This window comes from Lethenteron reissneri, chromosome 30 (genome assembly GCF_015708825.2).
Source record: "Lethenteron reissneri isolate LAM-NWPU_2019-01 chromosome 30, ASM1570882v1, whole genome shotgun sequence".
Lineage (NCBI taxonomy): Eukaryota > Metazoa > Chordata > Hyperoartia > Petromyzontiformes > Petromyzontidae > Lethenteron > Lethenteron reissneri.
The window spans coordinates 6,805,539-6,907,748 of NC_083808.1; the positions used below are offsets into that span (position 1 = coordinate 6,805,539).

General features: G+C 41.8%; 1 protein-coding gene across 1 annotated transcript; it reads left to right on the top strand.

The window, feature by feature from the left end:
• The first annotated feature begins 11,338 nt into the window (after positions 1 to 11,338).
• On the top strand, positions 11,339 to 55,911 carry LOC133349465 (semaphorin-3D-like). The gene is given in 20 exon segments (XM_061562948.1): positions 11,339 to 11,673; positions 20,099 to 20,293; positions 25,246 to 25,361; positions 25,363 to 25,407; positions 26,265 to 26,327; positions 26,892 to 27,011; positions 27,518 to 27,611; positions 28,152 to 28,280; positions 29,923 to 30,065; positions 31,581 to 31,695; positions 32,642 to 32,711; positions 33,230 to 33,374; positions 36,433 to 36,655; positions 39,635 to 39,723; positions 40,322 to 40,363; positions 43,151 to 43,308; positions 44,213 to 44,283; positions 47,803 to 47,942; positions 51,049 to 51,292; positions 53,526 to 55,911. Coding segments are annotated over 19 exon segments (2,394 nt in total). The 5' UTR covers positions 11,339 to 11,673; positions 20,099 to 20,130; the 3' UTR covers positions 53,750 to 55,911.
• The last annotated feature ends 46,299 nt before the right edge of the window (positions 55,912 to 102,210 follow it).

Consider the following 102,210-nt stretch of genomic DNA (forward strand, 5'->3'; position numbering starts at 1 on the left):
GCTAAGCATGTTGAAATCAAAGACACATGAAGCACTAATTTTAGTTTACAGTCATTAGCTTTTATTACTTTGAAACAATTAAAGGGAAATGCCGTTTCTTGCATTGTAGGGGAGAAAATTAACTACTTTGTCTTTGTCACAAAGATAATTGTTGTAATTAGTGAAGCCGCTGGATGTTTAAACTTTGGATTTAGAAGCTTTTTTTTACAACATGTTGACATATCTCTTGTGCGTACTGTATGTGTATAAATAAGCACACATGGATACATATACATGCTCCATTCTTATACATATTGAATCACATGACCTTTGTTTCAATGAAGCAAAAAGCACAACCAAATAATAAAACGTTTCCACTGAAAACTAAAATTATTTCATGTTCATTATCAGTATGTATGTGTTTTACACATACATACCGTGTGTGCAGTGAGTGCCATCTAGCGTGCACTTTATATATCACCCGTTGAGGTGTCAGCGTCTTACGTTAAACTATATACACCAATGCTATGTTTAGAAACGTAAATGAAATCCTTACTACAAGGCAAACAGCGACAATGTACTGTGCCTTGCATGCAGATTCCGAGATGACGCATTGTGCCCTAAGGGGTTTCGTGTGATGCGAACGCGTGCGGACAAAAATGTCAGGAAAAAAAGTAGCATTGTGTTCATGGAAGCCATATACAGCAAATAAGTGACGTTATTTTTCCCTCCACCTTGGGACGCACCACTTCACGAGGTTACCCGTTCCTCCATACAACACAGTGGGGTGAGCATTATCAGTCCTCAGCCATGATCAATCCGCTGCTGGATGAAGGATAGCTGGGAGATTATCTCACCAGATTAAGACGGTGGGCCAATCCGACTTCGAGTCGTGGACTGTGAGGTTACCTGTGATTTTTTTTGAGAGCCTGGAGGGGAGGGGGTGAGGGTAGGGCCATGCCCTGCCAGCAGACCCTATGCAGAAAAATACGAAGAAAAAATTACCTATAAAGGTTTTTTTGGAGGGGTTAGTTAGCACAAATATAAATGTGTCGTTAAACCCGCGACCACCCCACACAGCCAATTAATAAGGTTGGTCACGAAAACAAAACGTTCGAATCAGCAACTACTTCAGCGCACCGGTGTGTTGGAGAGTAAACCCACAACATTTATAATTCGAGTACCATAACGGTTCGCGTGTGATTACAACCAGCATCATCAGGCGATAGCAAAAAAAAAAAGCCGAAGTGTTAAACAAAATAGAAAATACCATCAAAAGTGATCCTAAAATCAGCCTAACTAAAACCTAACACTAACGGTGTGTTCGGCGCAAGTGGGTAACGAGCTTTACCAGCCCCTTGAAGATCACCCATGGAGAAGCCAACTGAATCAACCCACGCGTGTGTGTATAGAACAAGACTCGCAGTGTCGCACACAGCATCAGAAAATTCATTTATACTGGAGGAATCCGATCAGCTATAAAGCTCTTTTTCGCAGATGTCCAAATGGGCGGTTAAGAACATTACAACAACAAACGGTACAAAAACACGATAGTCGTGCAAAGTGCAAAAAAAGATCAAACAAATCATTCAAACGCATACAAATGAAACTTAACCATCCCCATCCTTTTGTCAAGGCGCTCTTCCCCCCTCCATCCCAGCTTAAATAGACGCTCCAAGCCTGGGGTGTGTCATTCAGACTCTGTCTTCTCGACAGACCTGCTCTCCACCTGAGGACGGCTGCTTGCGTTGTGGCCGAAACGTCGTGAGAATTATTTTATTATGTTTTATTGTTATTATTTTATTATTTCAATTCTACGTGACTTTACCGAAAGAACCAAGAAGATGCATCCCCATCCTAGCAGGAGAAGCCCACTGAGGTATTAGAAGCGACCTGGCCACACAGACGCTCGGAGGACCGCGCCTTCTAAAGACCGTCCTTGCGACACGATCCCAGCCTGGGACCACCGTGCGGGTTTCCATGAGCTGGCAGAATCGTTTGGGACCCGCGGGTCAATGAAGGTTATCAACGGTGTAGATAGGGAGGGCTCACACGGTTTCACACGGTTCACCACGGGTGCGAGCAAGAGAAGAGATCGCCCATGACGACTGCGTTGCAACAAATTCCACCCAGCACATATGCAAGAAATAAAGACGGTTTGCAAATTTGGGGTTTTCAAGATAAATACCGCGAGCAAAACAATTGTCCACAAACGACTGAAGATAAACGCTGGAGTCACACAACTGAAAAGTACATCGGTGTGAACGTACAGTGGGCAGTTATTGAAAGTGGACTGGGATCGCACCGAAGAAATATTAATGCGGACGAGAGCAGGCTTCAGTGATTTTGAAAAAAAACAATGAAAAGCAACATTGCAAATATGCCAAATTGTCTTGCAGACATGTATGTATTTAGAACTTCTTTCGCACCATACATAGCTGACTGTGCTCGTCCAAAGTGCGGGGGAAGGACAAAACTAAATAAAAAAGCGGTTCTAAATTAATTAGTTTTCAATCTAGAGTTAGCAGTGCATAGCACCAGTGGCTTCCTAATATCGGAAGAGCGTTCCAGACGGCCGCAGAGGCGCATCTGAACGCGCGATGCAGTACGCATCTTTGTTAGATGGCTAGCAAAAAGCTCCTGCGAGGATGACCAGAGTTCACGTGATGGTTTATGTTCCTTAACGAGATCAGCAAGGTATTGAGATTCATTTTTGGCAAACATCGTGGTTCATTTGTAGCATGTACACGAGCGTGCATTGAGCCTTTCGTTTCATTTACTTTTTTCATTGATGTACAATTTCATTGCACAACACACACATGGGAATACCCACTGGTCCTGAATAGTTTTTCTTTCCCACCAGCTGCAATGCACACAACATGCATTTATTTAATTTGTGGTCTCAAAAGGCCCTTTTGTTTGTGAAACTCCACACCAGAACATTTATGAGGCCACAGGAGAGCTACCCATGTGAGCCAATTGTGAGATTAAACAAAAACGCTTGATAAAAAGCTAACACACTTGGCACATTTTCATTGCGCAGTGAAATGTAAGACCATAACGTTTGAAAAAAATGTGCCGACTATTTATCAGTGAAAAAAACATGCGACTTGGGCGTAATCTGTATGAAAAGCATTTCACAGTACAGCAAGGGACAGACAATATTTTCTAAGAGCGCTCGCTCTTTGGCAACTTTGTAATAATGTACAGGATGCTATTGGGCTGCAAGGTGGCCAGGTGATGGCAGCATGGCAACGGATTGCATCTATTACTGCGCAGCCGTAAAATTGTTAACGCGCGTACGCGCATGGGTTCCCTTCAGATACTCTGTTTTAATGCCACCTAACAAACACTCATTGACGGAATGGGCCAATCATAATAATGCAGGATCCTCCTGGAAATGTCTTGAGACTTGGTGAGGCTTTCCTCGGTTGTTAATTTACATCTCTGTTTTTTAGAAATGCGGTCCTATATATTTAAGATATTATGATTATGCCCTTTGTTTCCCCAAGTGAGCCTGAGTCTTAAGATTGTTTCAGGACGATCCTTCTTTTGTTTGTTTGGATACTTCCGTGAACAAGTGTTTGGTATGTGGGAGGAAACTCGAGTTCTCAGAGAATTAATGTTATAAAAAAAAACTTTGTTTCCTTCTTACAGAAAATAAAAAAAAAGGTTTAATGTACGTCCAGAAAAATTGCATTTGCAAATATTTTTTACTTCAATTGCATAACATCTGCCGCATGTGAACGAGATGCTTAACTTTCTATTAGAAAAATAATAAGGAAATGTAAACACGATTTCCACAACACAGTATGTACTTTTTATTAAATTTAAACTATTGTGATGTGTGTGTAAGCTATATAATTTTAATTCACCTTTGATAGGGATACATGTATTGAAAGGGATATGAAATACAGTACCGTATTCATATCAAACAGTTGCATAATTTCAGCAATCGGTATTTAACTCAAATAATTAATGTTAAGAATTAACAAATGCCGATGAAGCCAATTTAAGTAATAATTGCCATTGGTTTTATTTTGTACATCTTGGAGGCCCTCTGGGTTAGACCACGCAACTCTCCGTCGATGCTTGAGAGCGGAGAGGAAGTGAAGCACTGTCTAAGCGTGCCTTTTACCCCCAGGTATTGTCTTCTTCGAGTTTGGCGACAGGGAAAAAAAAACGCGGTTCGCTTGACATTTCCCATTGCCGGCAGCCATGCAAAAGTTCAAGCGTCAGATGCGATGATTGAGGACACCTCACCCTAAGCATATACGCCGCTGCACTCACTTATGATTCGCACATTGGGCATTTCGCGATGTCCTAGTGAAATAAAACAGCACGCGTGCTGCTGCTGCTGCAGTGCAGCGTTGTCGGCTGTCTTGCACAAACACAGCTCTGGTCACGTATTCCTGCTGAAGGTAATTAAAGCTCCAGCCACCACACTGACCAGTAGGGGGCAAATGATTGCAAATTAAATTGCAGTGCAGTTTCGCCACGCTTTGTTTATTTTCGCGGCCCTAACCGGAATGTATTTAGTTGCTGCGTGTTTCACATTTCGGCGAGCAGTAGCACAGGGGTTAGTACAATGCGCTGTGAACCTGGTGAACTGAGTTTGATTCCAGGCCATAGCTTACATCAGGGACCAATGTTATCTCAACTGATCTTGCGCCAGTCTTCAAAACCCCACACTGATTCGCGTGATGGAATTGTGGTTTAAAAAAAGCAACCCATAGCTCACAGTGTGGAGAGGTTTTCACTCAGCAATAACTCAACCAATGGCTGCAGAATAGCATTATTTAACAACATTTGAAGATGTAATTGCAAAAAATTATTTCCATGTAAATCGTTTGCCAATATCTTTAACTAAGTTTCCCTCTCTGTATACTCTTTGGGTTCCTTTGATCACACTCGACTGACAGATCAATGGTCAGCCCAAGAACAACGTACTGCGCTTCCAAATTTGTGGTGGTGCATCAAAGTCCAACGGGAAAACCTCACGGCTGAATTCATCATGAGTTTCTTGGCAGAATGCAATCAATAGCGGTTCGCTCATCGTATATATAAACATATGTACTGTCTAACATCCGGACCGTTGCAGGTTTCCCACGATGTACAGCTTCCGAGCTCATTGGACACTTCCTTCCGAAATACATAAAATGTAAATGTACAGTAAAACTAAATAAATAATAAGCCTTTTCACCCGTGCCGGATTATCCTAGTAGCAAAAGTAGCTACATATGCTACGGGTTCCCGCACTTTCAAGGGCCCACGCTAAATGCTTTCAAGATGTAAATTCAGGTTCAGTTATTCTGCACTCGCTCGATTACTATAGTACTATACCGCCTTCAACTTTTATGAACGACTGGGTGTTAAAGGTTAGCGATTTGTCGTTTTATCTGGCTATATAGCAAATGAAAAAATACGATTACTTTACTATGCAAGTTAAAAATGTGTTTTAATATTTGTGTGTTTTTATTTTATTTAGGGCCCTTTTATAACATATCCCACAGGCCCCACACTAGCTTAATCCGGCACTGCTTTTCACAATCCACAATTGGTTGGCGACCTCATCACACTGTTTTGGCCATGGTGGTTGTTGCCCATACTTAAACCACGTTGGCCATTGTGGGTTGGTGAAAAACAACCAGGTTGACGTCAGATATATCACGCAGAGGTTAGCCATGACCAGGAATTGAAGCTGAACTTATAAGCACCAAAAAATGCACTACCACTCACACCCTTGTTATATAACATTTTTTAAATATATATATAGTTCAATAATTTTGAATCACAAATATGACCCAGGGTTGGTTGCCATCCCTGCTTCCACCTCATCAACATCACTCCATTGCCTTGTCTGCCAGTACTTGTATGGTAAGTAGTATTCTGAAATCTCTACCATTCACCTGCCTGTCAACACACTCACATTACTCGCCCCTCTCATCCTGCCATTTAAAAAGAATGTTTCCTTGCTGATCTGCGTCACGAAGTGCATTGCCTCTTCCTTCAGATCCTGCAATTCTACATCCTGGAACCCATTACCCACCTCTGTCTCACCACCTGATAATAATTTCAGGGTTTTTTTGTAAATAGTGATGTCAACCACTTAGGACTCTCCAAACCACATTGCTGGTGTAATTAGTTTCACGGTGACTTTGAAATAAAATTAAATACTGTTTAAGGCGATGCGCGCAACATATTGCATATAATGCTGCAAAGCCAAAAAAATAATGTGGTTGTTCAGTAAACAATTAGGCTCTGAATCCTAAGTTGTCGAGTTCAAATCCAGGTTGTCTTAGCCAAGTCCAACTCAGTCGAGCGTCTCTCTGTGTGCTCGGGAAAAAATGAGCACCACCTGGTGAGGCTCCAGAGTTTGGTGAGAAGTCAAAAGTGGTTGCGTCCTGGTGAGGCTGGATATTAAATAAAACATTGAATCGCAAGGACTGGCGCAGGCCCACTAACGGAAATGAGCAACACCCACATTTTGCAGGACACAGGGGAACGTCGTCTCATTGATGTCACTGATGTCATTCATTATTTTAACCATTAGGAGAAGAATAAATAGTCCTCCGATGTACATTGTCAGTGTCATAGCCTTGTACAAAACAGACACATTTTGCTAATGTTTTGGCTTGCGGTGCAGCGGCTATCTGTCCCTTGGTGTGTTTGTCCCTGCGATGCACGTCCCGCCCATTGTTTTGATACGGCCACGCCAAAGATCACCCACAAGACCGACAATTTAACCCACCCCTTAATGCCACCTGATCAGTCAAGTGCACCACTGCACCTCTAGGTTAATCGCAGTGCGTTAGTGTCAACCTGCCAAACCCTGTTGCAGGAATGCAACGCTAGTTTGGTGCACGCAACAACCTGCTATTGTTTCTCATTCTGTCCTTCGGTTTTTCTGTGTGCGCGCTCATCTGGTGCAACAAAAAAAACGCAGTTTGGCACGTAGTTCCGCCTGAGCCGTTTCGGGTCATCGGAGCTATCTGGTTGGATAATTTGGGCGTCAGACTATTTTGCCAGAGAATGAGTTCACAATTAAGACATTAACTGTCGTTCAGGCAATTGTGTGCAATTAGCTTCCCAGCGTATGGAGTGGTTGCACACATGGGCAGACATGTGGCTGCAACAGCCTTCACATTTAATCCAGACTCCAACATTAGCGATCTTGTAAGTGGACGATTTACGAATCATTCCACTGCTCAGCTTCGGGGAAAGTTAACACTTTCGGGAAGTGCATTATCCATTTTCTTTCGGGATAAAACCCATGTTTTATTTGTTTTGTATAGTTGTTTTTTTCGATACCAAACTCTATCTTTTTTGTTGGTAGATTAGCTTCGGCTCTGAGCGCACACTTTTCAAGATCCATCCTGCCATCTGCTCACCCGGAATTTAACTTGACACATCAGGAATCATCCCTCGACGGGGAGGCTGAGTATAAGCAGAGGAGTGTACTTTCATCTCAACCTGCAGGGTTTTACCTCCAGCCTTCCTGGCTCAAGCGCTATCCCTTCCTGCAGTGCGGTCTGGGAGGTTGAAAAAGGCAAGAGGCTCATCTCTTCATTCAACAAGTGGGGTGGGGGGGGGGGGAGGTTTAAAGGAGGTAGGGCAAATACTGCACACGACAATTGGCTACTTAAAAGATATTTACTTTTAGATGTTTTCTTTTTTTTAATCCTTTATATTAAGTTCGCTTGCTTGCTTGCTTGCGTGCTTGCTTGCTTACGACCGTGCAAATCTTCCGGTCGTTTTTTAACCCACTTCCCGTGATCCAATCGAGCTGACATTTTCCACACAGACTCGTTGTGCGAGACAATTAATGTTCGTGAAAAAAAAATTCCTAAATTTTACACTGTTTAGGGAAAACAAATTAAATATTTAATTACCAATTGCTTAATACTGGCAGACAATCATCTGACCCATAGGTGGCAGCCATCTCAAGCCAGAGGACGAGAGGACTCTAGCCGCCACGCATATAAAGGATTTATAGTGAAAAACTTTGTTTTTACTGGTTATACTTATTATATATTGACAGACAGGAAAATGTTTTTAACAAGTTAAAGTGAAATAATAATAAATAATTAGACACGTAGTATACAGTAGAGCCACATACTTGCTGTAGCAGGGAGTCGCTGGCCTTGCTCTGACTAAGAAGACGTTCATTTCGGCTGTGGAGATTCACAAACATAACGTCAACAGCCTTATTGCCAAATTTCGAAAAAAAACAAAAGAATGCATGTAAAAGATCAGGAATTGTTAGTTGCTTGAAACAGTTCGTGAAGGTGTAATGTTTGCATCCCCATACATTGTCCAGATGTTATCTTTTTATTATCACTAACCTCCGATCAACACGGTTGGCCACGTGTGGTACAAAAGAAGTTCAACATACATACATAAATACAAATTATTAGAATGGATATATAATAGGAATACTTTTCCAATTAATCAGGCATCAATGTTGCATTGATTTCATTCTGAAAGAGAAAACTGCAATTTAGAATACATGCTCTTTTGGCTGGCAAAATCTTTCACCTGCGTTCGTTAATGGCCTATTAGCACTTCACACTCAGGTTTCAAACACGTACTCTGCTATCACATACATATGCAAGCCTAGATTGCAATTTCCATTTCACTCCCGTGGTTTCATCGCAAGTGTTTGCTACCATATACAACACTGTGGGCCAGAGGAGTCAGAAATCCCACCTAACCCAAATATAATTGTACATACCGTGTGTATGTAAAGGCACAGCTCTTCTTGACAGTCAATCACATTTGCAAGTCAATGCGATTGGAGCAGGTTGAGAGAAGCTTAAAAGATTATCAAGAACACTCTCTCTCTCATGCCGTTTCAAATGCATGAATAGAATTCACACTTTCAATATAGGTCCATGTTCTTTTTTTTACAATACATATCAGACGTGTGAACAGGTAAAGGTGCAGCTCTCCAATTGCTTGCTCACGCCACTGCTGGCAGAAGGGCCTCCACTAGACGGACCTCCAGAGAGCCTCTTCTGATGTTAATTTGGCCTACTCTTGCATGCTGGCCTGAAATCGTGAAAGAGAGAATATATGAATTCATAAGAAAAAATATTAAATATTTTTCCAAGGAACACCTCAGGGAGTGATGACTTATTTCTGAAGAGCCCCCGCATGTATTTAGTCAATAGCATTAATAGATTCCGAATGTCAGGGCAAACTGGAGTAACCGGGCAAAAAACTAAACACGAGGGAGATGGCGGAGCCATGTTGAGTTGGTGCGACTCTGAAACACCCCGCACGGAAATCTGCTCTCTTATCAAGAACGCTCGTTCATCGGGCTAAGAAAGTGGCAGATGGTGACAGTCTGAGAAGTGCTGCAAATGAACGGTTACAATGATGCACAAATCAACAGGGCATTGAATGCTAAAACCAAATCAAGTAACACGAGCATTGAAACTGCCCAAATAATGAAAACGATCAAAATACCATACATTGCGGAAGTTGCTGGTAAACTAGCCAGATGTTTGGAAAACAAAACATCCGAGTCAGATTTGGCATGGTACATAAAATACAGAAATTAATATCTGGTACAAAAGATGTATTACCGATGCTATCAACAGAAGGTGTTTACAGGATTAACTTCACGTTTGGGAAATGTTATGTTGGGCAAACAGGACGAATTATAAGCAGGAGACTAAAAGAACATCAGATAAATATAACATTATCCCAAATACAACTGTCAGCAGTAGCAGAACATGCGTGCCAACAATCAATTTATTTTGATAATGTTGAAGTTCTGTGCAAAACTTGCTTCTACTGGCCAAGACTAAATGAACCTCATGGCGGTACCTCGGGGTACCATAGTACCCCAGCACTCGCATAACGTCCGTGACGCAGTCATTTCTAGTCTGTTGATGGTCGGCGATGCCGCAATCGACTCATCTCGACGAGCTGTACACGATGCACCACTATAGTGCATATGTACGTTCAGGGTTTCAGTGCAAAAATCCTCGCTGTGTTTCAACATCGCGGAGTAGCACTGATTGCGGATTGATTGGTACCCCAGTCGCGGAGTGAAGTACACCCCTGGAAAAAAAGTGTCCCAGAAATAAAATATGTAATTGCCTAGGCCATTTAGTATTATTTGGTACCCCGGGGTACTGCCATGAGGATCAATTAGAGAATCTATCGAAATTGAAATAAATAAAATAATTTTAACCGTTCGGATAGCTACCGCCTTAGTGCTGGTGGAAGTAAATAATCAAATAATACTTAATTTTATGAATGTCTATAGGGGGCAGCATAATTCTATAGGGATTACCGTTGGTACGGCTATTTTATTACACACAATAGACAGGAAGGATGATGCACATGCATAATGTACGTTGACTCAGTAATTCCCCCCCACACGCTTTGCGTAAGAGCGCAGAAGTGTGGTCACCACATCTACGCCTCTATATAAGGAACGAAATAGTTCGACTTCTCCACAAATCTGTCTGTCGCCTGATGAAGCTAGTTGTAATTACTGGCGAAACGTCGTACTCAGATTGTAAATGTTGTGGCTTGGCTCTCCAACACAACCGGTGTGCCGTACTAGTGACGAATTGGCCACGTTCTGTTTACGTGACAACCCTTACTAGTTGGCTGTGTCGGGTGGTGGCGGGTTTTAACGACACATTTATATATTTAAACCTGCATTATGGAAACCATATCACCCTGGTCAGCCCCGGTGGTGACCGATCCAAGTGTGGTACTAACGAGGCCCAAGTCTGCTCAGCCTCCATGCCAGGTCTAATAAGATCAGGGTACATTTAGGGTGATTTGATTGCAGGAAAAAAAATTTATTTGAACAACCGTAACCAGTACCTTACAGTGAACACGTTTAATTAGTGAAGAAGATGCAGCTTGTTGTGTTGTCCAGTAAAAATAACAACATTACAAATAAAACATCCATGGGATTTGTATTTTAATACCTGTATCCATTTACATCATTATGATATTATTTCTGAATAGACGTTCCCCCTTGTTGCTTCTCTGAATGTTTGCGAGCGCCGAGGCTGTATTTTTTTTATATATTATCACATATATATATTTACATTGGCCACTCCCAGCTATTGCAACCACACTTTGCGGACAAGTCTGGGTTCTCAGCCAACGAGCACGCCTTTGTGCCAACTTGTCCGCGTGCATTACAACGCCACACGAGTTTTGTTTGAGCATCCCAAGCCCTCTGGCTGCGGCAGGCATTGCTATTACAGAATGTAAACCAAACCGCAAGAAGAGCCACACCACCAAAATCCCAGGAAGGCCAACCTCTCTGTGTGTCGCCACACCCCACCCGGGACCGCAACCCCATGGCTTCACCTTCCTTGCCTCTTCCTTTCGTCGTCCTACATCCCCCCCCACGCCTCTCTCTCTCTCTCACTCACGTCCAAAACCAACTGCTGGGGTCTGGTAATCAGACCCACCCCACACGCCCTCTCAATTCCCAAGTACAAGCTTGCTGTGTACGGGCAGCTGGAGCACCAGCAACGCTTTACTCTAAACGAACGTGTGAACCACGGACGGGGGAAAAAAGACTAAATCAAGCATGTGTGCGTGAACATTTTTGGAAGGTAATTCCTGTAAGAAGTTGAAATCGAACGGATTAAATAAACCAGAAGAGACCGAAGACTCATCTGCCACTTACGGTGACAATTCTCAAGTCAAGTAAGTGCTCCGGTATTGCTTTTTGATGTACTGCAAATCATATTTTTTGGTGACTGAAAGCAGATCGATATATAATACAATCTCACCCAATGTATGAACGTTTAATAGGTTGTATTGCTTTTAATTCGTTTTTTAGGGCTACTATAGAGTATTAGGATTTGCACTAAACTTATTGAAGTATAACTTTGGATAATACGTATACAAATAAAACATTTAAAAGTTGATCATAATAACATTCCGCAATTGCCATATATATGTCTAAACTCAACATCGTTGTTATTTGCCACATTGCGAAAGTCTATCCACAACGTTGTAACTGAACCGTATTTGGTTTGGTTGATCAGATGCCTACCGGCACATACAAGCTAAAAGTTAGTTTCTTCCACAGGGAAAGTTTGTGACATACAACACACCGTGACAATTATGCTCAGCTTAAGTTCTAAATTAAATTCACATTCAGTGAATCAGCCGTGTAGGAAATATAAAACGTATACATAATTTTAATGTGTTCACATGGATATATCAATATACTGCTGGATGAAGGCCTCCCCACACCATCAGGGCCATAAAAGTTATTTGACCATGCTTCACCATGCTGGTCAGTGCACATTGTTGAATGTTGAAAGCACAGATATGGGAACACATAAATCCAGTACATCAATGTTTTAATGTTTTAACCGGGCAGCGGCAGCTATACACATGGCCTGTAATCCAGCACTGTGGAGGCAGCGAGGGTTTGTGGATAGCACAGATGTTGTGAAACTCCCTTACAATGGGCGTCAAGGTGCCATACCCTGGCTCCCAGGAGAAGGCAGACCGGCAAATGGACTAATCGCCATCCGTTTACATCTGCACGGGGATAAAGTGTTGCCCCCTCTCGCATGCGTGGGTTTTCTCCGAGTGCTCCTTTTGTCCTCTCACTTGTATAGTAAACGCATTAATTAGCTGAAAACATCTTAAAATTAAAACCCAATGCAGAACTTTCCTGAAAAAAGAGTCATTGGATTAGATGTGGCTTTCCTCGATAAATAGATCAATAAAAGTAAATAAATTCTGCACTCCCCTCTTCCAAAATTGGACGAGACACTGTGCGTTTCAGGTGATTGGTCCATCAGCATGTGCATGGACTACAATGTGTCAGCCACAAACTCAGTTGTGCTAAAGTAGCCTTCAAATTTAAGTAGGCACTGTATGTCAATCTATTCTGCATGACGCAGTAGGGGTTGACAAGCCAGTCAACCTGTTCATTAAGAGAAATTAAAGAAAACACCTATGTATAAGAAGACAAGTGTTCCAGTATCAGAATAAACGTTTCCACAGCTTAAACATACAATACATGCACATATATTTTGAAAGGGCAAACCTCTAATGAACTGCTGAATTCTCTATATTACAATGTATCATCACACATTACAGCAATGTGTCTTGGAGGCTTTGAGTGTATATTTAGTCTCAGTGAATGCATAAAGGATGACCTGAGCGTGCTCATAGTGGACCACTTTAGTTGCAAAACTTGGCTTTACGCCCCATATAATAACACCCTTAAGAATTCACACTTCCACAACTCAGTCTGTTTCCTCAGTTGAAGGGTTTTATTACAGCCATTCAAGACATCAAAATCATGCAGCAAAGTGCAAGAATAAATATTGAGGTAACTGGTGACCTCCACGTGCTTGATATAATTGGCACGCTGTTCAGTGTCAATGAGATAATTGTATAGGTTTTAATTAGACCAATAACCACAGCTCTACTGCCTAAAGCTTGAACAAATATACAGCCTTACATTTTCAGCAGACCCCTTACATTTTTAAGTGTTGATTTGTTTCAATTATTCAGCTTGCTGGTTAATATTTAAATTTTTGGTCTCTGGAATTGTAATATTTAGAAAACGCTTCAGCGGAAGTAATATAATTATAACTTTTAATGATTCCAATTATCTATATTAATGTACCATCATTATTTATTTGCGGTATTATCATCTTCAGGCAATTATGGAGTTTGAAAGTCCATTGATTTGTTTTACAAATGTTTTGAAAAGACTAAATGTTGACTGGGGAGCTAAATTACTAAATTTATTTATTCATTTAACAACTTATATTTCCCCTTTTACACGCTTTTGTTTTATTCGGGCTTCAATTATATGGACCATTATGCAAATAAACCCTCATTCAGATCAGACAGTGTATGTCCATTGTAACTTAACATATAATTTTACAACAATTCAAACCATGTGTTATTGTGACAGCATTCTCTCTTGATTGAGGCACATGCTGGCACCGTTTGAATTACGAACAAATGGCAGCGGTTGTCAGATGAGCCGGGAATGTGAGGCATTCGGTGCACTCGCATCAACCGTGGCGATGGCAAATCATGCCAATCCCACAAATTCCACATCTGGAATTCTTCAACCACCCCTGCGTCATGCATCAGTGCCGTGTGCCAACACTGCGTGAAAAAATTAAATCACTTGTTGAAAAGCTTGAATCTCAGGCTAAGAATGACGGACACCATAGTGCTAAATCGTTAAAGAGAGAAATTGTGGTCAGCGCTGCTGAGGGTACACACTTGGTTTTGTGGCTCGGAACGAGAAGCCGAATTATTACTGGGCGGTCAGAATCGTACGCATGTAATGTTTTTTGTCACCTCAAGCACATGGTTACTTGGGCCGTGCGTTAACTGCTCGTTGCAGAGGATCACTGTTCAAATCCAGCGGCCGCCCTGATCATTGCTGCGGTGTTAAAGATCACGTGCCGTCATTCGTAAGAGGAGGCCATTGTGTGTCAGCGTCATGGTCCAGAAGTTTATCACATTTTTTTGGTATTACTCGCGGATTAATTGATTGCGATCATACATAGGAATCATCCGCTCCACCCGCCCTTGCTGCGAAAACTTTCCAGGACCCGAATACAAAAATAATTAGACTCAGTTTTGCGAATAACTAGCAAAATAATAATATTGTGCAACGATTGAATTCGGAATAGAGTGTTTTTGGTGCCACCCTATCGCGCCAGTAACAGCATCATTTGTTCCCACTTTTAAAGTTATATTTATATAATTCCATCTGTCAGGGTTAGGCAATTGTACGGAGGATTGATTCTAAGTTATGAAGCCAGGATATGAAAGTGTGCCTTTTGGATTGGGGAAAAAAGAAGATAATTCAAACAAGTCCATGACATTTATGAAAAAAAAATTAAGAAGAAAATGGAATGTGTTTATATCGTTAAATCAATATCATTTAATATATACATTAAAAAGTTAATTGTCAGTATATTTTAAAAATCCACTTTATAATACTCACTGTATTATAAAGTGGATGTTACACACAAACAAACACGAATGCCAGAAAAACACTTCACCATGTATAAGTTGGAACTGGTCCTATACTAAATACACAAATACCTTAGTATCAGATTTCAGTAAATAAATACTTGCAAAATAAAATACAGAAATATATATACATATATTCATTCCAAGAAGGGGAGAGCACAGTATAATTCTTGAGAAATTTATTTTGAAAAGATGACTAACAAAGCTGACATTATGTGCAGGCAAATCAACATGGCTGTATGCCATGGTACCCAATGTTTGCTTTGCATCGAGGAGGATTTAAACCAGGATGACTCCAGGCAAGTTTTTCACTGTGCATTTAGATCACATAAAGGGAAATCACGATATAATTTAGCTACAAACATACGATACGGAGTGCCATGCACACGAACCATTTGAATGTCACTTTTCTCAACCCTAATCCACTTTTTAGTTTTTTTTTGTATCACAGGGGGGTTATCGGAAATGGTTATAATATAGGACCCATTTTCACGAAATTTGCGCAACATCTATGGGACGTTTATGCTAACCTCAGCAGTAAGGTTCACCGCATTTTCAGTCGGGCTCAGCTGTATTTATATGTCAACTTGCTTGCACTTACATACCGATATTCCCCATATGGGGGCATTTTTTTATCGGTTTGGCTCAGGAATAGGGTTGAGATTCGCTAGTCTGGGTCTGAAGGTCACGTCTTCCCTTCACCGCTTTAAATGTAAAAAAGGCAGTTTGCAACAATGACAATGACCTCTATCAGAAAGCACATGGGTGGTCTGGAGAGTGAGAATGCCCACTGAGCAAGATGTGCCATGAGCATTACTTTGTAAGCTGGGAACACCACAAGAGGGGAGACTGACTGGGGCGTATTTAAAAATCCACAAAACCACAAAAGGGTGTTTTCATGAAATAAAATGAAATGTAGCATTTTTGGATTAGAGTGGTGAACTAAGAGGTATTTTAATCATGTTCTCGTTTAAAACTCAACTTGGTAATGACTAGAAAAAAGCTCATTACGGTTAATGGTTTAAGTCCCCCAAAAGGCCATTTGTCAGCTACAGATTTGCTCACACACACATGCATACACCAACAAAGAATCTCCATATATTCCACATAGCCATTCAAAGTATTTCGACGAGTACAGATGTCCTCCAATCCATGCCCAGTTGTCTTCTTTCTGCGTGTGATTCCAAGCACGCATCTTCCCATGGTTATTTGCATCGTTTTCAGCTTCATTTTTTCCAAATTCTTCATCTTTATCCATGTTTCTAATCCACATATCATAGCAGACAATATACAATGTTATAGACAAAAAAACATCTGCCAGAGGCATAATGAGATGTTAATATTTTTTTTATCAAGTTCAGTTTTACAAAAGCTTCAAATCTAGAATTTACAAAAGCACTTCAACCTGCTTTTGCTTTGCCTTTTTTCTCCACCTGGATTCCGGTCCCTCTTAAAACATTTCTCTAAGTATTCCAGGATACATTTTCCAGTTTTGTTCCTCCAACAATTGTCTGCATTTTTTAGACAACTTGTTGGTCGTGAGTTTTGTTTTAATCATATTTACCTCGTGTTTATGGAACAATTGATGTTCAGAAGCCCATATAAATAATACATTTGAGTATATTTTTAATGTTTTCATTATTTATGGTGTGCATAACATTAAGTGGCAGAGGGATGTTGAGGAGAGGAAAGTATAGTCAGAAGTTAATACACTGCCAGACTGAGAGTTTGTGTTTACCACTGAGTTGAAGTTTGCCATTGGGAAACTGTGGATTCATATTTCCATGACACCTGGGCAATGGAATCTGCTGTTTAACGTTATCCAAACGGTATATTTTTTCTAAGTTATCAGTCGATATAGAACAATTATAATGATGTTATTTGCTTTTGTTTTGACAATGAATACACGTACTGGGCTTGCGATGTGTATACCATTCAATGTACTGCCTTTTTAAATCCTTTATATTAAGTTCGCGTGCTTGCTTGTTTGCTTAGGACCGTGCAAATCTTTCGGTCGTTTTTTAACCCACTTCCCGTGATCCAATCGAGCTGACATTTTCCACACAGACTCGTTGTGCCAGACAATTATTGTTCGTGAAAAAAAATTCCCAAAATTTTACACTTTTTAGGCAAAAAAAAAATGTATTTTACATATATTCAAATAGAACGCATTCATGGCTTTGGCTGAACATCACAGTGCAAGAGCCCAGAGCGTAACCCCTCCACAGGCCGTGGTGGAGTAGCGCAGTTAGTAGCGCCCTCGCTTCCCATGCCAAAGGTCGCGGGATCGATCCCCGCGTCCTCCACAGGCGAATATATTTTTAAATCCTTTATATTAAGTTCGCTTGCTTGCTTAGGACCGTGCAAATCTTTCGCTCGTTTTTTAACCCACTTCCCGTGATCCAATCGACCTGACATTTTCCACACAGACCTGTTGTGTGTGACAATTAATTTTCGTGAAATTTTTTTTCCAAAATTTTACACTGTTTAGGGAAAACTAATTAAATATTTAATTACCAATTGCTTAATACTGGCAGACAATCATCTGACCCATAGATTGCTGCCATCTCAAGCCAGAGGACGAGAGAACTCTAGCCGCCACGCATATAAAGGATTTAGAGTGAAAAACTTTGTTTTTACGGGTTTACTTGTTCTGATACTTTATCGAAAAGCTTACCTTGCATAAGGTACACTGCTACAGATTTAACGAATCAAACTTTTTGTTGCAAGCTTCACTTTCATGGTCACCCATACTTTTTGCTATTTTGTAATCGATTACATGCAAAATATTGTTATCCTCCCTCACGTTTCATGCGAAATACCCTTTCAGAGTATGGAAATCGTAGCATATCAAGCGTTGACTCATCCTCTCTACTAATTTTACAAAGGTGTAATCAAACACATTTAGTAATGGCAATATACATAGTTTATGTCATGTATATAATAAAAAAAGACACATCATGAAATTATACCTGGGTGGAGCAGTGGCACGGTGGTTTGCACACTGTAATATGAACCTGGCAGCCTCACCTTGATTCCCTGGCCACAGCCAACATCAGTGGCGAGTAATCTCAGCACCTGTCCGAACTCCACTGCCCCCTTTTCAACCTGCACTGACCAGCGTGGTGAAGTATGGTCATAGCACCACTCTGGCCGACACGATGTGGGGGAAGACTTTCTTCCATCAGTGGATTCACAAAGGCCTGAAAACTAAAAATTAATCGCACGATACCGCATATATATGTAAAACAGCAGTTGGCACCACTGTCATACATCCCTACTGATCCTGAGCAGCAGCTCAACGATGCTCAGCCAGGGCGGTCCAGAGAAAGTAGAGAGCGATGGAGAGAGCGATGAAGAGCAGTGGGTTGATGTTTCAGTTGAGAGTGGGGCCCGCCCGCTCAGCCACTAAATGTTTGCCTTTTGGCGTAGCTTGCAAAAAAACCCTCGGCGCGATCACGAAAACGCCCAGGGCCACAGCAACTGCCGCTCTCCGGGCAGCTTGGGAGTCTGGCCAGGATTAATAACGGGGGGATTTGTACAGCCTAGCTACAGTCCAGCTGCTCGCTCTAAACAATGATGTTAGTCCAGCTTTGGTCCGCGAATATAAAACAAAAAAATGTCCCTCTTTTTATTGTAAGGTTTCATGAGCTTTCATCCCAGTGTGCCGGAATCTGTTTCCACTTAGCTCTAAGGTCAATGTAATTGTACTGCAAGGAGAGGCTGTTCCTATAGATATGCATTTGTTGTGATGGGCTGGTATGTTCAACGACAACATGCCACATTTTGTTTATAAATTGGGATGTACACAACTTATGGAAAATCTTTCAATTTCTTCCAGAGATTATTCAATTGTCTTCTGGTGCAAGGGGTGAACATCCATGCCAGAATGAAAATTGTTGTTCGTTTCCTATTTTTTTCCAAGAAGTAGCTTGCAATAACAAGTATAGAGGTATGTGATCTTCAACGTAAATTGTCGTTTAATTGTAAAAAAAAAAATTACAGCATGGAGCTTTTTTATATAACTACTGAAGTGCAATACAAACACAACCACGGATTAAAATTGACCTTATCTCTGCGGTGGATTATACATCTGAGAGCGAAGGGTTTACAAAGAGTTAACGGTGGGCTCAGATGATTTATTGTTCACACACATGCATGTTTAAAAAATAAACAGAAACAAAACCTCAAAGTATTTCTCTGTTGAAACAGCCTTTGGCATGTTTTCTAAAAATGCATTGAAGTGCACTTAATTAACGTAAAAGTAAACAAAACATAGATAAAAAATACCAACTTTTGAACAATTGCTTGGCTTGAAAGGGGGTATTTACTAGATCAACATAATTGGCATTTCAAAGTGACAGTTCTTATTCTTGGCTGAGGACCATATTCAACCTATGTACTGATGTGGACATACACATTTCTATCCATAGCTAACGGCACTTTGTACCCACATACTAATAGGACCACACATTAACTGAAAATTTCCAAAATCATATAGATGTAGTGTGTGAAACAGATATGCTCAAAATGCTCTTACATTCAGTTTCCAAAGCATCCCTTCAACCCCCCAGTGTCAATTAAAGTAAATGTGGATGGACTTGCCACCACCACAAAAGAAGTGGAAATATCCACCCCTGGCTCTAGGACTGTTAAAAAGAAAATTAAAAGAGGCTTGCAGTCTTTTAGATTAAGTCATTATAAACATTCCTTATACGAGTACTACTTTGAGGGGAAGTTAACAGCAGTTATCCTATGGACAGACTCGCCCCCGTCATGGGAATGTGAATTTTCACCACTGACTCAGAGATGTAAACAGAAGATGAGCACTGCCTCAATGCTCATTTGAAAAGAGTTTTTTTTATTCCTATATGCACTATATATTACACACAAAGTCTAACGCACGCGCATCCATGAATTCAATGGATATTCGTGCCGATACAACAATGTATGTCCTTTCGTGACTGCAGGGATTCATCTTCTTGGTTCTTTGGGTAAAGTCACGTGACTTTACCGAAATAAAATGTATGTCCTCTTATACACTACTAAACCATTTATTCTGTTGTTCTTTTGCATATTCACTGACACTCTGGAGCAGCTTGGTGTGCGGGCGGTGGAGCAAGCGGAGCCATGAGACACACAGGCAGAGGGTACCTCCCCATCGGAACACGGTCCTTTGGAAGGGCACCCACCACCACCATCGTCGTCGTCACACTGCTCGTCTGTTTGCAATTCCCTGCTCCCGGTGACACGTGGCGACAGACTCTACCCCGCCTGAAGCTCTCCTACCGAGGTACGCCGATCAGGATGGTGCTCAAAAGCCGATACCGCTTCGTGCCGTTCGAGTACCTTGCATGAGAAATTGTTACATCGGCTCTACGATTAACAATTCTTACTTTCTTTTGTTCCTCAAATTCAGCTACACCGTTGAGCGACTTTAAAAGAAAAATGTGTTTATGCTTGCAACAGCAACAGCAACAAAAACCCACCTGTGCCCTGAAATATTTCTGAAAACTATCCCCGCTTTGATCTCTGTCCATGGCGTTTGCTCAAAATGTGTCCGTTGCTGGACATTTTCCCATTTTGCTGGGGCAGTTACTGCATAGCAAACGTGGTACGTGACTAGCTTGAAGAGATGACAAAGGTGCACAGGAATCTAATGTGCAGGGCACATCGGGCGTGGGCTCGAAGTCCGTACTGTAGAAACAGGGGCGCGCATAAATTGAGGTGAAATTTTGCTTCCTTGGAATTTTAAATGAGTATAATATTACACTGTTTAAGCAGCGAGGTTAAACTCTTGTTTGTTTTATCCCCCTAAGATTTTGTTTTCGTTTGCAACAACTTATATTAATGAGTTTAGAAACCACGTAACAACTCACATTTTTTTTATTACGTGTTGCTACAAGTTCCTCGCAACGTTATTGTTGGAGGGAAATTATGAAAATTAGTTTGGCAGAATGACAGGTACAATCCTTCATTCACCATTTGGAAATTACCACAACACCACATATGATTGTTCTTGTGAAAAAATGTGGTTAAGTAATCAGTGCTTTAAAATAAAACAAGATTGAATACTTCTACATAGCAAACATTACATTTGCTTTTACAAAATACAATTTACAGCGGAAATTATTTAAAGTTAAAAGATGTATTGGATTACGTTTTTAAAGTATATAGTTTAGTATAGATTTGCATGCTTATTTATATGAGCTCGCTTGATGAAAATTATTTTAAAGCTAAACAGAACCAAATACTTTACCCCAAGTACTGGAGAATGATTTATGTAATGCATTTACCTTCTCATTTCACATGGGCAGTCTAATCCGCTGACAGGATGACGTTTATGCAAGAACGAATTCCTTGCAAGATGGACACATCAATTTTCAAACACTTCCACTCCCCGAACACACACTAGCATTTTGAATGCACAGATATATTACTCTGATTATGAGAAGTTATATACTACACACAGTATATTACAGTGAATATAAGTTAGAGAATACATTTCTGCTTTATCTTAGCATGACATAAGAGAGCTACTGCCACATGCAGCTCCAGATAAAAGTGCACTGCAGACACACACCACTCAGTGAGAGATTTGAGTGTTGAGCGATCCTCTTCATTACACAGGAGTTGTTTTTTTTCTGTGCACTTTGATTTTCTTGCCCATATTCACTCTTATTCATGATATTTGCTAAGCACCCCAATGCAGGACTCTCTTGACACATTATTGCCACTCGTTGAAGCATTTCTAGATGATTAATTGGCATTGTTATTATACTTAATAGGGTTACAATATTAAACAAAGGGTCTATTCAATATGGGGACAATTCATAATGTAGCGTTGCTTGTACTCTTGACACTGCAGTTCATTTGAATAATGTCTCCATATTTTAGCATGCACGGTGTAAATATTTAGTTTGATTAAAAGTAGTTTTATCTGATTAATCAGACCACCCTAAGCCCACAAAAAAGTGAAATGTCAAAACAACTTCAAAGTTGTAGATGGATGGAAATAATAAACCGTTTGCTAATGTGGCCACACACCCATACCTCATTTGGCAGGTTTAACACTTGGCAAACCCAACCGCAATTGGATTATTCACGTTGACGCCAGTCTGATAAGTTTATTAAATAAATAAAAATAAATAGAACAGCAAGTTTGTACTGCTAATGATGTCGGGATGTAGCTGTTTTACATTATAAGCTCGGCGAGAAGAAGTCATGATGCATGTGTCATTTTGCAGCCAAAACACAGTGGCAGCGGTGTTCAAGAGCATGCCACAGGTGCAAATATTTTTCCATGAACCGATGGAAGACTAACATTATTTTACACAACACAACTAAGCACAGCCCCATGGGGAAATAGGAATGCTGTAGAATTTTTATTTATACTTAATTTAAATAAAAAGTTCATTGAAAAAAATCAGGGTGGACCAGCCAATAGTCCCAAAATCGTTATTGGTTGTTACAGGCTTACATTTGATCTCCATTTAATGCTGTTTCTGACACTGACAGCGATTATCAAGAGGTGCACTAAACTCGAGACTTCGTTTTCCAATACCTGCGATATCCAATAATCGAGATAGCCAAGGCAGATCACATTAACATATACACGCAATTAAATTCAGCCAACAAAGTTAAGAACCTTCAAATGGAGACAAGAATTAAGAAAAAAAACCGAATAAGTTCAGGGCAAACCAAGCAATGATTGTACAAACGGTGCTTGAATTGCAGTCGGTTCAGACGATCGTTGCGAGTGATGGGCACTGAAGGACGCCACTTCGCCGAGACGAACAGCTGACATATCTCAAAGAGACACGATGGACCACGTGAGAGAGTAGGCGGAGGCTGATCATTTCTTATCAATGAAACATGAATACGAGCGGCGTGAACCTTTCCCTGTGACCGTGATCTTACCATCGTAGAGTGTTAATTACTCGCAGATACCTCGACACAGAGGCATTGGGTCTCTGTGTGTCTATGTTGTGTGTCTCTCTGTGTGTGTGTCTCTGTGTTGTCTCTCTGTGTGTCTCTGTGTTGTCTCTCTCTGCTTGTGTGTCTGTCTGTGTGTGTGTCTGTGTCTGTGTCTCTCTCTGTGTGTGTCTCTGTGTTGTCTCTCTCTGCCTGTGTGTCGGTGTGTCTATGTTGTGTGTCTCTCTCTGTGTGTCTCTGTGTTGTCTCTCTTTGTGTGTCTCTGTGTGTCTCTCTCTCTGTGTGTCTCTGTGTTGTCTCTCTCTGCTTGTGTGTCTGTCTGTGTCTATGTTGTGTCTCCCTCTATGTCTCTGTTTTGTCTCTCTCTGTGTGTGTATGTGTGTCTCTCTCTGTGTGTGTTTCTGTGTTGTCTCTCTCTGCTTGTGTGTCTGTCGGTGTGTGTCTCCGTGTCTGTGTTTTGTCTCTCTCTCAAATTTAGTTCAATCTGATGACGGTTGCTTGTGTTGCAATCGAAACGTCGTACTATATTATTTAATTTATTTTCTTTCTACGTGACTTTACCGAAAGAACCAAAGAGTAATTCCTGCAGTAACGAAAGCTTCTAATCAAGTTTTACTCGCAGATTTCCTTTCCTTGAACGTGAACTTAATAGCGTGCCAAAGGTCAGCGCGTTCAAGGAGTCTGCGGGCGATCGTCAGCGGACGAAGCGATACGACTTGTCCGCGTGAAATACCACAATCGTAGCCCACAATTTGTCTTCATTATTTTTGCATGTAATCCTCAAAGAAGAGGCCAAGTGTATGGCATTTGGGTTTAATTGCACATTGTATAATTAAAACACTTGCGGGCAACGCAAGAAAGCGACGCAGTAATTGTGTTCGACATTGAGGTACAAACTGTTTAACTCATGACGCACGTGCAAGGGACACGTTTGAAGTGCCCTCGACATTCAGCGGCCGAGTATCTTGACCGTCGGGTAAACAATCAGCAAACTAAAACGTAACGGAGCGAGAACCAAAAGCTTGCTGCGCATTTAGATGCTGTAGAAGCGAGCGGCACGTGGAGAGAAGCTTCCATGCGGACACCGCGCGGAACGACACGAATACACATCTCGCATTGGGGGATAACTCTGCGTTTATACTCAACGCCATTGGTCCGTTCTTTAATCCATGGGCAGGGAACATTTTTTATGCCAGGGCCATTTAGATATATATTACGTAATTCGGGGGCCATACAAAATGATCAACTTCAAAATTATCCTGTTATATTTGGTCAAACATTTAATTAACTCAACCCATAATGCGATGGCTGGAACTGCTTCTCTTTGGCGAGGCGTGTGATGTTAGCTGGTATTGATGATGTTGCTGCTAGTCGCAACTACTTTTCCAGATTTGCTCCTAGATTAATTGAATTTCGAGTCCAGCCTGCGGTTGCCTTGGTAGGGCCAGACCCAAATGATTGTGCGGGCCTCATACGGCCCGTGGGCCGGACGTTCCCCACCCCTGAATTATACCGACGCACCTTGCAGCAATCTACATTCGTCTTGCTTGTAATGGGGCCTTGTTGATTGCCAGCTGAGTACATTGCTCAACATGGCAAAGAATAACAGCATTCGAGCAGCTGAAAACACCAAACTCAGAGGCCCAGCGGAATGACGGCATCGACAAGGGAGGCTTTGGGAAGTGGGCACTGTCTTTGCGAGTCATCGCGAACGTATAAGTGCAGTGTGCTAATTACTTCGTGTATTTCTTTGAGATGTTTCGCCAAATTGTATCCAAATTGTGCCGTTAGCGTCATCCTGTCCAGATTGCTCTCAAATCAGTGCAACTCTTCAAGTTAATGAACAGCGTACATCACATAGAGCTACCTCTGAAATACCTTGAAATGACCTCTGGTACAAATATCAGAAGGGGCTGCACTCCCCCCCCACCTCGCCCACCTCTGCATATGCGAGTAATGTTCATTACATGACAAACTGATGTCTAATGCTCAGGAGCTAGCATTTAGCCAAATCAAGTGAAGACGCATTTCGGTTTTGCATGTGCAGTCATTGGCGACCGGGCCGAATCGATCCCGCACCTCCGATTAGCACGGTTGGCTGCGCCCGGTGCGAAAGAAGTTCATCATACGTGCATGCGTAACATCGACTCTGAACACTTGAGAAGGCGGTTTAAATCACGAGGCGATTGCCTGGGATTCAAAGCCAGGATGACAGCGGTGTGCCATCCCAGCACCTCCGACCTCCTACCTGCCCGACCACCTCGGCACAATGTGGTTCCCTAACGATCGCTGTACATTTTGTCGCTGCAGAGCTGCTCCTGTCCAACAGCTCCGCGCTGTTCCTGGGCTCCCACGAGAGCTCCGACTTCCAGACGCTCCTCCTCGATGAAGAGCGCGGGCGCTTGCTCGTCGGCGCCAAGAACGCCAGTCTTCTTGCTCAATCTTGACGACCTCAACCACCAGCCGAGGAAGGTGCGAGGGGACCGCAAGAACCTAACGCCTCGTTAAAAAAAATATATATATAAAGCACAGCAAATGTGTCCATTGATGCAATTGTGTTTGTGAGGGTGACCCGGGTAGAGAACGTTACGAGTCAGTTCTAGATTTGAAGCTTTCGTGACTGCAAGGATTCATACTCTTAGTTCTTTCGGTAAAGTCACGTAGGTAAAAAAAATGAAATTAAAATTAATAAAAAAAAAATCACGACGTTTCGGAGGCAACACAAGCTTCCGTCTTCAGGTGAAACTGGCACAGCAAAACGTCGTGATTTAAATTTTTTTTATTTTAATTTCATTTTTTTACCTACGTGACTTTACCGAAAGAACTGAGAGTATGTTACTAGTCATCAGCTCGATGACAGCTGAAGGAAGGGGGTTAATTCAAACCCAGATGGGAGACGCACCAACTCGCGTGTGGTCCACTTGACGACTTGACGTCTGGTTTTCCCGTAGGGCACACGCGCAATGCTATCCTTTCACATACAAATGCTTGGTGCCATATGTTAAGTGGGCACTGGGGCATTGATGTATTTAGTTGACGTTAACAAAGGCATTAATCCGCTGACTTGAGTTCGATTCCTGACCACAGCTACCATCAGTGGTTCGTGGTATCCATACCGGAACTGGGCACCAATAACCGTGCCCCATACGTAAAGTGATTCAAATCACAATTTACTTTACAAAATATAAAAACCTCTTTTGTCCCGAGTTGTAATCCTGCGTAGGTTTTCACGGTTGTGCTGTACAGCTCTCCAATGTAGTTTCGGGTTGTGCCGCGTGTAATTCAGCATGGTGTCCCGTGGGTTTGTATTTTTGTGATATTTTCTGTAGTTGGTGTGGAATCCCAACAGGGACCAGATGAAGAGATGCTTGCTGGCAGGAAAGAGTGAACAAGTGAGTAGTACATGTGACGGGTTGATGAACAAGTCGAAACGTGCATGCTATTTTGGTTAAAAGCGCACACAGAAGTAATATTGTTAAACAAGTAAATCCAATGAGACACACCTATTACATTCAAAATAATTATGTTGTTAGAGTAATAAAAACGTCTATTAAGCCACGTAGACAATCAGAAGGAAACAAGGGACCAATCGTCTCTTATTAGAAAACTCTAGGGTTTCTTATTTTAACGACTGGACAATCTTCGTAACATTTGCTTTCGTGCCATGCAGCTGCATATTGTTTTTCTCATTCCAACATTGCGCACAATTTGCCAACCCAACGAATTAAAGCGGCGGGCTGGCGATTTGTAAACCCTTTAAGCGCACACCAATTTGTAAAGTAAAATTGTGTCAAATTATGTTTTTTTTCCACAATTTATTTTGTGTTATGACTAGCCTTCAAAATCGGTATTCATCGGTAAAACGGTTTTAAAATATCGGTTAAATCTGTAAAGTTGGCAAGTCTAGCATGGCCTGAATTCCTAATGCCGATTCCCATTTGACATCTTCATTACAGACGGACTGTGCAAATTTCATCCGCGTGCTGCACTCGTACAACCAGAGCCACGTGTATGTCTGTGGGACCGGGGCTTTCCACCCGACTTGTGCCTTCTTGGAAATGGGCTTCAGGGTAAAGGTAACGTGATTGATTTGTTTATAAATGGGCTGGCAAGGATTAACCCTTGCGATCGTTTACAGTGACTTACAATTAAACCCAAACGTACGATGTACCCAAACTCGTTATGCGGTCCTTTATAGGCGAATTCATATATGCAAGCAGAACGCTGTTCTGTTTCTCCGCATATTAATAAAACAAATATATATGTATTCCAAGACCCTATTGGCTTTCCCGACCAATATTTAGTTACATTTTACTTCATTAAACAACAGCTGGTGGGTAATATCGATCTTCAAAGCGAACAGGCCAATGGACTAGCACATATTTGTATAACTATGTGGAGACAGAAAGAATGTCTGCCTAGAAACACTCAAAACCCAGATAATAAGCGAAGTTGTCAGGCAATTGCCATTCTTCAGAGGAGAGGACCCATTGCACTGATGTATTGGCAATGCTGTGAGTGTGTAATTGGTTGTTCGGATTGTTGACATAGTTCTGTTATTGTTTGTCTTTGCATAAAACAGGAGCCTTTATTTATGCTGAACTGGCACAGTGTTGAGTCTGGCCGAGGAAAATGTCCCTATGATCCTGCACAAGCGACCACGTCCGTCATGGCTGGTAAGTTGTAGAAAAGAAAAAAACAAAATTCAACTTAAACACTGCCTGCATACTTGCCTGCAGTACAACAGAATAGAAATGCTAGGCACAGCCAACACATGAAGATTTAATGGTAAGGGAATATTGCGTTGACATGTCTAGTCTATGAGATGAACATTGTTTTATTTGCCTTCAATTTGTAACCATATTGTTATGAAATGCCCTATGTTGGTATGCCCCTCTCATTGCTAACTAGAAAATACGTTGATAAAAAAACACATTTCACGATAATTGCATTAAAGTGATATCCAAAATACAAATGGTATTACGAACGATTCGGTGGCTTTTAAAATCAGTCGAGAGGCTCATCGACACACATCCATGGAAATAATTCTAAATATTTAACCTCATCAATAATGACGTAATTTCATAGTTTAGTGAAAGTTATCACACAGTTAAAGAAACGCACAAGCCTTGCATATATTAATAAACTACAAATAAGATACACGCAATGTCTTTATAAAGCCGATGGGTAAGATGAATGTGTGTGAACGTTTGCAGGCACAGAGTTGTACGCAGCAACAGTGTCGGACTTCATGGGTAAAGACTGGGGATTATTTGGAAACAAAAATCACCACAATGAGATACCGCTAATCCGAACAGAACAGTCTGATCCACACTGGCTTAATGGTAAGTGACACAATGCATCATGTTCGTGTTTTGTTTTTCTATGTGTATAATTTATTAATTATGTCACCACAAAATAGTTAATATTTTATAGATATGAATGCCCTTTTTTGTCAATGAAAACATCACCGTGCCTCAAGACTAATTTAAAAAATGGGCCTGCATTGGGATATTTGGCGAATTGTATTAATGAGTGTGATGAAGTATTGCAAGGCAGAAACATCATATGGGTCTCAATAATTAAAATACCTTAACTTCCTTTCATTTTTTAAATAAATGGTCATGTGTATTACAGGAAGCAATACGTTTAGTTTCACGAAAAATTGCAATAAAATTTTCAGATGCATGGGACATCTGCTGCTGGTGGAAGAGGAACAGTGGCTTTATTCAAAGCGTTGGGGTATTGGGATTAATAGGAAACAAATGATAGTAATGTGAGCAAGACTTCCATAAAAAATATATGCACAGCGTATTCCTGTTCGTGTGAACTGTATATATATGGATTTTTTTATTCATAGCGAGATGAGCTTTATGGGCTTAAATATCACATCCTGCCCAACTGTTTCGTACACTTTTACGAACCACAGTTATATGGGGTGTTGTGACCTTAAACTTTGACCAGCATAAGTCTCACTGTTTAGTGCCACTTTTCTCTATGGTCAATTCCTACATGCACCACACACACTGGATTGAGTCTCGTTAGGAGGAAGCTTGGATGTCTGGTGGGGGCCATGCTCATCTTTTTTTCTAAAACGCCACTTTCTCAGTTACTGCCACACAATAAGGCCACCATGAACACATTTTTACAAAGCGTCCTGTATTTCAAAGTGGATCAAAGCACAGTACTGTCCATTCTCCTTGCAGTGTTAATAAATGCATTGTACCAGATTTTCCAAGTGAATACTGCTGCGCTCTTGAACAAATACTTCATTGTGCACATGCACCTGGCTGCAATTAAAGTTTGATTGAAAGTATCGATGTTATAATAGACTTTGAACATTTTCAGTAATTTTAATAGTTTCAAATTGGTATTCCACTGTTCCGCCACAAATCCTGCCCTTACATAAACACTCATGCACACACCATTCAAACGTTTTCGTAAAAAAACATGCATTATCTTTCTCAGTTTAACACGTAGGCTTTCGCGACCAATATTAACCATAATACAGGTTTTTTTGGGTTAGATCGCGTAAATATATAAATTTAAGATTTGTCACGTAAACAGAACGTGCCAATTCGTTACTAGTACAGCACACCGGTGTGTTGGAGAGCAAAGCCATAGTCGGCTGTGTCGGATGGTGGCGGGTTTAATGACACATTTATATATTTACGCAATCTAACCCAAAAAAACCTGTATTATGGATCATCTTTCTGATTATATACATTGAAATACAAAGCCATTCGTTTAATGTCTATAACATTGTCTTAAAAAGGAAACGTGTATATACTGTGCATATATATAACAGGCAACATTTTAGGCAATAGCCCCTCTTAATTGCCAGTGACATTTCTGTCAGCTTCTCGAAATGCCACCCATTTTTATTATCAGCGAATGTGTTGTGTTTTTATTATTTGTCGCTGTGCACCACTGCCCGAATTGGTTTATTTTTAAGCTGTTGGGTTTTTTTTCCTCTCCTCCTTGCAGAACCCAATTTTGTGGGTTCCTTTGTAATCCCAGAAAGCCAGAACCCCGATGACGACAAGGTTTATGTATTCTTTTGGGAGTACGGCATTGAGGCAGGAGCCTCAGACAAAGCCATTTACTCTCGGGTCGCTCGCGTCTGCAAAGTAAGTTCCAATTGAAGCTTCAAACCAAGTTATCTTCCAGCATCTAGTTCAGTAGTCATGTACTGCTCCTGTTGCGATGTTCCATATTTTGCTGAGTTTTTTTCTGGAGAATGCAAAAGGACAAAATTGCTTGGTTTAAATTCAAACCATTTTCGGGGGGGGGAGGGGATGCTTTTTCGTTTTTTTGGATGACAAGTTAATTATGGAATCGTATTTATACGTGAATAAAAGGTTGTCACATCTACATGTGGATTCATAATGTATGTTCTCTTTGTCCAATGGCAAGGGATTATTGTAGGGAATACCAACTCGAAAATTCAAGAACCATCAAATAAAAACATTGTGCAACAAACGTTGCAAATAGATTATCAATAAACCCATGTTTCTACTCGTGTATAATGCATCATGCTATAAAAAAGTATGTGTTACTAACTTTTCGTTTATCGATAACATAAATCTCTGAGCATTTTACAATTGCTTAAAAAGACAAACTTTATAGGAGAATATCTAATCTCATATATTTCTTATGGGTGTATTTTTATGAAAAGCATATCGCTTTGCCAACACAAAGACTGAGAGGTATTTTCACCGAATAGGTGATATTGTGATGCTTACTTGTGGCAAAGTCCATATCGCAAGATATTCTTAGATAGTCCCTGCAGGCTTGCATTAATGTGATGGAATACCTTGTAGCGGCTGCAGCTTAAGAGCCTTACACGCAATACAAAATCAAATGAAATAAAGGCCAAAACAACACCAACTTTTGTTTCTCAACACTCAATTACTTTAGTTGTTGCAACGAAAACAATGAGCGTTCCATTTCGATTTAAAGCTTTCATGACTGCAGGGATTCATCTTCTTGGTTCTTTCGGTAGAGTCACGTAGAATGGAAATAATAAAATAATAAAAATAAAACATAATAAAATACAATTCTCACGACGTTTCGGCCACAACGCAAGCAGCTGTCCTCAGGTGGAGAACAGGTCTGTCGAGAAGACAGAGTTTTATTTTTATTACTTTATTATTTCCATTCTACGTGACTTTACCGAAAGAACCAAGAAAATGAGCGTTCCATTCTCTCCATATTTTAGTCCTCTCTTTTCTTCTGGAAAAGTCCTACATTGTGAAATATGATAATTTAAATGTTAAAAGGGTTTTTGCATGTGGGAAGAAATTATGTTTAAAAATATCTAGGAGAAAAACCCGTGCCTACAAAGAGGTGTCACTCAAATGTCGACGCAAACCCCACCTTGACTGGACTCCCACTTGGCGACTTCACTGCCCGGCATGTTTGGAAGTCTGAAATCGACGCGATCCGTCAACCCTTGCCTCCAAAGCACCGCATTGCAGGCGTCACGTTCAATCATTTCCTTTCTTACGTCATTGGAATGCAGCCCCCGAATAATTGAAATCGCTTACTTTGAGAGGCACGTGACAGTCTGTCTCTCTCCCTCTCTGTGTCCGTTAGGTATCGTTGACCCGGTGTAAGTGTTGTGTGACCTTTGTGTTCGCCAGAATGACATGGGTGGCCAAAGAAGCTTGGTTAACAAGTGGACAACGTTCCTGAAGGCGCGCCTCGTGTGCTCCATCCCAGGACCCAATGACATTGACACGCACTTCGACGAGCTCAGTAAGACTTGTGTTCTTTCGATCATGTTGCAGATGTTATGACAATAGAGCCTGCATGCGGTGTGAGGGGACTAGTGACCACGGGAGGTAATGACAGGGGTATCAGCTGCGAGTGTGAAGGGACTGGTGGCTACGGGAGGTAATGACGGGGGAGTCAGTCTGCAGTGTGAAGGGACTGGTGGCCGCGGGAGGTAATGACGGGGGAGTCAGCCTGCAGTGCGAAGGGACTAGTGGCCACGGGAGGTAATGACAGGGGTATCAGTTGTGAGTGTGAAGGGACTGGTGGCTACGGGAATGATCGAGAAGGGAGCGTGGTCAGGTGACGGAAGAGGAGGGTGGAGTCTGCCGGTAGAGCGAGCGTCCAGAGTCAGCGAGAATGATCGAGAAGGGGGGCGTGGCCTCGTGCCGGTATAAAAGGGGGAGATGCACGGGAGACTCCGGGGCTGTTCCAGTGGGGGTCTCTGCCTGGTGTCAAGTGAACGTGTCTTCAATAAAGTGTCGTCTCAAAAGAAGTGTGTTAAAACTCGTCATGACACGTATATATTGTGATCCATTTATAGATACCCCACTAAAAATAACAGACAGGAAAAACTTTAACTTCAAAGCCTCTACTCTGCATACCACTGCGTAGAATTTCACTGTGCTGCTGTACAGCTGTCCGTGCCATGTGTTGTTCTACACGATGGTACAATACATAACCCCCGAAACACACTGGGGAAGTGTATAGCCTCTAGCTCTGCCTCCCACCAACCTCAATACAAGTTTCATATCTCCTCCGTTAAAATATGGAGCTGTCACTTTCACGGTATCAAATGCCCTGTCGAGAAGGGTGTCGTCATAAATCGGCGCGGTGTCTGTAAATGGATCACCATGTCCATTATGGTGATGGGCAGATACAATGCTCGATTGGCCTTTAACTACACTTGTGGATTTTGTTTATTTCACAGGAGATGTGTTTTTGCTTCCCAACAAAGATGACAGAAACCCAATTATCTACGCTGTGTTTACAACATCAAGGTGAGCATGCAAGTCTCAATTTCGGACAGACGATTTATCCTAATCTATTCACGACACAGGCATTAATTCTACATCTTAAATCAAACTCTCCCAGATGGCTAAAATAAATGCTATATCTTCTGAATGGAATTTCTGAGAAAAATTTAGATGAACTTGAAGATTTAAAGTGGCCAGGATATGGCAATACATTAATGGATCATTTAATTTATCTTTGCAGAGGTGCGAGCATAACTCTTACATATGCAGGGGGTTTTCTCCGGACACTCAAGTCTCTTCCCACATGCCACACTGCTTAACGGAATTCGCTATTTATCCGAATTGCAAGACCCCCCCCCCTGCAAAAATGGCTTCTTAACACTTGGCGAGGCTTCCCTGTGCAAACGAAGGGCAGCGTTATCAAACAAAGTGTCTTATCAGCTTTATTCAACATTCAATTTCTGCTCAAGGAGCCCTGTGCCTGTGAAAAATGTGCGTGACCTTGCGAGCGACTTACCGGATTTTTTTTTCTCTCATTTCAGCTCGGTGTTCAGAGGCTCCGCCGTGTGCATGTACAGCATGTCCGACATCCGTGCCGCGTTCCATGGCCCCTTTGCACACAAGGAGGGCCCAGACCACCAGTGGGTGGACTTCAAAAACCGAATTCCATATCCACGACCTGGCACAGTAGGTGGTGGCACAACAGTCAACTTCCGACAGTCCAGAGGCGTAGCTAGGGGGGGCAGGGGGGTACATGTGTCCCCGGGCACCAAGGTAAAGGGGCGCCAAAATGAGGCTTACGTTACATTATAACTTATTGCGGCGGGTGCGGCAGCCTGAAACTACTGCACACATCTACACCTCAACCTAAAAGTTTATATATCCCGCCACACACAGCCTACCTGTCATGTAATTACATGTTGGTATGTGATTAAACGGGGTGGGGAGGGGCGCCAATTTTATAGTTCGTCCCCGGGTGCAAAATATCCTAGCTATGCCACTGCGACAGTCTGGACTTTTGAAGAAAAAAAACATTAAAAATGTACACTAATTGAATGTTTGTTACATTATGGACCTTAGTATACAATGTAGTCTGTTGTTGATGCTGCTGTTTATGACAGACAATGGTCAGGGCATAACATTTGATAAAGAGCCATAATTAATAATGAATGGTTTCTAGCAGATTTCATTGGAAAATTATGATATGAGAAACACAACTAACATTGAGTTGATGACTGCAGACATAAATAACGAACTTGCCATGGATCCATCATGCGAATATTACTTAACACATCACCTTTGAGGCCTTCTAATTAACTTTGTGAATGATAGCAATCGAAGTTAATATTGTACCATTTTAAATAACACACCTGACGAGTTGAGAAATACCACCAACAATTTAATGTGTTTTTTCAGGCCATGCGGAAATGTCGCAAGAGTTCATAAAACTCCATTAACTTTTTCCACCATTGAAAATAATTTTAGTGGGCAATGCGTACAAAAAACTACATATATTTTCAAAGACTTGTGTTTTTATATATATATATACACACACACATATACGTATGTTAATTAATATAAGCAATATGTGAAATAAAATTACGTGTTATGCTGGCAGTAACTTGGACTTCCTAATACGGGTCCATTGCAAAGAGGCTTCGACCACGTAGCTGATACATCCAAAGCCTTCAAGGTCTTAGGTAGTGTACAATTATACATTCTGGTTGTTAATTAAAATGTCATCCTCCTCTATTATGAATTTTGATAACTGGGCTTCAAGGAAGTCCATATTAAATTTAGAAGTATTAAACCCAAACAGATGGGGTTTAGAAACCCTTGTAAAATTTGACAATTATAGGATAAAATAGTTCATACCGACAGTCAAATACTTGAAGGAGTGCTTCATAAAAAGCCACGCAATTTAATGGTAAAACATGTGCTAAGTGTCTGAAAATACCATTATAATACCACTCATGTATACAGCATGACGAATAACTGCAGATGTAATTGGCAAGCACTAATGTTCCACATACCAGAACAAATGAATGCTTAGCCCAGTAACTCTTCAAAGGCCCTCTCTGCCATTGATGCCATTCCAAGGTAGTCATTGTGTTATTTGTTATCCCAGGAACATTATTTCATCATTTTGACAGTTAAATTACTCGCCTTGGAAAAACACATACTTTGCTCAATTATAACTCTAAAGCAGCCAGCCTTTGCAAGGCCATTTTCCTCAAGGTGATAGTTGTTTTCATTTCAGTAAAGCGAGACCAAAGCTTCTTCAAACTGTACGACTCCCTCCCCATCCCGTGATCCACCTTACGTGTTTATCAATTTGTTGAATGTTGCCAACAAAAGTTGGTCTCATCGCCAAAAAAGGTTATGTACTTCGTAATCGATTCTATTATTAAGCTAGCCTTTTCCATCAAGCTCACCCAAAGCATGAAAAAGGTTGGCCAAATTCTCAGCCAAGAACTCCCCTTGTTCCATGACATCTCCATGTGCCGAGGCATCCGATCTCCCTCGCGCAACATCGTCTGCCTCTGCAACTTATTTGCCCCATCTGCCGCCAAAACCCTTCTCGTACACCTCGATAACATCTTGATTCGACTTCTGTAACTCCCCAGCCATGTCCCCATCCAAATCCCTGGCCTACGAAACCCAAAACGATACGAAACGCAGCAGCCAGACTCGTTACCCACACACGTGAGTGACACCAAATTTCCCCCATTTTCAGGTCACTCCCTAAGGCTTCCAATATAATCTCAGATCAACTACAAGATCACTCTCATCACCTTCAAAATCCTCCATCGATTCATCGCCACGTATACCTCTCGTCTCATTTCACTGTATTACCCTCTCCATCCCATCGGCTCGAGCAACCAAGGCTTTCTGGAAAAATCCCCAGTCAATCTCTGTTCAGTGGGTGGTCAACACCTTCACCTCTACTGCCACTATGCCCCAACTGTCTGAAATGCAATCCCTGTTGACACCCACACTGCATGCACTGTTCGAGTCGAGGCACAAGACCCTTCCTTATCTCCTCAGCGTATGACTGCCGGTCACTGTTGCCATTAAGTGTCTTCATTCACACCTTTAACATGTCATCTCCTCTTCTGCTTTGCCCTGTACCCCCTTAGCCCCCTTCCCAATGCCCGAGTAATAAAACATGACCTTCCTTATTCGCTTGCTCTCCAAATACACATTCTCCTATGTGTTCAAGCATTATGAGAGGCAGTTGCATTTATCTGCTCCAGGATTTCCATGGTGTAGTCCGCCATATTGCACACACATACCACAACTTATCTATCATCATACGATTGTTATAAGCGTGTAAAGTTACCGTGCACAGTTGAGACACAGATCCTGATAACGACGCTCCGACACGTTTTCAGGTTGTGCCAAGTTTTAGTTTGGCACGATGTTGGCCGTTTCGCTCCCACTAAATAAGTCTCCCAGCACGTGGATCGAAACGTCGGACATCGTGCCAAACACCACGCAGTGCATATGTACGTTGAACTTCTTTTGCGCCGCACGTAGCCAAGCCGTGCTATTATCAGAGGTGCCGGTACGACCTGAAAAAAAACACTTCGGAGAACTTAGCCGGCACACCGGCGTGCACCTACGCGGCGACTTAATCGCAAACCGTGCAGCATGAGCACGGACCGAGAGGGAGAAGCGCCAGAGCACATGCCAGGCTGCCCACACCAACAACCCGCTCGCTGCTGTGCCCCGCTGCCCGCAGTGCCCAAGCAGGACATACGACGCGGCTTACGCGTCCACACGGGAGCTGCCGGACGACGTGCTGGAGTTCGTGCGGAAGCACCAGCTGGTGTGGGAGGCCGTGGCGCCGCTCGGAGGGCGGCCGCTGCTCGTGCGCGCCGGCACGGGGGACACGCTGACCCGCATCGCCGTGGACCGCGTGGAGGCCACCGACGGCCAGTACGACGTGCTCTTCCTGGGGACGGGTGAGTGCTCGCCGCCGCTAGTGCCGAGCAAGCGTTGTCCTCGTGGCGTTATGACGTTACGGGATTCTTATTGTTCGATTGGTTTTCGAGCAGCGTAAACCGTCTTTCTTGGTTCTTTCGGTAAAGTCACGTAGAAGGGAAATAATAAAATAATAAAAAATAAAACATGATAAAATAATATTTTTTTTATTTTTTTATTTCCCTTCTATGTGACTTTACCGAAAGAACCAAGAAGACGAATCCCTGCAGTCACGAAAGCTTTACATCGAAATTTTATTATGTTTTATTTTTATTATTTTATTATTTTCCTTCTACGTGACTTTACCGAAAGAACCAAGAAGATGAATCCCTGCAGTCACGAAAGCTTTAAATCGAGCGTAAACCGGTTCACGCGAATTCCGGTCATTCTCGCGAGCAGTGGCGGCGGCGGCTTTTGGCTGGCCATGGAACAAAGATAGCACGTAATGCGGTAACCTTTAGATGCGCTTCTGCGGCCGTCTGGAACGCTCTTCCTTCCGATATTAGGAAGCCACTGGAGCTACGCACTTTTACTGGTACGAACCTCCTGGTTACACCAGCCCACAGGGGATTATTGTGTCTGTCGTGCAGGGAGGAGCTGGGTGGGGAGGGTGGGGCTGGGTGGGGAGGGGAGGGTGGGGAGGGGCTGGGTGGGGAGGGAGGGTGGGGCTGGGTGGGGGGTGGAAGGGGTGGGGCTGGGTGGGGAGGAGCTGGTCACCCCGTGGTGCCCTTATAAAACTCAACATTTAACCTACTCACGCCGGCTTGTGCCTGCCCTCACAGTCGGGCATATTTGCGGAATACACCACGCCGCCGTTGACCCTGGCCATTGACCGAGCAACCCAACGTTCCTTCCAGCTCCCTCCGCAGGAATGTGTTATATTTAGATTGAAAACTCATTTCTCTATTACTGCTTTTTTGTGTTTAGTTTGTTGTTGTTCCCCCGTACCTCCAATTAGCACGGTTGGCTACGTACGGCACCAAATAAGTTCAACATACATACTATATATACATTTAAATCAGCTCATGTGCGGGACACTCGATGAATTATTACGCCTCTGGATTGAGAGAGATGGTGGCAGAATGGGTGTGGGCGGGGGGGGAAGGCATTAATCCAGCAGTGAATAGATCATGGGCTGATGACACATTTTTTGAGACCATCCAGCATCGGATTGACTCTGGCCGATTGTGACCAATGACTTTATTTTGACAAGATCACAGCGAAGATTGGTATCCCGTTTACTGTGTGGTCCTTGGGAGTGGCAGAGGGTTGCATTCCATTGCTGATAAGATAGACAGTTCACATCCAAGATGCGTTACACAAACATCAACACAAAACACGGCGGGAGATAACGCGACGGTTATAATGACCTGCTAAAGATGCAGATAAAAAAAATAGCAGTTTTTAAAGAAGATAGCCTTATATATACCAAAACAAAATTCTCCTAAATGTCTGGAGGGCTTAATTTATGTAAACTCTTTACATTTTTATTACTATTATTACAGCGTGGGATAAGCCCAGTGTATAGTGTTTTGCTACTTTCTTTGCAGTCTCTTAAGGGGAGATAGAGTTGATATATGAGGTGGTGGGATAATACGAGCAGAACACCCATGGCAGTCCATTTTGGCCAATTGACAGCGTAAAGTTATTCCAGTGATTTGTGCTTAATTGTCACCATTTAAACCCGTCTCACTATAATTGAAGCCCTGAGCGGCATGCGTTTTTATATACGCCAGCGTCTACCAAATGGGCATCCAGCTGCTTTACGTTAGCTCCTAAGCGTGATTCACTTCAAGCCTTCTGTTTTTAACAACTATGCCAACTTCCCTCATCAATCTTTCTCTGGGTTAGGGTTACCGCTGGAGGTTATGGTCCCTTTCCTAGAATCTTTGAAATGTACCTGGGGCTACATCACCACTCTTATTCCACGCACGCCCTTTACACGAAGCTATTGGGGAACGGAATAGAAATAAATGTTTTAAGCGTATTACACGACATCGATAACATGGCTTTAAGAGTATATAATACACTATATCAATTACATTCAACGGGTTTAATTTTATTTATGAATCAAAACAACCAGTCGGGACATGCAAGCTCAGCAAGCCGTCAAAGTTCACCCAGTAAAATTCACATGGGATAGGGCCCCTTAGGAGTTGTGCCTGGACAGACTGTTCTTGTTTCTTGATAACAGGCGAGCGAATGGGACCGCATCTCTGCACAGCTTGGTGCAGGGGAAGGCTAAGGGGGTGGCAACTACCTGGGTGGGGTGGGGAGGTGATGAGAGGATGGGGCACGGTTCAGGAAAAATAACTTTATAACTTAGTCCCTCAACACCCACATAATTGTATCATTATGTTTTATCGAGCTATTGTGTTATTGTGCGGCCATCCGTGTGTTTTTAACACTCTGGCAAGCTATGGGCGGAATGGAATAAAATGCCAGCAAAGCGCTGAATGGGCAAATGTTAAGTGGAACTTAATGACGTGGTCGTGAGGACAACGTCTTGCCTCATTATTTCAAAATCTGTACGACTTTGAAAGCACAATCCACCAATAAGTTATACATATATATATGAATAATTTAATCAACACTAGAATTTTACATAATTTAGTTGCGTTGTCGAAACAATTCCCATATACACTAACCATGCCTTTGCTTACCTATTACCCACAATGATCCTCGTGTAAAAGCGTTCGTAATTAATTTCTAATAACGTAGCCGATTTTTAGGGGTCCTGCCTAGCAGGTCTCTTTTTTAGAAAATCATTCGAGTGTTTGAACATTGTTTAAACGGCGTAACAAAGTAACCCGAGCCTCCGTGTTCTCATGGTGATCGTAATAATTGTTCGATCCATAAACATCTTTGGTTACAGCTTTGTTCCCTAATGCCCAGAAAATGACTCCATGTGAATAGGTCATGGCGAGACACTTATTGAAAAACTGATTTATTGCCCTCAGATTCCGGCTTGGTGCTCAAAGCAATAACCATCAACAAGGAAAACCGGTTCACAGAGGAGGTGGTTCTGGAGGAAATTCGAGTATTTAAGGTAAAAAGGAATGCCACACGCATGCCGCACACTTGCACCCAACCCCACTATAATGTGATAATGTGAATTATTGCAACGCCAGCAAACGTGCACTGCATTTCGTTGTTTTGAGGGGAGCTATAAGAAATGCCACACGTGTTATTTTTCGGTTCGTGAAGCTAAATTTACAACATTATCTTTAAACTCCATTCCTTGCACCTCACCAGTCGGGCCTTTAAACACTTTTACCAGTCTCCTCTGTTCAAAATATAAAACTCGCTATTTCTTGCTACATCCGCCTGATGTTTGGTAAACGATCCATGCGATAGCGCTGAAGATAATTCTGTATCCCATAATTGTACGCGTGTGATAATCTTTCAACGATTATTGGTTCTGTCCATATCATATTGTATGCGTTTACCAATAATCAGGTGCGTGTGGTGTGTAATTTGTATCCAAATGGAATTGATAAAAATGAAAATGGCCAACAGTGATGGGTCTCGATCATTGGAGTCTGAAGACCCCCCCCCCCCCCCGAGTTAGGTAATGTTATGAATGCCACAAAGTTAACGACCTTGTATAAGTTGTAAAACATTCAACCGTTTTCTTTCACTTCCAGGAACCATCGCCAATCATCAGCATGAAAATATCTATAAAAAGGGTAAGCATTCAAATCACACTTGTCAATTGCTTTCAACTTCAACTCTCGAATATTTTTTAAAATATATATTGTGTTATGTTAATAATACGTTACTTTTTGCATGAATTATATCATAAATTGAGAGACAATTGCAAGGACTCAACATTACAAATCTGCTTCTATTCCTCTTACATACATTCAATTCCATCTATATAAATTAATCAATGTTTGTGTTACACAAAGTCCCATTGAGAGAGTTACCCAGCGACTTTTCGAGGATCCGTGGTGCATCAGCATAGAACAACGTCAAAGTGATCCGTGAGGAGGAAGAGGCCACAATGGAAGGGAACGCGTCAGATGATGCAGGCAGGAATGGTGCTTACAGAACACACATTAACAATATTTACTAAATAACGGGCATATTGTACCAGGAACAAGGACAGGGTAATGAATTGTTGGAGGAGTTGTGCACTCGGCGAAGCGAACGTGTCTGTTACGTTAGCCATACATTTACCATCTCTCACCATCTGTTATCAACTCATGACTGCATTCCAAACAAATTTTTGTTTAATTCACCATCGTTTTACATCACTCTATAAAGAACCCCAAATATATAGGAATTAAATAACCGTCCCATCCAATGGTTCACGAAAAAATCTAAAGTATGTTGGGGGGTATGATTATAATTCCAAATTATTGTAAGTACATACACACACCGACATTCCATTAAATTCATCAGTTCAATTACTATGCATGGGTGCACAGCTGACACGTGTAAGAGCTCATTCTAGCTAAGACCTGGGGGGATTGGGAAGCATCTTGTGAATAATAATCATCTTATAAGCGTTCTGCTCGGCTGAAAGCTACTTTCCTTAACGAGAGCAAACACTACCAACACCAATAGTCTGAATCTCAATTACCACATTTGTTTGTGCACATTCACTGTGCAAAAATTTAAACTCCGCATTGAATGTGTACGCTTCTGTTACCAAGAGATATGGATTTCATTGGGGTGCCGTACATAAAGGACTATGTTCGCATCTAGGATCAAAAATACAGCCCCTAGCCAATTTTCCCAATTGCAGGTGACAAAAGCATCACTACATATGCCATCAAAAATCTAATGAAAAGAGACATTCGTCAATGTGTGAATCGGAACCGAAATCCGCACAGGAAGTAAAAATAAAATACGTTTAAACAGACACCTCTTTAAATACGGTATTCAAATAAAAGTATGGTATTTGTCAGTGGGCACAGAGTGACAGCTTGGAAAAGTACCAAAGGATGGATGTGTTTAGAAATGTTGACATTATAAAAAAAAAACTTTTAAAAATTCGAAACCGTCAATTTGAGACCGCGTTTACCTGTAATCTGACTGCTTAAAGGGCAGGTCTGGCGAATTGCTTGACAATGAAGAATTTTACTGAACAATGGAAGCATTCTTCCTGCAGTGGTAAATGCTAAGCAGCTGTCCAACAATGATGGAAAGTTTATTTTTATTTTACGCTGCATCTGCTGTTGGGGAATAAATAAAACCTATCAGTAATCACAATACCAAATAAAAACACACTTGGCACCTTGATTGCTATGTTAGACTTCTCACATGTATTTTTCTCATATTCTTTGGGTCTTTCGGTAAAGCCACGTAGATAGGTTAAAAGAAAATAACAAAAAATAATAATAAAAAAACTACGGCATTTCGATCGCAACACAAGTGTTCGTCATCATCTTCCTGATGACAAACGCTTGTGTTGCGATCAAAACGTTGTAGTTTTATTATTATTATTTTTTTGTTATTTTCTTTGAACCTATCTTACGTGACTTTACCAAAAGACCCAAAGGATATGAATTCCTGCAGTCACGAAAGCTTTAAGTCAACATTTATTTTTCCCGTTCGTCTCTCTTATACGAGAAGCATGTTGTCCCGGTGGCCTGTAGAAGAACAGTGTTGTACATTTGAAAGTTGATGGCAATGATTCGGATCGTCTTGAGAACACACCAAGTCATAATTAATAAACAGCATTCTCCTCATCATCACCAGCCATGATCAATCCACTGCTGTATGAAGGCCTTCCCAGGCAGCTGCCACCTTTTATGACTGAGGCGCTATATTAAATATATAAAATAAAGATGATCCCGTGATACAATTCATAATCCACTTAGCCTCCTGCAGACGAGCCGAATTCATCGCTCAATCTCCTCGGTGGACCACCTCTTGGACACGTTCCATTCTTTGGCTGTCACTCCATCATTCTTTGGCCATCAGCCATCGTCCCTTTCTGGCGATGTATATTTCCCCAAGCCCCGCTCACACTTCCCTTTCACGGTTTCAGTTCCATCGCGGATCAACGCAACGCAAAAAAAAATGCCAGTCTCATACAAATGAAATCGTTTTTTTTGGTTATAAAAAATATATTCACAAACACCATCGCCGGGTGTTTTTTTAAATCCTTTATATTAAGTTTGCTTGCTTGCTTGCGTGCTTGCTTGCTTGCTTACGACCGTGCAAATCTTTCGGTCGTTTTTTAACCCACTTCCCGTGGTCCAATCGAGCTGACATTTTGCACACAGACTCGTTGTGCGAGACAATTAATGTTCGTTAAATTTTTTTCCAAAATTTTACACTGTTTAGGGAAAACAAATTAAAGATTTAATTACCAATTGCTTAATACTGGCAGACAATCATCTGACCCATAGGTGGCAGCCATCTCAAGCCAGAGGACGAGAGGACTCTAGCCGCCACGCATATAAAGGATTTATAGTGAAAAACTTTGTTTTTAAGTGTTATACTTGTTGTTTGTCGTGCAGCACCAACTGTACGTGGGCTCTCGCACTGGGCTGGCTCAGCTCTCCCTGCATCGCTGCGAGGTGTACGGGAAGGCGTGCGCCGAGTGCTGCCTGGCACGCGACCCCTACTGTGCTTGGGACGGTGCCACCTGCTCCCGCTACCTGCCCCTGCCCAAGAGGTGACACTTCGGCAACAGCTCCGGCAGCGACACTCGGCGAAATCCTTCCCGAGTCTCAAGAGTCATGTTTAATGGGGCCCTCGTGGGTTGGATTGTTTGGCCGGTTCCATTAATGAGCGTATTGGCTTCGTGGTGGGAGGAAACTGGAGGACTCAGGAGAAACCCCTCGATAGTAAAAATGGAATTACGTGCAAAGCTCTGCACGGATTGCTACAGGAAACCATTGCTGCGCAGTCATTGCCTGGCCACCTCACAGTGCCAACTGAAGACATCTGGCATTTCCCAGCTAGTGTGTCCCTTACAAGTACTGACCAGGCTCAAACCGGGTTAGCTTCTAAGATCTGACGAGAACTTGAGATATTATGTCTCCAATTAGCATGTTGCTCAATGCTTTGAACACAATATTTGTAGGCCCTATATTATGAGCACAGGATCACACTTTTAATTTCAGGGGTGGATTTATTGAAACACAGACTACGATTAGGATGATGTGTTCATTAAAAAAAATTGTTGAGCCTCAACCATGAACCTACTATTTATTTTGCGTGCCTTTTTAGAACTGCTCTTAAGAGGCATGCCAACTCTCCCTTACGATAACAGCCATTACAAACCATGAACCCTAACATAAACACAATACAATTGTACTTCAACACAATCTGAATTTACAATGGGCATATTTTGGCATCGGTTCACAGTATCTTTACAATTCGCCTCAGCCCCTCCGTGTGTAAATATTAGCTGCTTTAAACGAGTTTTTTAATACGTACAGATAAATCGTGATGACCTCCAAAAGCTGTGAATCTCGTTGTCTCGACTTGTCATACAACATCCTTTAAAAAAAGGGGGGGGAGAGGATGGAGAGATGCTTATCCATGGTTTGTCCGTACGCTCTCTGTGCACGCAGCAACAGGCGGTCCAGACGACAGGATGTCCGCCACGGGGATCCGAACGAGCAGTGCCGGGACCTCAAAGATAGTAAGTCGGCTTCACATCGTCATCATGTCTCGGTATTTTAAACAGATAGGCGTTGAAGGTCGACGCCGCTGTGGTGAAAAATGGCTAAAACGCACTGGGACGTTGCAATCCAGAGGTCGCCCGTCGTGGCATTTGACACGACGGTGCAAGTTTCTTAAAATTCCCCACCAAGTTGAAGGTAAATGGACACATCACAGAGAGTCGTACGTGAGGAGGTAAAGTGTGGGCACTTCCACTTTGTCGATTCTTTTTTAAATCCTTTATATTAAGTTCACTTTCTTGCTTGCTTGCGCGCTTACGACCGTGCAAATCTTTCGGTCGTTTTTTAACCCACTTCCCGTGATCCAATCGAGCAGACATTTTGCACACAGGACTCGTTGTGCGTGACAATTTATTTTCGTGAAAAAACGTTTCCAAAATTTTACACTTTTTAGGAAAAAATAAATTATATTTAATTACCAATTGCTTAATGGTGGCAGGCATTCATCTGACCCATAGGTGGCAGCCATCTCAAGCCAGAGGACGAGAGGACTCTAGCCGCCACGCATATAAAGTATTTAGAGTGAAAAACTTTGTTTTTACGGGTTACATTTTTTTCTGACCACCCTGAAAGAGTAGGCCAAATGCCCTCTTAGAATCTCTACAGACATAACTCTCGCAGGGGTCCACTTTCGCCAGCGGCGGTGCAAGCAAGCAACTGCAGCGTTGCACATTTGCCTTTCTTTACCTTTTATTTTAGAGGTCACTTGACGGAAGAGTTGGGTTAAGGTGGCACAGCGCGCTACGGTGGGTTTAGCATGCTGCGCTATGAACCCAGCGACCTGGGTTGAATTTCTCCACCACTGGTAACATCAGCGGGGAGTGAAATATGAACCAGTCATGGGCACCCCCTCCATTGCCGGCATGGTGAAATATTGTCAGATAGCCTCCGTGACCAACATGGCAGGCATAGGCGTTCATCCTGGATGTGATTGATTCATGGCAGTAAATAATTATCCATACAAAAAACACATATATACAGTGCATATATTAAAACATTAATTGCGTCTATTAACACATTATAATTACAGCCATTATCCAAGCAACAAGATGTTTGAAAAAGGTTAAATGTGTAGTACACGGATAGTTATGCGAGATGTATATTTTAACTTCTGGATTAAATATTCTACAAAAAGGTTATTGTGCAATGTTAATAAAGTATGATACGTACATCATTGCACGTATGATTGTAAGCAAAACAAGAATGTTCCAAAACGCCAGACATCATGATCTGCTCAGTCTCTGGCATGGCAGTGTCGAGTGAGATACATCAAGCCAGTCGCTTACCTCAAGGAGGGCTTTGAGCATGTTCAGAAATAAACATAGCTCTACACCAGGGGCAGTGGCATTTCTCATAGCATTGTTTATCAAATTGTGTATTGTTTTACATTTTAACTGTATTCAATTCCATTGTGGCGCAGCAGAGAAAAATCTCGGAAATAAAAATAGATTCGGTCTAAAATGTCACTTTGCTGTTCCATTTTGTGCAAATTATTCTAGTGAATAAGCAAAATATTAACTATGCCAGGGTTAAAACAATAAAACAGTGATAATTATTATAGATATAAACGTATGGCCTGGACAAAGCATTCCATGTAATGCAATTATCTGCTTTGCAGTCTTCCACCCACAGGAGTGAGACGCGTAACATCTTGGCGTCATGTCGTATGACAATTGAGATTTAAATGTAGGAAAATGTTTTTTGTTATACATTACCTTAAAAATGAATTATCTAGAGAAATTGTAGTTCCTTTACTAGCTTCAGCATTGGCAGTGTGTATTACAGTTAGCACTGCAATTGTTTTTTTTCTGGAGTAAAATTCCAGTAAAAAAAAACTAAATGCAACCACATTGCAAAACGCTGTTTTGAGATCATAGGGAAGAGGATGGAATGCTTCTGCGTCTGAAACGCTCTTCCTTCCGATATTAGGGAGCGGCTGGAGCTGTGCACTTTTAAATCCAGATTGAAAACTCATCTCTTTAGAACTGCTTTCTGTGTCGAGTTTATTGTCCTTCCACCGCACCTCCAACTAGCATTGGTTGGCTACGTACGATGCAAATTTCGATTTAAAGCTTTCGTGACTGCAGGGATTCATCTTCTTGGTTCTTTCGGTAAAGTCACGTAGAAGGGAAATAATAAAATAATAAAAATAAAACATAATAAAATACAATTTTCGTGAGGACGGCTGCTTGCGTTGTGGCCAAAACGTCGTGAGAATTGTATTTTATTATGTTTTATTTTTATTATTTTATTATTTCCCTTCTACGTGAAAGAACCAAGAAGATACGTACTATGCATTTGCTCAAAATAAGTTCAACATGCGTACATTCACAACAACTGCAGGGATGCACCTTCACCTTTAAGTCATTTACATACACACTTCGTAGCTTCGGGAAATGAAATACTCATTCTCATAACTGGAGCCACATGCATGGTCACAGATCAACAGCAGTGGCACAGTTCCCGGCATTTGGAAATCCTCGTGAAGAATGGAACTTGCCGCTTGTGTATCTGCGCCGTTTCTCAAATCTACAGCTGTTTACAAGACCATCCAGCCACAGTGAAGACAAACGTCCAGCTGCAGGCCACCTTGATTTATGTTTGTTAGTCAAATTATGGTTGTGAAGCTTACCAGACAGCATCCTCCTCCACTGAAAATAGCCAATCGCTCCACTTTCAAGGTCTTTGTATAATAATATTTTTTTTTGTTACTGATTTTAGTACAAAGAAAAAGGGGTGTCTTTATTCTTTTGATGTTTTCTACCAAGTCTGGAACATGATCATTTACATTATGACATTTGTATTGGTGGTTTAAGGAAATTGGATACATGTTCAATGGACTAAATGCAAAAATACCAATACCTGCATTTAGACACTTTTTACCAACTTGTTTCAGAAATCAGGGGAGTTTAGCGGGAAAAGTAATTTCTCATTTAATATTTATTGTTCAGAAATCAATCGGATGATTATAACATCATATCTGTTTCACTGCCAAGGGATATTCGAAAATGTTACGCATTTGCTTGGGCATATGGGGTTGGACACATTTTTGTTTTAACCGTGTAATTGTAAGGCACCCTAGACCTGTACAAGATGTAAACCCTTTTTTTCATTAACTTAAATTGGCCAAATAAAATCATACCGCATTAATTAACAAAAATTTACGAAGGTGAAATATTGTTTTGCATTTGTTAGTCTTTCATTTTTGACGTTTTTGCAACTATTGTGGTGATAAACATAGGCACAGTAAATATAAGTGTGTATCTTAGAATGTCATCATACAGCGTGGGTCCAAAAAATGTTTTCACGAATTAACAATTTATACACAAAGCTACAAAAAACTGACCAACTTCCATTTAAACATCTAAACTGAGTGGTGAACCCACGTACGCCGCCACGATCGACGGATATTTCACAACAAAATAGCTTCCGATTATGTCACGACTAACCGCACAACATCCCCCCCCCCCCTCCTCTAGGGTCAAACGTGGTCCACACCGAAGAGAAGATCATATTTGGAATGGAACACAACTCCACCTTCCTGGAGTGCTCGCCAAAGTCACACCAGGCCTCCGTGGTCTGGTTTATACAACACAGCCAGGGCGAGCAGCAGGAGGAGGTAACCGTTGTGTACACGTCCCTGTTGACTTTTGCTAGTCGAGCGGCTGACCAACGGCCAACCTTTGAACCCGCGGGTGACAATTGGAGGAATGATGGCGACTCGTCTAATCCTTTGTTGATGTTCTCAGGAGGTTTCGTTTTTAGCGTGTATCCTTGAGAGCGCGCGTGTATACGCTTGGGATAAATGCTTTACAGATGAAAGGCGGTTACTTGTGCCTGAGCGTCTGCGCAAATTATGCACCTTTTGCAGTGAGGATTCATGTTCAATAAGTTCACATGTGTATATGCTTAAAGCATTTTTTTGGTTTCTACAAAGAAATGTATGGACAAAACAATGTACTCGATGCGAGTGCTGTCGGCAAGCATTGGTTAATGCTGACATGGCACAGACCTGCCTAGGTGTCCCAACAGCACTTCGTTTGGATTTCTACAAACTCTAAATGCGAGTGAATCTCAAGACGCTGTACAAAAATCAGAATGTGGGTCATCTCTCCGGCGATAACGGTGTACACAATTTAAAACACACAACTCATTTCAGGCACAATGGACCTACAGGCTATCTCGAGATAATATTATTACTTACATTCTCTATGACTTCACTCATGATTATTTAGGCTCATATATTTGCCACTCGTGTTTTCCATAGCTGGGAATCAAACCCAGATTTATGGGATTGCAGTACCATCCAATACTAGTGTCATCACTCCATACACAGGATATATAAATACACACAATTACCCAGCTAACATAGCCTGCTGTAGACATTGCTGTTAGCGAGCACCTATAAAGACCATACATGGTTCAAGGACATGTGGTGGGGCAAGAACTATGCCCAGTCCCCTTTGTCTTCCCAATGCTGATGTTTACAGAACACAACAGGTACTCATTTAAGGCTGAATCGACCTAGGGAATGCCCCAATCCGATTCAGATAATCGTCACTGGTGTTGGCGGCTGTGAGCAGCAACACAATATCGGGTGGCAGGGTTTGTAGTGCGACGTGCTAGCCACTCACTACCGCCACACATTCTATAAACAAAACTGGCAATTCACCAATAACATGGTTAAATTGCAATTCACCGCTTACTGGACCGCAGACCAGAGCAATTTATGCTTCCTGTACTTCGAGGATTTTTCCACGGTCACGTGTATTTAGAAATGCTTCGAGATTTAAAGTTGAACAATTGTAACCTCTGTCTAACTTCAACGACGCGAATTATTATTTGATGTATTGAATGGTAATGCCTAGCTAGTTAATTGCCTATGGTCAATGCAGAATGATGTTGGGGGGAGGGATTATTGAGACCTACATCATTGTCACTGTCTACAATCCTACCTTAACACTCATTTTATCCACGCTCAAGGAAATGCCCAATACAACGGCTTATTTGGTTGCATCCGTTTCATAATCTGTGCACGTGCCACGACCGAGATTTTCTCATCACGTGCTACAAAGGCTCAAAGGCTGCCGGCAGTGAAATTAAACTCTGTTGCATTGATGTTGTTCCAAGCTGCACTGGCAATAATGGAACAACCGTAATTATGGCTCAGGCCATGAATACGCATGAGCACATGTACATTATTGATTCTACCAATACGTACACATATATACAAAGATGTCCTGTATAGCCTTTAACAGACTATTGGGGCAAGTTCTGTTAGCGAGCACCTATGAATGCCGGCACGGTACACGAGGGGGTGGGTGGCCAGCACCACGCCCGACCGCCTTTGTATCCCCAGTGGCGATGTTTACACACCGCACCAGGTACTCATTTAAGGCTGAGTCGACCTAGGGGAGGCCCAGGAACGGTTCAGATAATCGTCACTAGTGTTGGCTGTGAGCGGGAATCGAACCTGGGTCGCTAGGTTCATAGCGCAGCGCGCTAACCGCTACACTACCGCTCCCCACCATATTATTATACATACATATATACACACACACATATATACACTCTTTTGTCAATCCAGCGGTGAATGAGGACCTCCACATTGTGCGGGCCATGAAGTGAGCGATATTAATCAAACGCTGGTTCAGTGAGGGTTGGTAAAGTGGGGGGTGGGGGGGACATTTCCAGGTAGCAAAAGAGTAGCGTACAACCGTGGATTTTGCTGCACTGGCCTCTGCAGGCAACCACTTTCCTCACAGCCTCCAGAAATCTGCTGCACATCATCCTCACCCATACAAGCACTATCCAGACTCAAATCCCTGCTTAGCCTATTCGATCTGACGCGATCAGGCATATTCCGGATGATTTAGTCACACGCTGTAATATGCATAGCTTTTAGAACAGCTTGGTTGTTAGAGCACCTAGGGACTCCCAATCATGAGATCCTGAGCTGATGTCCTCTCTCCAGGGTCAGTAAAATTATTGCCACTTGTTGAATACCACATATGTGTGTAGAACTTATTTCGCACCATAGGTAGACAGCCATGCTGGGCAGTAACATTATTAAGCTTTTGGGAAAACTGGTCCCAGCCGTAAGAATGTATAATGTCCACCACTTGCTTCGGACCACCAACAGAGATGAGAATCATCCAATGCTCGATTGCCCATCAGGTGTACCCATGCATTTGACTACTTATGGTGTGGCTGCCAATACGGAGATGTACACTGGTCGAGTGCATTGAAGGCGTCAACTAAAAAAATCTCCATCAGGGACAGCTGGTAAATCGATTCCACATTGAAACCCCTGCAATTTAAAATGTCCCTCAAGGGTCCTATATTGCCCAAGGAGTAAATACTAAATTTACTGTTGCAATTATTCTTTCCACCACAGTCCTAATATCCGTTTCGCATGACAGCCCCGTCCACAAACCCATGTTCCGGTGTTCTTCATTGCAAAGCGTGCGGGCCACTGATGGCCTTTAGTGCGGCCCCTGACATGCGGCCCCCGACAATACGCACACAAATGTGAATACACCCCCCCCATCATGCCGTCAAACCCCCAATGGTTTCAAATGTGTGGCGGGCCCTCACACCACTGATGTCTTCTCGGCGAAAGTAGCCGCAACCCCCCCGTCCCCCGCCCCTCGCCATCTGAATATTAGCGAAGAACACTGCCGTAGACAGAATGCGTGAACACCGCGCGGCCGCTTGCGTTCCAGATCAAGACGGACAGCCGGATCGTGAAGCTGGAGCGCGGGCTGCTCATCCGCCGCCTGCACCGCAAGGACGCGGGGCTGTACCTGTGCGTGGCGCGCGAGAACACCTTCACACAGACCGTGGCGCGGCTCAGCCTGCGCGTCATCAATGCGGAGCGTGCCGACGGGGCCCTGACACGGAGCGACGACGTCGACGACGCTGGCGACCTGCCGGCTTCCGTCACCGACCTCAGGCAGCACTACAAAGGTGGGAGGCCGAGCTACTCGCAGCCACCCGACCAACATCGCATTGTCGCGGGACCCTTTTTGGCAGTGTCACAGCCATGAAGGTTGTCTCTGGTGTGGGCCAATCAGTTTCAGAGACAACGCATGCGTTAGAGTTATGTTTGTATGTTTAACACAAGTACGTCTCGTTAATAATGTAGACCGGATTCCTTGCAAAAGGTATTGTTTGAACATCCTAACACCTATTTTATTGCCAGAAAGGGTAAAGCCTATTATTATTTGTCAACATCACATTGTAGAACTTCGAACACTAAAAATATATATATACACAAAACCTATCTTTATCTCTGGATGAGCATGGTTGGCTATGTATCGTGTGAAAAATGTCAACATACATACATAAATAGCATGGTAAAATAAAAACGCTAGTTTGGGCCTTTATATTACTGTCTTAATATTAGATCACTCATTTGAGTAACAAATGGCAATTTTGGTGGGAAAAATATCCACACTCACATATTGAAACGTTTAAAAAGGCTATATTTGTATATCAATCACTTGAACCATCTGGGCATAATAACTACGGTGTTCCACAAAGGCTATTTGTCAACAAATAAATAAACAAACACCTTCGTATGGAAACTGCCGGCAATTATTGTGACACAGGTTCCATTGTGTTTGCCTTCTCACCAAATGTGTTTCCGCTCGGAGGAATTCTAAATGTAAAAAAAAAACTCCCGAAATTTCCACACAGCGTGACGACTAACAAATGTTTGTGAACTGTGAAACGCGGTTCACAATGGAACGTTGATGGCAGATCATCGTTTCATTGAGTTAAACAGAAAACCCCACTCATACGGTGGCTGATTGCAACATTTGTCCATGACCACATCACAAAGTTCTAAGTTCATTTATTAGGTATAGCCCTGTGAGCCATTCGGCTCTTGAATCGGGTGCAACCGCAACAAACAAAAAATGAAAACATGAACAAGAAAACATCTTAAAGTGACTTTGTGCAAACAGAAAATCCAAAAAAGACAGCAAAATATTGCAGAAAAATCACCGTACATCAATGTGCCCGAATGTGCCCTTAGTTAATAGGATTTCAGAAGTGAAGCAGGGAAGCAGGGTTGAGTCTGGTTAGTACTTGGATGGGTGACCAACAGGGCTTGTCCGCTGTTGTAGGTCGGGGACTGCAAGGTGGCCAGGCAGTGTGCTGCATGCGATGTTTTTCAGTCACTCTGTTTTCCACCCACATGAAGCCAAACACTCATTCGATGTTATTGGTCCAACATCCCACTGCCTGACCTTCCTTAGAAACGGTATTGAGACTCATTTGGGGCATACGTAGGTAAATAATTAGTATTTTTTCTTCATTAAAATCATTCTGCTTGGTGTAATGGCTAACACATTGTACTTTTAATTCAGAGGTCACCAAGATAATTCTACTCATGTGGCAGTTGAAACAATGGGGCAAGTTTCTTAACCCCCCCCCCGCCGCCCACCTCTATCCACCCAGCAGGAAACTGGTGCACACCACAGTTAGTCTATCGGCAAGTCGCATGAGATGAGCCATAGCGTGGCTACTCCCATCTCTTCAAAGATATCTGACGAGTTGGCCGGATACCCTCTCGAGCAGGGCTCGCCTCTCGAGCCGCACGCGGCTCTTTAAGGACTGTTTCGTGACATTTATTAAAAGGACCACCGTCTCGTATTCACACATTTCGACTCTTGAAACGTTACGTTTTTAATCCTTTATATTAAGTTCACTTGCTTGCTTGCTTGCGCGCTTACGACCGTGCAAATCTTTCGGTCGTTTTTTAACCCACTTCCCGTGATCCAATCGAGCTGACATTTTGCACACTCGTTGTGCGTGACAATTTATTTTCGTGAAATTCTTTTTTCCAAAATTTTACACTTTTTAGGAATTTTTTTTTAGATTTAATTACCAATTGCTTAATGGTGGCAGGCAATCATCTGACCCATAGGTGGCAGCCATCTCAAGCCAGAGGACTAGAGGACTCTAGCCGCCACGCATATAAAGGATTTATAGTGAAAAACTTTGTTTTTACGGGTTAATTTATTTTTATACCTAATTTGAAAATCATCGCTCTTGTTATTTGGTTGCCGACCCCTGCTCAAGGAGGGAGCTCCCTCCTCGAGCTGCCTCGAGGAGCAGGGAGCTCCCTTCCAGCAGCAGCAGCAGCGGCGCGAGTAAACAAAAGCGCTCACCGCGACCCGTGTGTGCCCTGCAGAGTTCGCACAGCTGCGCCACGGCCTGCCGCCACTGGAGGAATACTGCGAGAGGCTCTGGCAGAGGGAGCAGCGACCGCCGGGGAGGCCGCACCGTCCCACCCACAAGTGGAAGCACACCCTGGAGCTGCGCAAAAGCCGCAACCGGCGCCACCCCGACGCCCCGCTCGCCTCCCTCCAGCCAGGCCTCGTGGCGCGGCCGCACACGCAGCGTCCAGCCAGCTAAAGCAGTGGCGCGGCATTCACCACCACCACCACCACGTTGGGAATGGCACAGTAATCCGGCAAGCTCAGCGCAGATGCCCCACGGATCCTACCGTGCTGACCAGGGTTAGCCCCTAATCCAGCTTGCTTATCGTGGCTGGACCTTAAATCATCACAATTGCCAGGTGCAAACCCAGCATGCTGAATAGGGAGTTGCCCTGTCTACTACCGTAGGTAATGGAAGTTTAAGAATTAAGGGGGCACGGGGGTGTGTTTTAAAGGTATGTTTTTTTTTTCTTTACGGTTAGAAAAACATCCTGTAGAGAAGGGGCCAGGGGAATGCCACGGTAGGAACGGTGGGGGCACAAGGTCACGTGTTCACATCTTTTCTGAACAATGGTACAAAGCTCACAAATGCACACGGACCAAGCTTGCATTATATTGATATGATTTGAATGTGTATATATAAACAGTGTAAATAAAAAAATTCCAGATCCCACAGAAAACATGACACTGTTCAAGCACAATGAACTGTTGTTAAATGCCAATTATTATGTTGATAGAATAAATTATCACCACCAGGGCTAGCTATGGATTCGTGAAGCTATTTTATATTTGTTATGTTTAGTTTTATAAATATATTTAATGTGTATAGCAATTTTAAACAAGCAACCGTAATATGTAACCGTAGCTCTGAATGAAGCCTGCTGCCAAAGAGTTTCTATTCCCAAAGAAAATCAACAAGAGTTGCCTGCATGTGTAAAATTCTACGCAACACTGGATATTTCCATGGATTTTAACGTTAGTAACGTACAGCGTGTTGATATTCTGTTTACTCGCAACACCAGTGTTTCACCATGCATTCTGGATTTTGAGCGGACGCAGACAATCATTTCGGAATACATTTTTGTCACCAATTATTGAGAGATGTGGCCAGGTGGTCTATGTGGCCACCTCCTACACCAGTGGAGAATGAAAAGAAGATCCATTAATTTAATTTTTTTACCTACGTGACTTTACCGAAAAAACCTAAGAATATGAATACTTGCAGTCACGAAAGCTTCAAATCTAGAAGAAGATCCAGGTTTGCGATTTGCATAAGCCAAAGCCGAACCTTGGACCACATTGTCCGAGGCACTGCCCACTTCCACCAGTCACATCAGCATCACAGACATCCACAACCCACAACATCACTCTTGCAGCCACTACATGGCTCAACTGCCTAGACATTAACATAAAACCAATTACTGGTCACCACTCTCCACCATGCGCAGGAGGACGACGACCTGTATTAAAAGAAAACAACAAGTAGTATGAAGATTAATTGTTCTACATAAAAGAAAAATACGATTCTACTACTTGGAGAAAATATACATTTCACCAACTCGGACAGACATTTTGAAAACTCGTTTCAATCATTTTTGAGCAGGTGTATTAAAATGGAGGTGCCTCATTATATACATAGTACACTGTATTGTGTCAACCTAACTTTTAGACTTGAAATGTTAAGACTGCATACAAATGTATCGGTTTAATCTGTGTATTTGTAGTTAGCCGATTACTGAAATCAAAGGTGTTCATATTTTTTCCATGTTATATTAAAATGCAAAAAAGCATTTGAATTCAGTACTTCAAAAAGCTGCAGCATAAAATGTAATATTTCAGCAGCTTTCTATGTTATACCCCGAGCAAAACGTTTAGATCAAAAATTGTCACAGCAAGTTCTACCAGATTTCAAACAAATTATAATATGAAAGAGATCAACGCTGTTTAAATTAGGCTATAATATAATCATTTATGTTACAAATTCGCCTTGAAAAACCCTTGTGAACAAGGGTTGCATCTCATTGAATGCAGCATGCCTGCAATGTTTGATCTTTATATCGTTCAGTGTCATTGAAGCTTGTAACGTGTAAATTGCATATCTTTTAAGGGCCTGAATGCTGTTCTCTTCTTTTTTAACTATACAACAAAATATAGAACTTTTATGCATAAAGTAAGTTATACTAAAATGTGGGCATGTCATTCGTAGATTTGAGGCAAACGAAGTACTGATGAGTTTCATTGCATTAATAAATTATTTTTTACAAACAAACAATTGTCTGGTATAATTTGTACTGCCACATATCCATGTGTATAACAAAAATGTATGTGTTCGTGCACTTTCTGTATGGCTGTAGCAATTTTACTATTCATCTCGAACCGCAATAATGTCGTTCAGCAGTTCGCAAAGAATGCAACCGATTTACCGCAAGAGGTTTCCGTTGCTGCTCTGTATAGCGCTCTGACCGCGTGTTTTACGCGGCACGATGTCTGACGTTTGGCCCAATTTCATTCAGTTTCTGAAATAACTCTCACCACGTGCAACGATAAATGTCGAACATCATGCCAAACGCCACGAGGTACAACCCCCAAAATCCCATCGGAGATAAAATCAACCGATCTGTTCAATTTCCCTTGCAGTATTTACGTACAGATTTTTCCAAACGTAACAGTAGTCGCGTACCATATCAATGTACGTTACCGAGTACCTATGCACAACAAATTAAGTGTAAAACTCCCACCAAAAATGTTAGCTAAGGAAAGAGGGCGTCGGCCCTGGGGTGGAACGTGGGAACAGAATTTGCCATAGCGCCAGACGTACAACACCCACACATTAGCTACCGGCCGAGTTAATTCTGGTCCTGCTTGCTTCGGAATGTCTGCAGTGTTTTAAAATGCTCCCGTGCAGTCAACCCTTTGATTTCAGAAGCTGTTTGTTTGCCAACGTTCCTTTTAAATAAACCGATCGTAAGCATTCATTTCCAGGTCAAACCCCACAGTGGAGGGGGCGGGTAGCATTCAAGAAAAACACTAATCCTGGAAACAACAGGTCACAGATGAATAGGCAGAGGGTGGCTTCACAATACCATCCACATAGTTAAAAACCCAACCACAATTGTCTTGCTGAAATATAAATGGTATGTTATTAAAATGAAGAATGCTAATGGTTTTTTTGTTTATTTAAGGTTGGCCTTAACCCCACCCCCCCCCAAACCACCCCCACAAAAAAAACTTCAAGAAATATAAACGTCCAAAACGAAACGACTTTTCAAATAAACTGTGAACATTTCAATAATGAGCCGTGAATTACTTTTTTGTTGCCGTTGCTGGATCCGTGTCAGTCTTACAGCACCGTCATCCAGCCATGCTGACGCACTAATAGCCCAAAGACAGGGAAAGGTCAAGAATGAGATGCCATGGGGAGGAGAGTGGAAATCCGATGCCACACACCGAGGCCGCTCTGGGACATCCGAAAGCACACGCAGTTGGGGCTGCCAAGGAGCTGCCAACAATTCTCTCTTGGGCTTGAACTACGAGAGAATCGGCACAAACGCTCCAGTCGTTACCATTCGAATTTGTGATGGGGCAGAACAGTAACTCGCACAGAAAGCAAAACCGTCCATCAAAATGTTAATTTTCACTCTTGACCTCATCGCTTATTAAATGAAATGTATGCCTGTAAACATTTGATTTGTGGATCTTAATGGAGTTATGCCAGATGATAATGTCATATACGCGTAAAAAAAATTATAACGAAAACAATCTCCCTGACAGCAGTGCAGATGACAGCAATTAAATGACAATTTAACGTAGATAGGTCAGTCACCATACACCAAAAAAATAAGAGAAACACTATGAAGAGCTTGCCTACTCTCAGTAAGTGCATGTGGAATGCGAGTAATTGAATCTGAAAACCTGCTAAAGCCCATTCCAATCGTGTGCATTCTTTAGTCTAACTTATATAGTCGTCTTGCGCTAATCCACTACTCCAGTGTCATTTAATGCTCGCTATTGTGTATCCTTAGGATGTGCTGAATAATGGTAGATTGCTGTTTCAACTGGCGCCAGTTAAGAGACATCCTTTTTTGCTATGGCTCTTATGGATCACACATGTTTCAGTGCAACTTTGCATCGTATAACAATCCATACGGATCCGAGGAGCAAACGTGTTTCCTCTTCCTCCTATCCCATCATTGCTTATTTTCGTATTTAAAATGATTAGCCGACTTGCAATTTATCGCAATTACAACATTTGCAAGGACTTCCTGAACGGCCTGGGAATTGTTTTTTGGTATTGTAAATGGGACAAATGTTAGTCTGATCTCGTTAGCAGATGGAGTGCATTTTAACCATGAGAAAATGAGAGCTCATTCCTCCATCAGGCAGCTGTCACACGGAAAACTACAAACTAGACACTTTTCTCATTCATGTTTAAAACGGGACCCACCCAATAATACAAATACATTTGCCCTATTACGTTACTCACCATGTGCTTTATCTTCTTTTCGGGTAAAAGCCGTACAAAAAAACCCCGTGGCATTTCTCAAGAGATTGCCATTCCCCACGCAACATTGCTGATTGACATTACAACAGAGCAAGCACCATTTTTATTGCCTTTAAAAACACATCCATTTGTAAGGCAATGGAGCGTCAACTTAGCCACAGGATTGCGCCATTGTCAGCCTGCAAAGTTGTGTGCTTTCAAAAAAAATGTTATGTTGTATAACTCACGTTAGATGCATAGCTATTTGCCGTGCAAAGGCAGAGACAGCAGCTGGGTATTCAATATGCCCCTAAAACCACAAACATTTCAAATTCTCCATGCCTTTGAAACGAAAATCCACTTTGTTTTCAGTTGGGTTTTTGCCTATCGGCTCCTGCATCAATCACCACCCTCGCTGCCTCCTCTACGTCGGTTTCATTTCACTCGGAGAGAGTAAAGCGATCGCTAAGCAAGGTTTGTCCCCTCTCAAAGCCCCCCCCGCCCCCCGCCTTCCTACATCAGCACCAAATTGTTGAATGAATAACAAAGTTCACCGAGGTACGGTGAGCTACTACTCCCCAATACATGTTGCCAACATCATGTTGGTGTAAGGCATGGGAACTTTTATTTTTTTACACTCCATCCATGCACAAATTAAAACCGCGCATAACAACTCCCAACAGCTAACACATACACATTGTGTGGGAAATGTTACATAAAAATGTTATTGATGTTACGCATTATGTATGTATTACTTCTGCATATACAGTACTTAATATGACAGTATCACTTATTTCACTAAACGTACCTTTAAGAATCTGAGGAGAAGTGCACTTTTAAATGATATGAATATTTTTTTTTGTTTACAGAAAAAAAGCTCTTTTTGCTAGGGAGTCAAAGTAATGACTTTTAATTGCACGGTGAAATTACAAGATGAAAACTCAAAGCCAGAACCGCAAATGGGGAGCAACTTGAAGACCAAGAGAAAACAAACGCAATGCAGGGTTCACACATAACAGAGCCACCACCTTCCACGTGGTGCTTATCGCAGCTCATCCTGTGCAACAAGCTCATACCACCATGTCCCCCACGCCCTGCTAAGTCATTTCAAAATATTTGAATAACGTGCGCTTCTTCTCAAGTGGATCAAACGCATGCGTATGTGTGTGATTATTGCCATCATGAAGAGAATTTAGATAATTTGATAAATTCCCACGTGTGATGATATAAGCCACTTCAATTGGCTATCACGTGTGGACAGGCCCCATCTGAACAAGAGCTAATAGCTTAGTCGGCAATACCTGGTAAAATAAATTACCAGTAATAGTAGTCGTATTTTACAATGTGTAGGTGGTGATGGAAATGAAAATAGCATTTCATTCAATCAATGACGACCGCTTGTGTTGCGATCGAAACGTCGTAGTTTTTTCTTCTTTTCTTTGAACCTATCTACGTGACTTTACCGAAAGACCCCAAGAATATGAATTCCTACAGTCACGAAAGCTTTAAGTCAAGATTTAAGCAATGTACAGATACAACACTGCGACAGAATCTTGTTATAAAAAAAACACTTCACGGCACATTACGTCATCGGACCTTTACCACGCAGCCATTTGAGTGACACTTGAAGTGCTGTGGATGACATCGATTCATAGAACTGTTCTCAGTGTCACACGTATCTCTCAAGAGTTTAACATCGTGACTATGGTTTCACCGAGACAGATAGGTGAAGACGAAATAACTTTGGTTTCTCTTCGGCTTGAGTGAGACTGCGACAACACACTTGCCCGGGTGTGCCACCGTGCCAGCAATCCATCATCTCGGTCATACGAGCACCCTTGCTGCCCTCAGTGACAAGATGATCAAGTGACGTTAGCAATGGACTGGAAAGGCAGCCTAAATTTGGTGATAACATAAAACGAATGTGTCCCCTACCTCTATCTCGTTCTTTTGTTTGGACAAAAATTGCATATTTATCTGATTCATGATTAGTTTATTTTGGGTTAGATCGTCTAGTAGGCATAATGTCATTTTATTTTAACTATAACTCTCCACCACGGATTTAAATCTAGTTATCTAGTTGTCGTGTGGGTAAATATGGCAATTGATTTGGATTTTCAGAAAAATGCTATTTTTTTATTGTGCCTACTTTTAAACATTCCAGTTTGACATTATGCTTACACGATCTTGCCCAAAAAGAAACTGATTACGAATCACAATTGTGCCGACGTATACAATGTATCTATTTATCTATTCCTCTGGCTGAGCTAGCGGATTGAAATTGACTGCCCGTAAATTTGTTTTTTTTTTATATAATCGGGAACAACAATCACCGGAAAAATAATATTAACCTCACCCTTCACCCAATTTAAGTTCAATTACGGAATTAGCCAATTTCCTACTAATGGAAAAATGGAAGTGCCTTCATTAAAGCCAGGTGGTGTTCGATGACCATTACAGGTCGGCCGTGATTTGAGGCCTTCTCACACACGTTCCACAAGACCCCACATTTATGCTACTGGTGACAAGGGCCGCAAGTTTGTTTTCCACACGAGATAAACTTTCTCTAGAACTGCATAGCGGCAGGCTATATGCGAATTGCCCAATGATGCTGGATGCAATTACCGGCGAAACGTCTTACTCAAAAATTGTAAATGTTGTGGTTTCACGCTTCAATACACCGGTGGGCTAAAGCAGTGAACTATTTGTCTTTTGTCAACGTGACACTTTTTCACTGATTGGCCGTGTCGGGTGGTGGAGGGTTACGACACATTTCTAAATAACGCGATCTAAACCCAAAAACGTTGATTATGAATATATGCATATAGATATATAGAGTGGGAAGCAAATGTAAAGACCTATCAATGAGGCCAACTTACCCGCTGTTGCAGTACTGGATGGACAGAATCTTTACACAGGACCCCAATGTTTCACAAGAGGCAACAACCTTGGCAAGCGTTCGCGTTCGTCCAATTTCAGGCAAAATGTGCCATTATCTCTATCAGCAGCAGCACAGCTGCCAACATTTGTGAGTTTAGCGGAATGTGGCGAAGTTAGAAATCCGAATAGAAATTTTCAAAGCGAAATTTTTACTCGAAAACTTTAAGTTTAAAGAAAGAGACTACGAAGCGGTATGCTTAGCATTGGAAATCGACATTGTATTTATTTATTTTACTACGAGGTAATGCCCACTGAGCTATATATCTTTTTTAAGGGACCTGTCCACAAATGAAAGCTCAACGAAGCAGCTTATCGTGTGAAAATGTATCGCAGCCAAACACTCTAAACACACCTTTCTAAATGTGGAGGGAGAAATCTGAGGATTTTTAGAAAAATCCATGCGACCACGGAGAGAACATGGAAACTCCAAATATACAGGCATCAAGGTCGGGATCGAACCCACGACCTCCTGTATAACCGGTGATGTAGTTAACATCTCGCCACAGTGGGTTTAACAAGGTTTACCAATCGGCAGCCTACCCCTTAAATCAGTGGAATTGGCAAGTTTGCAGTCGTGGGGCAAATTGCCAGAGTGATGTGTTTAGGCTGTCTGTCAAGATGTGAATCTGGAACAAACCATACAATATGCAGCTCAGAGGTGGGCTGAACGTTGTCCCAACACAGAATGTGAACCGAGTATTATTTCAAGAACTTACAACTACCAAATTACAGTTGCAAATTAAAAACAACTTTAAAACACTCAAATGCATCATGAGTTTGTGATTTTAAATAACGTGTTAAAGCTGCTCATGTATATTGGTTCAGTGAGAGAAGACGAATATATTTGAATGCTTTTCACATGGAAAAAAAATAACAAAGTTCAAATAGTCATGCCATAATTATTCGCCTTATTAAAATGCATAATGCCATTGGTTATTCATGACTTATTTCACAAGTACTACAAATCTAAAGTTGAATGTTTATTTATAGCCATAGCTACAGGGGGAATTGAAAAACCAGACATCAAAATGCATAGACATGGATGGGGAGGGGAGTGTATGTTAAGATTTTTTTTTAAACCATTCTCGTCTTTAGTTAGCACTTGCACTCACAGGTCTGTCTTTTGTTAGTGGCCTTCTGCAGGCCGTCGGTTTGTCTCGGGGCCAGTGGAGGAAAGACTGTACCCCAAGAAGGCATCAGAAGCGACGGAGAGCAATGGGGAAATGCATTTAAAAGGACATTTCGTGCTTCTGTAATGGATTTCAAGAACAACTTTCTGTCTTGGAGGTGTTTTGTCAAAGCGTGAACATTAGCAGAAAACCCACTGTCGTGTTCTTGCAAAAACACTCGGAATGTATTTTTGTTACATTTCATTAACGCTGCACCATATTAATCTTACAAACCCGGGTTGTACAGAGATGTGGCGAGGGGGGGGGGTTAAAACATTCTTGGCCTTCATTTGTTCTTAGCGAAAGTCAAAATAAGTTTGTATTTTTTTGTCCCTGAGACTTAAGCCCCACAGCTTAAAGGAGACAGGGGTCTGTGGCACAAAATATATAAATAAATTCTGCCAAAGCAATTAAGTGTTTAAAGAGCAGGGCAGACAGGGGGTGGGGGGGCAGGTGATGAGCGCGTGTTGTCTGCTGGGATTTGGCGCAGCGTGTGTGGTGATGGTGTGGTGGGGAGGAGGAGAGCGAAGGGAAAGATAACACGTGAGTGACACGAGGAGGGACCTCAAGGGCAGGGCCGGCTGAACTTGTGTGAGCGCATCCATCAGAAGAGGATTAGTGGCTCCGTTGCCTCCAGTTGTTGGCCAAGCGCGAGTGTTTGCCGCGTCTGCTTTAAGGGCTCTCACTTTCTGTCTGCTCGCTGGCTCGCTCCCCTCTCTCTCGCTCGCTCGCTTGGCTCGCTCACGCGCGTCCTCCCCTTGTCCATCTCCGGGCTAAGTGTGTGCGTGTGGTGTCTCTCTGTTTGTCTGTTGGGCCTGTTGAGTGTTTACTGCGTACACTCGTGAAAAGCTTTTGAGTAGCCCGTGAGCTTATGGCAAAATGTTATTCTTGCTCAATGAATAATCAGTGTGTCCCGCCTCCCCCCCATCTTCCTTTGACAAACATTTGGACAAAAGTATTTTCTTTCACATTTTATGTTTCGCAACATGTGGACTCTTGCGCACAATTATAGTTCAATCCAGTTTCCTCCTCGGAGAGTGGCCAAGTGGGATTATCGTGATTCATTCAGTGCTATTTTGGCTTTTTCAAAATGACTTTTGGATTTTTTCGTACATTTGATTTGGCACAGCACATTCAAATCAGCTGATTTCTTTCTGCTTAACTATGTTTTTTGCATCACAAACTAATAAAACGAATGACAAACGCATGCAATGGTTCACAATTTACATTCAACGTACGAATGCAAGTGAAATTACTTAATGCGCTATTGAACGATTTGATAAGTGACGGATACGAACAAATACACATCATGAGATTAGACATAACTCATCGTACATTTAAACTATTCCATCACATTTTAGTTTAGTGCAATGTCATTGATAGCACAGCCAAAATATAATTTCCTCGTGGTATTGCACACATTTACCCTTTTTATCAGTTTTTTTTTTATTGGTTGCTGTTGCAAAAAAGAAAAATGCGTAATTAAAGACAACAATAATACGCGTTGTCGTGATGGTTTTCACCTGGGTTTAAAGCACACAAAGCCTTCCTTTCACGGGCGCAGGATACAGGTGTGCAATTCTACCTTCCCGTCCTTCAAATTTAACCCCTGAGTCAGAGATCTAAAAGTCAAAGGTTACTGCACGCTCCGGTGTACGTTTTACATTTCGCTCTAAATACTAACAGTCCAGCCCTTGAGTGCATTACTTGTGTAGCTACTGGTAGTTGGGTCGACTGGCATTTGACATGCTACTTAGGGTAGCTCGGGTGAATTCGATTCTCAAAGTTATGAAGCAATGCTCTGGTATATTACCAATTTGTGTCATCTGTTGTAAAGTGGATGCGATGCTATTGCCAGCAGAAACTCTGTCTGGAATGATAGGATTTTTCAACTTAACATTATTAACATGTGAAAAACATGCACGTAAAGAATGTCTACAATATGTATCTCGCATTTGCATCTATAACACGAGTTTTTTTTTTATTAAAACCTCTTTTAGATTATACTCCAAATGTAAAGATTCAAACACACATGTGACAGCTATGAAAATATCCCTATTCGTACAATACTGTAAACAAAGCTTTAGTAAGAAAATGTTATATACACATGACTGTTTTTTTTATCAAACGAACAATATCAACACGTACACTTTAGTATACGTTACATTGGCTAATGTGGTGCCTTATAAAAGCGATACATTAAATTTATGGAATATTTTGGTGGTGTATAATTTTTCCATATCCTCTCATATGCATTAAATGTCTCTCCACTTCCTGAGCCAATGTCTACTCTTTTTTTAAATGGAATTTTTCTGAAATACAAATCGACACCAGAGGACATGATAATAGAGCTATGCTAAATGGTCTATGAAAGCTGACAAAACAGTCATCATCATATGCCAAATGAAGGGCTCCCCATGCCATCACCAATGACTTGCCCTGACAGAATCCAGCTCACTCCTGCACGTCGGCTGATATCATTGCTCCATCTCCATGGCAGAAGTCCTTTCGTGCACATTCTTTCCCGTGGTTGCAATTCCCTAGCAAGTCTCATCGGAAACAGACGTAATTTCTTCTAGTAAAGTGTCCTGCTCAAGGCGACTAAAAACTTTCACTAACAGACGATATGATGACTAAAATTTATATTTGTCCCATGCTCAACGCACGTGCCTCCTCTGTCTGTCTCTCAATGTAATTTACAAGCATGCATCGCTCAATTATTCTTACAACATCTCTCAACTTGTCTGTGTCATGTTGCGATCTACACATTATTGCAAATAATACATTTGTTGCTTGGCATGCATTTTATCAAGCCCAATGCCGCACTTCTGATTAGCACGGTTGGCTACATACGGTGCAAAAGAAGTTCAACATGTATACGTAGCTGACAAGACGCAATCATTGAAAACTGTCCCCTGCAAGCACAATGATGACATGCTACTTTTATTATGAAATTCATTTTTCCCAAAAGCAAATCCATCCTGCTCCCATGCATCACTGTTTCTGTATTTATATATCTGGCTGCTATTAAATGTATCTGTGGATCAAGATGATGAAACGGAGACTAAACATTAATATGTCTACAATTATCAAAAGCCAGGTTCCTCAGCCACTGACTTATTATTCACCCAGTTTATTAAGTGTCATCAATCATCTTAGATACTGCAATGAAAAAGTGTATTTTCGGTGGCTACACCGTAGATTTTCTTTCATGTGTTTTCTTCAACCGTTTTTCATCACCCCCCCCCCCCTCCTCCCACCCCCTCAACTGCACAATAGCCCAGGAACATATGCCGCATCATTTATGATCATCCATCAGCGAGCGACAGTGCGAGAATTCCCCTTCCCTTTCCGTGGCAAGGTGAGGGATGGTTTCTCACTGGCCTGGGAAGAGAGGTCTCTGATTGGTGTCAATTGCATCTGTGTACACACAATACTGCCATCCCGATGCTATCTAGGGTACAGCAAGATCGTTAAGTGCTTTTAAACGCACGGGGGCTGTCTGTGGGATGCGGGAGGGGGAGACATCACGGTCACTGCCACATTTGAGATAATTCTGTGATTGCATTGCATCCTAGAACTTACATTGCATGCCCGGCACAGCAGATGCAGCTGCAAACACTATAGAAGCTAATATGGTAATTGTATTGCAACTAAAGTGCACATCGTGAATGAATTCCTCGTACTCGAACAATGCATTTTACCTGTATGTAACAAGAGCATCACATTTTAGTTGTTTTTCTCGAACACTATATAAAATGAGTAATATATTTCATTATTGCTCTTTAATTCATAATTTTTTAACTGCACTGATCACGTCTGTTTGTAGGTATTGCCTTTGAGAACTCTTATCCAGACGTATACAGACTTAATTTAATGGGTGATTTATTTGTATAATAAACTTCTGATTTTGATTCTTATTTCGCTGCATTTATTTTAGGTTTTCAATATTGGTGTAATTTACCTGTAATTGCACTAAGGATTTTTTAAATAAACAAATTTGTGCAATGATATTATTTATACTGGGGCAATGTTGGTAGGGTGGTTAGCACACCATTCCTTTGCCAGCTAAGGTTAACAAACGTCTGTGGCTAAGTGATATCAGAACCAGGATTGAGCCCAATGTTTCCAAGCTGCACTCACCAGGATGGTGAAGTATGGTCAAACAAACCCCATGCTATGGGACAATATACACACATTCTCCTATACACATTGTAACGCAATCCCATTTCCACAGCGAGCAGTTTTTTTTTATCATGGAAACATAACTGCTGAAACATAACTGCACGGAATAGTTGATATGTATGTGAATTATAAGCGAGATTATATCTATGTGGAAGCTGGACGCAACATGTCATGCAACTGTGTACTCTATTGAAGATCAGTCAGCAAAACCTGTCATGTTATGTGACAAAGTATTCGCTGTTGAGGAGTGAAAATAAACTTCTGTCGGCCTCTATCTTGTTACCAAAGTGCAATGTTGACCAAGAGGTTCTGTGCTCAACCACGAGGAAAAAAGTTGGACAGTGTCTCGTGAAAAATACGATTAAAAAAAATTCTAAATGATCATTTACAGTCCTAACTCAACCCACTGCTCTATGAAGACCTCCTTTTGCTGTGTCGGTCATGGGCGGTTGTTTGGCCATTCTTCCTGGTCAATGCAGGCGAGTAAACAGGAGACTCCAGGACATTACAAAAACCAGGAATCAAACTCAGGTTGCCAGGTTAATAGGTCCGCATGCCAGAGGTGGGACAAAGTCATTGTTATGCAAGTCCAAGTCGAGTCTGAAGTCATCAAATTCATGACTCGAGTCTGACTCGAGTCCAAGTCACATGACTCGAGTCCACACCTCAGAGGTGGGACAAAGTCATTGTTATGCAAGTCCAAGTCGAGTCTGAAGTCATCAAATTCATGACTCGAGTCTGACTCGAGTCCAAGTCACATGACTCGAGTCCACACCTCTGCCGCATGCTGACCGCTGCGCTACTGTTATTCCTGCCCCCTCCCCCCAACCGCACTATAAAAATACATTCACTATTTAAAATTAATCATTCATGAGATATGCAATTTCTTTGAGTAGCAAATTTAAGTGGAAAATAAGTTAATTCCATCATAATGAGAGTGAGTAAATATTTAAACAAAGCATTAATTTTGTATTTGATTAACTTGTTTATGATCCATGAAGCAGTCACATATTAATTTCCATTGTCAGCCACATGACACTCCCTGCAAATCCTCGAGTAGAGACCTTTTTCTTTTACAAAGATAAAAATTCAAAACACGTGGAGGTCACTTCTATTCTGACATAGTTCAAGAAGCAGCAGAAAAACTGATTTTGATTGACAGTTCTTATTTCGGGTTCCTAACCCTTGTTCATTCGGGTCACGGACACGCGTGTATAACTGATATTCTGCAAACAGCAAGGGCTTGCCAGGTTATGGATGGATGAATGAATGTGCCTGTGTGTCTTGTCTATTCAGATTGACGCAAAAGTTCGAGAAGAGCATTTTAAATTATAGTTGCAAATTAAAGCATCTGTCCGTATCAGTACCGGGTGAAGCGGTGGCGCAGTTGTGAGCGCACCGTGGCTCTGAGCACAGTGACCTGAGTTTGATTCTTAGCCATGGCTAACATCGGTGGTGAGTGATATCTGTAATGGGTGTGTCCCTCGCATCCACCCCTGTCGCTACCCCTCCCTGCTTCATGAGCATATAGTATGGTCAAACAATCCCCACAACCAACACGGCGTGGAGAGGCCTTTATCCAGCAGTGGATTGACAAAGGGCTATAAATTAGTGATTATAATTATCATCCCTATTCCGCCACTATTCGGACAACATGTCACGGGACAATATTTGTGTATATTATTTAATGACAATAACAACAGTTGAATCATTAACATGTGTGCAACGTCCACCTGAATTTCAAGGTGCTGCTGCGAAGAAAGGAGTCTAAAGCGAGGCATTATAAGAACCACACGTAAGCGCTTGGCCATTGAGGGAGAGGAAAATGTAACACATATAAGTGAAAGTGCCAGCGGAAACATCAACGCTTGCCGAACAAATACATTAAAAGGTCGCGTTCATTACACGCGAAGTGCTTGCCACAAATGAACCACAAAACCCTCGCTGCTGATCTGGTCAAGGACAACAAAACTCTCACGCGCACTCCGGGCATCTCGCAGTGGCTATACGGCTGGCCATCGAACAAAGGCAATCACTGCATCGCGTGGCCGTCTGGAACGCTCTTCCTTCCAATATTAGGAAGTGACTGGAGCTATGCACTTTTAAATCTAGATTGAAAACTCATTTCCTTAGAATTTCTTTTTGTATTTAGTTAGGGGCCGTCCATAAATGACGTCACGCGATTTTGGACGATTTTTGACTCCCCCCCCCCCTGGTCACACGGCGTCACAAAAAGTCTGACGTCACAAAGCTCTGCCCCCCCCCCCCAAAAAAAAATATATAAAACATGCTTCAAATCGCTTTAAACTATTGTCATTGTAGTGCGTATTTAATGTGCCGCTGCACTCTGATGTTGTAGGAGAAAACATTTATTAAAAAGTGTATTTAATTAAGTAGAACGTGTTGTCTATATATAAGTTGCGCATTTTGATGTGACGTCACATTTCTCAACCTCCCCCCCTCGTCACACATCGTCACAAATGTCTGACCCCCCCCCCCTCCCCTAGGTGCGTGACGTCATTTATGGACGGCCCCTTACGAACGGTGTGAAAGAAGTTCAACATACACACGCACCGGCGGTACGCATTGTAAGCGACTGAGGCCGTGGAAGGTGGAAGTTCGCCAACCTGTAGCAGGCCTCGACAACAACCAGAAAGAGGCCCAGCAACAACGAGAGGCAGGGCACCTCTGCTCAAGCTGGTTTTCGGCTTGCGTCTATCACAATAACAAAATACAAGATCACCAGTTCGTCTTAGGTTTTTTCGGTAAAGTTACGTAGGTAAAAAAATAATAAAAGTAAAATAATAATAAATGAAAATAAAATGTACTTTTATTATTTTAAAAAAAATAACTTTTATTATTTTTTACCTACGTGACTTTACCGAAGAAACCTAAGAGCGTGAATCCTTGCAGTCACGAAAGCTTCAAATCTAGAATCACCAGTTAGATTTGATCTCACGGTGCAGAAGTTGAAACAGTGGACACGTTTTTATTACATCCTTTTACTGTCCACCAGGCAGTATAAATGGATACACCACAATCTAGATTTGAAGTTTTCGTGACTGCAGGGATACATGGAGAGGCCCCGGTGACAGAGATAATAAGGGTCCAATAAGTTTCTCCATAACCACTGGGCCTCATGACAATTACATTTAAAACATGTTTTCTGATAACCTTTTTTTAAGTCAAATGACTAGTTACCTAATCGTAGCTATTGGGTCCAAGACAAATTCTTTAATAATACAAAACATTATTAAATCAACCAATTTATATTAAAGTCAAATTATTTGCGTTATTTGTATTTGCTGTTGCACACTTACAGCGTGAACACGAATCCACATTCACACGCGGTGTCTCAGATACAGGGACTATTGGTATCTTGATTTGAAGTTTTCGTGACTGCAGGAATCCATACTCTTTGGTTCTTTCGGCAAAGTCACGTAGGTATACAATTATAAGAACCACACGTAAACTAAATACATTTATTTTATTTTATACCTACCTGACTTTACCGAAATAACCAAAGCGTATGGATACAGCACAGTTAGTTGTGGTGGAGTAAAGTGTGGCTAGTTCCACCTCTTCCAAGACATCTCGCCACCATGGAAGCGTTAGTGAAATAGCCTCCTGAGAGGCTCTCTGCAGCTCCCTCTAGTGGCAGTAAAATTAGCAATTCATTTCAGGACGGCACCCTCTCTACTGTTAAGAGGCAAGCGTCCAATGTTTGTCCATCGGTGAAGTTTCAAGTTTTTGTCTTTCTTGAAAGTGTCTTGAGTTTTTCTCTTTAGCTTTCTTGATTGTCTTACAATACAAGCTTGCTGCTGTCATTGTTTCCAATGTTTTGTGTTTGTGCATATTAACAAATAATAACGCCAACGTCAGAAAAAAACTGATCATTTTCATTTTGTGGCCGCAGATAAGTAATCATCTTACATTTGCCTATATTAAGCCATTGTAGTTTGGGGGAATAAATTATTTTAACAGAATGCATTACCCTACCGAGGTAAGCGCTTCGCCACAGGTTTAATGGTTTTTAGGTCCATTCAATCAGAATACATCACATTCGACTTTTGCTTCAATTGCAGTAATATTGCGAGGGGGTATTACACAGCGGTGAAACGGCATTACGCAGGACATTTCGTGAAATGCTAATTTCAGGAATGGGCCACACGACTGATCCACTGTAATTTCCTGTCAAGGCCACAAACTCAAGCGAGAATCAATCTCGGCTGCAATGTTTGCGAGCGCTGTTGCGTCCAGCCAAATTAGAGCTTCCTGCATGCACTCATTACAATTCCACTGTGGATATTGTAATGATGGCCAGCAATGCTGGCACAAATGGCATGCCCTGTACACAGTGTGTACCTTCGTTTATATTTCCATTAGCTTGGGAAGCTAAACAGAGCACACGTGGGATTTGGAACTCTCCCTCTCTCTCTCTCTGGGGTATGTGTTCATTAGCACGTTCAATTTTAAACGTAATATTATCTTAACGTAATACGCCAGTTTATAACGTGCATTCTTTTGTGACAGTCACACGTTGTGTGTGTTTTCTCATTTTAAAGTGGTAGAATATATTTGATGAACGCAGGTGAAGGTGCAGCTCTGGGAACATCTAAATTCAAAGGGCAACGCTAAGACGCCTAAGAGCCACATCAGAGGTTACCGTTAATAATGGTGGCCATGAAATGAGCAGCTGCTGAACAATAAAAAATACATTCTGAGAGCTTGTTAATCCGTATCATTAGGTGAGGGTAATAAGTGGAGAGAAAAGAATGAAACCGAGAAAAAGACTCCAGGTCCTCGTAGTTTCAAATGCATTCTATGACAGATTTACCAACCGATGATCTCTGTTCTAACACAAATGCAAAGTCAGTATAGCACGTGGGCTTTCACGACCAATATCATCCATAATAATGGTGTTTTGGGGTTAGATCGTGTAAATATATAATGTGTCGTTAAACCCTCCACCACCCGAAACAGCCAACTAGTAAGGGTTGTCACGTAAACAGAACGTGGCCAATTCGTCACTAGTACAGCACACCGGTGTGTTGGAGAGCCAATCCACAACATTCACAATCTGAGTACGACGTTTCGCCAGTAATTACAACTAGCTTCATCAGGACGACAGCCAGATGTGTGTAGAAGTCTATCTGTTTCGTTCCCTATATACGCCTCTATAACTATATAAGGCAAGGGGCTTCAAACGGACAGTGAGCGAGATATCCTTCAACAGCCACTCGAGCGGAATGAAATGCACGGATTCCACACTTGGCACACATCCAACACAGGCCACCGGAGGTGCCGAGCGATGCCATATTCCAGGACCGGGCTTGTCCTTTCCAAGGCATGCAGCCACAATTAAATAGATCACTCGTAGACGCCAACGAAATTAAACAGAGCCACCGAAACAGTTTACTCTAGCCCATGTTTGACTGCATTTAATTTCAAAACATTTATAACTGTTGTTATCATATGAACGTAGTGGTCCTGCTTTTTAATGATTTTTTTTCTTCTCTCGCTTACATTTACATAAAACAGACACAAGGTTCACGATGAGAAGTGGGCTCAGTAGCTAAGCACACATCTCTACAAACTCAGTGACCTAAGCGTTATTCCTGGACACGGCTAACATCAGTGGCGAATGATATCTGAACAAGGCTTAGCCCTTATCCGCTCCCCCCATTCACCAACCCGCACTGACCAGCATAGTGAAGTATGGTCAAACATCGTTTTATTTTTATTTTATAGAGTACTCTAAATTATGATTCTTGTCTTTTACTAAGAGTAGGCACTCGATTGTTTTATTTAAAGTTAAACTTGTTCAAAATGAAAAGGAGCACTCTTGTGGGCACATTTGTAAAAAAAAAACACGCCAAGTCCTTGATGCTTGATCTTCAACGTAACTGAAAAGCAGGAATGTCAAGTACAAACCTCTCCTGCCAAGACTACATTGCAGACATACGGCCACGTAACTGCCTGCACTTCTAACATTGTCTGGCATTGTGTTTTCAGCCTGAACGCCACAATGACAAATAATGGTCTGCCCAGACCAAGCACGCTCATAGCCCCATCTCTGAGTATTAAATTGCATCTCGTAAAGAATGGTCAGGCGTGTTGAAGTGTCGCGTCTCTTCTCAGGTGGCTTATCCCCCTCCCAACCCCTGCCGCTATTCGAGTGATTTGTCAAATATGTCTGAATTCGCCGAATGCTGCTCCCTCCGAAGCACTGCACACTTGTGACGATCCAGCTTCGTGCACACAGGGTCGTGTGGCCACCACGCCGTGGGATTCAATACTGACAATTCACCGTGCAAGTTTGAGTAACCACATGCATATACGATGGGAAAGCAATAAGCAATGTACTTCATCTTCTTGGTTCTTTCGGTAAAATCACGTAGAAGGGAAATAATAAAATAATAAAAATAAAACATAATAAAATTATTCTCACGACGTTTCGGCCACAACGCAAGCAGCCGTCCTCAGGTGAATAACAGGTCTGTCAACCAGACGCTGTCTTTCCGACAGACCTGTTCTTCACCTGAGGACGGCTGCTTGCGTTGTGGCCGAAACGTCGTGAGAATTAATTTATTATGTTTTATTTTTATTATTTTATTATTTTCCTTCTACGTGACTTTACCGAAAGAACCAAGAAGATGAAATCGAAATAAAACGAACGGGAGCCTTTTTGAAGTGGGTTTCGACACTCCCGTCGCAGCATGCAGAAGGTGAATTCTTGTGACATTGCGAGTGCAGCAACGTATATTCATTTTCAAGAAACATTCCGTAAATCAGAGCACATCGAACGTGCGGCATTTGTTTATCGCATTCCACTTTGCTCACCATCTGCGCGCCCGTCGTATAAAGTCATTGTTTATGTAACTGTATAGCATATGCTTGGTGTTACCAGGTGTTTTTATGCTCATGTTAAAGCACCATTGTAACAGCTGCAACCGTTAAATGTTCTCTTTCTCTCTGCTTTCTGGTGATAAGGATAAGCTGGCACACGTGCGTTTAATGTGGACACCGTGAACAAAATGCGGACTAAAAGTTGTAAACATGTTCTCACTGCCATGGTAACAAGCATACGTTTCAATGCAAACATATTCTTCTGTAAAACACGCTCCACAGATTATAAAATGAGCACACACCCCATTGCTATTCTGTTGACATTTTGAGTTTCTTACGATGGAGGTTTTCCCAGTTGTGCTGCACAACTCTCTTGTGTTTTGCGCGCTGTCCGTCATTTCCCTCCGCGTGCTGGGAGCTTCTTCGTGAACTGAAGAAGCCCCTGGCTGACACGTGGACGAACATCGGACAAATCATACTAAACTGCATCATAACCAAAAGCTACTCGACACAACGCGAAAACACACCAGAGCGCTGCAAAAATTTCTTGTTTACAATCTCAGCAAAGAGCGTCCTTGCAATTATAAAACAAATTAAAATATTACGTGGCTGAACATGTGGGGGACCGCAGTGTTGTTTGCAATCAAGTTTGGGTTTTCCGCAAAACACACGCAGACCCTGGAAATGTGGCCTTCCCCGATGCTCATCAGCCATCGCACTGGCGCCTGTACCGGGGCTGCTGCCCCACCCGGCCTGCGGAGACCGGCCTCTGGCTACTTGCAGACTGCCCTCCAGCCTTTGATGTGGCGAAAACAAGGATGGCTGACGTGTAATTGATATTCCACAAACAGAAATTTCCCATGCGCGTCACATTAGACCATTCCCCAACCCGCCCCACCGACCTCCACCATTGGGCACACCGCTTTGCCACGCTGCGTTGTAATGTTCGCGCAGTCGACCTCGGCGTATATAACCACAACGTAAGATTGTGGTAGCGTACGCTTACAAGGTGTGTCTACGATGAACCGGGGAGATGTTGAGAGATTTTTTTTCTTTTTAAAGAATGTAAAGCTTCCAAATGTTTTATTCAGATCTTACGCTTCCGCCGTGTAGCTAGAAGGTCGGGGGACTGCGTTGGAAATAAAAGTTGAGAACGGGGAAAAAATTGAGGGAATGAGAAGGAGCGGGAACAAACTAAAGAGGCCATGGTTAGAAGTTGACAACTAGGACATGAGGACATGTGGTGTAACCATGGAGGTGGCTATGGATCAAAGATCGTGCAAACGCTCACAAATCGGACCCCACCTTAAGGGATCAAAGTTTGGACAAAGAACAGGATATGTCCCCTAATTAATATCAGTCTCATGATAGTTATCTATCGCTGTGTTACATAGAGGACACGCAAAAGTACTGGGTAGAATCTGTTTTTTTTTTTCTGAATAAAAACTGTGTGTCCGTAGAATGTGTAGTAGCATTGCCCAAACGAAGAAAATTGCACGCATTGCTGCAGGTAAATGAGCTGCTTGCCCAGCGTTTACATTTAAAAGGGTTGCATACATTTTTACCGGGTGCCTGGAAAACAGAGTTTGCACATTACTTTCATTTATGAGCCCACAATAAAATTCTGGCACCAATGTTGCGTCTGGCGTAACTAAAATTTGGGCAATAACGGTGGAAAAATCAACACAGGATTGCAAGAAAAGAAATAACAAATGTCTAGAACCCAACTGAGTCAAAAATTATTCTTGCAAAATGAACACAAAATTGTTCATGATTATTTCCAAAGTTGCAAGACAGTTACAAATTTGCAGGTTGCTTTTTATTATGTGGGAAATACCAATTTCTATTTATAAATTACTTTCTTCATGAAATACTATACTTAGTTTATCATCATGATATATTTTTGCGAGTATAAAATATCAACGTAACTTAAGGCAATTTAGTAGCTTGTAAAGAGCAGTGAAAGGTTGTATAAAACGTTTAAAAGGCAGAATAAAAATCGAGGTACAGTGCAGTGAATAGCCAAACACTTTCCAGAGAACTATGTTATCAAAATAGTCAGCACGCTTGAAACAATAATTAACGAATCAATGCTTTGGAGAGGGAGATAGAGACAAAAAAACTGCAGCCGCAACAAAAAAAACTAATTCCTCTGAGATTTGTCCAAAGCTACGCGTCATGTCATTATCTCATGGAATGGTGTCGGCAGAGGGACAGTCGTAAATTCGTGACAGTGACACTGACCAGATTCCTGGGCACCTTTGCCAGGAAACTGGCCGATGGCGACGTTAAAACCTATCCCTGTGCGCGCAAGCTTCCGTCATATCGTACAAGACAAATATGGGGAAATTAGCTGGGCTGGGAACAGCAGTCATAGCCGGTTATTTCAACTTGCTTCTCTTCCTGTAATTAAACCGACAAATTACCACCCAACCCCCAGAGCACTTAAGATCAATTGATAAGAAGATAGCACCTTATAAGGGGTAATTTGTGTCCACTAGACAACTCTGGTGGTCTGGAAGAATGTACAGTAATTTTGTCTGTCTCTACTTTATGCCAACTATAACTAAAACGTTTTCGTATTTTGGTTAGTTCTATTTTCATATCAATTATGAAAATATAAAATACATTTTGCGTTTCGCACACGACTGTCAAAAGGTGTCCCTTTCATGAATGGAGTTGCTGAATGTGTAAGTGGTTTAGACTTTGTGGCGTAGGCAAATATTTTTTTTAAACAATTTGCAATAATAAATAAATTAGTTAATAAAACCTCTCCCTGGCTCCTTGGGGAAGATAAGATTTTGTAGTTTTACTTGGTTGAATTCACACGTGGAAATAAACATAAGATGCTTAATTTCAAATGCAATCGAATACTCAAGTTGAATTGTTATTCCTCTTGTATTTTTTATTTGTACAATGTGTTGCACGTTAAGTGACGCATGGAAGTCGTTATGTAGGCAATGTCTCGCGTCTCGCACCGTCTGCCAGAAAATGAGTTCATACGGTTTATTGGACCACACCATCGAGATATCGAATAGAAAAATGCTTCTATAACAAAACCTAGACACTTAAAACAATGAAAATTAAAAAAAAACAGGCTGTACACATTTCAGAAATGCGGCAAATGCTATAATAATCATGATTGTTTTGACAGCCCTTTGTTAATCCACTGCTGGACTTAAGGACTCTTCTATGGCATGCCGGCTGCGGTAGTTGTCACAACAAGTATGTAGACACATGCATAGGTATAAAGTTAAAGGCGTAACCCTGCATTTGCTTGCTCGAGGTAAAACCCCTCTAGGAAGATATTTGGTCTACTCTTCCACACTAGCCAGCATTCATTGTCAACAAAAACGAGCCGAAATATGACGACATTAATAATCATAACAATGTCAATAGCGGCATAAAGTCGCAAGCCAATACAGCACGAGGGCGTTACGGACCAGTGTGCATCTTCGCAGCCACCGTGGCTCAACAAAGCAGGTCAACAAAGCAGGTCAATGTCTCTACAGGGCGCTCCTGGCCGCACTCCAGGCTCGGGGAAAGGGGAAGCCACTCCCCTTGATAGAGCCTCCCTCCATCGGTGCGATATGCGTTTCTGCGCCTCGCTGGCTCTGATGTACTTACTGAAGCGTTGCAGGTCCCCGGGCAGTTAGCCAAGCGGGGAGGATGGCTGTAGCCAAGAAAACAAGTAACAACGACAATGATAAAAAAAATATCCAACCTTCAAAACACAGCGAGATTTTGGCTCTTTGCATGGCCCCTAATATGGATTTGTCATTTCATATTGAAAGTATATTGTTTTATTTTAAACAGATGTTATACACACGCGCATTTGATGTATTATGTTGAAATCGCTTGTTTATGTATGCTAAGTGTATTGCTGAGAAAGTCTGTGTTTAGATTGCTGAATTGGCAAGGTGTATGCAAGATAAGTCTAGCGACTGCATCTCAGTTTGACAGCACAGCTTTGCAACATAGTATTGTAAAAATAACATTTGATGTCTAACGATCGCTATCATCATCATCACCATTATAAATACCATCAATCACACTAATCAAGATTTGCACACCAATTCCAAGCCCATAAAAGTTCAACCGTAAAAAGGCCAAAGTGACTGAACATTGCCGTTCTCTTATTATGTCTTCATTGCTCATAAGTGCATGTGTACGCTTTTGTCAACGCACTGTTGGACGAAGGTCGCAGGGGTTATTCCATCGTGTGGCTTCACCACGCTGGTCAGTGCGGCTTGGTGAAGGTGGGAACACATACACAGGAGGATATGAATACAGTACAACAATGCATTTTGCTGCACTGGCCTCTGCTGCCCTTATTATACACCGACAGCCAATTAACAATCTACTATGCATCCAAGCACTATCTAAGATCCAACGAGATCGGGCACATTCTAGGGGGTCTTTGGTCATAATGCATAACCTGTATCATCATAATCATCAGCAATGATTAATCCATTGCCGGATGAATGCCTCCCCAAACCGACATCATCTCGCATGATTAATCTAGCAATTGTACGTGAATTGATTTTATCGCTCCATCCCCTCGGTTGATGTCCTCTCGGTCTCCATTCCTTGACTGCCACTCCATCACTGTTCTTGACCATCTTTCATAACCCCTTCTAGCAGACGTGTATGACTCAAGTCCACATACATGATACATCTTTCTTCTTTGGATCTTTAGGTATTCCTCCTGATGACGATCGAAACGTCGTAGTTTTTTTTTTAACCTATCTACACGACTTTACCGTAATACCCAAAGAATATGAATTCCTGCAGTCACGAAAGCTTAAAATCAACATTTTTCTTATCGTTTAGGATGATGTTTCTATCCTGCGTGTGATCCCTAATGTGCAATATTTTGATGATGCGAGATTTGTGGAAATGTCTCGTGATCTGGAGAATACAGTATTATTTTGCTACTTCTGAAAGATAAACGAAGGGAAAGCTTAGCTCGATGTTATCCAGCGCAGCATATCACCTGCTTACAATTACGGCGGCGCTAACACAAGGTTAGCACACACATCAGTGTGTCCCATTTGGGTTATTTACTGGGAGCTCCACTGGAATGTCCTCTGCTCATAAACAGCACGAGGTGGTGATCATGAGCAGATCGGCAGCCCCGTTTCCGCTGTGCAAGACACGTTTCCTGCAATGTCGCAATGCAGGGCGGTACGAAGGTGCGGCTTCCAGCATTCAATGAAGACGCCGGGGGAGATTTTTTTGTTCTTTACAAAAAAAGTCGCAGATGATAAATTACAAGTTTAATTTAAAAAAGAGAAAGTAATTTACTACTTTATCAACTTTAATAATAGGTTTTACCCTTTCTGGTAATAAAACAGGTAGTAAGATATTCTTGGTTCTTTCGGTAAAGACACCAAGAATATGAATCCCTGCAGTCACGAAAGCTTTAAATCACCTGAAGACGGAAGCTTGTGTTGCCCCCGAAACGTCGTGATTTTATTGTTTTTATTTTTTATTAATTTTTATTTCATTTTTTACCTACGTGACTTTACCGAAAGAACTAAGAGTATAGGTATTAAGATGCTCAAACACCAAATGGATAGCTTTTGCAGGGAATCAAGTTGCTGCGTTAACCACACAGGGTGCATGTGGTGAACATGCAAACAAACACGCTCTGATAATATGATGATGCATTGTCTGTGAAACCGATTGGCCTACACCAGAGACACCCTTCTTTGTTATAATGATAAGGCATATACTGTAGTAATACCTCGCACAAATAGAATAGTAAGCACATTTATATTAATCCACAGGAGGGTATTTTTGCCGACATTTAGATTGTCGTTAAATGTGGATGGTGGTTTTTTGTTGTTAATTTAAATCGGTAGGCTCTATTTTTTTTTTAACAGGAGCATAATAATTTCACCTGGGGTGAAGTACTGTCAAAATGCTATAAATGCTAGGAACTACCACAGGAACTGCTTATAACATTTCTGCAGTGTGGGGAAACATGATATTTTGGCAAACATTCATTAGTTTATTTTATTTATTTTTCTCCTGCTTGTTACTTTTCAGGTTGGCCCTATTAAAATATGCTCGTGAACGATGGGAAGAGCCTCGAGCCAAATATAATGGTCAAATGAGCCACCCGTGACTTGTAAGCTGCATAAGCAGGGACAGATCTGACTTCGGTGATCTGAGATAATTGAACTCAAACTTGTGAGCTGATGTACTGACCAAAAGTTGTTTCTCCACAGCGTGCGTGCATCTTCTTGGTTCTTTCGGTAAAGTCACGTAAAAGGGAAATAATAAAATAATAAAAATAAAACATAATAAAATAATTCTCACGACGTTTCGGCCACAACGCAAGCGGCCGTCCTCAGACCTGGTTTTCACCTGAGGACGGCTGCTTGCGTTGTGGCCGAAACGTCGTGAAAATTATTTTATTATGTTTTATTTTTATTATTTTATTACTTCCCTTCTACGTGACTTTACCGAAAGAACCAAGAAGATGAATCCCTGCAGTCACGAAAGCTTTAAATCGAAAAGCGTGCGTGCATTATGTTTTTCAGGCGTTTCTGTGCATGCGAGAACCCGAGCATAGCAGTCAGTAAAGTCGCGTAGGTAAAAAATGAACAAATTAAAAAACAAATGAATTAAATCACAGTGAGTTTGGCTGTAACGGTTCCACCTGCAGACAGAAGCTTGTGTTGCCTCCGAAACGTCGTGATTTAATTTAGGTTGTTTTTCATTTATTTTTTACCTACGTGACTTTACCGAAAAAACCCAAAGAGTTTGAATCCTTGCAGTCACGAAAACTTAAAATCTAGAATTCATCGCAGTCAGATTGTCACTTTGGTATAACGTCGCGTATCCACCCTGACCTATTAATCGCCCACACCTAGTACAGTATTCTGTACATGTTCACAATCCCAGCCTTTTCGCATTAAGCAACGTGGGAATTGATCTGGCGTAAATTCGCTCACTTCTAAAGCACAGTGAATAACTTTCAAAGGTTTGCACTGTATTTGTTTCCAGTAACCTATTTGTGCACGGTATGCGCAAAAGTCATGCTCGCTAGATGTTCACATATCTGACCTTTTCACATATAGGCCAACACTTCAGTCCCCAGCAAGTCAGATATGCGGCATTGTACTGCACTTTGATGCCTGTGCATTAAACGAACTTGCTTTGGATGATTTTCACGAGGTAATTCATTAACTTTTATTAGGTTTTTTTAGGACTACTTCCTAAAGCAACCCAACGGTCTGGGAAGGAGCAACTTAAACTGTAAAAAATGTGACACTTAAAGAAATTACACACGGTTGCAACTCTTCACAGAAGACAAAAAACGAAACATAAATGTTAAAATCTAGTCTTTACACTAGCTAACAGCGTAAAATATGCACGCACGCATGAAAAGAAGATTATAATCTCGGATAAGAGGTGAAACTAAGTAAGGTTTCTCTGCAGTAAATGTGCGTAAATTCAGTAGGGACAAGTGAATAAATGCATGGTGGGTTTTTTTTACTTTATCAGAGTCAAATCGCCACGACAATGAATGCGCTCATTCATTCGTGGCGCGGCGCTGTGGTGACGCAATCGACTTAACGGCAACGTAAATATGGCGATCGTGTGACTTCTCATCTCCATCTTCGCCCTCGTAATCTACCCCACGAGGACCGAGATGTTATAGCTAACAGGAGCCCGCGAGCCCCCGTCGTGCCATCGAGAAGGACTTTTATCTCTCGGCGTTCGACTGGAATTACATGCCGAGGAATAGGCAGCGCCGTTTAAAAGCCACGGCCAAAGGGATTGCACGGTCCGGAATTTATGAGTGGAATTCTACAGTTGTCAGGGGCCACACAAAAAATGTCCGTAATTTAGTTCGTCGCTTAGCACTTCCAGCAAACTTTAGAAATGGTGGACGCACGTTAAGGAGGGTGTTGAAACGCGAGCGTTGGTGCATTTCAGCCGCCAGGTGCTTCTCTTCCTCTTGCGAATGGCAATCTGGTCGAGGGCTAAATGCCAGTGTCGAGGTCTGCTAGCCACGAGAGAGCTTCAGACGACATTTATATTTACGGCGTTGTCACAGGGTGTCTTGACTCTTAAAATATGTCTTGACTTAAAGCTTTCGTCACTGCATGATTTCATATTCTTTGGGTCTTTCGGTAATAAAGCCACGTGGGCGATAACACTGGTCAACACACTTTTTCTGGCATAAGGTATTCCAACGGTTTAAATGTAATTTGGGGTGCTGATTCCTAATCTGGCATCAGTTTTTGTCTATCACATCAGGTTTTTGAGATATAAAATATTGCATTTTCAATAAAAACTGTATATTAAATAGATGTGGATATCTACATAAAATGATATTATAAACACACTATCCTAAAAATACAGCACCATATTTTAACACTAAAGCAGTCACTGACTCGCAACAACTTGCAATCATAAGTGACAGAGTTAATTTGGGGTAAAATCAATGAAAATGGGGTATGCCGATAGCATAAAATGAGATGTGATAGAGCAAATCTGGGAACAGATTTGGAATCAGCACCCTGAAATTAGTCTTGAACAGCTGCAAAAGTCCAGGCCAGAATTTTTTTTTTTTGTTGACCAGTGTAATTCTGCTCACCTGCAATCTGTCCGCACACACGGATAAGGATGTGCATTTGTAGTGGCGCTTTGTTTAAACGCCTCAGCAACTCAAGGCGCCTTACATCATCACACCTCGTCTCAAACATTCCAGACGCCCTGTTGTAGTGTAGTCAAGCGGTAGCTCAGTGGCAGCAGTCCCTGTGCGGCACAAGGTGTCCACAGCGCCGGCCTGAAAATGGCGATATTTCTACATGGTTTTCCACAGTAAAATAATTTGTCAGTAATCTTTAAAATTTGACAAATGTGGATCATAAAGCCAGCGCACATCGCCTACTTTTTCGACTAAAGTTATGGGATCTTTAACGTCCATCGTGTAGCAGAGAGCATGCACATTTGGTTAATACACCTGGAGGATATTAATCATATTAACCAAGGCAGCTATAGCCGCTAGGCTGGAACTGCAAACCTCTGCAACAAGCACAAACGGAGGAACACAGTTCAATAATCTCACGAACAAACTAGGTACTACCGAGTCACCGGTCTCACGTGCAAGACTCATCAGTTCCATGTCCATTGAGTGGAGCAACAGCTACGACTGGTGCTGTTAAGATTCCATCACTGTGGATGTTTTTTTATTTTACCAGGTAAGGCCCACTGAGCTGTATAGCTGTTTTTTCAGAAGTGACCTGGCCACAAATGATAGCTCAACGAAGTGGCTTATCACGTGGAAATTGATTGGAGCCAAATACTCTAAACGCATGAATCTAAATGTGGAGGGGGATAATGTGGATGGAAAACTCGGAGGATCCCGATAACACATAATGCACACGACCACTGGGAGAACATGCAAACTCCAAATAGACAGGCATCAGGGTCGGGATCGAACCAACAAACTTCCTGTATACCAGGAGTGGTATTTAACATCTCGCCACTTGATGATCAAAAATCATCTCGCCAGTTTATGATCAAAAATAATATTTAAAAAATCATTTCTATTAATGCAGAGAAGTTTTGGTTTTAAATATGCCATTGAGATTTACAGATTTAAGTTGGTTATGTCTTTTAAACTGTGAAACAGTATTTCTAACCTGCTTAACTACTCTGACCAATGCAGAATAGTTATAGGAGTAATATATTTGCATAGCACGTGCATGGTTGTACCAGCAAGAAGTACTGGCAAAAGTAAGACATGCATTCACAAACTTTTAAATAAGCGTACCGAGTGGAGTATCTAAAAAGGCCACGTTTTAACAGGTGGGTGAAAACCGTTATCTTCCATCGGCGAAAACTAAATATTAAAAGTAGGAGGCAGTATAACGAAAATAAACTGCACTTGAGTACGATGACTAACATATGTCCCAGGAAAGAGCCGTGACCTTTTGAACCTTTTATAGCTTCTCCAAAACTACTGTATACAAGTTGAACAAAATATATAAGTAACCCGTTGCGACCCACAATGCCACTCTTAACACGTATAATTGGCCATGAAATTTGAATTTCATGCCATAACGCTAACGGGGACGTAAGGAATTCAAAGAAAAGCGTGCCTTCATTTGGCCGCTATAACTTGACTAAACACACATAATGTTCAACATATGGACATTGAGTCTGACAAGCCTTTCAGCTGGGGCAACAGACTCTCCAAGTTGATTGGTGACCCACTGACCGGCACGGACACATGCAGATGTCATGACCCCCCCCCCCCCCCCGAAAACGTGGGCACGGCAAGTTTCCACAATAATGGTCATAATTGAGCTCCAAAATGTGAAATAACAAGCACGTGTGGATCATTTAAATATATACAATAGCGTAGAAGAACAAGCTCTCGCTGTTCTGATTCAGTTGCTGAAGGGGCTTGTTAATTCAAAACATTCATGAAGGGTTTTCACAGTTTAGCATGTTGTCTTGACATTGTTTTGTGGATATCGTCACATTATTTGAATGGAATTTATGTGGACTGGTCTGTGATTAAAAAGTGCGCAAACTATTGGGCAAGTCACGACAATGCTTAAACAATAACGATATTTCTCACAATGAAAATATGTTTGAATACTTAAAAGCTATACAATGATTTTAAATAGTCTTTGGGTGTTTCGGTAAAGCCACGTAGATAGAACAAATAATACAAAATAATAAAAATAGCAGCGCTCCCACCTTAGCAGCTCCCACCATATATTTGTTCCTGCCCCAGCAGTTATCCCGCTATATTTTTCACCTGATGACGATTGCTTGTGTTGCGATCGAAACGTCGTGATATTGTTATTATTTTCATTATTTGTTCCATCTACGTGGCTTTACCGAAAGACCCAAAGAATATTAATTCCTGCAGTCACCAAAGCTTTAAGTCAAGATTTAATTATTTGTAAATCCCATCCAAGAAGAGCACCAGATGTGACGAATATATACGCAATAGAAGCACGTGAATCAATATTAAATTATGAATGCAGTTTAATAGAGCTTCAAGCGGGGCATTGCACTCTAATTAATGAAACATTTTCTGAAGTAAAACCTGGGGAAAGTAACGGCGGGAGACCACCAACCACCCTTCCACAAACAGGAACAAACAGATTTGGATTTTAAGCTACGCTGACATACTCTGGACACCTGCTTCCTAATATAAGTTACATGCGCTAACAGTGGGGTTAGTCCACAGGGTGTTCCTGTGCCTAAATGTTTGATGTAAGCTAATTTTTCACTTCTTTTCACAACCTTGGAAAATACTCATTGGGCTTCCAAGCTGCCTCCAAGTGGGGCGAACCCTTTCAAGCGGTCTAAAGCCAAGGTCATTGTTGCTTTTGCCTTTAACTCTTACTGCTACGTTTAGTGTTTTAAAATGTCTTGCAATGACATTAAAATATCACGCTTCTGTATCAACGCTAGTTTATATTTCCTTACGAATTTATAAAAAACTAATATTTTTTGTAGATGTCCCACTCAAAGTTAACATTCTATGGCGTTCCCTTTGTACTCACCTACAAACGAGCAGTAGATACGTGGGTAGTTTAAACTTAAACTAATTTTCCTAGACCTGCCCGAGTTTGTTTATCACTTATCTCATACTCAGGATGCAATAAATACGTCTTTCACAGACAAGGCAGTAAAAATTGTTTCCCGTGAATGTATTCACTGTCAGGGAACTTCAAAGAACTAAGCCAATACATTTATAAAATGACAAGAGCTTCAAAATATTTAGACTTTTTTCACTTTTTGTTGTCATCATTTAAGACAAAAATCAATTCCGCCTTAACGTTGTAACTCCAGCTACCAGACTATAGCATGTGCAACAGATGTACGAATGTCTAAGCCTTTACTGTTTATTTATGCAGTTATCGGTTACTGGGTCACCTTTGGGTGGCTGGGTGGTCCAGAACTCAAGCTCCCTTGCTCCCAAGAATGTTGGGTTTACCGGTTCAATCTCAATATCAGTGTCACCAAGAAGCCCGCCCCCCCCCCCTCCATGTACAAAATAATATCTTACAAAGTGACTTTAACACGTAGGCGTTTTCAACCGATATTATCCATAAGAGGTTTTTGGATTAGATCGCGTAAATATAAATGTGTCGTTAAACCCGCCACCATCCGACACAGCCAATTGGTAAGGTTTGTCACTTAAGCAAAATATGCCAATTCGTTACTAGTTCAGCACACCGGTGTGTTGGAGAATAAACCCACAACATTTACAATTCGAGTACAACGTTTCGCCGGTGATTACAACCAGCCTCATCAGGCGACAGCCAGAGTTGATGAGAAATCCTCCTGTTTCGTTCTTAAATAGAGGGATAAATGTGATGTCGTCACTTGTGAGCCAATGTTTGTTGTAGTACAGAGTTAGACTGATGGCCTTAATCTAAGTTGTCTTGTGGTTGTTGTTGGTTGTTTGACTTGCATCCCACTGGGATTTTTGCACACAGCGTTGGTGTACGGTGATTTTTTTCTGCAATGTTTTGCTGTCTCTTTCTTGGATTTCTGTTTGCACTTAGTCACATATTCACTTTAAGATGTTTTTTGTTCATTTTGTTTGTTTTTTGTTTGTTGCGGTTGCACCCGATTCAAGAGCCGAATGGCTCACAGGGCTATACCTAATAAATGAACTTGAACTTGAATCGGGTGCGAAGACCAAAGGTGACTTGTGTAGGTTGTCGCGGTTGTGCTGTATAGCTCGCTGGCGTAATTTTGGGCTGTAACGGGTGTTGTTTGGCATGATGTCCGACATTTCGCTCCACATATCTGGGAGCTTTATCAGGAATATAATTCAAATACATAGTTCTTCAATGTGGTTTTTTTCTTGTATTCCTCGTTGTTCAGAAAGATTTCCAACGTTATTGGACAAGCTTCACATGCTGGAAGCTTACTCAGAAACGGAATTGTGTTCTTGCAGTGGACCGAAACATCAAACAAGATATGGTACAATCCCGAAAACAAATTGGGAGAGCTGCATTAAAGTGGTGGTTTACAGGACAATGCACTCAGATGAATGCAAATGAAAACACTTGCTCAAACTCGTTTACACACTATATAAATAAAACCTCACAAATTAGTTATTTTATATAATATGTGTGTATGTAAGTTGAACTTCTTTCACACCATACGTAGCCAACCGCGCCTATCAGAGATGATGGGAAGGATAACAAACACAAAAAACTGTTCTTAAGAAATGAGTTTTCCATCTAGATTTAAAAGTGCATCGCTCCAGTGGCTTCCTAATGTCGGAAGGAAGAGCGTTCCAGACAGCCGCAGAAGCGCATCTGGAAGCAGGCGACGGCAGTGAAAATGCTTCTATAGACACAAAGAATACCATTCGGATTTAAAATAATCTCAATACGACTGCATTTCAAGATCCTGCAGGAAGTTGGGGGTGTGGGGGGGGAGACGTGTGTATTGAGATTGAGATATCTTTTATTTTCAGAGAGGAGGCATTAAGTGGTGCTGTAGTACGGGGCAGAGCGGAAAATGAGAATACAGTCTGCTAAAGTGGAACAATTAAGGCACTTAATAGCGAGGGAGAAAGACGGAAGAAAAAATAAAGTCCTTGAGCCTGTACTTGAACAATGCAAGGGAATTAGTAGTATGAATGGCCGGAGGGAGGGAATTCCAAGTCACGAGGGCATCAGCAGAGAAGTAGTGACCTCCTCTTGAGTGGCAGTTGACTGGAGGCTTTTACAGAAAACCTTGGGTTGCTAGAGCAGAGAGCACGTGGAGTGGAGTCGACTGAGACGAGAGGGGAAGATGGAGGAAGAGAAGGTGAGTTTAATTAAAAGTAACTGCAGCATTCTTAACTGATTTCATACGAGTGTGATATACGAATTGAAATTATCATGCGGCTTGCAATTGTTGTCCCATATCATTGAGTCTGAACTTTTAATTCAGTCACTTTAATTAGAGTTTTAATTGAAAACGGAAAAATGCAATCTGTAAGTGCCACAAATTTACACGAAGAAAGTAAAGTAATTTAACCTCGAAAACAATAAAGCTTCCTCTTTATTTTCCCAACAAAGTCTTACTCACTCTCAGAATTCATTTGCAGGAGGGTCCTGCTTTGGGACCCAGTGGGACAAAGTTGAGTGCCGTGATTCCCGCCGACGCGTTGTGCCGTGGATTAAGAGACGAATTCGCCGCTCACAGAAGCGATCCCGAAATCCGCAACTTTTTTCGTAGACTTCAAGATCAACGGTCCCGTGAATTTTCGGAGGAGCCGCAAATCCGAGGGGCAATCTGCAGATTACGTGGTCGTGGAGGTTATTGGATCGCGGACTTTTGGAGTCCTGCTCTCTTAGGATGTTTAATGAGTGCGTGTTAAATGAGTGTAAATTTGAGTACCAGAAACAAAGTACCATCCATACGAAAGGATACATCAAAGCTCCGCACATATAGCATCCATTGTTGTATTACTATATCCCAAAGGTCGCAATCGGGTACCCGATACCCGTACCCTACCCGATACCCGGCTACCCTGGTGCGGCCGGGTACGGGTACGGGTAGGCCGTGAGTCACTGGTGAGTCACCGTTTGTCACTCATTTCACAACATCTTGTCTCTTCTCACAATTCAAGTTCCTAGAATCAACCCACCCGCGCCTGAAACATGGCTTCATCCCAGAGGTCGCAATCGGGTACCCATACCCGTACCCTACCCGATACCCGGCCGGGTACGGGTAGCTGGGTATCGGGTAGGGTACGGGTACCCGATTGCGAACCTGGTGCGGCCGGGTACGGGTACGGGTAAGGAATCAAAACCCGATTGCGACCTCTGCTATATCTTGACCAACTTCGCAGCCCAGGCAGTCTCCCATTCGAGTACTGGCATTAAAGTACGGTACCTGTTTAGACCTCTCAAGTGTGATCACATTCCATAACTGCACATCTCCTCATATTGACACGTATATGAATGGACATGCACACAACATTTAGTGTTCTATGTAAAGGAATAACAAGAAGAGAGATATAAATTCAACCCCAATACTGAAACAGCAAGTGGTACACTCTAACGAAGTAAAACAAATCCTCGTGACGACATTACCACCACGTTTGGTGATATTTAAATGTCTCAATTTCACTTTCAATAACAAGCATACCTCCGATTTAAAGCTTTCGTGACTGCAGGGATTCATATTCTTGGATCTTTCGGTAAAGTCACGTAGAAAGTAGTATGGTAGTAGGGTAGAAGCAGTTGTTTAGCGTCAATATGCTAAATTCCTCTGTTGATATGTAAACTCCTTTGTCAAGGCGCTCTGCTCCTCCCACCCAGCTTAAAATACGCTGCCAAGCTTAGCAGTGTTCATTGGGACGCTGTCTTTCCGACAGCTCTGTTCTTCACCTGAGGACGGCTGCTTGTGTTGTGGCCGAAACGTCGTGAGAATTATTTTATTATGTTTTATTTTTATTATTTTATTACTTCCCTTCTACGTGACTTTACCGAAAGATCCAAGAATAAGTCTACCTCCATTGCAAAAATGAGCAGAGTATAATTTCCTAACTGTACACCACAATAAATTATTACGTGCGTATATTAACAATAATGCTATTTACACAAAAATAACAAAGTTTAGTTGTATTCTCATGGCACGAACAAAAATAATGAGGCGCGTGTTTGTGTGGCTACCCTATGGGCACAATACAGAGTCAAAGGGCTCATTTGTCATATCTGAAGCTGGCAGAGTTTCGTGAAAGAAATTGGCACAATTAAAATGGCTATAAATTGGAAGCATTACTTTCATCAAAAGGCCACTGTTTCGTCCACACTGTGTTTCAATCCCAAAACAATGCTGGTCTGTACTGTGCAAAATCAAGTTCACACAACCCATATCAACATAGACAGGCACATATGCTGTATTTACTCACCTCCGTGAACCTACAGTATTACACAACTGTCCACGAATATACAACTTATCATAAATGTTTTTAAACAGCCACAGTAGCTCAGTTGCTAGATCGTTGCAACACAATTAAGATGTTGTGGAATCAAAATCCTGCTTGGGTTAATTTGGCCAATTATTGTTTACGTGGAGAAGGCCATTGGCCCGCAATCGGAAGTCGCAGACTGACAATAACAACAACAAACCAACAACAATGCGGTTATAGGGCGAATAAAATAGATACCACCTGGTGAGTAATACTTGCAGGCAGCTCGGGCAGTGTTTTTGTCCTCAGCAAATGATTGCATGTATGTTTGTTTAACTTCTTTCGCACCATACGTAGTCAACCGTGCTAAATCGGAAGTGTGATTAGTTGCGCAACTGCCAGTTAGTCCATGTTAAATGGAAAGTCAGATGAATATACAGGACTCGAATGTCAATAAATAGTTCAACACATTCAGCAATAACACTGCCTTAAAAGGATAAAAATTCTACAATGGGCCACATTTTGGGAAATGTCCATATACATAACGGCCATTACCCAAAGCGTCACCTATTATATACACCAATGTGTTGTTTTTTATTATTTGTGCTTATGTACCACTGCCAATGTAGCATCACCAAATGATTTACGTCGTCTTAAAGATCCTTTCAAACAAAGCGTGTTACTATTGAAAAACAATGTACTACTGTATGGACATCTGTTTATGTCAAAAATGGCAGCCGAATTTAAAACAGTTTAGAAAGATGCCGGCAGTCAGGGTTTATCAGCCAACAAATGTGAAACAATCTCCATACATTGTGACACATTGAGACTTGGCAATAGCATCTCTGTAAAGTTGCCACAATTGTGATCGTTGTCGTTCATAATATCTCTTCGGGGATGTAGTGACCAGCCTGCGTCTTGCTCAATCAAACGCAAGAGCAATGAAAATCCGTGAGAGGATGGCATTTGCACAACAATGCACACATCGAACGGGAGTAGAATAGAGCAAAAATCCCCCACAATGTACCGCTTCCACACATGACCATATTGCCTAAATTAATCAGTCCCTTTATTTACTGATTTATTCATTTTTAAAGACTCCATTCATAGAGTGAAATCAACTGACATAGGTTGTCATTGGGGAGTGCTGCAGTGGCGAGATGTTAACTCCCTCGCCTGGTATACAGGGAGGCTGTGGGTTCGATCCCAATCGTGGCACCTGCATATCCGGAGTTTGCATGTTCTCCTCGTGGTCGTGTGGATTTTTCTCCGGGTCCTCCACGTTCTCTTCCCTCCACATTTAGAAACATGCGTTGACAGTATCTGGCTGCGATAAATTTCCATGTGATAAGCCACTTCATCTTCTTGGTTCTTTCGGTAAAGCCAGTAAAGTCACGTTCTACGTGACTTTACTGAAAGAACCAAGAAGATGAATCCCTGCAGTCACGAAAGCTTTAAATCGAAATATAAGCCACTTCGTTGAGCTATCAATTGTGGTGAGGTCGCTTCTGATAAAGAGCTACATAGCTCAGTGGGCCTGAGCTGGTAAAATAAAACAAAATAACAACTAAAATCGTGGTATAATTGTCATGAACACAAACGCAGATGATAATAACATTGTAAGTCATTTGCTGCTGTAAACTCAAACAAAAAATTAACCGCGAGTAAAAGAAATAAAAAGAAGCGCATATTACACAATGGAACGTACAGTTATAGTCTTTACGAGGACATGAAGTCCAGATCAGTGTTGGAGAACTCGGCACCATCGTATTTGCGATGAAAGAGACAAAGCAGAGGTTATTGGAACCCCTAAGGAAGCCTCGCACGGCTTTGATGCCATGTGCAGCGCTGGAACCTGCAACCGAGCAGCCTGGCAGTGACTGATGGTGCATTTCACAGATGGGTGTTTGCTTATTTTACATGAATCTCGTTGGATTTATAGCACTGATCTATAGGGGCACTTTCAGAAATTCCTCAAGCGTGCTCGCTCATCTGCTGTTATTGCACATTGCATTCCCACCGAGAAAGAAAAAAAACCAGAGGTCATTTAATTTACGTAACTCTCTTAGCGCCAATTGGTCACGTTATTTGAAATGCAATATCCATCACAGAATTAAGCCGTTACAACGGCAAGTTCTGCAGCAGAGCCCCCCCCCCCCCCAATAATATTGTTCTCAACATCCGTGCACCTCTTACTTACGTAACTTGAAACATGTGCGGCAACTTTAATAAATAAAGTCGAAGGCCATGTCCTGCTTTAATGAGCATTGATGTGGTGGTCATCTCTTGTTTACAGCCCTGAGCCAGTGGCGGAAATTCCACTTTCCTATGGCTGAGGCGAGTCTATCCATAGAGAATAACATTGTGATCTCCCCACAAAAGTGGTACCCACTTGATCAATTCCAGTGGGATGATGGGGCCAAGTCAACCCCCAGACAGGATTTCAACTCGTAAGCTTCCACCTGCAAGATGTTCCCGCCACCGATCAATCACCGAGCCAGGATAATAACACATTCTTGAGACGAGTAGTCTCCGTTCAAGCAATATTATTCAAAAGACACCAAAATGTTGTTTTAATCATAGTGCAAACACCTGCAATGAATATACTTGCATATATGATATGCTCTCCCTCGACGGTAAAAAAAAAAATGGTTCACTTATAAGTTTGGAATGCCCTGCACTGCCGATTCTCATGCTGCTTCAAAGCTTTTGACGGTGCGTACAGGTGAAGTCAATAAGTATACAGCTATGAACTGATCTCCCTACTTGAGGGGCCAGTGCATCATGCCATGCAGGTGACTATAATATTTGAGGAAGAGGGCGATGAGCCATATGCAGATGGAAAGCAGTGCATCGCATGCACATGTTTATCATCACACACGTGTTATGAAAACAAATAAAATACAGTGGCTTGATGGGTATTTTCTGTGAAGGTATTCATGCTATGTCTTGCCACGTTGACGACTTTTGAGCCAGAAATGAAGCTATGCAGACGACTTGAAAAACATTCATCAATCGGATTAAGTGGAACCATAGCACGCTTCGGAGAGATACATATGACTGGTAATTCAATTTGGTTTTGTTAACTGAAATTATTTTGAAGCCTCAATAATTTAGCTAGTCAAATAAAAAATAACTTAATGACCATTTTAACGTGGGGGTTTTCTATGCCACGTTCTTAATATTCCAGAGCAGAGTGCGCCTAGTGTGTGGTCCTCAATTGTGTGTTGCCTCCTGTATAATGTGCCACACGTAACTGGTATAAGTTCTTTATTTATTTTTTTAATGGCAAGACAAGTCAAGTTTTGTTGAAGATTTTCATCAAGTTTGAGGTAGCCAGCTGGTTCGAAGGTCAAAGCATTGAGACGGTACGACCGATATCCTGCATTTGAAACCGGGGCAGCCACCCGTGATAAAATCTGGCTCTGAAGTTTAGTGACCTGGTCTCAGCCCAGTCACCAAGGACTGTACTAAAACAAAGGCCATCGTATTAAATTCGGTTTGCCACTTAAATTGGCAAAAAAAATCCCGCTGTGATAATGAAGCATATCATTTTCACCATCGTGCAACGTCCTCATGATAGAGATGAAAAGTGTAACTCCTACTGTGTAAAAAAAAAAAAGATGCACGAATCAAATGGTTCGGGAGAAGTCCTGGGAACAAAAAATATATATATTATGCAATCATGACACATGAGGCACAACACTAATATTTACAAGTGGAACCTTCAACTCGTGACATGACGCTCATAGTGCAGTTGGAATAATTTGTTGCGGGGAGAGAAGACAACGATTTAATTAAGTCTGGATGAAAGGGAGCATCTTTAAATATTGACTTTTCCTGTGGAGGAATAAAATGTAATCGCAATACTTCAAGGGTATTTATTTTAATCTAAAGCAACATCCCATGGGTACACATTATCCTGAATGGGAGCAATGGGACACATATGAAGAACCTGTGGACTATACTTCGGGGTTTAAATTAATGTTAGAGACAGGTGGCTGCTTCAACAATGCAGCAAATTATACAGCACCTTCTTTAAATTGCACTGGCATGTCCCAGCACTTCACAGTCTATCCCCGTACCGAAGGCATCTCAGGGTGAGGGGCAGTGGCAGGCATTTCAGATGTCAGCACGCCAAGGAGCAGCGTCGATAATGGTGCCACTCTGCATCACTGTGAACAAGCTCGCGTTTCGGATAAACATTTCAGCCCAACCAGACAGAAGTGATGACCACTGGGTCATTAATTTTAGAAGGAAGATAAACACGGCTAGAACTGCAACGGTCATATTATCAGCCCTGAAGTTAGACAATAGTTTACATTTTGCTGTGCCGTGATGAACACATTCCGGTCCTATTTTTACTCCATTATTTGTAAAGCTGCATAAAATATGACAATAAAAGTTCCTGCATTGTTTGAAATGACCTAATGTGATGGCATGCGCAAATTGTTAAGAAAAAAATACAATTTAAACCAATACACGCATCAACCAAAGACGATGCGGCCAAATGCATCACAATGCACGCAATTGTGTTTCTTTGTTGTTTTTTTATTTGTTAGCACGATTAAAGTAACAAAAAAATTTACGTGTTAAAACAGGTGGCCAATTTTCCGCCGATACCTGTCCCTCCGAGAGTACGGGCATAAAATCCTTCACAGCTGCAATCGCTCGGGACGACAAGCTCGACGTCCCGTGAAGGCAGAGGTGTCACGCAGCGTCCATGCCTCGAGCGAAGCTCCAAAAAAGCAAGTCGTCTCGCACGCACGCACGCTCGCTCGCTCGCTCTACCTCCGAGGCCTTTCGCCGCCACTAACCCATGGCGGCCAAACGATTATGTCGGCAGCATGTGCGCAGCCGACGAGAAAATATACGAAGCTGGCATCCGATCAAAGGTGCGCTCTTCGAAGCATTGCAAAATCAGTTCGGCGTGCGCAGGGCAGGTCAAGGGTCCAGCACTCATCTTGGGTCAGCAGCGTACTTAATGAGCTGCCCTCGAATGAAATTATTCAGAAAGGTAAGTGTGACCGTGCAACTACTTACGGCAGCGACGACAACCCAGGGCTAGTGATCGTACACGTTTTTATTGAATAGCATCTTTCTATCTCTCTGTCAATAAGTTTTCAAATGCATATACAACGGTTGGTTTTGTACTACAAAACTACGGATGAAAAATAGATTTATAGCTCATCGGATTCCTCTTGTCTCAATAAAGATTTTGATCCTGTGGTTCAATTCACCATTATGAGAAGTTAATTAAAAGTATTACATCAATACATCAATACCAACGGGTAGAGTATTAATTGCCATTTAAGTAATGTATATTTTCTATCAAACTGTATGTTGATTTAGTTTTTTCCAAAGACAGATATGAAAAGCAAAACAATGCTCATGAAAGTAGTTTTTTTTTCAATGACAACAAACTCCAGATTATCACGTGTTATTAAAACCAAGTGAGATCCTACTGACAAAGCTCGTCTCTCTTCTGGGAAATGTGAAATAAATACAAGATGTGTGCATAGTAAATGGGTAGTAAACATAATGCACAATATGTAAACATTACAAGTACACATGCATCGAGATACTAATGCAACCAATGGGCATTAATTCACGATGCCAATGACTAATATTCAGTATTGCGGAGGATAAAGGTGCGGCCACCAAATGTCTTGATCATGTGACTGCTGGCAGAAGGGCCTCCACTACAAGGCGCTCCAGAGAGCCCCACGAGAGGAAAATTTGATCTACACTTCCACGCTGTCCGGACGTCTTGGAAGAATGTTGTTGGAAGTACCCACTCCTTCCCCCATCACAACCAGCCTGCCGATCGATTCACAGTGGTGTATCCCATTTATACTACTGGCTGGACAGAGTTGTCGAGGGAGGGGGGTTGGGAATTGAATGCATTTGTCAATTTTTTTCAACTGCTCCGCTGGAAGAATTGCACAAAATATGAGGACATTCATGGTATTTATATCTATGTGAGGTAAACAACACAGCAGTTCTCAATTCAAATAAAATAATGTAATGTACTAAATCATGGGTAACTCCATGGTGCTGCTTACAAAAAAAATCCAAGTTTTAAATGTGAATAAGTTAATGACAAGAATATTTGGACAAATTAATATGCCCATCAAGTACCGTGAGATTTTGAGGCGAAGAAAAAACAAAGACATTGGCAGGAATTGTCCTGGACACACTCCAACATTTTTATTTCGATTTAAAGCTTTCGTGACTGCAGGGATTCATCTTCTTGGTTCTTTCGGTAAAGTCACGTAGAAGGGAAATAGTAAAATAATAGAAAATAAAACATAATAAAATAGTTAATAATAAAAGTCGTGAAAATTATTTTATTATGTTTTATTTTTATTATTTTATTATTCCCCTTCTACGTGACTTTACCGAAAGAACCAAGAATACACTCCATAATGTTGTTTTTTTCTTTTTCCCCAAACTTAGAAAATGGCCACAATGAGCACAGCTAAGAATCGAATAAATTCCAAACCAATGAACCAGTAGGTATCACTGTAAGTGTATTTGAATTAATTTAATAGACATGTGTTAAATGTATATAACTAAATCAGACCGGTTGAAATGACATTCCAGAATGAACACTACTGTAGCATTTCACCGCTATTAAATTTCGTGAAGGTTTTACATGTTCCTTATCACAACCAAGCAATCTTGATTGGCAGTAACTGGCCCTATATAATCCAGAAGCTTAAATAATCGACGCCAATTCACAAAATAAAGCGCAAACATGTCGAGGCTTAGCTACCATGCAACCCGAGCAGGAATTTGTAAACACCTGGCCCCATTACCTGCGTTTCAGATTCAAACTACGTGCTGGCTTTGCTACACATTTGAAACAGCCACGTTTATATCCGTGGGAAGAGGGATTTAATTGGGACCATTATAAAATTGGTGTTATACAAAACCTGTTTGGAGAATGCTTGTGGAGGTTTTAAAGTCTCCACATGGCCAAAGCCAATAATGTATGCACATACCCAACATGTATTTTAGGAGAAACTGATGTAACAGAATTGAGAAAATCTTATTGGTTCTTTCGGTAAAGTCACGTAGAAGGGAAGTAATAAAATAATAAAAATAAAACATAATAAAATAATTATCACGACGTTTAGGCCACAACGCAAGCAGCCATCCTCAGGTGAAGACCAGGTCTGTCGGGGAGACAGCGTCTACGTGGGAATTATTTTATTATGTTTTATTTTTATTATTTTATTACTTCCCTTCTACGTGACTTTACCGAAAGAACCAAGAAGATGAATCACTGCAGTCACGAAAGCTTTAAATCAGAATTGAAAAACTTTCGGGAAAATTCTGTTCGGTTTTCCGCCCCCAAATCAAATGATGCATACCATCTGAAGTCAGCAGCAGTTTAAAGGGACTTGTAAAAAAACACCCTGAGCAGGAATTCTGGAAAGCACAAAACAATACGCCAGTGTGGCGGCATGTCTCCCTCTTATCCTGCCGATTGACCCCAACTTCTCACCAGAAGAGAGAGCTCAACAAACGCTGCCTCTCCCGTCAACACCAGCTCAAGGCTTAAGACTTGCTTTTTGTCCAAACCGTTTTGTGCAAAAAATATATATATATATGCCCATGCACTGGGGTCCCTTTGGATCCCCCGTGCGCGATGAAGGGCCGAGATTATGAGTGTGGGACGCTGATAAATATCGCTCCTCTGTGAAGCTTTGCCCTGGTGGCCACCAGCCGATTTATTTTCTTCCTACGGCTTTTTTGAGACGAACAGAAGGCATGTGAACGTACGAACGTGCTGTTTCAGCCATTGCAAACCGCACAGCAACTTTTAAAGCACATTTACTGCTCACAAAAAGAAAAAAACCACACACGCACAAACGTATGTTCCTGCCTTCAATCTTAACAAGGGTGGACAGCCCTATGAGAATAGGAAGCACAAAGCTTGCTTATAATTTACGATGTGAAATAAAATGAATCATTTGAATGCATGGGGCAGCATATAATCCAGCGTGTGGGAAAACAGTTTGACAGAGATTACAATCCATTTGGGTTTGAGAGTCATCTTTTGCGCTAAAATAAGACTTGGCAATATCTCATGCGGAATTTCACTATAATCGAAACAACACTAACATATTTCATTGAAAATATAACTATACTAGACACATTGCCGAATTAGTAAAATACAAAACTGTGAGTAAAATTACGAGACTAAAAACAATGCTAAATACAGTTTTTTTTAATATTTAATTCTACCAAAAGAGGGAGGAGGAGCACAGTGATTCGTGCACTGCGCTATGAACCTGCCTGAGTTGGATTCCTGGCTCCGTCTAACATCAGTGGGGGGCCTCTCCTTCACCAACCTGCAAAGCAGAGGTGTGGACTCGAGTCATGTGACTTGGACTCGAGTCAGACTCGAGTCATGAATTTGATGACTTCAGACTCGACTTGGACTTGCATAACAATGACTTTGTCCCACCTCTGCTGCAAAGACTCGCGCTGTGACGTTTGTTCAAACTATTTCATACGATTGACACAATGTGAGTAGGCCCTCAGCAAACAGTAGACTGACAACACTACTGTAACTCTACAACAACATCTAATGCGGGTTTCTTTTTAAAGCGCGTTCCCACAGTTTAACAAATTTTTGAAAAACAAACAAAACAACAACGAATTTAAATGTAAAATAAACAACGTAAACGATGACTTCCAATTGAAGCGAGCTGTTTTGAAAACAAACAAAATCTAAATAAGCCTGACAGTAATGTACAGAAAAAAACGGAGCAGTTTAGAATATTTGAGTTATAAATTAACGCGCATCAGACCAACAATGGCGCTAAAATGCTTTTACAATTATCTGCAAAAATAAACTCGATCACAGACGGGTGCCAGGATAAACAATACGTATAATTGTACCCCGATAATTACAGAGAAAGACACGGACATCTACAGACAGCACAGTTTGTCCACATTGCTTTTATTGTTAAGTAAACAGAACGTTTAATGACGTGGAAAAAGGCGCTCACACATTTATTATGAAAACCAGACCGGGGTGGTGGGGTCAAAGGTAGACTGTTGAATGACGAGCATTGTTTGGATAATGAGACGGTGCCAAAAAACATTAATCTGTCGGAAATTTTTAACAGCGAAATATTTTACGACATTAATCATGCCTTAAAATGTTTCACAATAACATATATTGTATCATCCTCCATAGACCACAAATATTAATTGTAAATGCCTAACTACATCACAACGATATGAAATACCAATATTACTAAAAACAGCATTTGCTGCAACATGCTTTTATGTATTTATATAAATAAAATACACCTTTACCAGGATTTTTGTATGACATATCTGCGAGGTAGGGAATTTAAAAAACACGTGTATTTGAGTGTTCCATGATGACGCAGTGCCGCTTGCTGGCTACTTTGCAGAAGTGCACAAAAGTTGGTGCTTCAGTGAGTCGGGGCGGGGTGAATGATGGGACACATCTTTGCAACTCAGCAGTGACATAGCCACTCAGTGTGCCCCACAGACTGGAGGGGGCCCAAGGCCGCTGAGATTCAGGATAGGAATGGGAAAGGGGGCCCCGATTGAACCCCTTGCATCAGGGCCCATGCCAAACAAGCTACGTCACTCAGTAACGATTTGATTCAATAATCTAATCTGTTTTGTTTTACATTGTTTGTGTGATGGTAGCCTCTCTCTAGTGGCTGCAGGTGTGATGTGAATCAGCTCATCACAACACGTACCAATCGAAAAGATTCGATCCGCACGTCGTTAGATTAACAATCAGATGCATCGATTGTTCGATGCAATAGCTTGATTGCAAAGCACGTTGTTTCACTGCGATATGCTCAGCAAGCAATGCAGACTGACAAGCCAAAATAGCTTGCTCAAAAAAACTTCGCCTTACACTCGCCTTACTTCTAGATTTGAAGCTTTTGTGACTGCAAGGATTCATAATCTTAGGTTTTTTTCGGTAAAGTCACGTAGATAAAAATAAATAATAAAAATAATAGAAATAAAATATTGTTATTTCTGTTATTTTTATTTTATAATAAAATTATTTTATTTCTATTATTATTTCTATTATTTTAATTTTTATTATTTATTTTTATCTACGTGACTTTACCGAAAAAACCTATGAGTACTCGCCTTACTTGCAATCCAAATCATACTTAAAATTAATGTCCGGGGTCTTGGGGATTCCCATAAAATATTCTATGAGCAACGAAGCCCTGATTTGAGTCATATAACCTGGACAGGTGTAGCAACACCTGATATGGAAACATTGATTCGTATTAAAACTGCAAATATAAATGAATGTGTGAACTAACATTAACCAAATCAACCCGCAGTAGGCTTTCGCGACCAATGTTATGATTCATTGTAGAATTTTGGCTCAGATCGCCGCATAAGTGTAAAGTGTGTTGTCATAAACCCTCCTCCATCCGATACAGCCAGTTAATATCGTCACGTGATGAACAACGTCCGTGTATAGGAGCCATCCCTGTTGTAGGTACGCAAAAATCTGTCCAAACTTGATCCTATAGAACGGCCGATATTTAATCCACAATGTAACGATCAAGAATGAATCATTAATTAGCGTGTTTAAGAAAACAGTCCAACGCCGGCTGCATTAAAGAATTAAGTTGCGTAACTTTAAAACGTTTGTTTGGTGTCTGCTCGGTTCACCTGTCCGACTGAACCCAGTGAATGAATGTGTGAACTAACATTAATCATCTTCTTGGTTCTTTCGGTAAAGTCACGTAGAATGGAAATAATAAAATAATAAAAATTAAATAATTCTCACGACGTTTCGGCCACAACGCAAGCAGCCGTCCTCAGGTGAAGAACAGGTCTGTCCTTCAGACGCTGTCTTTCCGACAGACCTGTTCTTCACCTGAGGACGGCTGTTGCGTTGTGGCCGAAACGTCGTGAGAATTATTAAATTTTGTATTATTTTATTATTTTATTATTTCCCTTCTACGTGACTTTACCGAAAGAACCAAGAAGATGAATCCCTGCAGTCACGAAAGCTTTAAATCGAAATTTAACATTAACCAATTCAGTCGGATAGGTGATGCGTTATAGGGGCTTCGCCAACAGGCATTAGCAATATAATAATAAGTGATTTATTATTTTATTTCTATTTTTACTTTTATTAATTTTAATTTTATTTTTTGCCTTTCGTGACTTTACGAAAAAACCGGAAGATGTTGCAAGTTGGTAGAGATCTTCCGGAAGATGTTGGCAAGTTGGTAGAGGTCTTCCGGAAGATGCTGGCAAGTTGGTAGAGATCTTCCGGAAGATGTTGGCAAGTTGGTAGAGGTCTTCCGGAAGATGTTGGCAAGTTGGTAGAGATCTTCCGGAAGATGTTGGCAAGTTGGTAGAGGTCTTCCGGAAGATGTTGCAAGTTGGTAGAGGTCTTCCGGAAGATGTTGGCAAGTTGGTAGAGGTCTTCCGGAAGATGTTGGCAAGTTGGTAGAGATCTTCCGGAAGATGTTGGCAAGTTGGTAGAGGTCTTCCTGAAGATGTTGGCAAGTTGGTAGAGATCTTCCGGAAGATGTTGGCAAGTTGGTAGAGGTCTTCCGGAAGATGTTGCAAGTTGGTAGAGGTCTTCCGGAAGATGTTGGCAAGTTGGTAGAGGTCTTCCGGAAGATGTTGGCAAGTTGGTAGAGATCTTCCGGAAGATGTTGGCAAGTTGGTAGAGATCTTCCGGAAGATGTTGGCAAGTTGGTAGAGATCTTCCGGAAGATGTTGGCAAGTTGGTAGAGATCTTCCGGAAGATGTTGGCAAGTTGGTAGAGGTCTTCCGGAAGATGTTGCAAGTTGGTAGAGGTCTTCCGGAAGATGTTGGCAAGTTGGTAGAGATCTTCCGGAAGATGTTGGCAAGTTGGTAGAGGTCTTCCGGAAGATGTTGGCAAGTTGGTAGAGGTCTTCCGGAAGATGTTGGCAAGTTGGTAGAGATCTTCCGGAAGATGTTGGCAAGTTGGTAGAGATCTTCCGGAAGATGTTGGCAAGTTGGTAGAGGTCTTCCGGAAGATGTTGGCAAGTAGAGTGGCACCAAAACTGACACCTTTATACAAGGGATCATGTTTGCAAGGGATCATGTGGCAAAGGAGGTCTCAATGTAAATGCTTCACCCCGAGCTCTCAATACTCTGATCTTGCGCTGTTTTTGAGTTGTGCGCCTTTTGGCGTCATCTGGTCCAACACCAGGGTGAGACTGGGCTCTAAGAAAAGCCGTCTCTCGGGTGTGGACCAATCAACTTCAAGGACAGTGCATATCAGGGGCGGTTTCTTCATTAGGGCGATTGGGCGACGCACCACCAATGTCATTCAACCACAGAGTGACGCGAGCCGTTACTGTGCCTCTGGATATAGTCCAATCAGCGTCATGTCACGTTCTGTGGAGTACCGCCTCTTTTTGGGCGATTTCCCTCCAGCTGAGAATCGCCCAGAGTGTTCCCATAGACTTACATTCAAAGATGTTTTTTTTTTCGAACGGCGGGCGCTCCAATGCATTCTCTATGGCTTCCGGGAGGGCTCGCCCTAACGTGCTTACGTCATCATACGTAAGCACGTTTCAGTCAACAATATTATTTGTCGCCACCTCGTGGAATCTTTAATAAAAGAAACTGAGTGGATTGTAATAATAGTGAGTATAGAAACAAACAAGATGTATTGTAAGAGTCACTTTATTTTTCATTAATATTAAAGTAGTGAAGTTGCCTTTACATGCTTAAGCTGTTAATTTATCCATTGCATGGGTGGACCTTATCCTTATCAATCATCCAGACATTTGCCCCCCCTGAGAGATTTTGCAGGAGCCGCCACTGGTGCATATCATTATCAGAGTTGTCTCTTTTTGTTTTCATTTTGACTGCAAGTGTTGTGGTTATTGCAAACATGATCCCTTGTATAAAGGTGTCAGTTTTGGTCCCAGATAAAATGGTAAAAACATATTACAATATTAAACCTGCGCAGGTATATTCATTTTTAATACTCACATTGTCTATTACAGGTACCACAGAAATAACCCCAATGTATGTGAAAATGTACCTTGTGGGGGAACCATTGTTGACTTACACCACGTATGATGAACAGC